Below are 144,179 nucleotides of genomic sequence, written 5' to 3'. Positions count from 1 at the left end.
ATTTAATCCCTATATAGGGCACCGTGTACTTTTTAAGATGCAACTTGAAGAACTTAAAAGAGTGGAAAATATGTTCTTATTAAGCTGTGGTTGAGGCTGCCATGTGATAATGCAGGGGTTGGGGCTGACAGCTGGTCCCAAGCATGTTAAAAGGGAGCAAACAACAGCCCTGTAAAGGTTCCAAGATCACTCCACTGAGACATTGGACAGTCCAGGACTCGTCTAAAATTCCTTTTGTTTCATAAAATAATTTTCATCTATTTAAAAGAAGGACAGAAGAGGGAGAGAAACAACAAAATTTCTTAAAACTAGAAACCAGAAACTTTTGTAATCTGTGACTATTTTTTAAAGAAAGCATTGTTTCTAATCAGCTCCATAAGTTGGATTGTATGGTACATGGATGGCTATGGACTTCAAGCACACTTTGTCTTCTCCTGCCTCTGCTCACAAGGAGCTCAAACACAAAATATCACTTGGGGAAAATAAAATTAGAAACTGCATTGGTTGTCTTGTACTTTGCTCTTTCACTTCCAGCCCTATCTGATCATCATGACCTTTAGATAAGGGGGTGTATTTGGAGACATGTTGCCTTTGCTGGCACAACAAATAGGCTGCTTTCTAAATCACCTGCTAGACAGACTTTCCAGTGGCAATGTAATGTCTCTGTGCTCATTCCTGGGTACAGAGGTCCTTACTCCCAATGGAAGGGGACAGGGACATGCAGTGAAGCTGCACACCAGAGATCATAGAGGGTATCCCCTTAGCTAGTGACCATGTGTATTCCCCAGACAACTTTTTCAACAGGAGAAGGGCAAATGGCCTTCTGGAGTAATCCTTGTTTGCAGAGATTTGAGTTCAGCTGTCAAGGAAGGGCAGCAAAGCCACTTTTGTTCCACAGAGACTTGTGGCATCATGGCCGTGTTGCAGCCATTTATCATCAGCCTCTGTCCCAAACCAGGGCCTCTCACATGATAGCACAGAGTGCCACTGCCCCTTTACTGACTTGGTCCCTGCTTAATCAGTTTGTTCAGGTTTTGAATGCTGTATTCAAGCATATTTTTAACAATGAAAAGCTCTCTGTGCTAAAAGAAAGGTCCTACGTATTTGAGTCACATTCTTTTCTCTCCAATCGTTTCAGGTTTTGTGTCACTTGATTTGTACTAGCTGTGGCTCATTATGAGAAGTATTTGTCAGTGTGGGCACTAAGGCACGCACAGCCCTACATGTGAAATTTAATTATGGGCATGGGAATTTCCTGTCCATTCCCTTGAAATATTGTTGCTTAAAACTTGATAGAGTGAAGGTTTTGCAAATTGAAAGAGAGAACCATGAAGGAAGATAGACAGAGGAATAGACAGAGGGGTCCAGAGATGTCTGATGTCTGGGGATTGAAGAAAAAACCCAGGTTCCCTTAGGAGGAGTGAATGACCCTGGAGCCATTGGAACAGGGTAAAAAGAGGACACCCTGAAGGCACTGAGGGATACAGGATGGAGTCTGATGACAAACACGGAGGGATGGATCCTTGAATTGGATCAAGAGATTAAAAAAGGGCTTGGATGGGAGAAAGAAAGAAAGAAGGTTAGGGCTGGAGGGAGAACCTTTAAATCTGAGATTGTGAGCACAGGATGCACACATTGGACATTACAGTGCAAGGAAAAGCTATGGGATAAAATTGACATAATTTGTATTTCATAGATTTTCTCCACCTCTCCTATCTCACTAGAAAGATTTGAGCAAGTGCTGAGCCCTGGTCATCAGTGCAGAGCTGAGCAGGACAGAAGGTCTTTGCCTCCTGCAAATGAAGCCATTGGTGGGAACCCTCCTGGTCATGCAGTGATGCTGTTTGTATCCTTGCTTGAGAGGAGTTTTATACAAGATGGAGAAATCTTTCTTTACAGATGGGCAAGTGACATCTTCATTGTTACTCATGTCTTTCTTGAGGAAAGGACTGTATTAAGCATTTCCTAAGTATTCAGGGCCTCTAACTGCAGAATCTAATCATGCTGCAGGACTTTGCTTCATCTTTAGAAATCTCATTTAAGTAAAAGAAACCCCTATAGCTTGTAGTCCCCTTTGCTCACTTCAGGTTATTATACCACTACTGCTGTTTCTGTCCTAACACCCTGTAACCTCCCCCTCCTCCCAGGGAGCACAGCTCTGACCCTCAGCTCCAGTGGCAGAGCACCAGCCACATACAGGGCACACGAGCATTATCACATACAAGGACATGGGGCAGAGATGGGTTTTTTGGAGAGAAAAAGATGGTAGGAGGTAGCTTGTTCCTGTTACATCATCACAAAGAGCTACAGCATTATAACAGAGGCTCACAAAGGCATTGAGACTCCCTTAATTATTACTCTCTTTCTCCCTGCTCTAAATCCATACCTGGTAGAACTTCAAGAAGGTGTTGAGGAGCTCTGCTAGCTGCAACCTGACAGCTAAGAGTGGTATCTTAATCAGCAGAGCCTGAGGCACGGCCACAAACTTCCCAGGTGTTTTTCTCTGCCTACCAGTGTGATGCCTGTCACAGCTGCTCACTGGCTGCTTTTCACTGATGAACATTCAACAGATTTCAACCAAGCTTCATGACAGTGCTGTTGTCACTCGTGGTGCAGCTACAGAGAGCTGGATGTTGTCTCCGTGCTCTTGGGAGGGAAACCGTCAAAACACCAGCAGACAGCGGAGTTGCTGCGTTGTCTCCCTGAGTCCGCAGATGGTATGAAAATAGGGAGCTTTCATTTCAGCAGAATGATAAAATCTGAAGCTTAATTGTGACAGCTGCATTTGCATTAACTATTTCAGTACCTGATTGTTTTAGCAACATGTTAAAAACCTGAGGCTATCAGTTCCCTCTGCCATGATAATGATCTCCAGTTCAGAAGTCAACTTTCAGCTGCCACCCTATTAACTTCTGATGCTGTTTTCAGTTGATAGTATAGGTTGTCATGTTGGAAACTGAAAACATAGATACGTACATTTAATTTAATATTTAGAAATTGCAAGTCTTTCCTGTCTTGATTATACTGTTTATTTTCCTCGTTAGGATGATGGAAATTCTTGGCTTAGGCTATGGAGAAGATCTTCTAGGTCAGTGTCAGCTCTTTCTGAAGGCATTCCCTGGAACACATCTGTTTTGTACACAATTGCATGACCAGAGTGTCCTGGGGTGACTTTATGATACTGGTATCCCCAGTTGTCTGGTTTATGTTATATATTAAGTTCTGCACCTTTAAGACTGGCTTTGAGAGCGAGAGTGGGGGGAAGAAGAAGCCACAGTTTGTGTTAAGGAAAAACATCACTCCCCCACATCCCGCTCCTGGACTGTGGTGTCTGCAGCACGGACAGACAGCGGGACAGAGCTTCTCTCTGGATTTTAGTTAGCTTTAGCTAGCTGAGGCAGAGGAGTTCCCTGGAACTTTGTTTTTTTTCCCTTTTTCCTGAATCTGTGTAAACCTGCTCTGGACTGAACACCCAGCCAAACCCCGGGAGCTCACGCCTGTGGCCCACCGGGGCCTGGGCCTTGGCACTTTCCAGCGCCGGAGGGACTGAAAAGAACCTGAGCGAGCCGAGCTACACCACATGAAAAGGACTTTTCTTCCTACTAGATTTGCCATCCCATCAAACAGCAAGAGGTTTTCTTATTTAATATTACTCAATTTCTGTTAAATAAACAGCTTTTTCCTCTCCAAGGAATTTTTTTTTTTTTCCTTTTCCCGGACCAGTTGGTGGGGAGGGGCATTTCCCTGGGGAAATCCCCATTTGGAGTTTTCCTCCCTAATTTGCCCTAAACTAGGACACAGAGCTACAGCTGAGGAGCTTTTCAGTACCACTTCCCTAGTCATGATAGTTGGATTACTGTATCAACCATTAATTACTCTATAAAGAATACAAATAACTGATATTCATTTGGATATGGGGTCAATTTTGCACCTTTAGAAAACTTGAGATGTAGCTGAGTTCCAGCAAAAACACAGAAACTTAAAACACATTACTTAAAATCAGAGAAAACTTTCTTGAAAATTGATGATATTCCATTTCAACAGTTACTGTGCTTTAAATTTTATCTACAATCAAATTTAAGAACTTTCCATAAATCTAAGCATTATTTTTGGAGAAAGTAGAATGTGAAGTATTTGCAATAGGAGGTGTCAGTACATAGCTGAAGAATGGAAACAAATTAATACAATATAAAGCTAGACGTACACTTGAAAGCTAACAGTCTTACTTGCAACTTATTTTAACTTAACGCTATCACCATAGTCTCCACTATTTGGTCATTATTTGGAGTCATATAGTCTACTGATGTGGAGATAATGTCACAGTCCCAGAGTAATAGCTTTCTGTTTGGAGGGTATTGAAAGAACAATCGTTAGGAAATGAAAACTTCAGAGAAGCCTGAGCCCTGAGATAAAAGAATGCAGATACCTTATTTACCCATATCTCGTTAGAATCCAAAATGCAAAGGTGTATTTCATATTGATAGCAAGTTATGAAAGCATCACTATCAACTCAGTTACAGTCTAACAATTCTCACACTTTTAAGAAGAGTGGGAAGGGCACTCCACAAGAGAGAGAAGCTGAGAAACTTGACTCTATGCAACAGTACTAATTAGAGAAAAGGAGGAAAAAGCAGCTCACTGTAGACTACAGTAGCTAGTAGAATAGGGATGGAAACAGAGGAGAGAGAAAAGAGACTGGGAAGAATAAAACACTTAAACATCATTTGCCCAAGGATAATGCTGGGGTAAAATATATAGTTATCAGTGAGATTCTGTAAGATTTACAAGCATCAGATCAAGCTGACTCACTTGCTATCAGCTGTAACTATGTAAAATATGCTGCTCCAACTAAATTGGCAAAAGGAAATAAAAAAAGAATGGTTTGCACATAAAGAGCTAAATTTTATGTTGATTCACCATATGTCCCTTGCCACCTCAGAGAAATAAAGATCTGAAGAGCATAAATATGCAAAGAATGTTGGCCAGGTTTTGCATTTTTAGTATTTTCTAGTTCTTCCATAAGTACAACACTCTTGCATCGGGTCTGACTGCTGTCAGCTGCATTGGTTGTAGAATTCTACAACTGATAGATAGCAAAATACAGATAATTTATGGGTCCCTTTTCGTTGGAGTAAGAGCAAAACACAAGTCATCTTGTTGATATTCATCCAGTTGCAAGACTATTTCCAGGGAACATGCTTAACACGTAAACTTTTGGAGTAGGGACTGTCTTTTGTTCTATGTTTGTGCCAGGTGGTCTTGGTCTCTAAACAGGGGTTCTGGTTGCACTCATAATAAATAATCTTTAAAGATTATAGTAATTCTTGATTTGGAGGTGACAAAGAGGTGTAGAAAGCAAGCCAGTCATTAATAAAAATCCAGCCTAGGCTGGCTTAGCCTTTTCAGTGCTGTGAGCCAAATGTCAGCTTTGGGGCACCTCTGTAAGCCGATCTCTGGAGCTCTGTCAGAGCAGGGTTCTCCCCCAACACAGGTGGGCTGACAGTTTACAGAGTAAGTGTTTGGGCATGTGGAGGTGCTTGGGGAGGTAATATGCCAGCTGACACAGTCCTGGCAGTCAGCTCTGGCTCATGGGCTGCTGCTTTGATCTGGCCTTTTCATCGCACTCATGAGAACTGCTCCATTTTTTTTCAAATATGCTGATAAATTTATAATTTTCCCCTGTATTTGCATAACTCATGTAATCGCTATGAAGTGACTTGAGAGTTCTCTGTATGTATTCCATAATCCGTGCTTGGGAGTTGTGTCATCTTGATTAGGTGTGATTGTGTAGGGTCTTGCAATGGAGGTTTTGTTCCTGGTCCTTGGCTGAAGGAGAAAAGAGACGCATAGGGCAGAATTGTGGATGCCAGAAGCACTGACTTTCTGACCACTCTATCATGGCAAACACCACATTTTCAGGTGGAATCTTCTAAAATTAATCACCAGCAGACAAGCAATAAATAGGCAGTAGGATACCAATTATGAGTCAGTATGAATGAAATTGGGGTCAGTAATATTCTGTAGGTAATCACTTATTAGAGAAACACACAAATATGTAGCACTCAACTGTTTGTTTGCTCTTCTGTAAGAACAGGACCATGACTGAGGTACAGTCTGCACATTAGTGCACAAAAGACATAAAATAGGATCAAGTAATACATGTATGCACATAAATTATATGATGTTGCAAAAAAATATGTTTCTGTTTCTCTTTGAACCAACCATTTTATAAAAAAAGGTCCAAGAATTTGCAAGGAAATTCAATTGTACACTATGCAACTTGTGTAGTTTGGAAATGTAGTAGCAAACTGTAACACAGGCTGTTATAATTACAAGGTGATGCAGGGCTAAAATCAGAGTGAGAATGAAGCCCTTATATGCACATAACTCATGATAGATCCTAAGGTGTTTGGGGAAAACTAAGGATTAGCCTGATTGACCAGCAGAAGCTGAGTCATGCAAGGTTCAAAGACAGAAAAACTGAGCTACCTTAACTCGGAATCTATGGAAAAAAAGCCACTAGCAGTACCTTTAGCTACTCATGGAAACATCATGCTAATTTGTGCCATTCTGCTCCACCTCTTAAACCATACATTTTGGTTAAAAGTTGCTGCATTCACTCTCAAAAGCCTGTATGCTGCTTGTTGCCTTTTTCTTTGAAGTTCCAACCAGCATGAGCCTTCAGGAAAGTGCCTGTCCAAATGGTATCTGTGCCTCAAGAGGGATACGAGGGTGTGAGCTTTGCAGCCACCAGAGGTAAAAGCATGACTTGCCTCCCCAGACAACTGCTTCCAGGCTTACTCTCATCTCATGAGAATGTGAAAAAAGGTAGCCACTCCCAACCCTGAAATCAACTCAGTTGGTCAGAGCCTGGTGCTAATAGTGCCAAGGTTGTGGGTTTGATCCATGCATGGGCCATTCATTTAAGAGTTGGACTTGGTGATCCTTGTGGGTCCCTTCCAATGTAGAATACTCAGGGATTCTGTTTGTCACTAAAGCAAGGAATCTGAAAAGCCCTTGCTTGTGGTCAAAGGGAGCAATCAAGAAGACATCTTGGCATTTAATAAGACAAGACCTAGAAAAAAACAACTAATGTACTTGATCTGAGTGGTTAACCAAAAATCAGCTTCATATGAGTATTTTTTTTTGTAATAAGAAATCACTGGTGGAAGGATGTACTTCTTTGATGCTGTTATGATTATTTTCAAAGACCGTGCATAGACAGTCCTAGTCCCTGAACACAGTAGAAATGTGACAGCAAGGAGAGGTATTTTTTCTGTAGTCCAATCCTTTACCAGTTCTTTCTATTCACTGTAAAAGGGGACTTCCTTTAACATAAAAGTCATTTTTGCACAGTCTCTAAGTCTGCCATACTGTTCATTTTCCTACTGCATATGTTTGACATCTGTAAGAAATATTGTCGTACATGGTTTGAATATACAGCCCACCACTTAAGCCATGCAGAAAATCTGGAGGAGATGGCAGAAGCTCAAGACATCTGAACAGAACTTCTACTGTTAGAGAGGTATGTGGGTTTTCAACCAGAATGATCTTGATTAGCTAAAAAATAAAAAAGATAAAATATTTCTGTCTTAAACATTTAATGGTGGGTCCATTGTGTTCATTGTTCACTGTGTTTCAGAGTACAAGCAGTGGGGCTGAATAGCAAATCTTCCAGCAAGACAATTGCAGTCCCTCAAATGTTGAAGTCTGGGGAGAATTCTGATTTCTTCCTGTGATCTCATACCTCAACAACAGGAAATCTTCAATTCTAATTTTTAATATGTCAGTAACTCTTCTGTCTTCTACTTTAAAGCACATTAATTTACCTCCTATTTTTCTAATATGCATCAGAAATTTTATCTATTAATTTGTATTGATCTCTTAGGCAAATTACGTATTTGTACATTATATTCTTTGTTTGAAAAAAACATTTGTTTTGGTGGGGTTTTTTTTTGTTTTGGTTTTTAATAATAAGAGAAAGAAAATATAAAACAACTTTAAAAATACAGAGACAATGTAAGACCAGACAGGACAACCATACAGCTCTGCAGACACCAAATCCCTGAGCAGGATTCTCTCCTGGCCTCAGAGAAGATTACAGCTGTGGTATTAAAGGCCAGTTCCCAAGGGCCTTTCCTCTCACATAAATTAGCCGTAAAGCCGTGGCAGAGGGATGAGGCCAGAGGTGGGCATTGACACTGTTGGGAGTTTTGATCTGCTTCTGTCTGGATGGATTAGTTAAAGAACTGCCACAGGATTTAAATTTAAGGAGATAAAGTACAGGATCCTCTCAAGATTTCTTTATTTCAGTTATCATGAAGGAACTGAGGATCCAGAAGAACAATACCTGAAACACAGAGAGTTGCACTGGCAGCCCACTTGTCACTGACATGGTGCCTGGGTTCTGGCTGGCAGTCCAGCCCCAGGGCAGAGAGATTCCGAGGGACCTTTGGTCAAGAAACTCAGGAACAAGCTGTATAGGACCCCAGAGCAGAGTTTTCCCAGCCCAGCTCCATCTTCCCAGGGCCTGGATCAGCCCAGCCATCCTGTGCTGGGCCCTGGTTACGTCCACACTCATTCTCAATAACTCACCCACCATCACTGTCCTGTCCTCAGCATCTCCCTGCTGTGAGCACCAGCTGGAGCATTACATGGTTTCTGGGGTTTTACCTTTCTCTCTTCTCCAGGGCTTGTCTCTGGGCGCTGTGTTGGCTTCCCATGAAGTGGGAATCTGGAGAGCAGAGGAGATGTGAGTCTCTGTCTCTGTCTGGAAGTTTTTTATGGGATAAATGTTCTATGCGAACAAATCCAATACCTCATTATCGTGACAGATATGGTCCTTAAGGGTTATCTGGTCAGTAGCAATAAGAAATAAAAACTATAAATTGGTATCCTAAGTTGCTCAGGATCCAAAATTGTCCTCCTCTAGTGCAAGGTGTGTATTCCCTGTTGTAAAGATTCTGTGGAGATCAGATGTTAAACCATATCCCACTTCCTGCCTTCTCCAGCCAGCCCAGAAGAGTTTCAGCAATGCTTTCAAAATGCTGTGAGTACCAGGGGCCATACAAAAGTGTACTGACTGGTAAACCTACATTTGTTCCTGGCAAAATACAGCCTGGTGCCACAGATTAGGAATGGTAGTCCCTAGTTTAGTACTCCCCCTAAAAAGAGAGTCACAAGCTGCTCCCTCCCCAAGTTGGTAAGAAAGACAAAAGGCACAGGTAATGAGTTAAGAACAATTTATTGGGAAAAATGAGATAAACAATGAGATAAGAAAGACACAGTAACAGCAACAATATTATTAACAAAAGGGTACAAAAGAGAGGGTGATTTACATGCAAAATGCTCATCCCACAGCAACAACGAACATGGCAGATGTTTCCTACTCCCGCCATGCTTTTCTCGGCCCAAAGCCTTGCCCCTCATCTTGGAAGCAAGAGTGCCTTAAACCCTGGCAAAGATGTGGTAGAGAATCACAACTTCCACATGACCACACAGTTCCAGGTTCCTCCCCCTCACAGCTACTGCAAAAATTTACTCTGTCCTGGCCAAAACCAGGCCATGTGGATACAACCAGGGAAAGCAAGGACAGCTTGAGGTGGCAGTTTGCAGGTACCTGATCTCTGCCATTTGGCTCAGCACACCTAAGCCTGAACACAGCTGCAGTGACTGAACACCGTGGATGTAGGCTGGATGACTGTACTAAGTAGAGATGGGTGGGATCACATTATAAGCCCTGCCAATGGCTTTTTTCCACTTCTCTGCTCTAGCCCTGCCCTCCCCATCTCTCTCCCGCAGCATGGGGAGGAGGAGGAGGAGGAGGAACAGACACTGTTAGCAGGACAGCATAGATGTCACATATTCTTTAGCTCCCATGCTAGACCTCTTATTTTTTTACAAGATGCCTGCTGTTACAGGTGAAATGGATTGATTCCTCTGCCTGGGGAAAGGTCTTCTAGATAGCTAACACAGAAGGCTCTTAATTACCAAGAGGTGGTTCTGGAGGGGATACTTAGCAGGTTGTAGGTGAGAATTGTCTTTTCTTTAGCAATTTCTAGACCCATTAATTACAAAACTGTAATCTAACAGGATCCTGTGGAATGTCAGTCACAGATGGGGGTGGAGAAGTCCTCCCCAGATGATGAGGAGGTGGCACTGATTAGTGCATGACCCCATGGCAGGGCCTGTGGAGTTTGACCTGGGAGGTGAGCAAGACAGGGAGGTGACTTTGACTAGCAAGTCACCTTTTCTTTAGCACACAGAAGAAAGGAGTAAAGAGGGGGAGAGAAGAGGAGGAAAAAAGGGTAAAGGTGGCGAGGAAGTACTGGTCAGGTCAACATCTGCACTGCTACAGTGGACTGGGCTCTCTGGCACCAGTTCACCAGCATTCATTACATCTTTTGCTTAATTTTAAAAGTAGTTTCTAATAATTTATCATACATTTGACAGAGCAGAAAGTAGCTATGGTGCTAGAAAAACTCTGGAAAGAGTAAGCAAATTAAAATGACACAGCTGTTCCAGATTTTCCCAGCCTCCCAAGAAGACAGCTCAGACTGCAGCATGACACACACCACATTTCATTGGCGTAGGTCCACTATTTGTGTCACAGCCAGACAGCTTGCAAAGGAGTTTGGCCCCAATGTAAAAAGCCTTCTTATTTGAATTTGAGAAATACGGAGTCAGATTTTAAAGCTTTTAAATTAATAAAAGTTTAGGACAAAAATATTCAGTACAGCTGTTACTGCTGAATCCAGATGGGGCTTGAAAGATGGACATTCCAGCAGCCCTTGTCCTTCGAGGGTGATGAGCACCCTCCAGCCCTGCTGGCTTCCCTGAGAGCAAGTGTGCAGTCTCTCCTAGCGCTAACCTCATGTGACACTGAACTTACACTCAACACCTGTTGAACTCATAACTCAGGAAGGTGGATGCCTGCCTGTGACCCTGGACTGTCTTACAGCTGTTGACAAAGTGTCATTCAGAGAGGTTCTGATGCCAGGTGAAATCTGGAGTAACTCTATTTCCCACCAGTAGAAAGCCACGGTAGGAAAAATCAGAATAAAGCCCAATGTGGAGAAACTTACTACAAAATGTAAAGAGGTCATAAATCTTGCTCCCAGCTGCACTTCAGATGTGGTGGTTTTATTCTGGACCTGGGTGTATGGCTGCTTTGGGTGCTGAAGCCACCTTAAAAATTACCCAAGTGTTCCCTCACATGAGTATCCCTCACCAGCCCTCTACCTTTTGCTGCAGCATAATATAGAGCAGTTTAGGAAGTGGCATCTTGATGTTATACTAGAGTTGTACTACAAGCTGTTTTGGCCTTTACCTAGACCAGGACTGAAGGAGAGGGTGGGGGAAAAAATCAAAATTAGATCAGCTTGGCATTTCTGAACTTATTCTTGAATCATTTTCAGACTGGATTCATAGGCTCTCCTGAGTACAGCCCACATAACTGAGGAAGATGAGTCTGTTGCAGGGTGACAAACTGCTTGCAGACTGAAGACCATGTCTAATACAGTTCTCTGAAATGGGAGATCTGGTGAAATTCCTTATCTGGAGAAGGACTGGAGGGCAGATTTCCTTACTATTGGAGATACAAGACAGGAGAGAGGAAAGCAATAAATTTTGTTACACTTGTTTTTAATTGATTAAAAAATAGGTTTAGGTTAACTCAGGACAGGTTTTTTTTCCCTAAAGTCAGACAGAAATGATTTCCATATCTCTGCTCAGAGCTGCATTTCTGCACAGCACTCCTTGGCTGAGCCAAGCACAAGCACAGCCTATGTAACACTGTGTCCTTAGGTATGATGGACCATGAGCGTGAATGAAGGAATTACTGTATAGTCTTGCTCTTGATTTGGAATTATGGTAAACATTTATCTACTAATGCAAATCAGATTCAGTCTACCAAGATTGATTTTCATATAATTTGACCTTGTCTAATAAGTCTTCTTGACCAGATGAATTGCAGGGACTTTGCACTGATTTATTTTTGCTTATGCATAAAGTGCTGCATGCTTGTTCATTTATTATGCTTAGCACATCAGACTCAGGAAGATTATATTATTTGAAAATTAAATTTCATACATTGGTATTTTAACATAGACCTCACTTCAGCTGTTTGACTTCCTATAGCTCAGTCCTCCAACATGAATAAATGCATAGAAAAAAAGTTACTTATTTTTCTGAAGTTTGCATGTTAAGTAATAATCCCAGAAATGTCACTGTGTGTACTCATGCTATGATGGAAGAAGAAAACTACACAATGTAAGGTTACCTCAAGCATTTTACCCTAACCTGTATCCACAAATACTGATGTGACTTCATTTTCACTGCAGTGTTATTGTGCCACTACAGGGAGATTTTGCCATTATTTGATCACCTTAGCTTTAACTGTATTCCTTAACATATTTCGGTTTCTATTACTCTTTGCATTAACTCCATCCTAAATCCATAAGTTTTTGTAAGGCTGGATCCAAAGTTACTGACATTAAGGGAAAGGCTCCCGTTCATTTTGACAGCCTGTGTATCAGGCTCCTGAAGCCAGCAGTGCCTTAAGTTCTTGAATCTATTTTAAACAACTATATAGGAAGATAATTGTGTGAGAAGATAATTATGATTCTAATTAATCTTTCTCATATTATTATCTTACATTTCAGCTGAAGTAACCTCATGCTGCTACATTCTTTCAATTACTATGGTTCTTTCCCCCCATCTTCACTTACATTGAAATTTAAAGATATATCATTTACTCATTTAATCAACTACCCCTTTTAGAACATTTATGCTTATAGTAAATTTGTTTCAACACTGATGTCTTCAGTATCTCCCCAGATACCTCTTTGCATCTATTTCAACAAATTGCAGCCTATTTATCATTATTAATTGTTTACAGTCCTTCAAGCAGTCCATGATTTATCTCAAATTATTTAATATAGACCCCCCTTTTTTTAAATATGGAGCTGAATTATGCCATTTAGCCAATTACCCAAGTAAATGAGAGTGTGGTTATCCTGATAGTTAAAAAAAAGTTGTGTTTTGGCCACTCTGTAGTTGGACAATAGAGCCTCTATAAAACTCAGCTAGTCGTGTGTGCATGTACATATCCTTCCAAACAAGTATCAATAAGAACAGATTTGTCATATGACCTACATATATATATATATATATATATATATGTACAAACACACACACACACATATATATATATGTACACATGCATACACATATATATACACATATATATATCTGGAATCAGTCACCTTTTTTAAAAAAATAAAATTTTATCTGTATTAGAGTTAAGATGCCTTGGGATTCTTCACCTGTAGGGCCATGTTTGTAGGGCCCTGATTTTGCAAAGCATTTAAATATGTTACAGTATGGAGTTACACTGGTGTCAACAGAATGAATGTGCCTGAAGAAATGCATTTAAGGCCTGTGAGAGAATTTAAGTAGCAGAAGTTGAAGACAAACCAGTTCTAAAATAACTTTGTGTGGTTCTTCTCTCAATGAAAGTGTAAACATTTAAATGGTGGATACCTGTTACTGTCTTGCCAGTGACAGAATCAAGCACTGAGATCTATAAGAAAATTATATCTACTTCTGTCTATAATGACAGAGATCTAACTTTCAGCCCTTCAACTCCTCATGTTTTGAGATTGAATAGTGTATTTCAGATGCATATAATTTTAGCAGAAATATATCCACATGTGAGAGGCAAAAATATTTCCCTAGAAGACTGATGAAAATTAAATATCAGGTGTTTGAAACTGCTCAGGTGTTTAGAAAGTCAGAATTTGCTGAAGGGAAAGTAATTTGTACCCGAAGATCAGGCAACGCATTAAAAATGCATGTGAAAATATGAAAAAAAAACCCCATAGGATGCATTGTGGAACCATGTTGATAAAATCAATTTCACAGTGAATCATGCAGCTCTGCAGTTCAGTGTTGATAACTCACAATTCAGCTGAGAGTCAGAAAATATTTAGTAATTTTTTTACAGCCCCAACTCTTAAATTTATATGATTACAGCGGGAATTCCAACTTTAATTAAATTTGAAGTAAGTCCCTGCCTACAGAACAATGCTACAAGCCATATTCATGTATGCTCCTAAGACTTGGAAATCAAAGGAAAAATAAAAGCAAGCTGTATTTCTTTTGTTTTTGTAGGCTTTTATTGCTAATAGATTGTAAAGAAGCTTTATTTGTTTCATCTGGAGGATGCTTTATTCAAAATGAGTAACAAAATACAGTACTGAGCTAAGGAGAGGAATACAGTGAAATTAGACAATCTACACAGCATGCTATTTAATCTAACACAGGATTGGAGAGTAACAAACTTTATCCTGGTAAACGAAAGCACTAGTGATAGAGGTTAATGAGGTAAGAGCAGAAATGTAACCTACCTTAATGCCAGTGAAATGATCCACCCAGCTGCTGCATGTTTCCAACTAATAAAATAAAATTGACATGTATTACCAGCTGTGTGTAAAGAACTAAATAAATGATAGATCAAAAGACAAATCATCTCTTTCCCCCTTTTATTTTTGCATAATAAACTGAGTGACTTTATAAAAGAAAAAGAAGGGTCTCTTTCAAGAACTATCATAAATGTACTCCTTTGAAATGTTGGGGTGTCCTCTAAGCATTCACACTGTTCTGGGGATCACACAGGAATTACAAGCATATAACACATGTAAATAATGATAACTTCACTGAGGTTGAAAAATCAGGCTCCCTAAAATTAGGAAGTTTCACAAATGGGGTTTTGTGTAACTCCAGTCTTTTATGAGCTTGTATCTGTTTTGATTGTCATGGTCAGTAAATCTTAGCACTTGTACCTAATGTTGAAGATTGCTCTATTTAAGCCCTGAAGAAGTGTCTCTCTGTCCAAACCCTTATTCTCCAAACCACCATAATTTGATTTAATGAAATGCACTATTTGTGACTGCAAATCCCACTTCATGAGTATTCTGATAGTCCTTAATTAGTGATAGCACTGAAAAACCACATTGCACTTAGTCACATTTCTTCACGTAGCTCTTCATCAAATACCAGTATGTTTCCCATAGGCTAAAGCCAACTAGTCTCTAAATCCAGTCTCTCCTGCCTTCCATCCTCCCTTTTGTCTTGACTTTCTGCCCTCAGGTTTGTCTGGCTGGTTCCAGGTCTGACAGCCACTGTCTCTCTCTGCCCTGAGTCAAGTGGCTCCTTCCTCTTGCACCAGTCACTGTTGACACAGATAGAATGTGCTGCTTTTCCTTGCTACCTCCCCTGAGCAGTTAATGTTGAGGAAGTACATCTTCCCCTGCATATATTTGTTGGAGAATGCATGCCTAGATGCTCCAGTGACAGCCACATAGGATTCTGGAAAGAAAGGAGAATACTTTGTGGCATGGAGGGAAGGCACATCTATATTGTAGTCACACTGGAGCTACAAGCAGATGCAGCACACTCAGTTTGCAAAGGATATTACAGGATAGTTATATTAGCAGTTCATGAGTTTTAAGTTCATGAGTGTTTTTAAGTTAATACCTCTTGCTGCTCTTGGGTCGATCAATATAAACTACAAATAACTTTATATTTGATTAATTTGTTTTGTATCTTGTTTGGCTTAGGATTCAGATCAATGTTCTAAAATGTCTGTTTCTGATCATCACAATTTTTTTAGTATCATCCATCCTTCCTGATTTAGTCTTCCTGGCTCTTTTTAACTGGTTTCCCTGACTGCTTGACCAAGTGTCAGAGAGGTGGCAAGAGCAGGCACAGAGGGCACAAGGAGAAGCAGAGGGTCAAATGCTGATCTCTTGTCTCTGGTGACACATGACAAGACCTGAGGGAACTGCATGAAGTTGCGTCAGAGAAGGGTTAGATTGGATATTAGGAAAAGGTTCTTCACCCAGACAGTGTCTGGGCACTGGAACAGGCTCCCCATGGCAGTGGTCACAGCACCAAGCCTGACAGAGTTCCAGAAGTGTTTGGACAATGCTCTCAGGCACATGGTGTGATCCTTGAGGTGTCCTGTGCAGGGTCAGGAGATGAACTTCAGCCATCCTTCCAACACAGGATACTCTGATTCTGTGAAACTGTGAAAGAGAGCATGGGTACCTTTTGATACCTTCTTATCTCTTCCAGAATCATCTCCTGACCCAAACTCTCCTTGTTCTCCTTGTTCTAGTTCTGAACTGAGGGAATCTCAAAACTTACCACTGAATGGTTAACTATGTGATGAAAACACTGAAAATTAGGTCTAAACCTGTTTATGGGAAGGAGAGAGAAAGCATCGCAGAGCTTAGTGGAGCTGGTCCTACTTATGTGAGAAATTAATCTAGGAAAAAAGTTTAGTTTTGAAGTTCTGTGCTTTCTTTAGTATTTATAGTTTGTCAGCATCACAGGACCTTTCTCTGGATTTCAAGTGCAGCTCGTGAGACTGTAACCCTGCAATCCCATCGGGCTCTTGTCAATAGGTTTGTTGTGCTTTCTCCAATAAGATTATAAACGCTCATTTGCTTTCAGCAGAAGTTTTACCAAGCATCTATTCATATCTTAATGGATTATTGACATAACACAGCAGACTGTTATGAAGTATTCCAATATGTGTAATTAGAGAGTATTTAATCTGCATAATAAAAATCCATATGAACAGTTGTTGTCATTCATGCCCAAAAGCTGCTCATCTAAATGAAGTATCTAGTTTGCCCTATAAATTTAGGGATGGAAAACAGCATTTTGAAAAAATCTAAATTCAAGAATGCCAAAAAGGTGCTTTTACTCAGCAACCCAGATGGGGGCAATTTGATTTCTCTCCACGCACCCCTGAAAAAAAAAAAAAAAGCATATAGATTTGAATGTTACATTGCAACTTTCATCTTAGCTCATGTTTTTTACAGGCATTTGTTGAATATTTATTGCCCCTTTCCTTGTGCCTGTAGTAGGATGCCAAGACAGCATACAAGGATCTTTCTGCCTGGGCTGGGGAGGAAGAGTGGGTCAGGTTCTCTGCACTGTAGGGCCTTGATTTTTTTTACAATCCATACATCCATCAGTGCTCCCACATGTACAGGATGGGCAGAAGGTCAAGCTGGCATATGTATATATCATTTAAGACCGGCTAAAGCATGTGAAGTAGAGCTTAATTAGGAATATGAGTAGTTCATAGAGCATCACTGGGTGCTCTATAATGGGAAAATTTAGGGTTAAAAAACAGCAGGGGAAGAGGAGGTGTAATAGTGCTGAGAGAGTAACCAGTAGGTAGGGGAAATATTTATCCCTGTAGCCTCCTAAGGCTTCCTTTATGAAAGTCTTTTACTAGTTCAAAATTTGCAAAGAAAGCAGGAAAAAAGGAGTTCAAAATATTTAATAAAATGCTTATATATAATAATGTTTTTACTCGTTTTAATAAAAAGTTATTGTGATTTTTATTTTGCTAAGGAATTTCCTTGTGATCAAAATTAGCCAAAACTGAAAGATATAAACTTTTGTTGTAAAGAAATGTTCTGCTAAACCGCTGTCACTCCTTGTTATGTCATGGGCAAAATTCATCTCAAACTAGCCTGAAAACACAAATGAAAAGAAAAAAACCCCAAACAAGGTAAAGCCTCAGCTGTAATTTTCACATCAGCTTTTTACAGCCAGAGCACAATACAGTCATTTTGTGGCATCATAAAGAGTTGTTAGTTGCTCTTCTGGTAATTTAAAGCCCTAAAATTGTCCACATAGTCTAGAATATTATTGTGTACAAAAGGAAACTCCACTGCATAAATTCCATAAATCTGTTCATTTTGGCATAAAAATAATAAAGTCAATTATTTGAGAAAAGGAATCTATAGAGCATACAGTAGGCCTACCATGGCATTGATGGGAAGGTTTGTGTGTGTTGAATTAAGCAGAAGTGTTTACAAAGAATTGAAAAATCTGTGCTGATATATGAAGGTACTGTAATATTCAGGTGAGCAAGCCCTGTAAAACAACTTCTAAGTGACTAGTGCAAAACTCCTACTTTGGTATCTAGACATTAATGTTAAGTCAACAGGAAGTAAGTTATTCTGGAATTGGTTCTAATTCTGGTATTTAACTTTCAAATATTTGCCTTCCCAACATTAACAATGTTCCTTACATACAGCTTCTAGTGAATGTGAATTTAGACTCATAAATTGCAGACCCCTCCAAATTATCTGCACAAATGTATTTGTGGTTCTCAGCTGAGGGGGTAGGATTTGGGGTTTTATTGTAATTTAAACCAAAGAATGCTAATTGTAGTTTATGTGTAAAACACTTGGAACTGTCCTAGAGGAATCTCAAGATGTTTTATCTACCCAGATATTATACAGTTTTCAAGAACCAGTTCCTGAATGTCTGAGTTTAAGAAAAAAAGACAAATGTGATAAGAAATATGCTGAAAAACCTTCTAAATCCCTTTATCAGAGCAAGAGAGATAAAAATAATAACACTCAGTAGCTAAAAAATACAATCTGTGGAAATCTTAATGAAGCCTAATGAACCATGTGAGCTGTATTGTTAAATTTACTATCCCTATTTTACAGCTAAGAAAAAAGGAATATGAAAGCGAACACTGATACTTTCATCTACTGGGTGTATTGAATTTTGCAACTTAATCCATATCCTTACATGCTGGTGAAAGAAAGAAGAATTTAGTTCTTATTGAAAGTTAAGCTATCACAGAGAGGGGGGAGAAATTTGCAAGGGTGAGAGAAATACCCCCATTCTGTCAGGCACCTAGTGACTAGTGCCCTAACTTATGGTTTGAAAGCAGGAGGCTGAGAGTTTTAAAGTGCCATCCAAACATCTTTCCCACTATAGAAGAAGGAAGTGTATTTCAACAGTGCTCAGCCAATGCCAGTTTGGTCTCCATCTGATGGAGCCTGTGCTTGAATGCTTATAGAGTGAACACCCACAGGGTTTCACTTTGTGTGTTGTTCTGTGCACAGTCTTCTCCTCATATTAGCTGATCAGCCTCTGGCTTCTTGATAGTCTCTCCTGCTTTGGAATTCGTAAATTTAGGATCTTATTAATATTCCTCCTTTTCCATCAGAAACTGTTGATGCCTCTCACCCTACTGCAGTCTGTGTGTGACAAGCACTATCTCTATGCCTTCTGAGCCTCTGTTTGCTCTTGTGTATATATATATAATGCTGTCTCATGGTTGGTTAGATATACTTATCGATATTTATAAAGAACTAACAATTTTGATACAATTTTTTAATCAAAGAGAATTACAATGTGAAAAGGCTTTGTTCAGCATTTTGGTCTCCAGCATAAGGTTGCGGTCTTTCTTTCTCTTGGGTATACTTTACCAGTATTTTTATGATCTTATTGCATCCATGTTTTTGGCAATTTGCTATGAACTTGGCTTTCTCTTTTGAGTACCTATCTATGTATGTCTCTACACTGTCATGTACTAATGAGGAAGCAAAATTATCCTGGTGGGAGAGGCACAAATGCAGGCAGCCCTGTCCTCATTCCAGGCATTCAGTGTCAAAGGATTTTGCTGCCCCATCTGAGCAGTCCATCTGATTTGGATCTATTCCCCAGATCCTTGTTAAAGTTCTGTACAAATAGAATTATTTATAAAAATAGATTCTCTATAGAATGCGTATACACACACACATATATATGTAGGCAGAATATATACACACACACACACGCGCGCGCGCGCACACACACACACACACACACACACACACATATATGTATATATATATAAATTTGACAAAGAGACTGCTGGCTCTTAAGATGTGGTTTGGTCAGATGTAGGTCTACAAAGGCTGTCTTCACCTCTGGTTCAGCCCATGTCTTCCAAGACCCTCTGGTTTGGAACAGCAACTCATGAGACTCTAGAACAGCCATTCCTCTCGCATTTTTGAGATCCACAATGGTACTCTGCTCCTTCCAGAGTCATTCATAGGTAGGTTCTGGATACTGACTCTCTCTTCAAATAGCTTCTGTTTGTGTCCTGAGGTTTTCCTTTACATTACTATGAGACTTTGTCATTGATTCAACAGCATTTACCTTTACCTTATAACTTCCTTTACACTGCAGAAGAGAAATCAGAAGACTCAATCAGACTTGTAATCTGTTCCTTATCTTCCCTGGAAGGCAAGAAATCTTTTCAATGTTTTGTTAGGTATTTCTGCAGAAACTCCTAACTCCATAAGCAAAAGCACAAAGCAAAGATCACAGACCTCTTAAACACCGACCTGTCCTATTGAAACTGTTCTGCTTCCTCAGTGCTCTTCAAGACACAAGAGCACACTGAAAGTCTCACTCATTTTAATGATGAGAGAGTTTTGTTATCACATAACTCCTCCACCCTAAAATGGACAGAGGGATTTTGTATGAACTAAAATTGACTTGTTCCTTGTGTTGAATATGTCTCCTAGCCCGTCATTAATTTATAAGTCTTTCTTTGACACGTAATGATAAATAATGTCTTTTAAAGATGCCCACTGAATCAGCTTGGTGAATATCCTCTACCATCTGCCAGAGGTTGTCTCCTATGCCTTTAATGTCCACTGCAGAATCATTCTTTCTTCCCTGGAGTTTGTTCATCTCTGCAGCTCTCATAATACAGTTTCTTGATTTGTCAGTTAGAGGAATATTTGTTCACAGAAGTTTCTTTCATGACTGTAGTCATCCAGTAGGTAAGACAATATATCACTGTGGTGCTTCTTCCATGGCCTGAGGCAGTTTTTTTCTCTACTACACCTAAGCTTTTGGTACAGTTCCCTAAAACACTGATTTCAGTGCCACAGCCTAGTGCTGTGCTTGCCTTTAGTCAGCAGTAGGAAATGTCTCTCTGGATTACAACTTACCTGTTTATTCTGGTTGGTGATACCCTGATAAACAACAGTGGAGATTTCAGACATGAAACAACAGTGAAGACTTGCAGGCACATGCAGCAAGTGTGCTGATGTGTGATGATGATTTATAGGACAGGAAGTTTTAATCAGCTTGTTTGAAATGGCCCTCATAGTCATACCCACTTCGGGTCAACAAGTGAAGGATTTGCCACTTGGATTTGCTGGATGCTCTTGAAATTTCACAAAGTTTCCTCCTGTCAGGGTCTTGGTCCCCCTTGCCAGGTGAGATGGTATTAATACCTTTGGAGGTACACTTTCCAGATCTTTCTCCATTCTGCATTTCTCAGTGAAAGCAACCTCACAATTATTTCTGTCAGGAAGGTAAAAAGAGACGGTAGCCTCTATTAACAGACTGGCATGTGCATCTTTTAGAGTTTATGCTTTACATTCATCCTAAATACCTTCCAAGCAGTGTCAGCATTCTGTCTTGGATGAGAGAGTGACTTCTATCAGCTGTTCCCAAGCTGCATGCTCCTAGGAGGGAGCTGTCTGCATTCCTTTGATATTGTGTCTCTTGCACCAACACATAAATTATCTGGCTAAATCTGCTTGGGTATAGTTACACTGACAGTATGAGTGACATTCAACCACATCTCAAATCAAAGGATACAGATAAGCTACCTCTCCTGTGTTACTTCTCTATTCCATTTCATTATGTTCTACTTTTACTTTATGCTTTTGCTTTCTGGACTTGTGTTTTTCTTCATAATTTGCATTATCATCTAGTATCTCACATTTCCAGTCCTAAAAAAGATACAGTGTTTCATTTTTGAAACCACTGCAAATCTTAGATTTTCTAAATTTTGTCTTGCCTAGGCTTGCAGTTCACATTCCCCATAGCACAACTCCTGTGATATGGACTTTGCTTCTTTGTACTCAATATAATCAGAATTTCATTTCAAAAGTATTTCTGGGACTTCAAATATAGTACAGCTTGTGTATGGTGTCCAAATGTAAATCATATGTAGTCTTTTCATACGCAGAATGATAATCCAGTCTTTGCTCTTGCAAAATTTCTGCTACAATTGATTCTTTCTAGCTCTTATTTGCCTCTCTTCAGCTGTTGTCCGCAGACTTTTGGCTGAATTGTTTTACTTCTTACAAATATAATGGATTTGCCCAGAGGCTGCTTGAGTCTATATTTTATGTCAAGCCTTTGTGCAGCTTTCTATGTGACTTCTTGCAAATCTACTCTGACTGTATTTTGTGTGCTTCTCTATAGAGCCTTCAGTTTTGTTTCGCAAATGTATGTCTTTATGGATTTACAGTTTGATACATATAAAGCATCACACATCTTTTTGATTTCTTTGAGGAAACCAATCCCTCTGCAGCTTTACCTTTCTGTAACTGAAGAATACTCTTCATCTATTTAGTGCTGTGTAACAACTGTCTTGCTCTTTCTTACCTGCACATAGGCTATTGGTCTAATCTGGTGCATCTGAGCCTCAGCATATTTTAGGCCACTTTTTAATCTTCTCAGGAATAGGATTTTTTTTTTCTTTGCTCAGTTCTCTAGGGTTTTTCTGAAAACTTAGATGCACAGTGCAGTTTTTACTGGTTTCTCTAAGATACCCTTTACTCACTATTTTTTCTTCTACTTGTGTCTATTTTGTTGCTGGTACTGCATTGTCTTCTGAGGTGGCAGTAAATTTGAGCTCCAAATCAGGACTCAGAGGTACACTAAATCATTATCATAACTAAAGAGAAACTAATGCTGGGGAGAGATCTGTATGTTTTACTCCATCAGGTGCTCAGCACTGACTAAGTGTAGCAAAAGCTAATTCAGACCAAAATTCTTCTTAAAGTGCCTTTTACTGTGAGTGTTATTTAATGTTCAGAGGTGTTACGTACTTAAGACTGTCTCTGAAGTTAAATGAGGAAGGAATAAAATGGTATATTTATGCACCAAATTTAAAAGACCAAGATTAAAAATTGGCTTGTAATGCCTTACTATTTAGAAGTTCTTACATCCAGTTAAGTTACTCAATGTTGTTTTTTATGGAGATATTCCAGAAAACTGCTTTCAGTTCTGGAATGACTGATCTCTTTCTAATTGAGTGAAACTTGGCAAGCCTCAGATCTACAAGAAACACAAAGAGTGCAGGTACAGCACTTTACTATAAAAAAATTTAATTAAATAGTGTATTTCTAAAACCATAATAGCTGAGAAACCACCATTTTGTTTTACTTACTGTGAAAAGGCAAAATGTAACCAGAAAACAGTAAGATCCAATTTGTTTATTCCTCAGCTACAAAATCTGCTTTCCAAAATAAATCTTTATGCTTCTTCTTTCTCCTTCTAACAAATGTTTTTGTCTCTTACTGGCAAAAATGAAAGCAGAAAGAAAGACAATAGTTTGTGAAGAGTCTTTTCACTTGGGAAATACTACTTTATAGTAACTGTAGTATAATCTGTCATAACTCCAAATGTAACAGACTTGTACAAAAAGAAAGCAACAATGGTAAGTGCCTCCCTGGGTGTTTCATGGTAATTACAGCTCTCTAGCTGAGAGAGCTGATGGCTAAAGGCAATTTAGACATTTAAACTGACCAGTCTGATTCCTTTCCTTTTAGGTTGAGATCACTCTATTAACAGGCATGTAGATTGATGGAGTATCCAAGATTATCTGGAGAGGGGTGTGGTTTCAGGCGACAGCCTTCAAAAATGTGGGTAAAAGAGTGAAAGAATCAGCCACACAGTAAGTGAGATATAAATAAACGATAGCCAGGAGAGCATCATGACCAGCATTTTATAGTTTACTTTGACTGCCATTGCTATTTTGTACAGTCCTTAATGTGGATGATATGGTACATGGTGTTGTCCTGTATATACTATTGTTAATGTTCACTGAATATTCTTTTCCAAAAGACAAATATGGTTTTTTTTAATGTAAATTAACAGGCTGTTATCTTCAATAGTGAGGCATGGAGCAACAACAGCAGTAGGTTTCTGATTAAAACAGTATTTAACATTTTCTATGAAGACACACAGAAATTCCAGCTCAGGAGGGACCTATTGCTGCACTTGTGCCTCTTTCCAGATTGGTTTTGTTTTCAATATTCCTGTACTTTAAAGTGACTGCAGAGATGATCGGATTTTGGCACAGCAGGAAGTACTGTAGTTATGGAGGTACTGTCATTTTGGTGAACTTTAGTCCTGTGCCCAGTGGGAACAGGAAAAGCAGCATGGAGAGTGGGGGCAGAGTTTGCTATTGGGCAAGAATACAGCACACAGCTGTGGCAACTTCGCTTGCTTGTAATTGCAGAAAGGCCTGGGTTACATTTTTTAATACTCCTGGGAAACCAGACAACACTAACAATTACCTATTTACCCAAAGGGGTAAGTAAAAATTATTCAAAACCAAAACAGAGATGAAAAGATCCCACAGTTAATATTTTTAAACAGGACACCTGATTTGCTTTTACCTTTTGTGTTTCATGTGCTGCATTCTTCAATGTCAAATTTCAGAAAAATACATTTTCTTCCTTTTTCTGCCAAGAGCTACAGCATCCAGAGGGCTCTTTGCTGCCTCTCTCAGGTCTTCAGAGGGCAGATGGTCACAGATGCATCTCCTGCTCCACTGACCTGTTTTGGCTTGTTTTTCATGGCCAGAGTACCAGATCCATTCTCAGTTGGATCTGCTGACAGAATAGGCTGAGTTTGCCCCAAAGTCTTTTAAAGGAAAAGGTAACTTGTTAAATGAAAGTTGGGAAAGTTGGAGTGTATGACTTTTGGCTAGAACTAGTCCATTATGACTAGCCTTTGGAAAGTTACCTAACACTTATTCCCAAGCTGCATGGTCTAAATCAGTTTTTTTTCTCCTGGAAAAGTCAGCAGAAGTGGCTGTTGGCACACAACAGGAGCAAGCAAGAGGGGCCCCAGCTCTGGGTGTCGCTCTGCAGGTGAATGTGCCAATGGAGGACAGATATATGGAGGACAGGTCCTTCCTCCATAGCCAAGGCTGAGGCTGGCGCGGATGCTGGAGCAGAGACTGGAGCGGCATCAGGGGAACGCAGAGAGGCTGGGGTGGATGGGAGTGGGAGACAGAAGGCTGTACAAAGCAGCAGGAAGGGGCTGCATGGCTGCAGGGAGCTGCTGGTGATTCCTAAGGCTGAAGGACAGGCAGAATGGCAGTTCCTGTGCTCTCAGGAGCTCCCTGCAGACAAACCTCACACCACACAGCACAGGGAAGGGCAGGTGCCGTGTCTTTCCTTAGCCAGGACTGACAGACATCCCTTGGAACACGGAACATCCAGCATAAAAGTTCTGCATCTTGTGTGATGGTCATGTGCAATCAGCCCTGGCACAGCAGCTCAGTTTATGGCTTCACCTGCCATGCGTTTGATTTGCTGTGCCTGCACAGAGTGTGCACGTGCACTGCTGTCAGCTGGGACCCTCCTGGCTTTACACTGACCATCTCCAGCCCTGGGCTCCATAGGACTGCAGACCGGTGCCTGGTGCCATAAACGATCTGTCTCTGACATGAGATGCAAGCTCTGGGAGGGCAGCCTGTGTCCAGCAGGAGGAACTGCGGGGAGAATTCCTTCTGCTCTTTCCTCTAACGTGCTGCAAGAATAAATCACCGACTCAGCTTAAATGGTGCTTAAGTGACATAACAGAGGCCTTGGCTGGCCTGTAGACAGAGGTAACAGCACTTGAATCTAGCACTGATTAAAATTCTGCTAGGCTGGTGTTTGTTTATTATTTAAAAAATATTTTGTAACAAAAGTAAAGATGAAAAAAATAATTTGACTATAAAAGCAAATCAGAAACAAGCGGACTGTTCTTTGACATTAATATTTATATTCAAGGATATCCTAAAGACATGCAAGAGACATCAAATTCCATTTTATTTGCATGATAGAAGAGAGTTTTGAAGCTTGCTTTATGGGTCAAGAATATTTGTTTGGCCTCTGCAACACAAAGAAAACAAATTAGTGGATCTGTAATTTAACTAACCACTTCCATTAGCACAGCTATTAAGGGTGGCTGCTTTTCCCAGTTTTCATAGATAGTTTTGATGGGAGGATTGCCATATGATTGACAAGCTGCTAAACAGGGGTTTTTTGTCCTGTAACTTTTTGGTATTTTGTGTTGAAGGTACGTCTCATAAGTACTACTAACATAAAAGTGGATCCAGATAATATCATTGTGTACGTTCCCACTCTGTTCTCTGCAAGCCATCTCAGCCTACCAGTGACCAAGAATATGTACCAAGAGCATCCACTAAGTGATTTCTTCCTGTACATGCCACATGGAGAAGTCAATATTTATACCTCTCACTAGATAGAATTCATTAAATATATTTTGCTAAATAACACTCTATATTACATATTCCTTGTCTAATATTTGCCCACAGAAGAAGTATTTGTTATGTGAGTTGAATGCCTAATTAAGACCTAAATCAGTACAACATATTTAATATTTATTTGCTATCACAATACAATAGATACAGGGGAGATGAGAGAGAATGCAAATAGAGGAGGAAGAAAAAGTGATTAAAGGGCACAGACAGAACATGAAATATTTCTACATGACTGCAGTGATTCTGAAAAAAAGTAAGCAGCAAGAGAAGTTATTTATATTTTAGAATTTAGAAGTCAAAAAATTTAAAGAAAAAAATGTTTAAGGAGATTGTAAATGACTATTAACAGTAGTCATGCTTTGCCTAAAAATGTGTTGCTTCAAGAGAACTCCAGAAATGAGCCATTTCTCATCAGATCTGGACAAATTGGGTTCTCCATATTTAGGACACCTTTTATCTTCAATGACAGGTTCTTAGTATGAGAAATCTTTATTTTTACTTTTATATTGTCTTAGTCTGTGATATAGTGAGTAAAATTCATACCACAATAAAATCTAGTCACAACAACAACAACAAAATCCCCATGTGGTTGAGAGCTGTTAAAGCTCTATTAAGAGCTAGTAAGACTACTTACTAGAGAGATTGTATTGGGTAATGGGATTTTGTGAGAAATTACATTGCAGAATTTTGGCAAAGAAAGTGCTTTGGACAGTAATTTGTTTTTCTGAAAATTATGTTTTGTAATAAGAGTAGCATGCCCTGCTCTATTTTCTGAAATATATTCCTTGAGAGCAAATGGAACTCACAACTGTGCAGGCAGAGGAAGGATTTTGGCCATTTATGTGATTTGAAGAAATCACGAATATAATCTACCACCGGCAAGATGCTGTGACGTGTTAATTTAATAAAAGCAAGTGAATCATGAAGTAAATATATCTTTACTTGACATGATACAAATGTAAGAGAAGCTATATCAGACATTATAAGACTTATTTTAGCAGATATGTGTTTGCATTTTTAGCTGTGGCCAGGATTTCAAAGGTGCTCTTTGGTAAATATAACCATGGAATAATCAAACCTCATTTTTTTTTATATTGGTTTCTACCAATGTACTTTCTCTAATGTGTAGTTATGATTATTCAATCCAGGCTGGTCTTCCTAGGAATTTCTTTTCTGTATCTGTATATACTGGAATTTTGTGGATGAGAATTCAATGGATTTTTGTTTTTCCAGTCACAATCAAGTGCACTGTTAAATTTAAAGGGGAATTTGAAGAATTTTAATAAGCTTTTTCTTAGAAAGACGCCTGTACACATACATCATATTAATGGTCTTCCTCTATTTAGTTAGCTCTGCTAGTTTTGCACTGGGTAATCAGAGTATGACTACTTTGTTAATGCAGTCCTGAAGTGGAAAAACTATTTTAACTTGAAATTTAACTTTATTTTATGGAGAACATATTTTGAACACCCTGAGCAAATTTCAAAGTATTATGCTCAATTTTGAACAGGACAGCAATTTACCACCTAAAAAACCCCCTATGGTACAGAAACAGCAGTTTTGAGTAAATAGTGTATTCTATGTTCATCCATCACAGCTTTCAGTTTCCTCTCCAAATGGACTCAATCATTTTATTGAAAAGATATCCCACAAACCAAATGCTGCCCATGATTAATCCCTACATGTGTTTGCTGTAACAGGCTCTTCTGTTACACTCTTGGCATGTTGTGCTGCTGGTTGCACAGTCTCTCTATGCATGGTCATACTAGTTTTTATGGTGATGTGCTGTTGGTTTTGGGTTTACCTGATTCTTTTTCTTTTACCCATTATTTTATGGTGCTAGTTCCTTTCTTGGGAGGGTGCCTTAGCAAATGTCACTAACATACATACCTACCACATTAATAAATGGGAAATGAGTGTTATGTACTGACAAATGGAATTGCATGATCTTCGAAGAGAATTTCCAGGTGATATTTAAAATGTTTTTTTCATTTGCAAAATCAAATTCTATTTTTAATTATTCCTAACATCATCTCATCTCTGGCAAAGCAACAAATAGGAGGGACCAAGCAGAAACAGAACAACACTGACAGCTTTGAGCAAGGAATTAAAATCAGCTGAAATAGAAGGATTCTGTGATTCTGTGATGTGTTGTGATACTGTCTACAACACTGTCGTTACTTTGTTACCTGGTTTAATGCCTAGATGTTTGTCATTTCTTTCTGCACAAGACACAGCACCCTGTGTTCCTGACAGAGGCACAGAGGACCAAAGCAGTGCTCACGTCACAGCCATCTTGTACCACATCTTCTGGTCCTCCAGCTTGCTCTCTCTCCCAACAATTGTCTTAATCTTAGAGCAGTCAAAGTTGGCAAAAATGGTAAAGATGTCCCTCTGATGTATTTTTAGGTCTGCACACTTTCTGTTTTTAATCACATCTGCAATTACTGTGAAGTAAAAAAGGACCTCGGAAGGGTCACGCATCTATGAAACCAATATAAAAAAGTTCCCTCCGGAGAAATAGTTCTTTGCCCCCTGGTGGTGAATTAATTTTGAAAAATATTACAAAACACTTTAACGAAAATTTACTTGAAATGAAAAATAAATGCTAATTGCTTCATTGAATACAAGTAATAATAAACTTCTAAGCAACACTTAATGTGTCAAACATAATTAGGAAAGACCCTATTATGAGCAAGCCCCATCAATCTTTGATAGTCAATGCAGAATAGATTAAAAATAGTTTGAAAACTGCATGAAACATTCAATACTTCAAAATAATGTCTCTTACATTTGCTTTTTTGGGAGGGTTAATGTCAAATGTCAAATGTCTTGAGAATGTAATGTAGTCTTGAGAATCCCTGATTTCCAGCATTCTTTCTGGAAATGAACTATGGAAATTTTATTCATCTGAACAGCATCTTTACATCTGCCCCTCTCTGTGTGTTGTCCATACATTGACAGCTCCCATTCTGGGCCACTAGAATAACATTTCCTGGATGAAACTTTTAAAATAGCTGTACATATTTCTAAAAGTTGTCCAGAGGTTTTCAGATTGCATATGCTGAGCACCTTCATATGATGAAGGTTGTCATTCTTGGAATAGTAATAACAAAATTAACACTGGAAGTCACCCACTTGCAATTTTAGCCACAGATAATTTTGAAAGGTGTCAAGAATACATTGTTTAAAAAGATGACATTAACCTTCTAATCACTGATTTTGTTCTATCTTTTAATTATTGTGCCTCCAAAACTTCTGCATGAGAGTGCTTCCCCATCTTGCTGTTCTTCTTCAGAAAAACATATATTAAAATTTAATGACAGACTATTGCCATGTCATGCAGCAAAACATTATACATTTATGCTGGGAAAAGGCCATTTATAAGAGTCAGGGCTTTCATATGTTGGCTTTACACTGTTAGGATATGGCTAATATTCTGAAGGTGATCTCGCTTTTCCTGTTGCACACTGAGTATGTGATCTTGTATGATGGTAACGTGGCTTCAGGTAGTTTTTGAGTTTGGAAAACAGCATCAAAGGTATGGCATGTTCAGCAGGCACTACTGGGTTTTGGCACTGATGATGTAACATGAATAAAAAAAAAAAGAGTAATGTAACTAAGAAAGACGACTGAGCAGCCCAGACCAGGCACAAATGAGCTATTTCCTAAATAATAGGAACTGAAATAGCTTTCTGTTTTTAGCTCTGTTGCTTTTGCTTCTCTTCCCATTCCCACATTTCTTTCTCATTATTTTGACTTACGTCTGGCCTAAGGTAACAGCTGCTGTACACAAGCGGCATATTCCTTACGAATCTTCCAGTGGGCAGGGTTGCTATAAAGTGGTCCTGTCCCCACTGTCCTTCTTTTCCCACTGCCACACTGGATGTCATCTTCTCTCGGTCTCCATTCCACTCGCCTGTTCGCGCGGCTAAACGCTAAACTGCATCTGCAAAGCGATCTGACTTTAGAAAAAAAATCCCTTAAAAAGGCAACAAGCAGGCCAGTGGCCTGTCGGGATGGAGCACTGCGGCAGCGCTCAGAGCAGCGCTGCTGCTGCCTCGCCGCTCCGACAGAGCCTTCTCTTCCGGGGCGAGTCCTGCGGCGTTCCTGCCGCTGCGGGCTGTGCGTGCCCCGCTCTGCCCGGCTCCCTGCAGCCCTCCGCCTCTAGCTGGACAGAGGGGATTTTCCCAGTGGAAAAGCCACTTTAAGTGGAACTGTTTCCTGCCTGCTCTGCCCTCTTGTTCTTGCTCCCTCATCGGGGCTCGCTGTCCCCGTGACTGTGAGAGTGCAGCTGTTCGTGGGTTGAGTCGTATATTGGATCAGTGAAATATCTGAGTTTTTCTCAGTTTTTTTTTCTCAGCGCGTGTGCGTATGTGTGCGGGAGTCATTTTGTTGTGGGGTTTTTTGTTGTTTTTTGTTGGGTTTGTTGGGTTTTTTTTTGGTGGTGATGAGTTTTGCGTTTGTTTTGTTTTTTGTTTTAAACCTGGATCATCTCAGTCGTTTGATTTATATTGTGGCCCACAAAGAGTTGAATGAGCACAGCTGAGGAGGCAGCGAACAGCGGCGCAGAGGTGGGAACAGCGCCTGGGCTGGGGGGAGGCCGCAGGAAACTCCTCGGCCAGCTCTGTCAGCAGAGAGAACACCATGACTCCACAAAACCAAGCACCTACGCTAAGCAGCCAGAAGAGAGCTGGAATAGACCGCAGAGCAGTCAGGCTCTTCAATTGCTGGAGATAAGGCTTTATCTTTGGGAAGAAAAGGGGTGGTGTCTTAATAAGCTCTTTCCCCTAGACGTCTGCTCTTCATTTGAGACACCGAAATCTCAGGCTGTTTAGCTATTCAGAATATGATCGTGTGAATCCTGCTGGGCTTATGAAGCATGTTGGTCTTTCAGTGCTGTTAAAAACGCTAATAATAACTGGTTCATGCCTCGGGCCTTGGGTGCTACTGTCAATTAGTGTCAGAACAGAGATTTATTTTAACAAATTATTTCTGTATATGCTTCTTTCCCTTGCGCTTTGTAAAGTAGAGCTTCATGACCAAGTGGACTTGTTTCAGTGACACCTGTCTGCATGTGCGGGCAAACTTGGAGCACAGAAAGGAAATGCTATCCTTGCCTTCATAGCTCTCTATATTCTTAAGTTAAGGGAGCTGCTCAGCTGCAGAGACCACATACAGGATCAAAAACCATCCTCTGATCCTCTAGCAATTTAAATGTCATAGCTGAGTCACAGGAAAAAAAAACCCCAATACTTCCCAGCAGGAGCAATTTTAGAAAATGATGAAAAAGCCATGTGTAATCTTCTACCTTTGTGTCAGAGTTTGCAACTGAGAGATTTAAATTGTCATCACCAGCCTCTCAACTCACCAGCCCGTGACATGTAGTTGCAGGCTCATAGAGAGGCCAAGCATTGCTGAATTTGATTGTTTGTTTTATATTTTAAGTCTTTCTCTGACGGCAAGAGACAAAACTGATTTGTAATTTAACTGGTTTTGGGTTGGGTTTTTTTGTATTGGAGAGGCTAACGTGACTTGGATTAATTGAAGTGCTGGAAAAGGGGGAAGTACTCTTCATGGCTCACTCTCATGACTTTAAACTGAAGAATGAGGAGATGACATTATTATGAAGGCACTTACAGCATTTTGATAGTATTTTCAGCATTTTCTTCCCAAAATTTCAGTATTTATGCTTGGAGTACAGAACAATTTTAATGTAAACATTTAAACTAATCTCACAGTGTAGAATTTTTTAAAATACCTTTTGGAAATGTTCTACACAGTATTAGGCCTTCTCTTCCAATGCTTTAAGGAGCAGAATTAAAATGAGTTTCAAATTTCTCACGTTGTTAAAACCAATTGGGATAATTTAACTATGCTGACTTAATTTAAGAGAGCTCTTAAATATGTATTTTAGATTATCATAATCCCATTAATATTAGCACAATTTTTTCTCCTATTATTCTTTCTAAATCCACATTCCTCTTGACTAAAAGAAGCCAAAATTCATCTGAAGAATTCTGAGGTATTTTTTTCAAAATAGCTATTATCTGCTGTGTTCTCAGAAGCATTGGTGCCACAAGCCACCTGCAATTTGTGATCAGTGTTAGGTCAGGTTTCCCTGGTCTCAGTAGAATGGAGTAAGTGATCTGGTTTTATCAGGTTTTTTGAAGGCTTTTTTTAACAATTTCAGCAAGAGCAGCCAGAGGTGAGTTTTGAAAGGAGTAATTTTTCATAAAAAATTCCAAATGCCAAAAATTAAGATCAAAATAACAAATGCTTCTCTTCAAGGTTGATCATCACACTAGATCAACTTAACTAAGGAGGCTTAGAAGCTAATGAGGCAAGAGGAAGTAGATATGAAAAATACAGAGCAAATCAAAAGGAAAGGAGAATTTGGAAGTATTTATTAAGGGGAATGAAACACCACTAATCTCACGTTTTAAAAAATGTCCCTCTTGGTTTAAAAATAATGCTACCTTATTGAACTCTTTATTTACCTCTGGTTTCTGAGGATACTTTGCATCTTTAAACTTTGTTTTACAACCTTATGAGTATGTAATGTTTTGAATCCAAAACTGGTATTTTTGTGCAGTAAAGCTTGAGACTTGAAGGACAATGTAAATATACAGGGCAACAAATTTATACTGTTGGTACTGGCATGCAAAACAGAATAGATTAACAAAGTAAGGACATGGGAAGAAACTGATCTACACCAGGTTCAGTTGTTCCAGCCAAATAAAGCAGCTGATAATTAACTAGCCCATGACTTTCTCTTTACTTTGTCATTCTCTAGAAAAGGATTTTATTTTTTTTTTCTCTCTGTGATCAAGTGGGAGGAACCCTTTTTGAGATGATAAGAATGAACAGTTAAGTGTGTCTTTTTGTGAAGGGTAAATTAAAAGGGTCCATAGAAGACACTGTTGGCTAGATTATAATTTCCTGGCAAATGGGTTTAGGACTCTTTTCAGAAAGCAGAGCCGGAGGCAGAATTGTGATCCTAAAAGCCCAGTGGGCATGCATATGGGATACGGAAACATGAGTTTAAATATCAATCTAATTAATATTTAAATAGTTTATACAAAAGGGAACAGTTTCAATAGTAGAGAATACCTAAGACTACTCTATACTTTATGAGTTGGAAAATTGATAATGGTTATGTTAGTTCAAGTCCCCACTCAGAACTGAGCAGAGTGTATTTTAAAGCCACATCTTGTTATTCCCATGGAGTATCCAAGGAAGTGCTCTACTGTACAGTGATTTGTAAATGGTAGCTAGCTCTTATTAGGTGAATTCAGGTGCAGAGAAGATTGGCATTTGGGATTTTCTTTTTCTGAAATTGCAAACCCTATTTTTGAAAATTTAGTTAATGGATATTTTTCAGATGGGTGAATCTCTCTTTTCTTAAAAAGATTCCCATAGTGAGTTATTAACCAGGCCTAGTTTCGAGAGAGATGAAACAGATGGGGTGTGCCGAGGGGTCTGTCCGTGCCAGAGAAAAATTATTTAATGCTGATAATTTGTATTGCTCGGCTATTAAGTTTCCATCTAATTTCTCATCTAGCGTCCCAGGTGAAACATTTCACGTTAATTCAAGCAAGGAAAGAACAAAAGGTCCGGGGACAACACCTTAAAAATCGGGTTGATACTAACAACAAGATGGAGCGATTTTAGGGTAAAATAGGTTACAGGAATCAAACACGCCCTTAAGGAGTAAACGAAGACGGAAAATCAAAAGACGATTTAGCGCGCGGGGGCCCCGCGGGCACCGCTAGTCCCGCAGACACCAGGGCGACACGGCAGCCGCGAGGGACCGGAGCCCCGTTGTCCCCGCAGTGCCCGGAGCCCCGTTGTCCCCGCAGTGCCCGGAGCCCCGTTGTCCCCGCAGTGCCCGGAGCCCCGTTGTCCCCACAGTCCCGCAGTTCCGTGTCCCCGGCGCCGGACGGGGGAAGGGCGGGGTGGAGCTCCCTCGCGCACACAGCTCGCGCCAGCAGTCGCTCGTGCCCTTCCCCCTCCGCCCTCTCCACTGCGCGAGCGCCTGCGGTTGCCGGGGCGCGTGACGTCGCGAGCCGCAGAGGCGCGGATTGGCCGAGTGGGGAGCGCTCCCCCCCCCCCCCCTCCCCCGCCGTGGGCCCGCCGCTGCCGGGGCCGGGCCGGGCCTCGCGCGTCCCCTCAGTGCGGAGCGGCCGCCGCGGTGAGCGCGGTCTCCGCGGAGCTTTCCGGGCACATCTCCGCTCCGCCACCGCTCCGGTGCCGCCACCCCAGACGGGGGTCATGGCCCGCCTGCGGCCCGCGCCGCGCCCTCGGCTGCTGCCGCTCCTGGCGCTGCTGGCGCTGCTTGCGCCCCGCGCCCGCGCCTGGGACAGCGGCGACCTGGAGCTCTTCGACCTGGTGGAGGAGGTGCCGCGGAACTTCTACGACTTCCTGGGGGTGCAGCAGGTGAGCGAGGGACCGAGCCCGCCCGCCGCTGTCCCCTGCCCTAGCCCGTTCCCGCGGGCCCCGCCGGTTACCGCCGCCCCTGACCCCCAGCACAGCTGCTCGGCTCCCCCCGCCGGCCCCTCGCCCGCTCGCATGGCGCTGTCACCCTCCTCCTGACCTAGGCCCTCGGGCCCCGGCTCCTGCGGATCGGGGCAACGCGTCTGTCCCTTTCCAGCCTCTCCCCTCCCACCGCGGGGGCTCTGCTCTGCTTCAGGTACTGCTCTGTTGCTTCTCCTTCCTGCCCCACCATAAATCAGCCCTCCCTCACCCACTGTACCTTTGTGTGTTCCTACTGCCTGTTGCTTTTCTGAACATATCTCATTTTTTCAAATGCATCTGCAGACAGACAAAAGTAGCTTCTGGGATTTTCACACTTGCCATTCATACCTTCGGTATGGCAGTTTCTCACCTTTCCCTCATTCTGCATAGCTGTTAGTTCCTTATCTTAAGATTGTGCATCACCATGTGTTGCGGCTCATATTTTCTCTCATTCGTGCCATGTGGTAGACTGTGACCCTTTGCTGTGTTAATGGCTTGTAGATTGTTATATTTATTTACTTTCCATGTATCTTGGTTATTGTGTGTGGTTTGCATCTCTCTTTGATAAGTAACATGTAAGATTATCTTAAAGAATTGATTGTACACCTTCAGTTAATTTTTCATGCCAGTGTGGTGAAGGCAGGAACTCCTTTTAGGGAACACTTTTATCCCATGATTCTTGTGTACATCTTAGATGTGGTTGCTGTTTCACTGCCATTTGTCATCTTCGACTTGTATCACTTGTCTGGGCTCCCATGTGATGATGCCCTTTCTTATCTCAAATGCTCTGCTCTGTGTGTGACCTTGCTCAGTGTCTCTACATGCATCTTAACAATTTTTTTTTACTTTCTTCCAGTCAGTGTTCTTCTCCTCAATAATGAAATACACAACTCTTTATATGCTTTTACTTCACCCAGAGTCCCCAAAAGACATTTTTGTAGCCTAGTACCTTCTCTCTCCAGTGCTATATTCTGGTGAGTGATCCTGTTTAAATGGCTTCCCTGCCAACCTTGAAGTTTATTCTGATGTAGTTCTTGTAGATTTTGAGAGTAATGACTGTATTTTCAGGTGCATTCCATTAAGGCCATGAAAAAGAGAGGGAAGGTGTCTGAAATATATAAGGGTTCACTTTTGGAAACTACTGGCTGTGATTGTTCTGACTCTGTTTCCTTACTTCCGCCGCTTCCGCCGCTTCTGCCACTTCCTTCCTTCCGCCACTTCCTTCCTTCCGCCACTTCCTTCCTTCCGCCACTTCCTTCCTTCCGCCACTTCCTTCCTTCCGCCACTTCCTTCCTTCCGCCACTTCCTCCCTTCCGCCACTTCCTCACTTCCGCCACTTCCGCCACTTCCGCCACTTCCGCCACTTCCGCCACTTCCGCCACTTCCTCCCTTCCTCCCTTCCTCCCTTCCTCCCTTCCTCCCTTCCTCCCTTCCTCCCTTCCTCCCTTCCTCCCTTCCTCCCTTCCTCCCTTCCTCCCTTCCTCCCTTCCTCCCTTCCTCCCTTCCTCCCTTCCCAGTGTTAAATACTATATAATACCATCATCTATGCAGAACAGCAAGCACTGCTTGTTTCCTTTTCAAGACCCTAAAAAATCTAGGTGTTAATTCTCAGACAATTTTAGTGTTAGATAATGTAGGAATGCAAAACTTTGTTTCTGTTAGTGATGTTCAGGTCTGGTATGCAACTCTTTGTTAGTGTTTTCCACAGTCCTTTTTTTCAGTGCCGAATCTGTACCTTGCCCTGTATGTTTAGAAAAACGTTAATTTTAACGAGCAGATATTCTTCTAGTTCGTATTTCTACTCCTAGTCGTAATGGAAAACTTGTATCGCTTGCAGTGTGGGAGCAAGGAAAAAGTTGGTGGAAGTGCAACACAAATGAAACCAAGTGGGTTTTTTTTGTGTGAAGTGTACTTTTGTTTAAAGTGGTCACTCATCGTGTCATTATAGCCAAGACTAGAAGTGTATATAGTGCTGATGCTTTACACATGCAGCAGAATAGACCTGTGAGAGGAATAATGGAGTATGCAGTGTTGGAAGTTGAGCTTCAGTAGGTATTTGTAAGATTGGAAAATGCTGTGTGGATTTACAAGTTCTTTAACACAGTATCCTTTGTTCCTGCTGCCTGCTTCTCTGGCTCTGACCTGTATCTGAAACTTCCAACAAGATGCTTGTGTCATCTTGAAGGGATGTTGTCTTGCAGTGACTTGCTAGGCAGCTGCCACTGTTTCAGTTGCCTTATGAGAAGGGGAATTGGTTTTGTGACAGGATCAAGGGACATGCAGGGTAGGTGCTGTAACCTACCTTGGATGCCTCAACACAAAGCTGTCTTTTACCGTAATGTCTCAATGTGATGTTTGCATGTTTCCTCAGGTCTTCTGCTATTTTTTAATACTATGATTTAATGGACCTTATTTGTTTTGTATGTTATTGTTCTTTTAGTTGGGATGCTTTTTACTAGAGTGCTGTAATTTAATTTTTTGTAGTTCTGATACTAGAGGTTTCCTTCCCTGAGTTCAGGTGACTTTCTTGTCAACAAGAGTTGACTGTGTGTGTGACAATAGCCTTTATAGCCATACCTTTGAACTGTTTAATTATTTTCCATTCATCAAAGCTTGCTTTTTCTCTCACCCATTCCTATGTCGTTGCCTCGTATCATGTCCTGATAATCCCTTCTTCCTTCACGTCCTTCTGGGAGAGGGAGTACTTCTCCATTATGCACAATGTAACTTCTACATCTGAGACAGGGATGCTCAACTGTGTTTGTTAACTGTAGTGTATCAGGGCTGCTAGATTTCTTCTAAACATGTCATCTCGTGTTTTGAAAAAATACAGGGAATTACTCCAATGCTTCCTTAAGACATTAAAGCAGTTTAGGTTTTGATGGGAGAATTGTGCCACTGATTGTTGAACTCATGCACGGTGTCAGAAGCTGATGTTGACCTGCACTGACAAGATGCAGAAGGCATTGTGGAAAGTGCTGTAGCTCTCAAACATGCTTTGGTGAAGCCTCTGGCGTGTGGATTTTTTTCACTCAAATTGAAGAGAAATGATTGGGGTTTTGTTTCGTTGCTGCTCTGTGCTTGCAGGAGTATGGATTTTGTGTTTTGTCTTTTTGAGGGCCTGTGGAAGCCTCCTGGCATTGTCAGGTAACTCATCCAGCTCTGGTAAGGTGTTAGGTTTGAGCTGCTGTAGTGTTTTCTGATATCAGTGGCGGAGATAGAGGATGATCAAAGTGAAGTGATTTTTGTTGTGGTTTTGAATGTGGAATGACAGAGTAAGAGTAAGATTGTGACTGTCTTGGCTGTTAAATAACTGACCTTTGTTCCTGACTTCAAAGAGGGATTGGTTGAACAATCTACAAATGCTCATGGAGTGGTTGAGGTTGGAAGGTCCCTTCTTGTCCAACCCCCAAGGATTAGGATTGAGCACATAGATTAAGAAGTATCTGATTTTTATACAAGGACACAATCTATCTATTGGGTTTTTATCAGATCTAATAGTAACATTGCATGAGGAAATCTTGCATTGTTATGTTGTTACTATTGCTCTTCTGACCAGTGTGGGAATTGCTCTTCCTTCCTTTTCCTTGGTGGTTCTTAAACTGATGATGTGATTAATTTATATGACTCATTTTAAACATTGCTGTTTTCAAGAAGTTTGACCTAGCAGAATGGGGATGTAACCTTTGGCTTGAGAAAAGGTTGCATTTCCCTGTCCCCTAAGTGGTTACTGAAGAAAATAGAATCCTAACCTCTTGACAGATCTGATGTAATAATAATTTCAGTAATCACTTCAATATAGCCAGTTTCAAACCAACAAAGGAATCAGGACCAAATAGTATTCATCTAAAAATTCAGATGAAACAGCAGAATTAAACCAGAAGCTATGCAGACTCAGTAATACAATGATCTATTATGAATGAGAACACAGAAATGCAATGTTAACTTTTTGGAAAAAAATCCAGGAATATCTGAGGAGCTACAAGCTCATATAGTGGACAAATGAATGGGTCAAGTTAATATTATCATCTCTTACAGCTTTTAATAGTTGTTACCTTCATGAATATGATATGCTTTGGATAAATCAACTTTGCATCAGTTGAACCTGTGGCTCTCCTACCCAAAATATGCTTTTGATTATAACTTGTTAATATGGCTTCAAGGGAAGTATTTGTTCCTCCACTTTTTTTGGCTTGCAGCCAGGAAGGCACCACAAGCCTCTGAATGTCTTTTGAAACTTTGTGATACAGTTCTTGGATACAAAGGATCTGATGAAGGAATTTTTAGGTAAGATTGTAAAGATGTGTTAGAATGCATGAGCTGTATTGCTGGAATTGAGCTGTGTGTTGTGTGTCTGGACCAAGGAAGGTCTGCATAAGGCTTTGGTTTCTACTGGTAATCACATAAGGGAAGGGATTGGTGTTGAAAGTTCTGCTGGGCCTGTGTAGAGTAGGGAAACAAACACAGGAAGGTTCTCTGAGCACTTTTTGAGGTAGTGGAAGAAGCCCTGGGGGATCAGCTTCTTGAGGGAGAGTTAACAAGTAGGACCTGCTGGCCAGCATGGTGGATAAATATATAACCTGAAAAATGTTGAGAGGGATATTTTCTTCAGTATTGCCTTGTGCCTTTCTTATGGCATGTGAGCTTTATCTTGAACCAGGCTCTATTGTGTTTGTGTGGCTTTACTGTAGACAACTAAGAGCATTATATCCCCTGCAAGATGATGGATTTGCTAGATGATGCTGCAGCACAAAGTCAGAACTGCACATACAGAACCTGATTTTGGTGTGACAGCCTGTGAGACATTGGTACATTAGCACCTCCAAGAAAGTGCATGACATTAAAACTGTGGAGTTGGATTTCTATGGCTGTGGGAAACCACAGCCTCTCCAGATGAGCTGGATGTGTTGGGCTAATAAGATTCTTTCAGGAACTCTGGAACAGATGAGCTGTTGTGTACAGTGTCAAGTGGCAGGATATGACAGGGTTATGTCTGTAGAATGGAATGTTTGGTGCTGTGGAATTGCTGTCCATACTGTTTGCATTTCAGGGATTTATTTTTTTTCTTGTTGTTGAACTAATTCCATGCCGTCTGCATGGACTCAATGCCTGTTTGTGTTGAAACATGCTGTTTGCACTCTTTGTTTCACATCTTATGGTTCACTTTTCTCCAAAAGGAATCCTGTTTATCCACTCCAGGACTACTTCATGATATACAGTCAGTAGGTGCAATAAAGAAGTTTGCTTTACACATGCACTCCTGGGCTGCACTAAAAATGTGAGGTAGCTGCACCTTTAAGACTACAGTTTCTAGTAAATGGCTGACACTGAATTTTACCTCTTGGCATTGCTCTGTAAGAAGAGGAATCCACCACAACAAATTGTGTGGCTTTTATGGTATTATCAAGTGTTACCGGAGGTGGAAGAAAATTTTTAATAAGATATTTCCACGTGGTCTGTTTTATGCAAGTGCATTGACTGATGACATGCAGTGCTTATATCACCACAGTCCAAAAGTTGTGAATTTTTGTAAGTTCTTGTATGTAGATTTAGTAACCTATTTTTCAGAAATAATGGCAATCTCTGAAGTTGTCAGTGTTGTTTTGTTTGGCCTGCCATAGTCTGGCTTTGAATGGGTTATTGTCCAGAAAAAAAATCTTCATTAAACTATTTTTCCTATAGAATTTCTGGGGAACTTTGAATACATAGATTGGTCTCTTCAAGTGGGAAGAAACAGCTCTCCCTCATGTGTATCTGTCCAAGGAATACTCTTAAGTCCTCATCAAGAACAGCCTACCTGTACCCATGCAGTTTGTCTTTCCTGGCAGACAAGGTGCACATAACTAGAGCAAGGAAGGAGGGAAATAACGAGGGGTAGCCCAGAAACTCAGCAGTTTGTTTGTTCTTCCGAATGACAAGCTGGATCGCTTCTCCATAGACATATTTTGGTTGCTCTTCTAACACTTCAGACTGTTCTCCTCCCTGCTACTTTTTAAGGTTAATGTATGTGAGTGAAGTATTGCTAAAATCCTGGAGTGTGCATCATCTGCAAACGTTTTGGCAAAAATCTAGGTTGGTGGTAGTGGTTCAGTCTTCCAAGCTTTGGAAGTATTTGATCAAGTGAGACAAAACTTCACCTGCATGTGATTATAACATCACTTTTTCAAAAGATAGTGTGAAAACTATGAATTGTAAACTATTATTGATTTGTTTTGTAAGATTCTTTTGTCTTGCATGACAAATAAGGTATTCACTGTGACCTTCAAAAGTGTTGTGCTGTGAAATGGCATGGAGCCATGTAGCATCTTGCTGTCTCACTCATTTCGGACGACACAAAGTTGTTTCGCTAGTGATTAAACATCATGTCTGTGAAAAACGAAGTTCACTCCTGTAAAATTTTAAAAAGGTTTAATAAAGACAATAAGAGACATAAAGCAAAGAGTTACAGCCGGGTGCCTTGGCGCGCTGCCAAGAGCACACCTGGTATCTCGGGAATACCCTTTTTATCCTATCCTTGCTGTGAGGGGTTAATGTATATTCAAGCATGTCCCCTCCCTGGTTCCGCCTTCTTGGATCATGCTCTTGCACAATTTTATTTTCTGCTGGTCAGCATATTTTTTTGCTGGTCATCATTATTCAGGTGGTCAGAAGAAAGGTTTCCTTTCTTCTGCAAATGGTCACTTGTTGATAGAAATCCGGGCCCCTCATCCTTCCTTTGAGGACAGCTGGGCTTCATATCTTTCCCCCCTGCCAACGTCCTGGTACCGGCTTTTTGATAACAGTTTGCTATCCATTTCCTGCTGCTGATAATAGCCTGTTTTCCACAGCTTGATCCTCCCATTGTCTTGCCTGTTGGAGTTATCTTGCCTTGTCTGGATGAAACATATCCTTACCATTCAGAATTCCTATCTAAGCCTATAACTTGCTAAGAGAGAAAAGAATATAGCGAAAGCATATAGTATATATTTATCAGAATAATTGTGAAAAGCCAATATTTACAACATTAATTCACAACATGTCTAATGGTCACAGACTTTCAGGATTGCTTTCTACTTCTTGTTCAAAGTATATGTTAAGGAGATCTAAATTGGAAGGCATTAGATTTTAATGCACTGTCAATTACAACATCAGAGTTCTCAATTAGAAAGATGAAATGTTTCCATTTTCTTGCTCCAAGCTTTCAAAAATAATTAACTTCCATAATACACAACTAGGTGATAGTAGTAGCAGATTTATTTGGATGCTGAGGGATTTTAGTAATTCCTGAAACTGTATTTCTTTTAAGCCCATGAATATGCTGTCAACATTGAGATAGTAATAGTCCACTGCACTGGTTCAAACAAAAATAGTATCAGAAAATCCAGTTTTGTTTCTGGTGGCTTTTGCTGTAATGTCAGTTTATTCCATAAAAGTAACTTTGTTTTTTTTCTCAGTGGGTTACTGGGTCATAATTCTGCATCCCTTTATGACTTAAAACTTCCTTCCTTTCTGAATGTGTTACTTGTAAGTTGTGCGTGGAACTGAGATTTTCAGCAGTTCTGGAAACTGCTTGTCCCAAAAGATGTAAATTATTAAGGTTGTGTGAAGTCATTGAGATTATTCACTTGGATCCTACAGAACAAAGTTGTTTCAATTTTGAGTAGTTTAGTGGCTTGTAAATGTCACCATAGAGAAGTGCTAATAACTGCAGCATTTGTAACTGGGGATGGGGCAGGGTAGAGGCTTCTGTGGGACTTTTTGAACCTACAGGTAAACTGCTGATAGAGAATGCATTCTATTCTGTATGTGTCCTGTCTTATCTTTTTGTTCACTGTTGCATATAAAAATGACTGAGCTATCTAGATATGTAAAGCTTGTATTTTCCATAAAAATGGGTTTTCTGCATTGGTGCCTATTACATTTCTGCTTAGGTGTTGTACAAGAATTTTTTTTCTTTCACTGTTGTCTCCTTTTATTCAAGACGTGAAGGTGCTTTGAAATGTACCAATTTAAGTAATTTTAAAGACACTCTTAACTTTCCATGACAATTAATTCATGTTGTACTTGATTTCTTTCAGGTTATCTTTTTCTTCTTTCTTGCTGTTTAGAAGGACATACAGCAATAGGAAATTACTATGTTTGGCAACCCAAGGGAACTGACAGTATCAAAAGTGCAGTAAAAAAAGATAAAACAAGCAGTTTTGAATTGGTTTTGTTTTTGGGGTTTTTTTTCTGTCTGCAACAACAATAATGTTTCATCTCTTTCTCTCTATTCTTTTTGCTTCACAAATCCTTTAAGGATGTATCCATAATTCAAATTGCAGAAATAAAAACTGGGCTTGTTGGTTGTTTTTTTTTTCCCAAGTAATTCTGCATTTGATCTGTAATTCATTGAAAGGATTGACCGGTTTCTTAGTGTAGAAGGTAGGTAACCTGTGCTGGTGGTCTTTGATGCTTACAAAAGGCTCTAGGTTTTATGCTTGTTTGGAATTCATCTCCTTTGCTGCAGTTCTAAGTATGTGCCCATGTTGGTATCTGAAGCAGCTACGTAATTGATCTTACATGGAATTCTGTAAACAGCTTCCCAGTGGGCCTTTTACTACTTGACTGCTGTGGATTGTAGTCATCATATTGTAAAGCTGTGTAAAAAAATAAAAATCTTAGAGACAGCCTTAATTTCATTCTGTTGAATGATAAAGCTTTTATGTTCTGTCTAGAGTCATTTTACAATTAAGATTAACATGGTTTTCTAATCAGATCTAGAGAAAACTGTAGCTTTAAGGGAGATATTTGAGGTATCTATGGTGCTATTTTAACTTTAAGTATGTGGTAAAATATAAAAAATAAAATGAGAATTCAGCATATAAGATGTTCCTTAATTGGTTTGGTGTTTCTTGTGCTCTCAGTAGAGCGGTTACAGTTGTAACTGTGTTGCTCTTGCACAGCTGAGCCGGTAAGAATGAGAGTGTAAGTGATAACAAATGGGGTTTTTTTTTGTCTCTAAGAACGGGTCTGATAAACATTAATTTCCTCCTTTTATTAATTTTAATATCTGAAATGTTTTGGTTTTCTACAGAATCCTAGTGGTCTACCAAAATTCATGCAGCATATGGAAATCTGCAGTTTTGCTTTTGATCTGCTTCTTAGTCTTTGTGCTTTTGCTTAGCTAGATGCTGTGCAGGTTAGAAGTTTGCTTCTCTTTTGTTGGTTTTTTTTTCCCTTGCAGTGTAAAACTGTTGGGTTTCCCTAAATTCTGAGGAGATTTGGGATTTCTGGGTTTCTTTTGCTTATTGTTTGTATGTCAGTCTTGCCTGGATGTTACTAACTCTGTATAAAAGTGATTTGTAAACAATCTCACTTATGTGGTAGTGTGTTGTACACGTGGTGTATGTTACAGTTATGCAAACATTAGCAGTTTAAAGCAGGATTGTTTATTCCTGGGCTCTCATCTGAGGGTTTGCTTAAGTGTAGATCTCTTAAATGACCTGGTTACAGGCCTTGCAGATTGTTCTTACTGATGTCAAATGAGCAGTGGGATGAGAAGTGAAGAAAGTTCATTTGCAGTCTCTGATAGATCTGAAATTCATCCTTATCAGTGTTAATCTGGAAAATCTGTGGAGGAAACCAGATGATGCATAGGAGCTGTTGAAAGTAAGTCACTTGGCAGTCCCTTTAGGACTGAAGAGAGAAGGAAGAACTAGAGGGGTCTTGCCACATGGGCTGTAGTTATGAAATGCTGCTATCTCAAATACTGTAAAGTACTTTCACATGTTGAAGGAAGCATTCAGTGCTGATGAGGACATGAGAAAGCTGTGAAATAGCCTTATTGCACTGATTTTAGTTGGATAGCTTCTCATTTAAGGGACAATGATTGCTTTTACCTACTCCTAAAACTATTGCAAATGATTTTTTAGTGTGATTGAGCAGTGCTTTACTGAATTTTATTTATTTATTTATTTAGCCTAAATTGGTTTTATCAAATTGATTAGGTTTAGTTCAGTTTTATCAAGCTGCTTTAGGCTGGCTTTTATGTTAAATAATCACCATTTCAAACTCAGTGATTTCTCCAGTGTTTTTCCATGGGATATAAATTCTGTGATGGGAGAGTAAAAGCGTTTGTATGCCATTTAACTTTGTGACAGTCATCTTATGAATTGCTTTACTGGATGTTGTATCTAACAGTGGCTGCTGAAATGTTACAGTACAAAAAAGTCTATAAAATTAATCCTATATGGAAGCCTCTTCCCATTTCCTATTAAGATTTATTAAAAATCTTATTCAATTCATGCATTTCTTTAGATTGATTAAAAATTTGAAATAAATGTGTTTTTCAGTCTGAGTCTACCTATCTATTGAATAAAAAGTGTTTCTTCTGTCATATTGTAACTTGTGTGGCTTGTAGTTTCTGTTCTGTTCAGAATTTTCTATTTCTACTTTAGTAGCCTTTCCACACTCCAAGCCAAGCCAGCAACATTCAAAACAAAGCAATGAATTTGAATGTTGCCTTGTGTCTGTTGAGAACGGAGTTTCCATAGTTGAAATACAGATTGAGGGGATCAGACAATCAGTTGTTTTTTGCAGCTTATGATGGTGAAAGAACAAACATCTTCTGTAAAAAAGTTCTGTACTGTATTTGAAAATTACTTGTAGCTGACTTACATTTATTTTCACTTATATAGTAGAGTTCCCATGCTGGAGTGCACCATTAGTCCATTTAGTAAATATATTTGGTTATTGTGTTTTCTGGTTGAGTAATACTAGGTGCTTAATTAGAAAGCAGTTGATGAGTTTTTAGTTTTGTTTTAAAGGAAATAAAAATGAAGCTAGTTGTCTGCTGGAGAGATAGAGACTTAAGTCAATAACTCATTGATAGGTTAAGAATGTCATCAATCATGATGAGTTCGGCCTTTCATACACATATACTTACCTTTCTTACCTAAAAACAGATCATTTTCTGGAGGAGATGCATACCTCTGTTTAGTGAATTTAGGTTAAAGGATAATAGCTGTTGTATCAGTTATAAAATAATGTGATTTTTAATGCACTTGGGAGTACTAAACACGCTTGCCCTGTCTGGGTTGCAGATGTTTAATGATAGGCTGGAATTGTCTTGAGCAATGCGTCCTGATGTCTGTGAGGGCCTGTTTCCATTCCGTAGTCTTCTTGGTCTCCAGTTAGGGCACCTCTCCATGTCATCCATAAGCTCTTTGGATACCTTTGAGGAATGCTGAATGCTGTCAATGTGCTGTCTGGTTTCTACTCTTGTTTCTTATTATTTACGCCCTTCTGTATTATCCTTGCACTTCTTTCTTTAATAGAAGCAATAAAGCCAGTGGCAGTAGATGGTGTCACTGGGGAGCACATGTGAACCTGACCACGTTTTGCAGCCCATTTTCCCCCTGTACCTTTCAGCTGCCACAGTTTTTGATTAACAATGTTCAAAGGTGCATTCCTGGTGGTACCTTTCAGTCTGCTGCTGTACATTGGATTTGTTGAACTGTCAGCAATGTGTCTTGGATCACTTAGTGATTTATAATTGCCAGCTGCAAGCTCTGCTCTGTGTAGGAAAGGTGTAGTTTAAGGCAACAGTCTTACCTACACTAAATCTTATCTTTCACTTTTTTGCTAGATCACTTGGTTTGGTATTCCCTTGCTTGTGTCTGGTACCTACCCAAAACATTTAGTGTCACTGCATGCTTGGCTCTTCAGGTTGTCTTTGAAAACGCTGAATGAAGCCAGTCCTAGCACCAATCCCCCAGCAGGAGACCTTTCAGCTGCCTCTTCTCTGCCCTGAAACTGGCCATTAGACCTTGCTTTTTTTATCCTGTTCATTAATTTTCTATTTGTAAGACTTTTTCCTCCCATCTTGTGTTAAGTTAATCACTTTAATAGCCTTTGATGCGAAACCTTGTCAAAAACTTTTTCAAAATTGTCAAAAAATAATTTTCTTTGCAGCACTGGCTTATCTTCCTCACCTGCAGGTGTGCAGTTTTTAATATAAATTTCTTTCAGCAGTCTCAGGTGACAGCTATGGTCCTGACTTAGTAGCATCTAGTTTGTCTGTTTGGGGTATTATGTCTAATATATATTTCAAGTGGAATTAGCTTCTCTTGACCTGCAATGAATGCATTGGCATGGGAATCTCTTGAACATCTCCAACAGGGAAGATTCATTAAGTGAATTATTAAATTACTTGTCTGTAGCTTTGTTCCTGAATGAAGCTTTTCATAGTTTTGTCATCAAGCAGTCTCTAACATCCTGGTTTTGATTACATCTGAAGAAATAAAAGGGTTTTGAAAGTCAAACAAATTGCCACTCTAGTTTGCTTGGACAAATACGAAAGTCCTCAACATGCTGGAAAGAAGTAGGCAACACAGTTTTTTAGCTATGCATTCCATACATTCTAATGGAACTGGCACAAAAATCCACCATGTTGCTGTTGTGGTTATTTGTCATTAGAAGGAAGAATAGCTGCTGTTACACTGTTTTTCTGTTTTGATTAACTGCTACACATGAATGATTGAGCATATTTTCGTATGAACCCAGGCTTTTAACTGAGCTATGCATAGGGAGTTCAGGAACGTATCATCTGCTTCTGGTCACTTTGGTTACTGGCCTCAACTCTGTAACATCTCAGTCATGGACAGTAGTTCTCTTTTCAGGTAGTAAGAGGGCTTAGGCTTGTATCACTACTCAAGTTAAGACTTAAGCAGAGTTGGTTTGTGTCCTGTCATCCCTCCCCTCCCCCCTTGTTTTTGACTTATGGTTCCTTTATACCACAGTAAATTTGTGGATTTATTAATTCTGCAGCAAAGTTCTTACTGTGATGTACTTAAGTATATTGTTTTGGAAACAGTAAGATTATTTTAATCCAGTTATTGTAATTTTGATGGTACCACTTACTTTCTATGTCTTTGCTTATTCCTACTGGTTTAGGCAAGATTTTGGTATTGCATTGTTGTATAAATCACAGTGAAAACTTCAATTTGTATTTTCTATCGCATGTTGGCATTATGGGGATAAACATGACAGGGTTTTATGAAATACTCTCACTTCTAGAAGTTTTTAAAAGGTAGAAACTTGCTGAAATAACTTTTGCAGCAGGGAACATGTTTGAAATAGAGGAGCTTTAATTGGACATAGTAAAGCTAAAAGTTGTATCAGATAAAGGGTATTGAATTTCAAGGTTTTAGTACAGTTCTTTATTGTATAATCAATTTTCTTTTTCTTCTAAATAGAGTTGATCTGTTTATTGTTCAGGGACATAATAAAGTTGTAGTTCTACTTAAAGGTCCTACTTAAAGGAATTAAACCCTGTCTCTAATCCTATGTGTTGCTTCCATGCTGTGCATGCACCTTGACTATCATCAAGAGATGAGAATTAAAGGTGGACTGTGCTGTTTGCTAGCATCTGCATGTCTGATGTGGTACATTCAGAAGTCAGATTTGAGAGCACAAAAAAACAGTATCTAGAAAAAAGTGTGGGGTAATGAAAGATGAAATCAGACTGTTTTCTGGGAACAGTAGTTTTGCAGGTACAATGTACTGGATGCAGAGTTCAGATGGAAAGTTCTGTAGCAGAGGTGTTGATGCTACATACTTCCTGTTTTGAGTTCCATTTGGGATTGTCTCCTTAAAGCTGCAGTTTGACTTAGTGTGACTGCAAATTGCACTATATAGTTAGCTTTATCTTGATTTTTAGGTAAAACTGTAATATTTAATTATCTCAGTCTTTGAAAATGTATGCTTGAGTGGATTGTATTTACATCCAAAATGTTTAGGTTTTACTACATTCTCCAATAAAAAAGAGATAGAGTTGGAGAGAAATGCATTTGAATTAAAAATCATGCCCTAACAATAAAGATCTTTAATCTTGATATTATACTTCCTATTTTAGATTATGCTGTTTTAAAGTTTTCAGTACAAAACATTTGTTGGCATTTGTTTCATAATACCTGAGGTCTAAAAAGTGAATTGGGACACCTTCTGTTTAAAAAGTGCTCTTGCATAGGTTGCCGTTTTGCATTGCAGAATGTTGACTTCTCTTGTAAATGTATTTGTAAAAATAAACACTGCTTAACATTGAAAATGGATATCCACATTTTCTTTCTAAGAAACATTCTTGCATTTGTCTTCTGTGTGTGTGACTTCCTCAAAGTTCAGATTTTTAACAAAAAAATATTTTTTTTTGTAAAAGAAAATATGACTGGTATTTAGGCAACTGTTAACAGGGGAATATCTTTTTAAATTTCTGACCAAAAGGAAGAAGGCTGTAATATGTGAGTGTCTTCACTTCTGGAATATGTAAGATGCATTCCTGCAGCTTCTGGGGTCTTTTCTAACAGATTAACTCAAAGACACTGTCACTGAATTAATGGTATCCCATTATTATCAGGGTATTGGTTATCCTGTCTGCTGTCATGAGATATGAGAGCCTTACATGACAGCTGGTTAGACGTGATTGGATTGATACTATGGCCAGGAAAGACAGTACTGGACTAGGTTGCTTTCTGAAATTGATTTCTCAGTCAAGATAGAATTGTATTTTGATCAAGTATTCAATATTTTGCAATTCAGCTAAGACAAATATACAAACTATTTCCCATTCCAGCTGCAAGTGTGGAACTTGCTGTTGTCATACAAGCAAACACCTGCTCCGCCTCCAGCTTACACCAGGGTTGCTTGCGTGGTCAGAGTATTTGGCTGCACGCCTGAAAGGAGCACATATATTGTAGTCATTGCCGTGCTTCACCTGAGTGTGAGATTCACAGGATAATTTAATAAAATTTTTTTTTGAGTGTTCTTAAGGGGTAGCTTGTTCAAGAGGTTTCTCTTGGACTCTCCACTGGCAAGGGGTGGAATAAAAAGATTCACACACAACTATCATTGCTCCCTCCAACCCCCCCTCCCAATCTGTTAATGGATTTAAGCATGAAGGTAGAACGCCTTAAGAAGATGGAATCTTCTATGAGTTGGCAAAGCTGAAAAATGACAAACTGTCATGATAAAAATCTAGTTTTTGTCCAGTTATATAGTGAGACCAGTACTCTCAGTTAAAGATGAGATGGTGTGAATCCTGAAGTGGTGGTAAAAAGAAAAACTAAGACTCCATGAAGGACAGTGATCTACTACTCTAAAAACATGGAAAAATCCAGTGAAATGTGGGAATTAACAGATCTTCCCTCTCCCTCCCTGCTTAACCGTTTGGGTTTTCTTGGTGTGACTGAATTAATACAAAAGTATTAACTTCTGTGCTAGCCTGTGGTAAGTGTATTTGAGAAAATGCTGTTCTGACTCTCAACCCAAGGCTTGTGCTCTGGGATTTTGGTAGTAACAGATTCATATACATGCAGTAGGCACCTTGAGAACAGGATTCATTTTCACAAGGATTGCGTCTTGCAGTGACTTGGTTAAGGAAAAACATCATTGCAAGAAGTGAAATAATACTCTAGATGAGCTATACTAGTATAAAATCTATCAGTTAATCTGATGCACAGTGCAGGATAGCACTTTGCTGAGGCCCAACGCTCTGGCGTTGGAGGAAGGAGAGCAGAACAGAGTGAGCCAGCATGTGCTTGGAATAGCAAGTTACTCTAGGGAAGTTTCTTATGGTCAGTCTTGCTGATTGCCTAACGGGCTTGAGGTCTTCTGTATTAAATTTTTAAGATAAATATATAATTGGTGATTTTAGCAAGAATTATTTCATGTGCTCTGGTATAACTGTTCTAAAACTGTGTTTCTTTTCAAGCATATGGAAAAGTACTGCAGTTTCTAATGTAGCCTAAGGAAAGGAGCTAATCTTCAAGAGATTCATTGCTGATCTTTTGATGACATTTTGAAGTTGCATCTTGCTTATTATGCTGTCCTTTGGCTTCTGTTTAAGTTGGACCTTGGTGGTTTTATTTGGATAAATTATGAATGCCTACCTCATTTTCTGACAAAACCTGGTTCAGATGATATTTTGAATGAGTTGATCTTCAATTTCTAGGTTACAGCTTTTCTTCTAGAGTACTAGCGATAGTTCCGTCTTGACAGAGAAAAGCAAAGGCAGATTTTCATCTGGTTACCACTAGGATAACACCTGTGGTCCCAAAAAAGAGAGATGATTCTTCATTGTAGACTTCCTGCATGTTTTATTTCAGTTGAGCTTTGTTATATTCTTTACCCAGATGCAAACAAAACCTCAAAATTACCTACACTGATAATTTTTCGTTTCTTCAGTCTCTTCATTTCTCTCTAGACTTCATAACAGATCTGCCTACAAGGATTTAATTTTCTAGATTAATATTTAGGAACAGATTTACAGTTTTTGCTGCCATTAGCTTGCTGGACTTCCTGGTGGTTTTGTCGATGTTGTTGTTGTTATTTTGTTTTTTTCTCTTTTTTTTTGCATCTTTTTTCCCCCAAATGAAATCCCTTTCTTCAAACTGCTAATCCTAGAATAATGATGAAGTACGAGACACTTAAGTGAATGGTTCTTTGGTATGCCTAAAGCTCTGTTTTTCACCCAGCCAGAACTGTTTCTTTAATGAGGGTGGTGTCCGACGTCCCTTGTGGCCACAGCTGAGAACTGCTGTGCTGGTTGTGATGCTCGAGTACTGTTACAGTTGTAAGTACATCCTAGGAACCTTCTGCAGTGCAGTTCTGGAGCTAATAATTATTCTCTATTCTTTGATGGCATTTTCCATGACTTCTGTGCTAGTTGTATTTTGGTTTTCTTTCTGCTCTGATCTTTAGAGGCTGCAAGAATGAACAGTCTGACAGTCCTCTCTGTTCTGCTTGAGTTACACTGTACTTTGCCTTCTAAGTTCCTTTCCCTTTTCTTTTAATTTGTCCTCTCATTAAAAAGTTATCTTTTTATCTCTATTATAGAGTTATCAATCGGGATACTTTACAAGGATATCTGGAACTTTTAAAGCACCCTTTCTCTGGTTACTTTTTCTCGTCAATGTATTTGATTCTTCTGAGATACCTGCAATCATTTCAAACTACATGTAATTATGTTTGGGAGGAAAAAGTAAGGGTTTTAAAATTTCTTTTTAATTTCCAATGTCTTCTGTTTGTCACTGTTAATCTTTGAGGTCATCTTTTCTCTTTATTGTGTGGTTGGTTGGTTTGTTTTTAAATGTATTCCTGCTGCCATCAAATTTTACTGTGGCTTTCACTGCTCATCATAAATTCAGTCTGCCCTTTCAGCTTGGGAGCTAAAGTGGTTGCATGCACCCTGGTTGACTTACATTTCAATTACTTCAGGAACACCCGTTTTGTCTAATCACTATACTTTATGTAACTGAAATTACTGTCTAAAATAGGTTTTGGCTTTTCAGTTGGATGTGGAGATGAATTGCCGAGCAACAGGCACTTAGGGTTGCCTTGATACTAAAGCTACATGTTTGGGCTTTAGGCTGCAGTTGCCTTGCATATTCCCATTTTTTTAATCCTGCCTTTTTTTTTGCTTTCTTTTTTTTTTTAAAAAAACCTCATATAATTTGATATTGTTGGTGGTGCTTTTTTATTTATTTGGTTTTTGTCTTTGCCAGTTCACTGATTTCTGTTCAGTTTTTAGTCTCTTCTTATTCATGTAATCCCTGATGATCCATTTTTACTTCTGCTTGCCAGTATCAGTTCTATCCCTCCTTTCCCAACATGGTAAAAGAAAATACTGATTTCCTAAAATAAGTTTCCTAATATATACGTTTATTATTTGTGGCTTCTAAAAGTCATTCTCAAATAAATACTTGATGTGTTCTAAATTTCAGTATGTAGGTGTTGTATCAATTATTATTTTGAAGGAGGAGTTTTTACAACTGTGTTTGAAAATTGCTGGTCTAGAAACTAAGTGTCTTTGGATAAGCAGGCTGGGTTCCAGGGACAAGGAAACAGAGAAGTCAGATCTTTCAGACTGACCTCTTCCAGCTGGAAATTTTGACTGACTGGAGGTTGCTTTTTAAATGGCAAAGTTTTAGCAGAATGCTTTGTGTGAGCCTTCTTTTCAGTGCAGCCTGTTCTGCTCAGTTAGAAGTAGGTAAGTGGCCACCCAGTATTTACACAGATCAGGTTGCATCTGTGGACTGTTGAACAGAGGATTTGGTAGAAGTAAATCAACAGTTCTTTCTTTACCAATGAAGTAATGATAAGGCATAGAATATCTCTGCTATGGAAACGGTATGTTTTTTTTTTTCCCTCTTCATTTTGATTTGATGACTGTTCCTTTTTCTGTTTGTAAACTTCTATAACAGAAGTTGAATTCCTAAGCTCCATTGTATGTGCTGGTCACTACTCTGTCTAACAGGACAACACCAAGAAGTCTTTGTGCTTTTTCTTCTGCTCAGGGCAAATACCCAATTGGAATAACTGCTGGAAAGAAAATGTAGTGAAATAAGATTGTGTGCATGCAGGAGAACATAGAATCTCTTAGTGCAGTGATAGTGGATGTGTCCTAGGAGGTTTATTTCAGTGGTATTCCTGGTCATGGTGGAAAACTTGTGGGCTTTCTGTAACTCAAAGCATGCTATGTGGGAGCAATGGGCAACCATGGGAGTAGTTGTACCATAAGTCTCCAAGGGGTTGAAATTGAAATAATCTAGGTTTTGCAGTCTGGCTTCATTCTGCTGCTACTTTGTTAGTTCTTTTTCCTATTTATTTGATCTAGACAAACCCTCCCAGTTTTGGTGTGTTTTATGCTTGTTTCCCAGTAGGTCACTTGTGATTGTAGAGCATTAAGGTTTCTTCTGACATAACAAATGTCCACAGTTGATTACAGCTGTGGAGCACAAAGAGACTGACATAGCTGTACACTTGCTGCATTAGACACTGCCGGAGAGATGAGCTGCTGTTTCACTCTTGCTTTTGAGATACTGCCAATAGGCAACACAACGTCTGAGGAGACGTTTGTGCTGTTCCTTCTAATTATGTTATGAAATTCTTCCTAATTGACAAATATTTTTAAAGTGTTAAGCATAATGTATATTACTCCTTTTAAAAAAATAAATTCTTTTATTGTGATGCCTTTCTTTTTCTAAATCTAGTGTTGGGGAGTATAGATGTAGATTTTTATTCTGTGCCATTTGAAGTAAAAATAAAGCTTACAAAAAGAGATTTGAAACCATTGTTGAATTTATTGTGTGAGGCACTGTAGTGCTCTGGAGTAGATACACCAGAACTTCAATGAAAAGAACCACAAAGATTTTCAGTATTCAGTAGTTATAGTTATCTCTCTACCATACTGATCATTTAATCTGATGATTGAGATTTTACATTTTTAAGTTCAGTTTGGGTTTCTTACCACTTGATGGCAGTGAAGGAGCTAGTGTTGCCGGGCAAAGGTTCAGGGCAAGAACCCATTATGAATAACAAAAGAGAAGGTACAAAGAAAGCCTCTGACATTTAATATTGTTCACATTTCTAGGTGATATTACATATACCACAAATGACAGTAGATGGAGAAAAGCCTCTAGATGGAGCTTCAGTACTTTCAATGGGGGAGAGATTTTTATGCTCAAGTGGTTTCCTCCTATTTATAATAATTGTTTCTAACAACAACTTTCCTATTTAGACCTGGAATGATACCAGACATTATCAATAAGTAATGTCAGTGCTTCTGCTATTATGAGCATACTACTTGAAGAACATGCAATTCAAGTATTTTTCTCATACCTTCTGTTCAAATCCTACAACCTCTCAAGATTCTTAGGAATTCTCAGGTATTAGAAATGTGTGTTGTAGATTAAGGATCAATATAATTATTCAAGATTTTGTGAAAAGAAGATAGTTGGATTTCACTGGTGACCTAAAGCAGAAACTTGAAAAATACTGTTCACTGGAAACTGCCCTATAATATTTACTGTTGTGCGTGGTCTAGTCCCATTGAAGAAGTGTTTGTTGTAACATTAAATATTACAATGCACGGATGTGTGTTTGAGGCGCTTTATTAGTGAAGGTTCTTTTGCACTTCCTACACCCATGTACACCTCTTGCCAAGCTGGTATGGGGAAATGAACCATATAATGGCCCTGCTGTAGTAATTGGCTCCACATGGGTGGACTCTAGTGCACAGACAAAACCTTATTTGAAGTAATTGGTGCTTTGTGTAGGTACAAGGGTCTGTACATGCAGATTTATTTTGGATCCTGGGTCAAACCTTGGCATTAGTAAAGGTTTCAATTTCATGCAGTGTCTTTGACGTGTAAGTGATTTTGAATGAGTATCAAAAACATCCATGCAGATGCAACTTGATCAAACTTCTTTTTTAAAATACACATAGCTAATATTTTGCAGTTATATTTTTGATTGGATGCTGAGTAAATAACTTGGTTTGTTAAGTTTTCCATGTGTGCAGCCTGCTACTAATTTAAGAGAATGTCAGAAAGCAAACTTTAAATTTGCATATAATTATTGAATGTTTTAATCATTTTCAGCATTATTTTAGTTCTATAATAGTACTGTATAAACTCACTGTTGAAAAGAAGTTAAAATTGCCAGAGCTATCAAATATTTATTTTGGTTTCAGATACCATTCTTATTTTTAAAAAGCATTAAAGCACATTATTCCTAGTAATTAGTATTATTCCTCATATTAGTGTTAGCAATTCGAATTGATGGATTGCTGTGCTGGTTTAATGTAATGGCAGCCAGAGCATACTTACTGGGAAAAATTCAAGTTTATCTTATCAAACACAAATTCTGTCTAGTGGTAGAAAGAAAAGGTTAGAAGATGGAGTCAAAGATAGTGCAGTATTTAGAATGATGGTTTTAGTCAGGGGAGACTCATTTGCTGGAAATGCCCTTGTGAGACACTAGCATTTCCTCTATGGCATTAGTTTGTTTTTTGGTGGCATGAAACAGTATTGGAGTGGGTTTCTTGTCAATGCTGTTTTCAGTAAGATTTGCTAGAAAACAATGTAATTTTACTTCATTACATGGTATGGCTGCATTTATTTAATGTCATTGAAAAGTCTTAGCTACTGTGGTGCAACACAGTTTTATGATAAGGTGGTGCAAGCTTTTCTAGCTGCTACTGTTCAATTTAGGGGAATCTGAAATTTGAAAGATACAAGAAAATTATGGCAGCACTTGGAAGATGAAATCTGTTTTAAGAAGTTAATGTTAATCTTACTGTGTTTTGCTTGCCAGGATGAACAGCATAAATGCCAAAAATCAGATATGGCAAGAATACATCTATTTCTGCAAAATAAATTCTATGTTCCTAGGTGATTGTTAAGAATTTTAGCAAATGTAACTTAAAAAAAAAAACAACTGGTTTGTTTGGGTTTTTTGTCCTAGAGATAAACTTATCTAGCTGATGGGCAACTTATTCAGGGGTGCATGTTATATGACTGCACACAATTGTAAAATATTGTGTGGAAGAAATCACATTTTATAAAAGGAGTAAAAAGGCTGTGAGTGTAATGCAACTCTCATGCTTCCTAGAGGGTAACTAGTTTGTGCTAAATAGTTTCTATATTAATCAGTACAGTAGTAGCAATTCCCCAGAAGCAATGTGTTACTTTTATTTCTCCTTATCTGGCAAAGAGTTGCAGATAATAGTAAAGGTCTCAATTTCTAGGTTTTATCTCTGTGGAAGTCAGCAAATTCATATTGATCTTTTAAAAATCCTCTGGCCTTTTTCTTTTACTGTGCTAACACTTGGGATAATTTTTGCCCTGAAACTGTCTCTTAGTTATATCTTTATATTAACTTTATCATTAAAACTTTGAGGTTTGTTGATGGCATTTTTATTTATCCTTGGCTGCTGAGCAAATCCCAAATGGTCATTTCCTGTGTGGGCAGAGGAGCAAGTCAGTTCTTGGAAAAGGCATGAAATTGAACAAATTACCAACCAATATATGGAGTTAATATCTTTGAATATTCCTGTGTTTACTCTGATGTGTATTTTGAACAAATAATTAATTCCCTGCATGTAGGCAATACTTTACTTCGTCATTTATAAATAAAAAAATGTGGAGTTCATTTTCACATTTACTTATCACTTTTTAATTGTGATAAAGGAGATTCTCTATTCAAAGCTACTGAATTACTGAAAATAATCAGAAGTTTCCCTTCAACGAAGAGACCTTCTAAACAATTCTATTTTACTTTTTTATAATTATAGAATAATAGAAAAAAAAACCCAGATAAAACTGATTATAGAAAACTGTATAATGATTAGCATTTCTTGTTGAAGTGTTTAGTGAGAACAGAATAAATATGAAGAATTTAAAATTGCTCATAGAATTAACTCTTCATGTTTTGCTTTATTTTGCCATAAGAGAGCCTTTCAGAATTTGAACTTCTATTGCAATTTATTTATGCAGTGAAACAGCAGGTTTTTTGTTTGTGTCCTTATTCAATACTCATATTTCAGACCCAGCTAAATATTTCTGTAGACTACTTTTGTAAAGAAAGCAAAAATTTTTAGTTTATAGATGTGTGTCTGAGTGGAGATCTGTAAATATTATCGAATTAAAATTTAGTATGCCATCAGTATTTAGGCAGCAGTCGCTTATGACTCCCATGCAAGTATATGCATGAGTCCTAGGAATCCTGAAAACCTGTGTAGTTAGAATATCAGTATTTAAAAAAATGTTGGTTTAATTGTGTGCAAATTTTGATTGCCCCATGTGGGAATAGTATGGTTCTATATTTTAAGTTATTCTTTAATGTAGTGCAGGAAAACTACATCAAATACAAAATACATTAAATATTGTTTCAAAAATATTACTACAATGCTTAGAGTCTTGGGTTTTTTTTTTAAGGAAAGGCTTGGATTAGCTATGTTTATTCAGCTTAATGGAATTTGTCGTCTAGGATATATAAAGCTTTTCAACTCTTACTCGAATGTTTTACATTTAATGTGATAAATTGAGATAGAAGTGATATAAAGTATTGCAAGTATGTCTTGTATTGATAAATGCTAACAATGCCATTCACGTAAGAGAAACGTTCTGGAATTATTTATAACTTCTGAAAATGTTATCATGTTATCAATTATTTATCATTCTGAAAATGTTTTTCCTCACAAATTGTATTTTAGTAAGTTTCCAAATAATTTGGTTAAAAAAATGTTGCAGTTATTTGTGATCTAAAAGTAGACGTCTCCATTTGTTTTTCTGGAGTACCGTCTCGTGTAGGGAACTTCTGTTGAAGTATTAAGGAAGAACTTTGTTGTACCATAAGAAAATTAGTAATTAAAACACCTTACCACTTTCTTATGTGGCTGCCATTATATTTAGAATCTCATTACTTTCATTATACTTGAGAGATTTTGCAAGGTGCTGGGTCTTGGGCTGCTTTGTCATAGGTGATAAAAATACATAAGCCTTGCAGAAAGTGCTTGGTAAATATATCTGGGTCTTTTGAGACAAAAAGTACATTTTCCTGTACGAGAATGATCAGTTGCATGGACACTGGGTTTCAGACCTATCTGTCTACACCCAGGCTCATCTGCTTGTCTCCTTTCCTTTCTTAATTGATGCACTTCCTTTACTGATTTCTCCAAGCTCTTCTACAGTGATATTGTGGGGTTTAGTTCTGTGCAGGCACCAGTACTACTGCACATCTCACAGAAACGTTATGCTTTTAAGGAAAAATCCATTTTATGTTCTATTTGTGTTAAGATCTGTAATTTGAAATAGGCAAGTTGTTAACTAGCCAGATTGTTCTGCAATTTAGTGGAGCCTGTTAGAATCAAAATGATGCTTCAGAGAGCTGGGATTTATTTAAAGGGAGGGGGAACAACACTGCTTGTGAGTTAGTATTATAAAGCAGGTCTGCATTGCTTATGCAAATGTTTTTTTTCTTTCCAAATCTGCTTGTTTCTCTGTCTTTTTGTACAGCAGCCATATACCTTAATATCACTTTTAAAAGACGCAGAACAAATTTCTGGGGCTGCATACTCTAAAATTAGGGAATGTCAGTTTTCAGAATGTCTCAAATCTTAATTTGGTTTCTTTGTGCTTGTTCATTGTGATGATTTTTAATTCACTACATTATATTCTACAGGGTCTTTACTTATTCAGGCTCAGGGAGAGATCTGGCCCCAGTGCAGCTTCAGGCTTATGTATTGAAAGAGACTGTTGTCTGTAAAAACTGTTTAACCTGTAGATGTTGAGGGTATGTAGAGAGTGGGGGAGAAGATTGCAGGGGGTGGGGGGAAATGGTTTCATGGGTAAGCTAGTCAGACGAAAAGTGCCCTTGAGGATTGAATTCTGTTCCTCTCTCTGCCACAGAATTCCTATGTGATGCTCGGCAAGTCGTTTAAACGAAACTTTTCCCAAGTGGTGACTAATTGATTTGAGTGCTCTGCAATTCTGGTTGCATAATTTGAGGTACTAGGGCCTTATATGCAGAAATGCTGAGGGTTTGCAGCTGCAGCTGAAGTCGATTAAAGTCTGTGCCCTGAATGTATGAAATGTTGTTTGATACCGAGCACTTGGAAAAATCCTATCTGAGATAAAATTAGCACCTGAGATTACTGAGGATTTTACCTTAACCTGTGCCTCATTTTATGATATATTAAAAAAGGCAAGTAACGTCTGCTTGTCTGTTAAGATACTACAATGATGAATAATATTGATGAACTCTGATGCCATCGAGATTGGCTTCAAAACAAATAACCACAGCTTCCAAACGTGTTTGAACAGCATGCAGCTACGAGCAGATGAGGCCACACATGAATAAATGCGTGGAGAAAAATTCTGAATAGCTGCTCGCTGGGTAAGCAGTCAACTTCTGTGTGTCACATAAAGACAGAGTGGCAGGAGTAATGACGACAGATTGTAGTTCCTTTTCAGGGAATCACTGAGTTCTTCCCAAATCCCCTTTACTTGTTCAGGATAGTCATTATTGTTTGTAGCATGTATTGTCTTTATCATATTTCTGATATCTCCTAGTTTTTAAACTGTGAATTTACATTTTAGATGGAATTAAATTCAAAATAACCTCTTATCTTTTGGCAATCTCATTATTTTTTAACCATACCTTCTCTAGCTACTTAAAAAGTTTTACCCTTTCTCTTGATTCAAAGAACAAAAATAGACCTTGACCAAATATTTTTATCCTTTAGGTCTGTTTGCTCTTTGTTGACATTGCCACAGGGTATTCAGCTTCCACTGCTGGCATCTGCTTAAAGTTGGCTCAGGGTTTGTGTGGTACTAATTGAAAGAGGGGAGCTAGACAAGGAAACAGATTAATTTTAGTCCTTTCTTCCTGCTTCCTGGTTTCTTCTGTCAGAAATAAGCATTTCTGTTGTGTGTCCAGTCATACTTACTGGATCATATTTTTTCAGAACTAGCTTTTCAGAATTTCTGCCACCACTGTTTTGTGTTTGGCTTTTCTTCCTTCCAAAAAAGACAAGTTATGAGAAGAAGAAATTGCATCTGATGGGGAAAAAAACTCTCCATGGATTAGATTCCATGGCTGGGATTATGACACAGAGGGAAATGCAGTTTTGGTGTATTATTGTTACTTGCGGGATTGTCAGTAACAGAATGCTTATTTCCATGTAGTAGCTGTGTACTTGCAGTCCTTTTTTACCTAATTATATTTTTGCTTGTATATTGATTTTTCTTTTAGTCTTGACTTCATAACTTGAAAACTTGGATGAGAACCTATGTTAGGATTTATCCTTGCTTCATTTAAATCTTATCTTACGCATTTGAAATATTCTACATTTGCCAGTGTTTCTACTTGAGGCAGCAGGACCACAGTTTTATCTCCCAGCTTTCACTGTTATCTTTGATGCTGATAATCTTGTAATCCCATGTTGAGAGGCAAGTAATGAATTGGTAGTAGCCACTATCTTCTGCAGTTAGTTGGCTGAAAAGGATTTCTGGTAGCAGAGTTAATGGGATGTAACCTGTGCCAAGTTTTTATTGCTGCTCACTCAACTGCTGATTCTTCTTTTCCACAGGCATAGAAAAAGGCATACTTTTCCTCTTTATTTTGTTGGTTTTTTTTTTTTTTTTTGCCTTTTGCAGTGTTTGTCTTGTTACCAGCTTTGCTCACCCACCTTTGTAGGTTCTGCAGTTGGCTATTGCTCTTTCTGCTCTGTAATCCTTCCAGACTGAGTTGAAACACAGGTGTCAGTAGAAAATTCCTCTTGTCTGTTACTTCTGCTTATGATGGTAGGGAAATGGAAATGGAGGAAACAAGAGATTTCTTTAGCAGTTGGGTTTGAATTCTGCTTTTATGACTTGAGGACAGGTCTCTAAGGGTGGATGACACATGATGGGAGGCAAATACAGTCCATACAACTAAGTGCTATCTGTGAATATCGGTGGCTGAAAAACTGACCTTATATTAGCTCCTTCGCTTGTTTTTCTCTCAGGAGCAGGGAGCATTTCTCAGTCTGTTTCAGTCATGACTTTAGGGCGTGTATTGAGTAAGGGCTATTACTGTGTCTTTCTCAGTGCTCTGAGGGTGGTGATGAACTATCTAGCTTACCAGCACAAAAGGCTTGTTTTTGCTGAATTATTTTTATGCATAAGGAGAGAAGCAGGCATATACATGTGGTTGATACCCACTGCCTTTTGTAGTGGTGAAGCTGTTGGGTGTTGCACTCAGCTGACTGAAGAACGCTTGAAGTAGATCAGAAGTGTTTCCTTCACACTCATCTCTGCTTCTCTTCCTTGTGCAGACCTGTGCTCTGTCTCTTGTCTGTGTTTCAGTGTCTGGTTCAGCTCTTGCAGGCTGGGAGAGGAGGTAGTTTATGGATCAGCGTGAATTACCCCTCTCCCTCCCTGATAAAAAAGATGCCTCCAAATTACTGGAAGAGAAGAGCAACAACCGCTTGCAGGGAGTGGCTCTATGAAAAGCAGGGAAGGGATCTTTCTGCCCCTTGCTTGGAGCTATGTGGTTCAGTTAAAACATTTTGATTTGAAAAACACAGAGGGCAGTTCAGGCAACAGCGTGCCACTGTGTGTAACAGTATCTGCCCACAGCTGCCATAAATCTTGAGAGGTAATTATCTTCCTTAAGGATTATTGGCTCAGTCTCACTAGAAATAAAGTCGGATAAGCATTTTTAGAGACTGTAGTACCAGTTTTCCATACAAAATTGCTACTGAATGGGAAAAGCTGTCTTCAAGTCAGTCCCCATCATAAGTCGTTGCATATATGTGGCTTTTAAAATATGTCCGCAGTTTTTAAATTTTAAGATTATTTAGCCTTCAGTTGCTTATAAATCAATTTTCTGTGAGAATTTTAATTGATGGTTTCTGATGCTAAACTTGATTTCTTTATCTGTGTACCTTTGGGCATCAGCTGCCTAATTTATGATTAGGCACACAGATTCTGGCAAATTTTGCCAATAGCCTTTTGCAATGATAGTGTCTCCTGCCTCCTGCCCTAGCCCTTGATCAGATTTGCAATATTTTATGCCATCAAACTGCAAGCTGAAGTGATCAGAGAGTGCTCATGATTTCAGCTCATTTTGTTAGGAGTGTGCAAACATTTAGCAGTGTGGTGGGCTATAGTTACAGTATTCTGTTAAGCTTATTGGAGTTTAACTGAGATGCTTTTTAAGTTTTAGGCTGGAATGTGTCTTACATGCAGAAATTTTGCTGATGCATCCGAACTAAAGAGAGTGATGGAGGGCATTCCTATATTCTTTCAAGGAGGCTATGCACTAACTCAGCAGTGAATTACTATATAGGTAGTGGCATGTTACAACCTCCCTGAGGTCTTCTGAGTCCCGAGGTAGTAATAGCTCATTAAAATGGTAGTTAATGAGTATAAAGGGATCATTATACGACTCTCCTACATGACGGGTAGGGCTAAATCCTAACTAGTTCAGTAGAAAGTATTCTGAATAAGGAAGGAAAGAATTTGACAAATGCTGCTGGTAGTTCTTTATAAACCTAGCTACTTAAAGCAATGTTTTTGAGAAAAATACTCATAGAAATAAATTTTGAATAAATAAATACCATTTAAAAAATGTATTTTAGGGCTTTCAGAAGTATAAGTATGCTGTATAATCTCCAAGTTTCATAAAAATAGTGTAATGAAGCATCTTTGATTAAAAATATGCAGCATTTTGATACTTCTGATCAGTTGGGTTTGAAGTTAAAAAAAAAAAGAGAAAAATTATTTTACTTCGTAACTGCTTACATTTGATGGTTTTTAAGATCACAGAATATCCTGAGTTGGAAGAGACCCTTGAGGATCAAGTCCAATGCTTAAATGAATGGCCCAAGCTCAGGATTTGTAGACATTTTCTTTTTTATATGCTAAAAATAAATAGTGGAACAATTTTGCCTTGTGGTAGGAGAGTGGCATTCCCCCTAGTATGGTTTTGTTCATGCAAAATATAACCACCTCACACGAGGCGGTATTTTCTATTTTTTTTTCATTTAACTATGGTTATTTTGTGGAAAAAGGTGCTAAGATTTTATCCAAATTGAACAACGTAGATTTTGTAGCAGAGTTGAAAAAACTGTTGATCTCAATAAATGCTTCATGTCTTCTTTTAGGCTCTAGGAGGATAAACAAACAGATGAAAGTCTGTGGACTCGGGTATCTGACAGCTCAAGTGCAGTGGACAGAGCTATTTCTAAGTGTCCTTAACCTAAGAAAAATAACATTGCTTCTACAAAATGAACCCTTCAGTAATATTATAGGAAAAGGAGTGGAAGAGTGGAAGCAAATATGAGATATGTTAAATGAAAAATATAAAAATATGTTGTAAACATATATAATATGTATAAGATTTGGAGAGAGATGCTCCTGCTTTCTGTCTTAAATAAGGAAATTATGCCTACTGTGCATGGATGTGGTTTACTACAGCAGCTCTACTCTATTCTAATTTTTGTGTTTTTGTTGCAGCATTTACGGTTGTATTTACAATAAACCAAATACAGATAATTTTTAAAGGAACAGTGTTATTTTTTAAAAAAAAGTTTTACTTGTGGAAATTTTGGCTTGTTTATCTTGTTCAGCTTAGTCCTTATTTTGATCAGACATTGTCAAGGAACCTTGCTTATCATATCAGTTCTGTATTACCGTCTTTCAAGGGTAAAGCTGGTAATGGATGGAAAAGTATTCTAAACTCAAATTATATGGATGCCTTACTCATGATCATCTACTACGGGATGTTTGGAGCAGCTGTTGTGTAACAGGAAAAATAAGCCTAATGCCTAGTGGTGCAAGTCATGGAGTGGGGTCCCATGGGTTTTCATAGCAAAGAAGTGTTTCCTGCCACCCCATTTTATTTGTCACTCCTTTCGAAGCCCTTTTAGATTTTGTGAAAATCTCATGGACTCTTCTGGCACAAACATCTGTCATCTTCAGTGTGACAAGAATACCGTCTTTCAGCTAGGACCTTTTAAACTACATAAACAGAAGCAGTAAATCCAGTTGGAATATTTTCAGACTAATTATTAAATTGATCATCAAAAGGGTATTTAAATTCTAAAATATAAGACTGTTAGTGACCTACTGTACCCTGCTGTGACAGAGAGCTGGTTAAATCTAAGTCCTGCCTGATAAATGTATGCAAGACTTGCTTGTAAAGGGAGACTTCAGCAGTCCGTTCCAGTGATATGCTAGTGTTGATTATGGGATGTTTTCCTGGTACTTAACTTGAATCTTCCTGTGCTGCCAGCTGACTGATAGTGCTTAGCCCTGGGTAGATCAGACAAAGCATTAATTAAAGTTTTCCTTTAAAGCTACCTTTTGCATATTTAAAGATGTTATTTCCTTGTGTCAGCTGCCTTTCCTGTAAGCTTAAGTCACCCTTGTCCTTTTGGTTTCTCTGAACAAGTCACTCTTCTATTCTTCCAGACCTCTTATTAGTAAGATTTTTTTGTTTATCATCTGAACATGTTCCTGGCTGTCTTTAATTGTATTGTTTGAACTGGATGCAGCAATTTGGTGAGATCTTAAAATTACTGCGTGACGTGGCACGGCTGCTTGTTGCCATACTGCTCGTGTCACAGTGCTGTGAGGCACAGAAAGGCAGCATCATGCCTCTGACTCACGCTCAGCTTGTGATTTACTGATCATTTCTGCCTAACTGCTTTTTTCTATACTATGTTTTTGTAGTTGATGAATTCTGTCCAGATGTAGACCATTAGTCTTTCACTTAGGAAATAATGCCATTTTTTTTACAGCAATTCTCCATTTTGTCCAGATCTTTTAAAATTCTAGTTCTTTTTGACTGCAACATGTAGGTTTTTCAGGTTAGTCTTAACTACCCGATTAATCATGATTCTGTAATTCACCTGCCAGTTAAAATACTGAGCATGGAGTTGGGACAGGCTTAATAAAATCCTGTTAGATACTCCTTTTCATTTTTTATTGTTACAGCATTAACTATTCAAGGTATGATTTATTTTCTTTCCATTCTGTTTTGCAAGAGAAGTTTTATGATACCCATGTTTTTGTAATTTGCTTAAAAAAATTAAAACATTAAAAGCATCACTGAAGTCAGCATACAAAAATGGTCACACTATTTTTCCAAGCTTATTGAACTGTGTTCTTAAAATGTTTCATGAAGTTTAGCAACAATTGCAAGTATAAATTAGAGCATTGTATAAACATTAGGGACTGCTGGGGATGTAAGGTTGTTTACACCTGTTTTTAAACTAGTGTGTATATATATGTGAAGATATATATGATGCATGTGTCTGGGTATATGGGCATATAAATTGGTGTCTTTCACTACTGATAGGCTAAAGAAGTTGCTAATAAATAGTTAATGTTTATTCTAGAAATTAATGTCTGTCGGGATTGTTCACCTTGTAAATGTTGTTGATGCAGAAGATAATGGGTACATTTTTGAAAACTTTTGTGTTGAAGGTAATTGTGCTCTGTTTGCTTCTTGTATGGCTTTATAATGTTTTCAGTCATACATCCTATATCCTGTCCCTCAAATGCTCTTTCTTCATTTTTTGGCCATCAGAAGGCGGGTAATAAACACCTTATGAAAATATGAAAAGGTTTAGCAATTGAAGTTGTAGTCACAGAAGTGACAGACACTAGCTGTTTAGGTGACACAGAAATTCAATAATTAGAAGCTCAAGCAATTTTAGGGGGCTATTAATTAATTAATTTTTACCATATGTAATTAGTTTTTGTTAAGACTTAAGTCTGTAGTTGTTAGAAATCTCCCTCCAAAAATTAGCATTGAACTGAGATCAGGGAAACATTTTCTGAAATGACATCTAGGTGTGTCAGACTGTATGGGTCAGTTCTGGTGAAAGGGTGTAATGAGAACAGGAATAGAAAAAGGAGGAAGAGGTAAAGGTGTGATATGGATGTAGCCTTGCTGATTTTCTAATTTTCTTTAATTCCTTACTGTAAGAAAAGAAGTTGGAAACATTCTGAATGAGAAATGTAGCAAGAAAACTATACAAACAATCAAGTAGCAGCATATTTTTGGCATTACATCATGGGAAGGGCTGGAACTTGTCAGATGCAACACCCCAAACTCTTTGCTCATGCTCCATAGTGGTGAATGTGGACTGCATGCAGCTGTCCTTGGGTATAGTGTCACCTCTTGTCAATCATGGGGCTGTGCTATCTGAGAGCAAAGGCACTGAGCATGAAATGCACTGCAGGAGACACCACATTTTGCTTTCCCTGCCAACCTGGGCTTCAAAAGCAGTAGTTTAGCAGAACTTAGTTCCTCTGAAAATGTTGCAGGATCAGGAATTTTGTAGGTAATGTTTTTATGTGAGAGCCGTAGGCTGGAAATCTCAGATGTAATAGGCAGATTTTTAATAGAACTCTCTAGAAACAACTTTCTCTAGCCTATAAGGTATATGCACACATGTATGTATAAATATATAGAACTATCTATATTATAAAATTGTGTAACACTTGTAACTGTGTAAACAATAAATGTAGTATATCAAATAGAATAAAAATAAATATATAATGGTGTTCCTGGAAAAGCATGTGAAATAAGTAAAGAATATCTACTAATTCCTTGCTTTTGAACTATCAGAATAGAAAACTAAATGGAAATAAAATACAGCAGTAGGAAGAATTTTGAATTAGTCAATAATTTTAATTAGTCAATTATTAGTTAATATTAGTCAATATTAATTAGTCAATATTAGTCAAAGTTGTCCTCAGTTAGTCCTCGGTTGTTGTTTGGTAGCCTCCCTCCGTAGTGAATTTGAAGAGTAATTCTAAAACTATTGAGAGTTGATGAGTGTTCTCTGCATCTCAGAGACAAAGTTTACATTAAAATACAAACTTATGGTTGTACACAGCCCTGTTCTCGCGGACAATCTAATTTTTCCTAAATTACCAGTTTCTGAAAAAATGCAGAATGTAAAATAGTTGAAAGGAAAAAAAATATATACATACTGTTGTAAAAGTTGGTCAAAAAAACCTAAACCCATATTAATTGTGCACATATGCTGAGGAGAACACTTTTTTTTGGTTTCTCAAACATGAGGCAGCAGAATTTTCATTCATTTGGCATGCTAGGCTGAAAACAGAGTCTTCTTTCATTTGACACACTCCCCTGGAAACAAACATGCCAGTGAAGGGATTGTGCCAGTTATCAGAAGCTTACAGGAATACATTGTGCTGGTTTGTATTCATTTTCATTTCATGAATTGCTTTAAAACTTAGCAGCATAAAAAAGCATTAAAACATCTTTTTAGCATTATTTTTAGTTCCTGTGTATTTCCCTGCTGTGCTGTCATTCAGTTTAAATCAACGGAATGTTGTGAGACACATGGGTCTGCAGCAGAGCAGATCTCTCCTCCTGCCTGCGTATGCTCTGAGTATTCATCTGTATAGAAGCAGCAAATTTCAGTTTGACTCATTTTACATTCTTGGAAAAGATGAGTGTCTTAGAAAGAAGTTCAGTAAAAATAAAAGGTAATTGAGCAAAGGTTATGCAGCGAGAAATTTAAGCCAAAACTCAGCTAGTATCTATTAACTGTGAAAGTTCACAGATAATGCTTGGTCTTCTGGGAGACACTTGTTTTCCTTTCCTAGAGTTTTATTCTTCAGGATTGCCAGCAGGTCCTTCCCACCTCTGGAATTTTCTACATGATTCTATTTCCCTCATAAATGTTTTTCCACATGCAGACTTGGCAAATTCAGGTGTACTTCTTGGAACGAATCTGGTCACGGGAGCTTAAATTAGGACCAGGTTGCAGAGAGTATATGTGAAGTAAATCTGGGAGTGGTATTGAGGGTCTGTGTCAGCCTGTGCTAAACCAAAGAGGGGGTAAAGAATAAAGAAGGATCACTGCACAGCTATATGGTTTCCACCCTCAGAGTTACCTAGAGAGGGGTTGTGGAGTCACAGCCGTCACTGTTCTGTCCCCATATGATAGGGTGATGGCCTCCATAGTGTCTCATTGAGTTCCTTGATGCTGCTTAAGGAATGAGGACAGTGGATATTTAATCATTGACCTACAGTCACGTTTGTTTGTTCTCTGACACTTAGGGATATTAGTTTTCTATGGACTTCACATGAAGACAAACAAATAGAATCAGTGTTGACACAACGTTTAATAGACGGTGGTAGCTTCTGTCTACTTATCTGCGCCTGCTTGTTTGTGAGTTTTGTGGGACAGGCTGTACATCCTGCAGTTTGCAATCACAGTAGAAAAACGGGTGATTGTGAATTTATAAACCTTCCTTTGTTTCCTTTTCTGTACCATTTTGCTTCAGCTTGTATGGCTGATGCTCACCAGAAGGAAAGTAGTGACTTATACTCTCTCTTCTGCACAGAAGTACTGAATGAAATATTTTTATTGAAGAAACCAAATACATTTGAATTGCTCTAGAATTAAAAAAAAAAAAAGAAAATTAGAAAATTAAAGTACAAAAGTTTTATAGGCTTGATTTATAGTTTGGGAAGGCTAAAAAAGGCCTTATGAAAGCTTGCCTCCACTGACGTTACTTGCAAGTTCAGATTGAAATGCAGTCAGCCAGTGCTCTATACAATTGCCACTTTTTGGAATGTAGCTTCAGTAACTTGGCTGTGGAAAATTCTACACAGTCATTCAGCAGCACTGCAATGAAACAGATATACTGATGTAATTTTCCTTTCACCCATTAACTGGTGATTGGACAAACTACAAGTGCATAGAAATGTGATTTCTATCTCCATAGTTGTTTCCTGGATCATGTGCCTTCCCATTGCTAATAAAGATACTGCCACCTATTTGAAGACATTGGCAGGCATATTTAAAACCCAAGATGAATTGAGCACATTTACTGTGTTAGAAGCTGTTGCTAAATTGTGAGTAACTAAGTCTTGTTGTATAACTGCATTGCACTCAAGGGAACAATTTAGGTTTTGAATTGTGTATGTTGGTAAGTGAAAACTATGTAGACATTGATTATTTTTTTCCCTTGACCTAATCACTGTTTGCCTATGGCAATATCTGATATGTTATGTGTTCACCAAGAATTGTCTTGGGAACACAATGAGGCTTTTCTTTTTAGATTCATTAGTAATCATAGTTACATTAGGAATAGAAGGCAATGGAGTAATATGCTTGTACTGTGTACTACACCAGTTGTTTGATTTATTGTAAAGGTGGACATGAACTCTGTGGGACTCTGAATTTGTATAGGCAGAGGAGGAGACCGGATTTAAAACTTTGTGCATCTTGAGCAGGAATTTAATTTTAAAAGAATGGAAGGCAAATGTGCATTTATATATTTTATTTATTTTTTGTTGCAAAAAAATCCTTTCTGTGTTCCTACTTATGTATTTGTAGTATGAGAGAACTTTCTTTGGTAATACTAGGGACTATGGAAATGATGCTGAGTAAAATAAAATTTAGTAATGTGTTTTTCATTGTCAGAATTCAACAAGCTGACAAAAGTACATCATAAATAGGGAGAAGAATGTTTCCTCTTCTATTCCACTCTTTGAATCTGACATGTATTGCCCTTTAGACAAAAATGTGAAAGTCCAAAAGAGAATCTTAAGAAGTGTGTTTAACTTTTGATATTCTGTTGATTCCTTCAAATGTTAATTTTGTTTCTATGCTAAAATACTTGTTTGAAATATAAGGGATTATAAAAAAAATGTACAAGATTGAACTTCTAACTTCTGCCTAGAGGTCATGTAACTAGACACGTGGACACTCTGTTTGATGAAGTGTTGGGCATTAAAAAATGAATACTTGGATTTTTCCATGCATAGGAAGCCAGGCTGTGGCCTGCCTAGGTGTAGACTTGTGGTTTTGTATTTCTGAGAACTAATTCTAGCGCAAAACAAAGAGATGTTCAACCTTGGAAGTATGATGAGATGATATTGCTTTGGAAGAATAGTTATCAGGAAATAAGGTGATACTCATGATGTTTATATCCACGTGAGTGTGACAGTGTGACAGGTTTATTTGTGATAATTGGTAGCAAAACCTGCCAGCCTGAAGCAGTGTTGGAGAAATCAGTGAATGCACTTGCTGTCTGTAACACTACCAGCTGCTTCTACTATTAACTGAGATACCTCTACAGGTTTTACTTTTCCCTCCTTAGATGTAATTGAGATTGAGATTTCTCTTGTAAACAAAGCAATTTAACATGTTGTTTCTATAAAACAAGCAAAGCCTTAGTCTGGTCATGACTTTCTTTAGTCTCCAGGTTTCTGCTGTAATATGTAAAATAATGCCTTAGTCTATAGAAAACACTGACTCTAAAAAAAAAAAGAGTTTAAAAGCCTTAGCTTTTATGGAAATGTTACTGAAGGTGGCCAGCAGAGTCAGGTCTTTTAAAATAGCTGAAATCAGTGTGGGAGCTGTTTCATTATTGGTTGGAAAATAATCATTCTTTATAGCTTATTTAGAGTTATACACTGGTAGGAAGTTCTGTAGAGATAAGAGTATTTTCTCAAAATCCAACAACTTTTGCTGAGGGCAGGTCCTAGAGGATTTGGAACACTGCCTGAAGATGCCTAACATTACCCATAAGTGGCATTAATTGGCAAAATGTTTAGAATATACAGTGGTCGCCTGGCTGGGGGTATTGTGGAGAATGGGTTAGCAGGCAGACTTACTGCTTTAGAAATTAATATGTGCCAGTCATAATGAAATAATTGACAGTAATATCCCATTATTTAATTATTTGTTGGTATTATAATATGCTCTTCAACATTTTAGAGGCTTAATTACAGTAAGCTGATATGTTGATAAAGATCACTTTCATGGTTTAGATAAAACCATGGCCAGTAAACTATTTTCTGTTTTTTATTTGCTGTAGTAGTATTTAAATGATTATATTTTTTTTGAAGACAGCCCATATTGTTTATGAAATGGCTGACTGGGTTGGTAGATGAGGGGAAACAAAACAATCTCTACATTATTTCTGGTAACTGAGATGAACAATCTGGTTTTGTAAATTTATACATTTTTATCTCAACTTCTCAAGGTGAAACAACATAAATATTTAAACAACTTTATTATTTCAGAGTTGTCTTGGGATCTTTTGCTTTGCTTAAGTATTGAACAGATAAACTACCTTTTGTCTTGACCTCTTTCACAAATAATCCTGCTGCTCCCAAATAAAACTAAAGTTTCAATTCTTCAGATACAACTGAAATCACTGTAACTTCTTTTTGGCTTGTTTGTTGTTTGAAGGTATTGGAAAAATATTGCAGAACAGCTCTTAATGTGCTTTTTACAGGTTTTTAGCTGTTTATCTTAAGTGCTTCAAAAATAGTACCCAGCATCTAAATGTGTGGTAGAGAAGTAATAAGGTATAATTTATCCAAAACACAAATCTAGAAGTACTCATTTGTCGAGGTTATTGTGGTCTCAATCCCTAATTTTTAAAAGATATTTTTACATCTCATTTTCACATGTATTCCATATAATTCATAATAATTTCATATAAGTCTACATCTCAAGGATTTAATGTTTCTTTGAGCTTAGAATAGATATTCAGTCACTGTCTCTTCCTTCCCTTAGCTGAGAGTTAAAAATAAACCTATGAAACAATGGTAATACGAAGCAACTCATTGGCAGTAATCAAGCTGGAAGCAAGCTGCTGTTTGAGCAGAGGAATTCTGCTTTGGTGTGCACATGCCTTAGAAGTAGCTGTTGAAAATGGAAAAATTTAAAAATGGAAGTGTGTTCTTTTCAGGAGAAATCTTTCAGTAATAGAAACATTTTCCTTTGACAGAGAAGAGACTATGGAAACTTTGGTCTTTTATAAGGGGAAAATACAAACTTCCTTAAAATATAGTTCCCGTGCTGAATTTTCATAAATTCTGCATTTTCCCCTGCTTTTCTTATTCCCCTTGTTCAGTCTTTTTCTATTATTCACTCTGGGCTCAAACTTGTACACAGCATTTTAATAGCGAGCCTTATGTTATAAAACCAAAAAATTTAAAATTAAAGTAATGATCTGTAATAAAAAGCCTAGCAGACTAATTGCAGTATTGCATTAATTATTATCTTATTTCACTCTGCTCCACAGCTGATTCAGATCTGTGTTTTTAATCCCTGTTTACACAAAATTAGAGAGAGAATATACTTAGAAACAATATATATAAAATCAAGAAATGAAAATTGTCAGATAAGCGGTTGATTTGTAAAGTGTTACCTTGGACATGTTAGCAGTAAAATGCAAGTAATTCTGTTTAAATGTTGTGCTTTGTTTATCTTCTGGTGAGGATAACACATATATGATATAGAATACAACTTTTGGTATCTTCATTTCTGGATATCTTTACAGCATGTACTAAATAGCAGTCATTAATTCAGAAATCTGCATTTGTGCAGCTTAGTTGGTATATCATTTTGTGTTTTGAGTTTTATTTTTTCTCCCAAAATGTGTGCAATTCTTATAATGGTTAAGGTATAGATTGATGTCAGTACTATAGTATAGCTCCAAGACTGCAATTTGAAGCTACTTTAGAAAAATACAATTCTTTAGACATGGTGAAGCTGAAGTTGAATGGAAGTCCTATTAGGAGTGAATTGCATGTAAATATTAATAAGGGAAGAGTTCCTAGCAAGTCCCGAGTTTGGGAAATTGAGCATGATAATTTGCTGAAATTATGTCTGTCTTGAAGATATGCAGATGCAATAATTTTCAGTTTTCAGTTGAACTTTTAAATGGTGCAGAAGGTGCCTGGGCTAGGTTTTAAGCAAGAAAGTGTTTGGAAGTATTGGCAAATGTCATTGTAATGGATGTATGGTAATGAAAGGAGTTAAGATGAAAGATGAATTGGACTGAATGGCTGTTAAGTCATTTAGGCTGGGCTGGTTGCAGGTTTGGTTGTTAGATGTCTCAAATTACATTGCCTTAGTTCCTACACTTGGTTGGCTGTCTTCAGATCCTCAAAAAGTTCAGAGAATCAGTTTCTTACAATTTGCTTTGTTTTCCTTTTTTCAGGATGCTTCATCTACAGACATTCGGAAAGCATATCGAAAGCTTTCTCTAATTTTACACCCAGACAAGAATAAAGATGAAAATGCAGAAATACAGTTTAGGCAAGTAAGTGCAATGTGTGGCAATAAAACTTTTGGGGGGAAATAGAATTTTTATGTTGATGTTGTTTTAGTAAGAGCAGTGGTACACCTTTGAAATTAGTAAGTTAAACACTGAATTACATTTTTGCTAATGTAGCTAGACTAAAACCAAGTACATTTTTTGGAATTAACTTGTTCAATAACTTGTATTTTGTATTTACCTGTATATTAAAAATAATTTGAACATAATACTTTTACTCGTAGGAGGAAAATATGTTTTGCACTTCTAAAAGCAGTGGGAAAAATTTCTGATCAGTTCTCAACACAAGTCCTAGATAGGCATAATTTAATGCAAAGGATTAATTTTAGTTATTTTTTTTATATTTATAGAGTGAAATAACATGAATTTATAACTAGCTCTACTTTAAAAAATGTACCTCAGGCTAAATTCAGCTTACTTAATTTTAGTGAGATCTTCAGGATGAAACAAGGGATACATACCTGAGACAAGACTCAGTTTGACAGATGTGAGGACAGAAAGAAAATTTTGTAAAAGAGTTGCTTATTTGACAACACTTTGTATATGAACACATGACTTTCTTTTGCACACTGGGTTTGCTACTTAGTGTGTAGGGAAAAATGAAAACTAGCAAAGGTCATTTGTTGGCACATGTAAATATTATACTACTGTTCAAAATTTATGTTCAAAATCATAAAGTAAAATCTTTCTGTGTTTTCTTTTTTGGTGTTTTGTTTGTTTTAGTTGGTGGCCATCTATGAGGTTTTAAAGGATGAAGAAAGGAGGCAGAGGTGAGTTAAATTTCAGATTTTTAAATAAAGCATTCATACCAGTGCTATAATCAATCCTTATTTGATTTAGTAACACTTCAGATTTGTTTTTGCATAATTTAAGTTAGTAAATTATATGTAATAGTTTAATTAAAGATTGTATATGGCTCAAAGGGCAAAGTGGTATTTTTGCATGACATACTGGTTTTTCTCCATTGTTTTCTGTTGCTTAGTTCATAGGGTTTTTTTTCTTTCAGACATATTATTTCTAATAGTGCAAACTTTTTAATATTTTTTAAATAAATGCTAGTTATCCTTGCTGCTTCAGGAGCAGTTCCAGCAGTAACTGAAGGGATAGGATAAAGAACTGGAAACCTGGGGCTAATTTTCTTTCTGGAAGATTATTTTGGACTTTTTTTTCCTGTTTTTAAACAAATAGAAATTTCAACCAATGATTATCAGAAAAACTGAGACACTGAAAGACACTTGCTTTTAGGTTGGTGTTTTAGTAGATCATCTTTCAGCTTACAAGTCTTTAAACGGGGTTTTATGAGACATTTCTTGAAGGGATTTTGGCTTTGTAGATGTCTTGGCAGGAGTCCAGGGTCTACAGTACAGATTATCTACTTTTTTGATAATCCCCTTTTCAAGTGTCATGAAAATGTACTTCATAGAAGCACTTTTGGAAATTTGTGGGTTTTTTTATTTCATCTGTCTAAGGAGAATTTAATTGTGAAATTACACTTATAACAAAAGTTTTAAAAAAACATTAGCTAAATTAATTCAGGCCACTTAAAGTGAGTTATCTCCCAGATCTTCCCAACTTTTTGTTTATAGCACTTTTTGCATACCCTTCACAGTGTTGCTTCTCTGGAACTTTGTTCCATCATGGAACTTGTAGGGATTTCCTTACAGCTGTAATAGAAGATTTTTGCATGAAACTGTGATGCAGTGGCTTGCAAAAATGATGGTTTAAGCCTTGTATTTATGTAATGTATATACATTACAAATGTGACTAACTTACTTAAATACTGTTAGTTAGTGCATCAGTGATTACAAATGAGAAGTTAAAGCAGCAGTAGATTGTTCCATCTTAGATTGATTTAATTGTAACTAACTTATTTTGTACATAAACAATGTCATATTTTTCTTGCACAATGTGGATGTATGGTTAATACAGATTTTATAGTTGAATAAATTTTTACAGTTGAAAAAATACCAAAAAATAGAAATGTGGTGGATTAAATAGTGTTTACTTTCAGAGAATTTTCTGGAAATAATATGCAGAGTTTAGAAATAACCTGTAGAGCAGAGCTGTATGATCTCATCACTTTGAGAAGTCCTGTATTGATCAGGTTTATTGCACAGTGTAATGATAATCTCTCAGCTGAGCTCATAAACGGAGGGTGGCCTGTAAGGTGTTGTTGTAGCACGTCTCTAATACAAGTCTTCAGTAAGCGTGATGGGAGCTGCTCTCCCTGTTATATTGGTTCTATTGTAAGGTAACCCGAGGCTTACTTACAGTTGTACAGCAAAGGAAAGGGTGGGAGTCACTCCTCTTTGGAATCTTTCTACTTTCAATGTTGGTGTTTGGCTTTGAATTGTGTGAGGTGATGGACATAGCGGAATAGGCTCAAAGCTTACTCGGGGTCCCTGCACTGGGCAGAAACTGCACTGCAGCCGTACACTGGCAACTGAGCTGGGAATCCCTTCACAACTGGACACCTAAATGGTCTGGGACAGGGGTTTGTGCCACAGAGAGAAGAGTGAGCTGCAGGCTTCTACTTCTGTGCGGCCAAGTCAGCTGTACCTGGCTCTTACTGTTCCTCTCAAAAGTCATGTAATCATTCCTGGTGTGTGTACAGAGAGTGTAACTGGCAAAGGCAGGAATAAGGTCCTGCACTGTACGAGAGAGTGATGAACTCATTTTGAAGCAATAAAACCTCTTCACCGTGAATGTCATTCTTGGTGAATGTCAGAGGTGGTGTTTATTTGTATGAGTACAGAAACAGTCTTTTAAAAAGGCAGATCTGTTGGCCAGTTGTTGTCTACTGACAGTGATATGACTGGGCTTTAAAACATGGTTTTCTTTTTTGAGAAAGTTATATTGTTGCTTGTGAAGTATACCGGTATCATTAGTACATAATAGAGTAATACTGCCATGTTAGTACTTCTCTCCTACACACTTTTGAGTGAAACATGATCAAAACATTCAAATATTCTGACAATAAACATACATGCAACATCAGTTAATATAGCACTGTTTAACATTAAATTAAACATACATGCAGTAGAACACAGTATTTTATGTATACACACTCCAATGTGAAATTCTACAGAAAAATTTATCTTTAGCAGATGTAGAGATAGGTGCATTTCCTGAAATACACTTCACCTTTAGGGCATTTATTGGTAAATCAATTTGACGGTGATAAATTTTATTAGCCTTTGTTTATCTTAGTTTATTAAAAAATAGATAGTTTTATGCATTTCTGTTAATTGAAATTAGTCATAAAAGAAATCTTACATCTTAATTTCATTGTTTATTACCTTTTTAAGGAACTTTTTTTTCCTAACAGGCCTATCCTCTGTAACAATATTGGCTTGATTACAGGAAACATTTGCAAAGGGATCAAAATACACTTGGAATAGAGTAAAAAAGGTGTCTATCTTAGTTCTCATTAATAATTAGATGTCTGTATTCATAGGTGTAAGTTGTTCTGGCTACTGTTGTGCTGGATGTCTTTGACAGCTTGAGGAAAATTGGCCCCCCAAAATAAAAACCACCAGTGCAATCTTTCCATAGTTCAGAATTGTCCTCATTAATTCAAGGTTATAGTATATAAACTATATCAGATGTCTGAAATTATTCAAAATATCAAATACAGTGACTCTCCTAAAGGGAAAAGTAAATTATATTAAGATTGATGATATTGTAATTAGTTACTACAGTTAATGGATTTTTTACTTGCAACATAATTGATTCACAAAGAAATCTAAAAGCTACTTTATGAAATTTTACAGAAAAAAAGAAATGTTTATAATCTTGCAATTTGTTACTTTTAGTGCAGGACTACCAAGTCTTTTATAGACTGCTGAGTTTTAAAATAAATGAACTCAACATAGTTTTAAATGGGGAAAGTTTTTGGCTTTCTGTGTCTGTACTGGTGCTTTGGGGTTTTTGTAGTTTGTTGACTGCTACATTTCAGAGCCAACTGATAGGCATGCTCATATGTGAAAAATTTTGCTGTATTCTGTGTGCATATGTTTGTGGAAAAAACCCTGCAGATGTATCTTTTCTTTTCAGCTTGTTTTTTTCCTACATAGGGTTACAATTAATACAGGTGGCTAAAAAAATGATTTGTAATTAAATTCCAAATGTAGTTCCTGATGCACACGGATTAACTGTCTTTCATCGTTAATATAAATGTCGATACAGGAATTATTTAATGAGAAACTTTCTTTAAATTAAATCACATTCTAAATTTGAAAATTAAAATTTAAAAATTATGGAAGCTTCTGAGTTTTAGTAGGATCATTTTCCAGTTAAAAACCTAAAAATCATTGATATCTTTATTTTTCAAATACAGAGCTTAATTACTATTGAAAGCAGTGATTTATCTTTTAACAGTATATATTCTAAAAAGTGGGTTATAATAGAAGCTATCTTCCCTTAAAATGGCCAGTCGTGTGAGCCATAATGCTCATTGATAGTAAAATCAATAGAGCATTGATTCTGAGACTTAATCCGTGGGGACTGTTGTTCAGAACAGCGGACATAGCCTAGTAAATACCGAGTGCTGTTTAAAGCACTTAATGCAAGAGGCTTTGCTGTCTTCATTTCTTTTTTCTTAACTGATAATTCATAATAGAACATGGCTGCTAAATGTTAGTTTGAAATCTTGGTTTATATATTACTATATTGTTACCATCAGCATATGTGGACTTCATTCAATCACTAGTCACTTTTTCAGTACATCAGTTAACAATCCTTAGTATATAAGAAAGCAGTTGCTTAATAAATGTATATTAGTATCAAATTAGATTGCACATGTATTTCTCTGAAGATTTCAAAGGAAGAACATCTTATGTAAAATCTTATCAACCTAATTTGTTTTAAAGATGGTTCTGTTTCTAAAATATTCTTTCTATTATCACTAAAATCTTGTAAATGTCTTAATATTTTTTAAAGGCTAAAACTTCTACTTATTTCTTAAACAAAAGTTAAGTAGAAAGCTTATTTTTAAAATAAGAAGCTATTTTTCTGAACAGAGTTTGTATTAAGGTATCAGTAGTTAATTTGTTCTGAATTACTGGAAAAAGAAAAACGTTACTAGTTCAAATTTTACAATAATAGATGTTAAACATAGTATTTTCATAGTTGTAATGGAAGATAGAATTTTGTAATATGAATTTTACTTCTGGTATCATTCAGAACCTAGCAGAATCCTGAGGTGTTAAATCTTTTATACAGACATAATGGTGCCAACTTGAACAAATGTTTTATCAGAAGTTAGCTTTTCAGATGCACTATATTAAGGTATATTTTTTAATTGAAAACCACTGCTTCTTTTTCAGCTTAAAATGAATTTGCTTGTGGAAATTTTTTTTTTTTAGTATATCTCCAAGGTATCAATTTAATAACTATCAAAGTAGCTAGTGCAGTTGTTGCATTTAAATTGATTTACATGTCAAGACTGGCAGTTTAGCAGCTGCGCTATTATTCCTGGATTGGTCAATTTACTTGAGAAAAACCTACTACTGAGTTCTACTGACCTGCATGACAATATAGGCCCTATTTCTATTCCTGTAATTAGGCCTGCGACTAACTCAGAATATTTTTAATTAAAATATTTTGGTCAATGTGTTGCACCAAATTAGGCCTTTCAGTGCAGATTTAATTCTGGAAATGGTGTGATTAGAATATGTAATGAGTTGTGTTCAATTTAAGATTAACAGGTTGTGCATCTTGAACATACAGGTTTTTGAGTTTACTGTAGAGATTTTTTGTTTGAAACTTTACTCTGAAAAGTTAATTTAAAAAAATCTGGTTTACATGTCTGTGGTTTGTTTATTTTTAAATTAATCAAATACTGTAAATAAAAGACCACAGAAAAACGAAGATATTTCAGAATATTTGTATGAAGGAAAAGGGATTGTCATAAAATAGTTTCTGTACAGTTGGTAGGGTTAGAAATTAAACAGTTTTAAAATAGATTGATTTTGAAGACAGTGTTTCAAATAGAAAATCAAAAACTAGTGAACTTTGTTTTCAAACATCAATATCAAGCCTCTAATTGAAACTCTTATCTTACAAAGAAGGTATGATAAGTCTGGCATGTTTTTACCTAAGGGATTTTGTGGTACTAAATGACAAAAACCAAAAACAGAGATACCTCTCCCTTCCCCCCAGCACTTGCGCATTTAATTTGTAAAAGAAAAAAGGGTTTGTAGTGTTTGAGACATTTGTTCTTGGCTACCTATTTAGTTGTTTGTGGGTTTTACTTACTTTGATCATGGAGACCTGCCCACTGGTTACTGAGCACATAGAACGGTAGAACGCATAGACGTTTCTGGAAGTCTCTTACTGCAGAAGTGAATGAACTTGGAGGGGGAGGGGGGTAAGTGTTGCAGGAGCATTTGAATTTTTTTTTCCCTGCCCCAGTGTTTGGAGCCTGTTTGTTTCCACATGCAAGCCTATCTGCTGACAAAACAAGTCATTGCTCTCTAAAAAAAAAATAAATTACTAAATGATCTTTTGTGTGTATTATTCAAGCACTCTGTGGATTATCTTTTGTTTCATAATTGGATAGTTTGGCTTATTTAATTTTTAGCTCTCCATGAAAGCCTGTTATGTTTGCTACTGTAGGTATGATGATATTCTAATCAATGGACTACCAGATTGGCGACAGCCTGTGTTCTACTACAGGCGGGTGAGAAAAATGAGCAATGCTGAGCTGGCATTACTCTTGTTCATTATACTCACAGTGGGTCATTATGCTGTGGTTTGGTCAATCTACCTGGAAAAACAGCTGGTAAGTATTGGTAATAAATCAAACTTGCTTCAATTATTAGTACCAAATTTGCTGTAGAAGTTTGCGTATTATAGAGATCTCTGCCACTTCCCCTGGCTTGAATTTGGATTTTTCACATTTTAAAACAATTATATTTAAAATTATGATAATTACAGAATGAGATATTCAGCATCTCAGAAATAGTAATTTAAAAAACACCTAATTTTTCTAGAATTGGTAATAAACTGCAAGAGCTGGTCCTGGGTTTTTAGCTGGAAGGAAGAAGAGAAAAAGTCTATCATTTGTTGATGAAGAATCATATGCTACTGTAGTCATATCTAGGGTTTAAAAATAATCAGGTTTTATTTGTTTAAAAGTCATACTTGCTTTGCATTTGTTCTAATCTAAATGCTTTTTAGGTTTGGGTTTTTCTTAACAGGATGGGAATTGGTAAGCAGTATAAATCACATTATTTTTTTATTTTTTTTTTTGTCATAAAAGTCTGTTGCACTTAGTAGACTAAGAAAAAAACTAAGCATAACTTGAAAAATATTCATACATTAGCATCTATTTACTTTTTTTTTATTTTCCACTGCATTATTGAAGTTGATGAATGAGAAAGGAGGCAAGTTGAATGCTTTCTCCTCTTAGAAAACTTTGATTGCTATGGAGATACACATGAGTGACAGAACTGGACTTCATGTGTGTTTAAAGACTGGATACCATGGCAACAGTTATTGTTAAGATAGATCATTTTACTTAATCATGTAGGACCCCAGAAACATTTGCATAAATGCTACTCTACTGTTTACCCTTCACAGAAGAGTCCCAGTAACATTTGTGGTTTACATGCTAATGATAACCTGTAACCGTAGTTCTTTCTACATCAAGGATGAACTGCTTAGCAGAAAAAAGAGGGAGAAGAAGAAAAAAACAGGCGGTAGGAGTACAGATGAAGCCAAACTTGCTGCTCTCGACAAAAATGAAAGGTGGGAAACAGCTCTCTTGTTTTCTGCATTTTAAAACATTCTTTCAGCTGCTGATTTACTTCTCTCATTTTCTTTTTGCATCTTTGAAATACTCTGTGAGAAAAATAACTGTATTTGCAGTAACAGCCATTGCAGATATAAAGTGCTAGTGTTTTCAGATTTGGATTTGTAAATAAACACACGGTGTTTATTCACCAGATCAATAATCACGGAAAGATTAAGGCTGAATTAAAGGCATCTGTCTCATAAAAGAGTATTATTTCTACCTAAGTTGAAATTTCTAATTTCTAATCTAAGTTGATTTTAGAAGATTTTAGAACTTTTTCCCTCTTTAAGGGTTTTTGCCTTTGATTGCAGTTAGCAAATTTCAATTTATTTGAGCTTTAATTTATTGCTCTTTGAGCAAGGAGTTTTTATGGGGTTTTAATGTTTGTCTGATTAAATGCTTTTTATCTGATTAACTTAAAAATCAGCATGTTGGTAAGGGCTTCTAACACATTGTTTGTCAAGGAACACATAGGGAAATAGTGACTTTCAGTACACTCCAGAAGATACCACTATTTCTTCTATTGATTCATAGAAAGAAATAAAAGGTTTAAATAGTTCACACAGCAGGGGCATGAACTGGATCAATGAGGGATGGAGATCAGGGACCGTTCTGCCTGTCGTCTTTCCTGATGACATCAGTGAGCAATGCTCCAGTGAACTGCAAATGACATTAATTTTTATATATTGTTTTGTTTATGCTACAGTCTTCATATCTGGTTGTCAGCACTTGAGAACACTTGGTTGAGGCTTGAGTGGTTTTTTAGTTTGTTTTTTTTATTTAAACTAAAGTGATTATGTGGCTTATGAATTTATTTTCGGTAAGAAAAGTCCTTTTAGGAGATCAAAATACAGAAATTATTAGAAGTTAGCTGTTACATATTTTGAATTAAATGTTTTAAATGGATGTTTATTAATATGTAGTTAGACATTTTTATGGGAGTTGACAAGTGCTTATCGTCTTAAAGGATAATGGGAAAGTTCTGGCTTTGTGATTGTGTGGCAATAATGAAAAACCTACAATTTTATTTGACTGCAGGGTACTGGACAAACCACAATGGCATGATTTACTTCCATGCAAGCTGGGAATATGGTTCTGTCTCACAGTCAAAGCTTTACCTCAGTTATTTCAGGTAACAGTAATGATGTTAAATTGTGTTACTTAATTTTTCTTGATGGTGTTATTATGCATAATCAGATGTGTAGCACTTGTTCTTAATCAATTTTTTGGCTCAAACACATAGCATATATATATATATGTATATATAAAGAGATTACTCTTTGGAGTTAAATTTGATGTCATAAATTCATGGAAATATGAATGTATTTTAAATGCATAATCTTAATGAGCTAGGAAAGCAGTTTCTCTTAGGCAAAACTACAAGAATAAATGATGGGAGAGGGGTGATATATATCCATCTAATTAGGAATAGCAATATTTTTTAAGTGATGTTAACAAAAGTACTTTAATCTCAAATCAGCAAATACTGTACTTTCATAGCAAATTTTAATATGCCGTTTAAATTTGGGGTAACATTAAAATTACTTTTTATGATGGAATTTCTTTAATTCACTGGATAACAATACAAATTGATACCTAAAGTTGCTGAGGTAAAATAACAAAGGTATAGTTGTAATTTATAAACATCAATGTGGCAGGCTTGCTCACAGTTATTGTGTTTTAATATAATATTATAAACTGTAAAATCCAGCTGCTATTCAGCCAATGAAGTACTGTCAGATCAGTTACCAGAAAAACTTTTTAAATTCACCTGCTCTTTCTTTGCATCTTCCTTAAATAGACTGTTTAATACCTTTGTCACTGGTAATAGAGATCAGGTAATGTGAGGTGGATTTTTCTTTGGTTTTACAGAAATGTTGAGTGTTAATTTAAAAGTATAAGTAGTAGAAATGGCATCAGTGTTTGAATTTTGTCTGTGTTCAAACTTGAAAAAGACTATAGGTATAATTCCTACTCACTTAAATTCTTGTAAGAGTTATAAATGCAATAATGCCTGGGCTTCCAGTATCCACTTTTATAGCTTTTAACTTTTCCTACAAACAGAGGCAAAAATTAATCTCTTGCTCTCTTAAAATTTTCATTAGCATTTTGGGCCTGTTTTATTAAAAAAACATTGATTTTTGCACGTTCGTAAAGCAAGTTGGTTATGCTTAATCAACTGTTGTGTCCAAATTAAGCTTTGGTGTTCATTTCTCATCAAGGTGAGTCAGATAGAAAATAATTAATGTCAGCAAACTCTGTTGCTGCATTTTTGAAACTTTATTCATAATTATAGTACTTTTCCTTTTGCTTTAATTGCAAAATTTTTAAAAATCACACAATGCAGTAAGATCAGTTAATAATTTAAATTTAGGACTTCTTATGGGCTTTTTATAATTTTTATGATATTAAGATAGTGTTATGTCGGTATAACAAGTTTCAGGTTTGCTGTTCAAAAAGCAGCTCCTATGCCTGTCAGAATTGTTAGGAAAAAAATACAACAAAAATGATGTTTCATGCTGTGTAGAACTTAGCCTTTGTTTGGATTCCTAATCCATTTAATTAATAGTACTAGAAAAAGAGCTGACCAGTAACTCTTAGAAAATTGGAGACCAAGCAGGGTTTGGTGTCAGGGGAAGCATATTGTAGAGGAATTCAGAGCAGGAAGTCTTTGAAGCAAAGAGGAATGAAAGAGATAGAGGTTCTAGAGTAAATTGGCCCATACATAAATGACACTTCTGCTTCACTGCAGGGTGTTTTATTGTTGTTGAACATGACCCACTAGTTACATGAGTTAAAATGCAATAAACCATAAATAATCTTCAATGTTAAAACTATTCAGGACTTCAGGTGACAGAAATAAATTATTGTAGCTTATTATTTATTAGTTAACAATACTTAGTATCACCTCTTCGGAAGAGCAAAAGAACAGCAGTTGACCTCATGCTGGAGCTATGTTCTGAGATGACAGCTGAAATGATACCTGGTATGTTGTAACTACCTTGACAGAGAGGCCCCTGGGTTCTTTTTGATTTTGATGTATATTTAACATTTTGGCAAGATCTGCCTTAATGACCAAAGTGGAGCAAAAAGTTATCTGTACTTGTAAGATCACACCCTGGTACAGAGGTCCTGTTTTAAATCTCAGTGCTTTTTTCTTCAGTAATACACAGGCTTGAAATTTCAGAGTACTTCATGCTTTTGATGTAAATAAAACCACTAAGGCAGAAGATGAAGGATCCTATAGATAGTGAGTAGTGTTACATGTCGTATTGCAAGTCATCAGAATGGATGCTACAGATTTTGTTTATTGTTTTAATCTAAATGATTTCTCCAGTCATTTAAGAGCCAACAAATTGTTTTCAAAACCTGTCGTTCAGCTGCAACTAATCCAATTGTAAATTAACTTCTAAAAATGCATCCATATTTAAAAGAACCATGTTTGGGACAGGAAGGGGGAAGTGTTAGCAATGCTTTTAACTGAATGTTGCTCTGCCAGTAAAACAGCTGAACAGTTTCCTCAAACTAATGAAGCAGAAGCACCTGCCTGTAATAGATACAAGTTCTTCCTCAGAGGAGACTGCAATAAAAACCCCTGAAAGAAATCAAACATAACAGTATAACAACAATATCAACAAATAAAACTTTTTAGCCCTTCTTGTACTGATTTTTTTTTACCTAGCATCCATCTTTCCCCCGTTAGTTAATGTGAATATTCTTCTTGCAACAGCTGTGTCTGAGGATTCAGGTTGCCGAGCTTCTGCTCATGCCTGGTTCTCATTTATCCAATTGAATGTCTTTCTCCTATTTCCCTTCCTCCTTCAAAATGTCAGATTTCAGAAGGAGGCACTTAAAATAATTAAGGTGGGCCTTCACTAAAGAAAAATGCTTTGTTTGTATGCCCTTGTGATGGCCTATGCTATTTTATTGTAGCCTGCATTTTATGTCAAGAAACTGGAAGAAAAATGTGTAAGAGGAGGATGAGAGAAACTAAGAAAATGAATAGGTTTTTTAAACTTGACAATTGTATTTTGAGAGAAACTGCACAGTCTTTTTTATCCACACATTGAGTTTAGTTAAATTTAGGAGTGAAAACAGCATTTTTAAGCTTGTTCAAAGCAGTAAAGGAAGAAATAATACATAAATTGTATCATAAATCAAATATGTGTGCTGTGAAGGAAACATTAAGTGGAGTGTAAATTACATTGCCTATTACCAAGTTTAATTCTTGTAATGTAGGATAAGAAAAAAATAGCAAAAGAATGAAGATTGTTTCTAAGGCCATTTTAGTTAATGCTTTCATGAAAATGACCTGGAAAAAGGCAATGTATTTTCAAAAAAAGGGGGGGAAAAGAATCCCCAAAAACTCATTTAAAATGCTTATTGAAACTAAAATATCTTGTTAGAATGAAATAAACTAGCTACATGTAGTGTGCAAGAATTTCAGTTCAAATTGTGTATGCAATACAGAATAGACAGTTGTGTTAAGTGTACTTATGTTTTGGGGGAGAGCTGCTCTAAGTTAATTTCAGTTTATTCCAAAACCACCTGACTAGAGGGTGGGTTTTTTGGATGTACGAACATATAACTTAAGAAAAGTGGTCTTTTTGAAAAATGTTTTTAATTATTCTTCACATCTTTTTTCCTTCAGAAAACAGAAGATAGGTATGTTTCTTAGTGGTCCTGTCAACTTTTCCTCCACACTGATGTGGTGAAGTTTAGGACTGAATGTCTTTATTTTTACACCAACTGAATTATGAGCCTGCTGTTGTCCTGTGGGTAATGGAGCAGAAAGCATTTTTGTTTGTTTTGGACAGAAATGGTTTCTTGTTAAGAAAATAAAGTTTCCTTCTTCTATCTGTAATCCTGTAGGTGTAGAGTGCACACCCTTGCAGTGAGCTGTTGGGAGAGCTGGTGGCTCACCAGTAATGAGAACGCAGTTAGAGCTCAGTACATAGTTGCGCTGGGTATAACCTTGTGAGATTATCAACAAAGCTTTCAATTACAATTGAAACTTGTGTTTATAAAGACCTTTTTGTAGCACAAAGTGAATTAAAACAAAAGAGCCAGTAATTTATTTTTATGTAGACTACCAGATGGTAATTACTGTAGCTGATTTAGTAGTCTGGAATAGATTCAAACTAGTGACCCAGAGGTGTTTAATTTCTTGGCATTTTTTCCTCAGGTTTTCTTTTAATCCATGATCACAATTCAACACCTGTTTAGAGATGGTTCAGCTTTTGGCCTTAAACGGATTGGCAATGTGTCATTAAACTCAAGAGGCTTTGCCAGCAGGGCATCTCCTTTGGCAGGTTAGCTTCCAAGCAAGATTTGATTAGGTCAGCAAATGTATTTGTGTGTTTTTTCTGTCTTCAAATGTGACTTTATATAAAATTGTGTGAGATTAAAACAAAATTTATTGCATTTAATAACATATGCCTTAAAAATATTAAGAAAAAAAAGGATTTATTCAAGTCAGTAAGGTTAAATATCGCTCAATTTCCCAGCTTTACAGGGTTTTGAGGGTTTTGACATGTTCCAATTTACTGTATAGCACCAATGTTGGTATAATTTGTGAGGAGGGAGCAATTGCAGGATGTGTGGCACAAGTGATTGCCCATTTGCTCTGTTTCTTGCTATTCCGCAGCTGTTGGGAGAACCAAAGTAAGGATGAAGCTCTTGACCCTGAGGTCAATTAGAAGCTTAGAAGCAGGTCAGAGGAGAGGGGATGGTAAAACAAGTATTCTGGGTGTATGCAAAAATAATTTGTGTCTAACTGGGTACTCCTTGAGGCTGTGAAGGAAAAATGTGCTGCAAAAATAGTAATAGTTTTAAATAAATGTAAGACAGTAAAGAAATTTGCTTTTAATTGTCTGCTGTGCTGTGGCAGCTTCTTTATATCCCTTACTGTAAGTCGACATGTCCTACCACATGAGTGTAACTCATGCTGGCTCTCAGTTATTGCTACTGGTCTGCTCAGTGTGAGGCTTCATGGGGTGTGAAGTGGGTCCCAGAGAGGCCTTGCAGCACAGACCTCTGTTTCCCCTTCTGGCTGCCTTTGTCTCACCACTGGGCACATGGAATTCCCAGCAGAGACTGCAGTGGCACAGCCAGCTGCTGGTCACATGGTGCACCGAGGCTTGGGAACCAGGCCACAACTGCCCACGGGCTGTACACAACTGAAGAGCCTCCCCACACCTGGGATTGTTCTACAGGCAAAGCACAATTTTTTTTATTATCAAGGAGGAAGTAATGTAATTCCTATTTGTTTACTAGGTTTCCTTTGGGCAAAGAGGTAAAAATGCCAAAGAGAAGTATAAATTGTAATGTTCAACTCTTTTTAAAATGTTATTTCGTACACATTGATATCACTAGTTCAGAATCCTATCCAAAGAGTATTTTTGCTGTGATGTAATGGCTGGAAATTTTATTGCATAGAAATAGCAAATTGAAGGTCAGCTGGTAGAGTAAATTTAATTTAACTCCTTTTTTTCTCTCTTTTTAATATAAATTGCATACAATAATACTGTATGCAATACAGTACTCAAAAAGACAAAAAAATTGGTTCAACAGCTCCGTAGAAGTATTTATTTTTTGATGTAATTAAAATTATTCCAAAGAAAAGTATTTCAGTATAATGATTTTAAGTATGCTTGTGAGAAAGTTTTCAATTAACAGTGAATTTTCTTTGTGTCAATCCCTTACCCAAAGAACTAAAATGTGAGCTGTTTCTATCACAAAATCTGAAATGAAGACTCTCATACAGCAAGTTGTTTCAAGCTGTTTGCTTTCTTTCTCCTAATCTCCAGTTTCTTTTGAGGTAGACCAGAAAGCCAGGAAGATTTAATATTTACTGGAGGGAAAAATACCTGAATAACGAAAACCTAAAAACCACAAAGCAAACAAACCAACAAAGACTCATCACCCTCCCCAAAAATCCAGGAGAAGCCAAAATGACTGAGTCTTACTCAGAACAGAAGTTTTTACTTCTACAATTAGTACAGTTTGAATAAATGCTGTATCTCTTGATTTAAAAGCAACAAACAAAAAAACACCTAAAACCCCAAGCAAGACCTCAAACCCTAAAACAAATGAAAGAAACTCTTGAAAGTTCAGTATCAGGAATTTCTGTATTTCTGCATAACTCAGGCTCAGCTTTGTCTGGGCAATCTCAATTTAACAACATGAGATGATACTGATATAAAGAAAGAAACTATATTTTCAAGAATATTTCAATATTCTTCATTCTTATTTGTGATTAAATATGAGGGTAATCACAGGATTTTCCTATACATGTCAGTTTAAATATAATTTAGATATACTAATAGCAGAATTTTGCATTTCCAATACATTCTTTTTTTTCATTCTGCTCCTTTTTGGAAAGTATATATTTGAATTTATAGTATAAAAATCAGCATATATCGGCCCTCTACTTTATTCTTTATGCTTAACTAATTGTATGCTATACTGCTTTAATGGTGAGAAGAAATATTGTATTAGTTTTGATTTTTTTTGAAAACTTCTTAAACTCCTGCAAATGAGAACATATTTCTGATTAGGTGAGGTGGAATTTTAGTTAGAATTGTTCCAAGCTTTGTATTTGTGTCTTTTTTCTCTGTATCTTTCCACCCCAGAAGTACAGAAATACTGCTTTTCTTATGTCTTTTACCTCTTGAAGGTGAAGTGTACATTAAGTATAAAATGTTGATGTTTTGAGCTGTAAAATCGTTACTGAATCACGGGGGAAGGAGCATTAGATTGGAAGAGACTGTATCTGTATTGTCAGTTTCTTTACTGCCCTAAAATTCTTGTATTGAGACAAAATGACTGCTTAAATTTATCACTTTGGAAAAGTAAAAAATCTGAGCATAAAACTATTTTGAGATACTTACACTACCAAAACTGAATATTCTTGAAAATAAATATTCCTGTTGAGACTGATTGAAAGCTAATGAAGAATAAATTGAAAGGGGCTTGTTTACATTAAGGTAGAAGTTTTCTTCAAAGGACTTCCTATGTTCAATGGTTTTCCAGTGTTTTTTTCATTTTGACCTATAAAGTCTAATACACATAAAATTTGTGTCTGTGGATTAAAGTCTTTACTCAGGTATGTCTTTTAATTTTTCTTTACAACCTGTAGAGTCATTCTTATTTTTTGTGGGATTTGATTTTCAAATCTTAAAAATCCATTCTGAGTAAAGCTTTTTGTTGTTTTGGTTTTTTCTTTGCTTTTCTTTGTATGTATACATTTGTGTATGCTTCAAATTGTGCCGTTTCCCCTTTTTTGTTATTATGGTACTAGCCATAATAATCTTACTGATAAGATAAAAGACTGATGCTGCCTTTGTTACCTGCATATTACTCCATTTGTAGTGATAATTCATTCTATATCTATAAAGCAACAATACTACCAAATTTCATTTACGTGCTTCTGACTAGTATTCTTTGTTGTTCAGCTATTGTGTCTCATTTTCATCTGAGCCACATTTCCAATTGTTCTGTGATTGACGTGCTGGAGAGATTGACAGTTACCCCCTAGTGCCTGCTGTCTGGAGATCCCACAAGCAATAATGGATTTTACACCAGAATTTAGCATCAAATATTGGCTTTCAGTGTCAAATGGGTTAAATTTAAATGCCAGTTAATTGTAGCCATTTTGAAATCATAGCCTTAAACAAAAGCGTTTTTTGGATATTTGTAAGTCTGAGTCTTGTGTATGCCACACAACCCAAATGTTTCAAACTCAGCAGAAATGAACTATTGCTTTTATGGCTGTTTCTGTTTCTTACTTTTGCAAGTAGGCCAAACCTTGAGAGTATAAGGAAAGTTTCCAGTGTGGTAGGGAATTCTTATTTCAGGTAAACCAAAAAGAGAACCAGTGCTGATCCTAATTTTGTAATTCAAGTATGTCTCCTCAAAACCTATGTATCTGCTGTTAATACTAGTCCTCCTGTAACTACACCTTTTTTTTAGCCACAACTCTACTTAAAGAAACCCCTCTTCCCCAATCCTAAAACTATTAGCATGTGAGATGCTCTCTTCTGTTATGTTTCAGAAGCAAAAAGTTATGTTTCAGAAGCAAAAAGTTATGTAAATCCTTTAAAATTACTTTTGTGTGCAGAGATTTCCTACATAAGACTGGCAAAAAACCCCCAACTTTCTATTTCCTGTACCAAATTAAAAAAATAATAAAAAAAGACAGTAAGAAGAGGTGTTTTGGAAGGAGGTGGAACTTTACTGATCTTCTGTGGGAATTTATCAGAGTTGTTCTTCAGGCATGCTGATCTGTATCTATGAGATGTCTCCAAACCACTACAAAGTTCTGCTCAGAGCTTGGTCACTATTCCTGCCACATGCTTCCAACCTCCTTCAATTAGATTTGAAAAGGCAGATGCAGGTGTAACATGAAGAACAACTGTTGTATATTTGCAGGGAAAATGGGATGATTTTTACCCTACCATTAGAGTCAGCAATAATGACTGCTCAGATTTTTCTTTTCAAGATTTCTTAAGGTGTCTTATTTCATGTTGATGATACTAGGTTTTGTTCAAATATAGTTGAAGCTATAAAAAATATTTACTACCATTTTACAATACATTTTGCATTCAAATTTAAGTTACCCTTTATCTGTAAAAAGCAGTACTGTTAGTGTAATAACACCAAAAAGTATTTTTGGGTAAAAAGATCTCAGATTAGGTCTATCTAATACTGTAATTAATTTTTATGTAATACAATAAACATTCTGCATGCTTGATAATGATAAATAACAGTTTCTCTATTTCAGCATTTCTATTTTGGATTCCTTATTTTTGAATGAGTACAGAAATCCCTTAAACTGATGAGAGTAAGAAAACTCTCCATATTTCTTACTTCAGCAATCTGGTAGTTCATATCGGAAAGATTTCAACAGTAGTCTATAATTACTCATTCATCAGATTTTGGAAAGGTGTACTTTATTGTGGTGCATGTGTGGCAGGACTTCTAGTTTTATGTGTACATTTGCTTTATAGATTGCCGATTAGAATCTAATCCTTGGAGTAAAAAAAAGTGTATTTCCAACACTTTAATGGCAATGTAGAAGTTGGTTGGAAAAAAAAAAAGGAGGGGGGGAACAAGCTGGCACATGCATTTAATGTTACCTTAATGAGTTCACAGTCAGGTGGTTGCTGCCTAGCAGTTAGTTGCCTTTGTTTGCCCCTGTGCACACTACTCTAATGAAAAACATCTCTTTTTCTCTTGAACTTCCGGATTGCTGATTTGAGCAAAGTGCATGCATGGTCTCTGCAAAGCTGTAGGTAGTTTCTCTAATCATTTTACTTTTCAGGTTGTCAATGAGCATCGTGGTCTATATTATCAACGCTATTACATTTGAGCCTTTATTACACAAATTCTGTTTTAGACTGAAAATTGCTGTTACTCAAGGGAGCAAATATATCTTAATTTTTTTCCTTTTTCTTTTCCTTTTGTTTTTTTTTTTTGTGAGGTTAAGTGAGAACTTAAAACAGAGCCTTTGCAATTACTTGCTTGTATAAGAATGCTAATGCCATTGCAACATTTTCTTAAAGGATGCCAGACAATTATATATAGAATATAAAGAAACAAAAATGAAGGCGAAAGAAGATGCCCTGGCTAAGGCTGAACTTGAAACACTTCAGAGTGAGTTTTTACCACTGTCTTAATAAACAAAGATGTAATACAATATACCTTCTACATAGGATGTATATGAACGAACGTTTTTCTAATCTTCTAAAATATGTGCTTTATATATTTCTCTACGGCTATTAAATTTAAATAAGCCATTAATTTCATGGCTAATTTTGCAGTAGAATGCTGGTTTGTTCCTATCGAAGCATACAACTCAGGTGGTCAGCTGGATTGTAGCAAGAACAACATACCTTGCTAGAAATATTGCTTTACGGGAGGGGAAGATCTCAAATGTACTCTGCATTTTCAGAAATGACCTCTTGGGTTTTTGAGCATTTGTATTCTCGTTGTTTGTAAATATTTTTTTTTAAAGAATATGTTTAATAATTCCTTTGTGCATATTAAGTTATTTTTTTGTGATAGAAAGTGACAATAATTTGAGTTTCCAAAAGCATGGATGCAGACTTCAGAGATAGATTCATGCTGTTGTTGAAAGAAATGCTTTAAAGTTTTTATACTTTTATAAAAGACCAGAGAAGGCAATTAACACTTCCTTTAGTAAAGTATTCAGAATAATTATAGGTGACTTTTCCTTTTTTCTTTCAGTTATATGCTTTTGACAGTGATTAAACCTACCCTCTTCTGAAGACAATTTTAAGAGTTTTCTGTCTGTGTTTGTATGTGCATGCTCGCTTTATTTACTGTACTTAAGTGCATGCTTTTAAGTTCCTTTATTCTGACAAGTGCATTGAGTGCTTTGTGATAATTTACTAGCTTGGAGTAAGCATAAGCCTTTAGGTACTTAAAATACAGCTGCATTATTTATATTTACAAAATAGCTTAATTTTGTAAAATCAGCAAAGAGATCCAGTTCCAGCAATAATTCTCAACTTATCTGTAGCTGAATCTAGTTTGGGAGAATGGATAACATTCAGCATCTCAGTGAGCAGCATGGACTCCAGCCAAATCTAGCAAAATAGTGCATTTAATTCTTGTTAGGAAGGCCTGCCATTATGTTTGAGATACCTACCACAAAATGGGCCCTTGAAAAAGGTCTTGACTCAAGTTATTAAAAACTTGTTAAATTGTCAGATAGTAATGTGTTACCATTGTTCAAAATTGCTGGCATGCATTCCTCATTGAAATCTGTGAACTACTGTTTTAAAAGGACTAGTTTTTGAAAACAGAAGTGCAAATGAAATTATAGTTATTAAAATCATAGTGTGCACATTCATGTGTGTCACCGAAAGGCCATGTGTGAACTTCTAAGTATTTCACCACTGCCAGGTGTGTTGTGAGAGTAACTTTTTTTGTTGTTATCTCCAGCAGCAGTGCACACCCCTGAGAGGTACAAAATTGGGGAGTTTGGCCTTCCAGGTCACCCCTGACCTCTCACAGAAGCACCACCCTGTCCCCTGTCACTGCTGGGTGCACCTTGGCGTGACTCCCATGTCTGCCAGGTGACCCAGTGTCACTCATGTGAGCAGGGGCCAGTCCTCACCAGTCTCTGGCTGGCATCCTGCCCTCCCCTTGTAGGCTTGCTGGCAGGGAGGAAGGAGGATTGAGAATCATCACCTGTAATTAGCAGAGTGTGAGATTTGGCATGGAATTGTTTGGTCAGCCATAACAGTGCTATAGATGGGCAGCAGAATGAGCTGTCAGTTACCTTTTTTTTCTGATAAGTAAGACTCCCGAGAGAGGGACAAGAGATGCATCCATGTTACTGTAGGCAAAAAAAAAATATATATATATATAATTTTTTCCTGAAGCTTGCATGCAAAGCATCTGCTAAATTTGCTTATTTCGTTATGTTGCTCTGCATTGTCATGTCACAATTAGCATAGAAAGGTTGTAAATTTTGTTTGCCCCCATTCTTCTTAATTTTAGACACTATCCCTGGGATGCAAGGTCATAATAAAGGTTCCATCTATTTAATTGAGTAAATATATCTCATGCTGATTAGCAATAACTGTTTTATAGTGATTGTTTTTTCATGCCCTAATTGCTAGTTTGCCCCCTTGTCTGTCTGTTTTCCTGCTGAAACTGTGCAGTATTCTGTATTCTGTAGGCAGCTTGAACTAAAACCAGGTAGTAGTTTACCCTACTGAGTATGGTACTGGAGGAGGAAAATATGGTTTGCTAAACAGGAAAGAGAGGACAGTATTGAGATGTAATTAAAGTTCTATTTTTGGGAAGGAGTGTGAAAAAATAATTTCTTGGTAAGTCAATATTATGCAGTTGTGATTTCTTTTTGTGGCACTTTTGCAGCACTTCTCAATCCATCCAAAACTACCTATGTCATTACTACCTTAATAAAATACAGCAACTTTTTACTTTACAAAAATAGAGCAACTTACAATACAGTCTTAGGTTTCTAGGAAATACGGTTTTATAAGAATTACAGAGAGGTGTGTATTTTAGGTAGAAAGGTAGAAATGGTTTACGTTACATTTTCTGATGCATTTTTCACATTTAGATGTAAGAACACCAAGTTTTATTTTTAAATGGAAGTGCTTTAATTAATAAACTTTCTTCCAACTTCTCCCTCTCCTGCTGTGTCACGTGTGTGATCCCTGCATCAGGAAATGGTTCTTTCACAATGGATAGCCCTGTTCTTCGTAGTCATAGGATATAAAGTACAGTAGGTATTAGCTGCACTGAATAGGCATTATTAAACTAAGATGACATAGGCACACAATCAGGACAGATCACTCAGTTTTTAAATTTAAATTGTAAGGTTTGAGTAGTTACCAGGACAAATTCTAGCAGCTCTCAAGCTGTTTTTACATGGAGTGCTTCTTTCAATGATGTCCATTTTGGGGGAATCTGTTTTTCTTTGTTTTTACTTAGCCTTGGCAGTTCTCTTACTTTCCATTCTTCTTAGTTTGTTTTCCCTGACATTCAGAATGAAAACTTATATTTATTTTTAAAATATGCCTTTTTTTAAAAAATGGTGCCTGCTGAGTATTGCAGGTGAACTCTTCACTGGCATTCCAATTACAAAATATATTTGCATTGTAAACCCAGAATTCCTGCCATGAGGTACAAGGCATCTGAAACAATCTATGGTAAGAAACTCTTTTAAAAGTTTCTAGTTATAAACCTATGTAGAAACCTAATAGTATGTGGGTTTTTGTGCTTTTTCTGTACCCCATCATTCAAGCTTTAACTGAAGTATGAAATTATGAGCCCTATGGTTGCTTGATGAGCTGCCTTTCTGTGTCGGGCTTTTATGATGTGGTATTTATGTCTCTCCGTAGGATCTTACAGCACTCTTATCCAAGTGCCTGCCTTCAAACACCCAGAGCTGTAGGGAAACCTTTAATACATTTGATCAGGTTTGGTTGGGCTTGGTTGATTGCCCTTTCCTGACATCTTGGAATACAGCATGCTGCTTGGGTAGCTTTTTATATTGCTTCATGTAACCTAGGGATAGGAGACATCATTAGGTCCTTTAGTATAACAGGTTTATTTCAGACTCCTACAGGTGAAAATCAGTGAAAAATACTGATTCTTCTGACTTGTCTTGTTTGACTTGTACCAGTGGTGCACTTCAGCTTTACACTTCCTTGTTACTCAAGATACAACACTGATCAGTAAACCTTGAGATGCCTTCTGTTCTTCATGGTTTGTTCAGATAATTAATTTTGCTATTATATAGTTATATCCTAATTTCAGTATGAATTTCTCCAGGTTTAGCTTTCAGTTGTTCATTTTTAGCATGTCTGTGACTAAAAAAAATTTATTTGTATTCAGGTTTTCTTAATATAAAGCCTTTCTTGAGCCCTTAATTTTTGTGGTTCTTCTGTACTTGACTTAGTTTTGCAATGTATCTAGAAGTATTGGGCCCTGGGTTTGTATATAATGTTCTAAAGTTCGTCATCTTCTGATTATAAAATCACATTTCTTCTGTGGTTATTACAGAATCACAGGTTACATTAGTTCCCATTGCTCTGATAGCTCACTTCAGATTGCTTGTCCACCATAACTGCAAACCCTAATATCAAAGGTTCCTTGCTCAAAGTCCCTTCTAAGTGCAGATGTGGCATAAGACCCTTAACTGTGCAATTTTCAAAAATGCTTTCAATTTGATTGATCCCGGACTACCATGTTCCTACTTCTTCTTGTGCTTTCCTCTTCACTGTAAACCATTTGGACCAAATTTATGGGATCCAGCAGTACACTGAAGGTTACTTTTCTTTTACTTCCAAATAATTGATAAATATATTGGGTAATTGTGTTCAGTATTAATCTCTGCCATAATGCACTGTTGACATGGCTGCTCAGTAATGATTTCCTGACAGGCAGGTTCAGAGAAAATTAATTTATGCTATGCACGCTTTTTTGGTTGGTGTGGGTGTGAATGTTCTGATCTCTTAATTGTTGCCGCTGAAGCTTAATTATGGCAAACTATGTATCATCCATTTCACTGATTGTTTTGGCAGGCCTGCTGGAAGAATTTTGAACTTTCAAGCTTGTGTATTTTTTCCAGTTGTTTCAACTAGGCTTGTATGATACCTCTTCCCATAAAACTTGCTTTAGACTTCGTAGAAAATAATCTGCAAAAATATAGTGCATGAGGCTTGTTTGAGAGGCATGCATGCTTCATTATATGTTTATTGGAAGGCAAATTAGCACTCAAATATTGGAGGCTTGTTTCTAACCCTTTTGTATTTTGGGAGAATTGGAAAGTTTGGGAAGGGTAGATCTTGAGAAAAAAAGATTAAAGTCATCAAAAGATGTAGCTTGTGAGAAGTTTTTTGTAGCTGAGGATGCATTCATCCCTGAGCATGTCTTTAGTCAGTTTGCTCAAAAATTAACTAGCTTGTACATCCCAGTAGAGAAGATGAATATATCTGTCTCTAATTCTTGATATATTCATATAATAATCCCATTGACTTTGAATATAGAAATGTGTGCTTTTTTTAAGCATATGTGTATTTGCCCTGTATTTGCATTGATATTGAATGTCATTTACTCCATTTTTTAATAGACTCTCAAAACCTTAGTACAAGTTTTTTCCAGACTTCTGGGTTCTTTGTGGTCTGTCTGACTGTGTTAATGTACTTGTAAGTGAATTTTTATCTTGTGTTTTCAACAAATTTTCATGCTACAAATGCTTTGGTTGTCTTTCATAATTACATAGGTAAGTGAACTGTGTTGAAAAAAGAGATCTCAGTGTGGTATCATACCGATTTGGCAAAAAGGTGTTTGTTGTCAACGTTTTTGTGTGGTCATATTTCTTGCACACTGATGCATGAGATATCAGGCATTTTGTCCCTTTGATTTTTCAAGGTATCACTGTCTTTTCTGTGAATTCTTGTTCATTCCTAAAGCTTAGAAGCCCTGCAGAGAGAGAGAACTACAACTTGATGGGTCAAAATTTCTTTGCAGAAGTTCACTGCTTAGTTTTGGTTTTATTTCTTCCTCTATGAAGCAATTGTTGGTTTCTTTTGTGGAAAAATTCTCTGAGTTCTTTGTGTTTCGATCAGCTATCATGTCAAGTCAATATAAATTTTTCTGAAAACTTTAAAATGCAGGACCTTTGATACTTGTTATGGAAAAAGCATCACTGTTTTATTACATGGCACTTGATCCATAAAGTCCAGCTGATTCCTTATCTGACACCTGATGTATCTTAAAGCAAATAACCATTAGCTAGCTCCTATTAATTCTGGTAATGATAAAACTAATGTAGTAACAAGGTGGAAGAACTAACGAGGAAGTTCAGTGTGTCTGATTATGTGCAAGTAATTCATCAGACTTCAAAACCTAGATCATAGCACCATAAACAAGTAAAATGTGTAGCCAGAAGAAGAGTACTATTGGAGACCTTTAGAAACCTAAAATTTTGTACTTTAGGGGAGTGAGCTAATTGTTATTTGTAAAGTCTGCGCATCCCAGTGATAGGTGTGTTTACATGCTGTTCAAACAGGGGACATAGCTGCATCTCTCTCTCTTTTAACTCTTAAGTTGTTAAATACACAGTCAATTTTTTTCTTCAGGTAAAGAAATTGATAGTTCTAAAGGTGGAAAATATTTATAGAAAATCAGTATTTTTGCAGTATGAATTCAGGAAATGATAAAACAAAATTCCTTCTGCTGAAAAGGACTAGAACTCTCTAAAAAACTCTAACATTATGAGTCATGTAAAATACTGATCAGTTGTCATTGGACTGGTAGATATATCAAACAATTTCCACTGTGCTTATGATCTTGGATTCCATATACACAAAAAACCAAATTCCATTTGTTTTTTTAAATTCTGTTTAATAGACCAAAATGTTACTACGCTATAGTTCGGCAATTAAAGTACATAATCTTCACAGAAAATAGTAATGAGAGTAAGCTTTTAATTTACCTTGTTGAAATCAGGCTCTGTATTATCAAGTTTGTTTTCTCTCCTCTGTGTTTAGTTGTACGAGTGCCAATAACTCTGGTTATAGTGGAGGTTTGCTGGATATTGGTGCCCACTATGGTCTGACTGTGTCTCCAGCAGACACTGAGATCACTATCTCTGAACTGAGAGGAACCTAGGAAATCTTTTCTCTATGTTTTTCCTGCATTTTAGTTAGGTTTGTGTGTAACAATATTAAAACAATATCTGAGCCTGTAGGAGAAAAATGTCTTTTTAAAGCCTGTTCTGTTATATTGGATGGCCTAAAAACCAGCACCATTAGAAAATTTCACTAAATATTAAGGGAACATTTCTGTTTCAAAACTGAATCACAGCTGCAGTTGTCACTGTCAGCATGATCAAACACATCCTTACTTTAGGTCATGGTGGTGGGCAGCTGCACCAACTTCCTGGCTGTCTGTCAAGCCTTAGCAGATACAGGATTCAGCTATCTAGGGCATCATCTAGTATTTTTATTTATTTCTATTTATTTTGGAAAACCTGATCCATATTCTCTTCAGGGCAAAGTGCCTGGTAAGGTCGGAAGTGTCTTTTAGGCTGCCAGTTGAATTGCTGATAGTGAAAAGATAAAGTGAAAGAGATAGGTTTTCTTCCTGAGTATCTCCTGTGGACTTCTGTTGTTTGGGTGAAATAGTTCCAGTGGTCTGTTTTGCTTTCTCCATATTCACCTGAAAGAGCACCAGTGCATGGCTGCCTTAAGCTGAGGCTTCATATCACTAAACATAACTTCTGAACTTCCTCTGTCTAAAATCCTTTAAGATGTTACCATTAAACTGCTTTTATGTGCTTTCATGTTCTAAAAAGTGGTTTTGAAAATTCTGAGGTGAAACTGTTCTTGATGTGTTATTGGGAGCCCTATGTCAAAGGTGCTGTGACTTCAATTCTGTTTATTTTTTTAAAATTCAATATGACAGCCATTGTGGTATCAAGAGATACACTGAACTCCTTCATCTTTTTGTATATGCATGGGAGACAGTAGAGATAAGATTTTTTTAATTCTGGTTGAGTGCTTGTTTGAGGTTGTACAGCCATCTTCTCTAGGTGGGATTTCTCATTCCTTTGATAGTCAACAAACAACAGGGTGTCTTATCTATGTTAGGTCTTCCTCTGTCACTTAACTGCCTGAAGAAAGCCTAGATACTGTCTTTGATACCTCATTTTAAAGTGGAGCACAGTGTCCTCTGGAAATAGTTACAGTATTACTTCCAAAACTACAGCAAGAGCCTAGAGGACCTGTTTTAGTCTATGCTCTTCATTTTTAAATGTTGGTTAGAAGCATTCAGGCTTTAACTATTTGCATATTTTGAGAGGGAAAATTAATAAGCAGTAGCTGATGGGGTGCAAGATACAGGAAAAGCAAACTGTCGTGGGAAGTCATGTTAAGTAATTCCAAGGGAACACACACAGTCTGCTTGATTATTTTGAGGGATTAAAATAAGGTGGTGAAAATTGTCATTGAAGTCAACTTCCTAGAATATTTTTGCCAGCAACAGTGTTTGCAATAAAGAGCTGGTATTGTTATTTACCCATACAAATCTTAAGGGAATCTAGAAGCTGTTATACATGGCAATTTTGGAGTAAAATGAGGTAATATTTAATATATGTGATTTGATTATAAAATTTACCTTTTGAAATAGACCCAAAAAAATTGTGCCTGTGCTGTCTTTACTAATATTTGCATAGTGAGACAAATGCTGGTATTACACTTCTGGATTTTCACTTAATTTTGAGGAGTATCTATCATTTCATTATATTTTCTACACACCCCTACAGAAGGATGCTAAAAAAAATCCAAACACAAATTTTAACTTAATATTTCATTTATTGAAATTTGACCAGTAAAGTTAAAGATTATTCTTTACAAAACCAAGTCTCTGAACAACATACAGTGAAACTCTGAACAATGAAAAGTTTAAAAGCTCATTAGTCATCCTGTTAACTTTCAAGATCTGTTTGACTTTTCTGTTCATTTTGGACTTGAAACAGTTCTCTACCCCTTTATTGTTTTCTTAAATACTCAGTTCCTAGGGTTTGTCAAATCTGCAGTGTTTTCACAGTGCTGTTTCTGCACGTACACTTTTAGGAAAATAAGTTCTTCTTAAGAGTCTGTAGGGAACAATCCTCTGTCCTCTTTAGGAATTTCTTAAAGGTTTCCATGAAAAACAGATTTTTCTTCCCTGAAGTATTAGGGTGTGGTTGCAAAGGCTGATAAACTGATCAGACAAGTGTGGTTCTTCTTCTCCTTGCCCACCACCTTTAAATGACTTGTATTTTTTTCTGTTTGAGTACAAAGAGTAGTTTTCTACTTGCTTAGTAAATTGAAGTAGTAATTTGCTGAGTGATTGGATGATAGTAGAAACACAATAGTCAAAGCAGCACAAAGATATGCAGTGGAGAGTGAAAAGGTGGAGTCAAGTGTAGAACTTCCCTCTTGGTTGCAGTGGAATATTAGATCAGCTCTTTGAGTTTACGAGCATTTAGCCATTGTGATTACAGCATATTTTGAAAACGAAAAAAAAGAAGAGTCCCACTGGGCACACCTGAGGTTTCTGGATGCTTTCTGAGTGTTAAAGATTTTTTTCTGCTTCTCACCTTCTTGTCTTGCCTAAAGTTCTATCAATTGTCTGTTTTAAATCTTACTTTTGAGATCATCTTATATAGTGGATGCATTTTTAAATGCTGGGGCTTAGGTTATTGAGGTTCTTCCTTCCCTTCTCATGAGTTTGCTGTTCCCATTCAATACCATTTGAAGGCTAGAGAGAGCAGAAAACAGTAGTCAGTGTTAGAAATTAAGTCCAACATTTAAATCTTCCTAAATGTGTAAGTGCTAGAAGAGAGCTATTTGTGGTTGGAGAAATCTGAAAATAGAGAAGCCATCTGTTGACTCAGAAGCTTCTACTTAGCATAGCTGACCATAAAGTAATACAGAATTGTCTAGAATTCACCTTTATACCTTTGCCAATTTCTCTGAAGCTAGCTGGACTTCAAAATCCTTTAACAGCTCCTGTGCTTTTGCCTGTACTAATCTTCTTTGCCAGGTGGTATAGCAGTAACAAGAGCTAACTCATCTGGCCCTTTCAGGCATAGTTCAGATAGAAGAGGGGCTAAGTGAGTGCATTGTTATTTACTTCTAATAAAAATAAAATTATTATGCAAAACACCGATTCTCTTTTTAACAAAAAAATTGAAGCCACTTTCAATGGAAATTTTAAGATAGAATTAAGAATTGAAGAGCTAAACCTGCTTCTGAATTTATACATGCCTACAGTACTAGTAGCATTACTTTTTCTTCTTTTTTGCTTTCGTATAGAAGAGAAGAAGCCTAAAGTCAAGAAACCAAAATTAGAATTCCCTGTATACACAGCTCTGGAATCAAGTGTGTATGTACCATCTTATGATCATGGAGCTTCAATTGAAGAGATTGAGGAACAGATGGATGATTGGCTGGGAGGCAGGAACAGAACCCAGAAAAAGAAGGTGGGTTCAAAATATTTCATGTTGTTATATATTTTAAATGTTGATTCATTTGCTTGCCTCTCAGGAAAACAGAATATTGTGTGTATACCACCACAATATTCATGTACCATTGAAGTGTAGAGAAGTATTGTCTGGCAGAGATAAAAAAGAAACAGAAAAAATATATTAATGCTCAATGTAATTTGTGTAATTATGCTGAAATGTTGTTATAATAGGATGTCATTGATTAAGCCATATGAAAGTTCTCTATGGTTTCTAATATAAATACTATTCATGTTCACTAGAAATTAGTAGAACATAATGCTGTCAAGTTGTATGAGGCTTGGTTCTTTCTCTTAATTGCAGTTAATAACATTTTGCCTGCAAGAATAGATTCTTCTCTATTAACAGCAAAGGAAAAAGAAGAAACCTTCTCTTGTAATATGCAGAGGTTTTATCTTTTGATTATAGAACTGATTACGTACTTTGCATTTTACCTGGTGCATGGAACAGTTCTAACAATTCAATTTAAGCCTATTGTTAAAGTTCTTTCTATTCAGAGATAAGGGTTCTTAGTGGCAGTTAGTATAATTTTGTTCTGGTAAATTTTATTAAATCATACTAGTTTGAAAATGTATCATTTTCATGTTGGAACTGAGAATAAGCATTGTAAATTAGTCTGCTGTCTTGAAAATCTACCTTCCTTGGAAGGGTGTATTTGAAGTGAAGCTGGGTTGGTTGCATGCTTGATCATGTAGATCCTCAAACGCATCTTTGCCTCTGACAGAAATTGAGTCTGTCTTTGAATTTCCATGGCAATGGAAATGGAATAAGACTGGGCCTATTGCATCTATAAATTCACACCTCCTCACAAAATATATAGAAGTTGTGTCCCCAGAGACACTGATAGGAGAACTAGTTGTAGGTCCATCCTTCCAAATGTCCTCAAGAAAACTAACTTGGTTTTCTACGCTTCCATCTGGATGTTCAGTATTGCGTCTCATTGCTTTGATAAATTAGTGTATTTTTAAAATCATATTCTGTTACAAAAGGGATTAACCTTTTAGGGACAACCAGGTAGTTTGTAGGTATGCTGTTTGGGTAAAGTGTTTGACCTGAACAAACTGTGATGAGTTGTGCCTCCTATGCTTGACAGCTGATGTGTTATCACAGTGCAACATCAACATTTAATATAGTTGTGGAGGGAAACAGATTCATAAACTGCACAAAGAAATAGAGAATATATGTCACTGGCTCTAAGAGCCTATAGGAGCCATTTGTATCTAACAGGAGAAGGGCTGTGTCATACAATTTGTAATAAGCTCACTGGGAAAATGGTTGTACCACAAGTGAATTGTTCCTAACTGTCATTTGACACATTTTCCATTTTAGAAATACATATTTTTCATCACATCATAGATGTGAACTGCGTCAGCATCCCTCTTCTGCCTCTTGCACAGATGGGAATCCAAGCGGTGTATAACATCCACCTCTCAGTTCTATTTCCTTTAGGAAAAAGATACTCTGTCATAAATCATTTTGCCATCAGACCTTTTCTTGGGATTGTCATTCTTCACTCATAAGGAAGCCTGTTAGCTTTTTTCCCTTGTCTTCTGTGGTAGCTCAGGGAAGTGGACTGTGTACCAGCCAACATCAAAGTAGCTTGACAAAGTAGTAAATTACCTTGTCATCCTTACAGGAAAAAAAGAAGTGGAGTTGCTTTCCCTGCTATTGGCATCCCAAGTGTAGATGATTACGGTAATTTAATATTGTTCATCAACTGCTCTGCCCTGTTCATATTTGTACTTTAGAGGTGCCTACAATTTGGAAATGCTGTACTGTGTGAAGTGCCTAATTAGATAGAAAAATTAGATTACGTTCAGTTCTTAGCTTGATTCATTCTTTTTTAATATTTGAGTTCTTTTTTTCCTTGGGATTGTTTCTTTTTGGTTACTGCTTCCATGGGATCTAAGTACTGACTAGATAAAGAACAGGCTGTAGAAAACTGCTTCCTTCTTAGGCATTGTAAAATGGTCTACCAAGGGAAGGAGAAAGAGGAATGCTTTCCCTTTTTTTTCCATAAGGTTACGTAGCTGGATGAAAATATGCTTATAGCATTGTAAAATTATTCTTCTGCCCAAGTTTGAGAATTTGCTCAGCTTAAAGCCATAAAGAGCTAGTCTTGCCATGTTGTTACTCCTTAGTTAGAACTGAAAATGAAATGAAATAATGAAAGAAAGAAAGCTATTGGGAGATAGATAATACCAGTATCGTAGAACAGTGAGGTAGTTTTAGTACCTTTTAGTATAGTTTTAATTGTTGTAATTGAAAGAAAAAAATAGAAAAAGAATACTTAACAGAAAGACTAGGTCAACAGTAAAAATGAATTTAGAAAATCATATTTATGAGGGAAGGTTAAATAGTTGGAATTTTAACACAAAAAAAGGAGGCTGTGTGGAAATAACAGGATACAATGCTTTTCCAGTCCATTCCAGTTTTGTTTTAGGTGAAATTATAATAATTTATTATGGCTTACTGCCTTCCATAAATTCAGTGAGAAAGAAATACTCAATTTGCTTTGCAGCCAGAATGCTTAAATTCTGATTTGGGAACACATGTAGGTGGAGGCACATCCCAAGAGCATGTTACCTGTATCATTTATGAAACCTTTCCATCTGTTCTGTTCTTGAACTCGATCTGTTGGAAATCATGTGAGCTGACTCAGTTGTATTTGAGAGCATGGAAATGAAGTAATGGGACTCTAGAGAAGGGGTTTTTTTGCTATCTAGAATATAGCAAAGAGGATTTTGCTATATACACTTACGTAGGACTAAATTGCATATTTGTATAGTGCTGGCTATACTATTCATGCAAACTGCATATGACTAAGAACCTGGGAGGAATTGCTAAAAGCTTCTTCTCATGCTGATCAACAAAACTCTTCAAAGCAAAACAAGCAAAGAAAAAGTTTATTTTGATGATTATTTTTATCACTGAATGTTTGTGCTCCCTTTCTAAAAAGGAGAAGATCTGCAAGATCTTATAGGTTGAGATCTTAATTTACTTAGCTCAAGTTTCTGTCTTTTTTTTTCTGTATCTCACTAAAAGGTGACTGGAAAACTTGTTCTATGCATGCTTATTAGTAATTAATGGAAATTTAGAGGGAATGGACTTCCTTTGAGATGTAGTATTTTGTAGCCTGAATATGTTGTTAAGCCACTATTGCATCAGTTAGTAGCCATTTAACTCTTTTTAACCTCCCCGTTGATAATCCTATTATGTGTAGATGGAAGGAAGAAAAGGAACTTATTAGAGGAAATATTTTGTTACATCTGATGTTATTCAGTCATTTCTGCAAATATTCATGCAAGAATATCTGTATTCACTGTTTCTGGAATCATGCTATTGATGAATCATTTCTCTCAGTGGGATTTCCCTCATACTCTTTGTTCTGATTTGATTTTATGTGATTTGTAACACATGTTGTTTTCATGAGAGTTCATTGCTTATGTGAAGAATATTGTTGCATGAAAATCTTGGCCCTTAAGAAATCATTGGGAGATTTATCATTGTCTTCAGTGGGACCAGGATTATAATTCCTTTTGGTTTACAGATTCCTCATCATCTCTACTGGAATCTCCATTTCATATCATTATTTGACTCATTCATCTTTGAAGAAAGAGTTCCAAGTTCTGTCTCAATGACTGGTGAATACTTTTGACCTTTTGATATTTGCTTGCTCTGTAAAGAGGAGATAAAGGTGGAGAAAGACAGACAGTGCCTGATCCCTTCCAGCTGGACCAGATGTATGGATAGAACATGATGTTTCTCATTATTTTTGTTTTTCATGTTATCCTGAGGCACTTCTTGGCATTTGGGTGATTTTGATATTGCAGGAGCACCTGGCTTGATTTTACTAAAGCAGGAGTAGTAAAAACTATTTTTGTGCACAGAGCATAGAAAACTTAGCATACATCTTTTGCATTTGATATACTGTTAACCTTTTTAATTAGGATTATTAAAAGTACTGTGAAATAAAAGTATACATAAGTATACATAAGTATTGTTTTTACACAGTTTATTGCAGATGCTGGAAACATTGTAGTTACCATTTTTTTCTTAATTATTAAACTGTAGACTCTGATCATTCTGGTGCTGAACTCTCTTCTGGTTAAAATGCCTTTTGTGCTTTCGTTTTTCTCAGCCTGGGCCATCAAAGCACTGTGTTTCAGATACAAAATATTGATAACTGAGTGAGCTTTTTAAATCATGAAGGTTTTATTTGAAAGCTGGCTGTGGAACAGCGATATAACTTTAAATGTATAGAAGAGCTCTCTCTACTTTCTAACATTAAAAGGCAAAATTCTATACAAATGTTAAATTACTATTTTGTTAGCTTAAAATTTATAGATTTGACAATTAAGTCTTACTGATTTTATAACCTTGTACGTTTTGTAATTGCCAGCTAGCCTGCCACCTGCTCTCTTCTGCCTTGGATCTTCCCACATCTGTGCTGCTTTGAAATTTGAGTATGCTTTTTCTTTAGTAGCAAATAATGTGGTGCTTGTTCTAATTGGATGTCATATGACGGATTACCTGAATACAGTTTCCAGGCTTTTAAAAAATGTTAATTTCTTAAGCAAGCAGTTTGTATCTTAGCAGGATTAAGGTGCTGTGTAAACCAGATGTTTTAATAAATTGATCTTTGAGGGGAAGGGTTATGCGGTTCTGGTGTGCAGCCTGAGGTCATCTAGTTTTGAAATAATTTATTTTCTCTTTCTAAGCAATGAAGCAAATATGCTATTTGAGAAGTGTGTCCAGATTCTAATGCTCCTTTATTCTTGGGACAAGTACAAATATGCAGCTAGAAGTCTGAGATTCCTCATAGTGTGAGCTACAGGGCCTTAATCCTGACTCAGAAAGATTGCTGTAGGTCCAGAAAGTAAATTTCTCTGTGGTCCCTGTGAATTTAAGGCTCTGTATTGAGACTGCCAGCAACCATTCATGTTAGTGTCAGTTATGAAGCTATTCATTGGAACTAGTCTAAGTTCATAATACATTTTAACCTGAGCTTCAAATTCTCATCAAATGGTGATGACTTTGAGTCACTATTGATCTGGGCCATATTGAGTTTAGTAACCCTGAGGTGAAAATCTCAGTATTCTATTACCAAACTTTTTTAAATGTAGTGTTAGTGAAAAAATGCTTAATTTTAAAAAAATAAAATAAAAACTGCATTAGAATGTTACTGAAAGTGTTAAGAGTTCAGACTTTGCTGTGGTTTGTTTATGCTTAGTGTCACTGCAAAGATTGCAGACTCAGCCTGAGCAGAATATTGGGGTTTGCATGTTAAAAAAACTCTACAGTTTGTTGTACAGGCTACTCCTGCAGTTGGCATATTTACATTAGAATTATTACTATTAATAAAAAATTATATACATGCTTTTAAAAAAAAATTGATCAAATCTACCTGTATTCTTTGGCTCCTGTCCGAGGTCGGTGGACAGGTACGGAACAATATATATATATTTTTCTTCTCTGCAATGGAATTCTAGAGATGAACTATTGATAAGTTAGAATGATAAAATCATTTAGGTTTGAAAAAACCTCTCAAGATCATTGAGTCCAGCTCAGCACCACCATGTTCACCACTAAGCCACATCTAAGTGCCACATCTGTGAATCTTTCAGAAACTTTCAAGAACAGCGATTTCACTGCTTCCCTGAGTACCTGTTCAATACTTGACCACTCTTCTAGTGAAGAAATTTTTCCTAGTATCCAATCTAAAACTCCTCTGGTGCAATTTGAGGACGTTTTCTCTTGTCCTAGTGCTTGTTATCTGATGTATCCTAAGCCTCCTTTTTCTCCAGGCTAAACATCCCCAGCTCCTCCTCAGACTTGTGCTCCAGACCCTTCACCACCTCCACTGCCCTTCTCTGGACTCTCTCCAGTACCTCAATGTCCTTTTGGAATTGAGGGGCCCAGAACTGAACACAGAACTCGAGGTGTGGCCTCACCAGTGCCGAGTACATGGGGATGGTCACTGCCCTGCTCCTGCTGGCCACACTGTTGCTGATCCAGGCCAGGATGCCATTGGCCTCTTGGCCACCTGGACACTGCTGGCTGATGTTCAGCTGCTGTTGAGCAGCACCCCCAAGTCCTTTTCCAACTTGCATCTTTGCAGCCACTCTGCCCCAGCCTGTAGCACTGCAGGAGCTGTTGTGAGCCAAGGGCAGGCACGGGGACTTGGCCTTGTTGAACCTCAGACCTCTGGCCTCTGCCCATCAATGCAGCCTGTCCAGATCCCCTGCAGAGCCTTCCTGCCCTCCAGCAGATCAACACTCCCACCCAACTCAGTGTGTCTGCAGACTGACTGAGGGGGCCCTGGATCCCCTCATGTGGATCATTGCTGAAGATATTAAACAGAACTGGTGCCAGCCCTGGGGAGCACCGCTGGATGTGATTCCATTCACCAGCACCCTGTGGGCCCAGCCATCCCAACAGTTCTCTACCTGTCCTACAGAGCACCTGGCCAAGCCATGAGCAGCCAGTTTCTGCAGGAGGTGCTGTGGGAAATGGTGTCAGAGGCTTTCCTGAAGTCCAGGTAGGCACATCCAGAGCCTTTCACTCATCCACTAAGTGGGTCAGCTTTTCATAGAAGAGGAGATGAGGTCAGTGAAGCAGGACCTGCCTTTCACAAACCTGTGCTGGCTGGGCCTGATCCCCTGGTGGTTGTGCATGTGCCATGTGATGGCACTCAAGAGGATCTGCTCCATGACCTTCCCTGGCACCCAGGGAGAGTGTGGAGAAGGCATCCTTTTGTTACAAGTTATGTTGGTGATGTAGAGAACAGCATATACCAATAAAATAGCTTGGCACCTTGGTTTTTCTAAAATGTTTATGTAATTTCATATTAAGGATTCTAGTCCTCTTTCTTTTCCTCTTTGCTAGCCACCAACTCAACCTAATGAACAGAAGAGAACCAGAAGTATTTTGTCAATTGTTCAAGCATTAAAACTGACAGCCAAGTTTTTTGTTGTTTTTCTGGCTAATTTGTTTCTTTATGTGACTGTTGAACCAGAGCAGTCTATTTCTAGGAAATTAGTGTATTTCTGTCCAGTTGGTGTAGTTTTTATTTTGTTTAGAAACAACAAATTTATTTACTTTTATGTACTCTTTGAGTTATCTTTCCTTAAATGCAGACAATAACCTTCTTTTCAGGCTTCTATCTTGAGTATTTAAGCCTCTAAATACTTTACTTTGGACTTGAATAGCTTTAAGGAGAGAATAAATGTGAATTCTAAAAAAAATATTATTTTTAATTATTGAGTTTTCCTTGGAGAGGATGACCCACATATTTAAATATAGCATAAGGCTTGTCTGCTTTTGAGCTGTGAATATCAAATCATTAGGGTCAGGAATCTAATTTAATCTGCAGTATTAAACATGCAAGGCTTTTTAGTCCTTGGATTTTCTTAAGGAAAAATAAAATGATAGGATGATGATATATTCTTTAACTAGAATCTCAAGTTGGTGATTTCAGTGTTATGGCAAATACATATCAAAGAACAAATTGTATTTGTAAACATATAATGAAGTAATTAATCTCTCCTAGCACTGGATTCAGAGAAAATAGTTTTTATGACTGAGACAAATGCCACAAGTAGTAAGCACTAAACCAGGAGTTAGAGAGTTTTGCCTGAAATAGGTCATGAATATGTAAAGACTGTGAATAAACACAAACTGAATAACTATCTAAGTATATGTAATTTACGTATTTTCTTTTTTGCCTTTCTCTCTTTGACGTTTAATTAGGTTAGGTTAACAAAGCATAGGAAACTTTATTTCTTTATTTATTCTTGTATTTATAGAAAGGAATGGTGTGTTTTTAGAATATAGATAATTCAATAATATCCCGTTTTCAAATATACCATGCTCAGGCCAGCTAGAACTGCAGGCAAGAAAGTCTTGTTATGAACATATTAAGATAATATTAATATTTATCTAAATTATATAGTAAAATTATTTTATATGACAGGCAGAAAAAGAAGGGGGTCTTGAAATGGTCTGTTTCACAGCACAACCCAAATTCAGTCTATATTGCAAAGGAAGCAAAGAGCCAAAATACATATTTCCCTAAGGTCATTTCATAAAGATAGTAACAATATGTTATATAAACACTTATGCACTAGTTAAAAACATAAATCAGCCATGCATATATGTTGAATTAAGGCAATACAGTTAACATTTGCCTGGTATTTCCTGGTTTTGATTGAGTTTTTAGCTTTCCTTCTAATTAAATATAGCAGCATGGGTTTTTGTCTTGTGCAGACAAGAAGAGTAAATACACTGATTTCAACACCATGCTAGAGATGTTGTGGTGTCAAATTTTAGCTTTCTGTAGTTTTCCAACTGAATCTGTGTTCCAGAAGAAGTGTTTGATGTGACTTGCTGACATAATTCAATCTGACTGGTTTCACACATAGTTTCTGTATATAGTCCTCAGTTTTTTGAATCTGTCAGTTGAAAATTACTGAAGAGCCCTGGTTAATTGTGCAAAGTATTAACCTGCGGGGGCAAACACAGAGTGTTTTTAAAATGCAACTCTGTTTCTGCACTGGGCAGCACTATAATCTCAGTTCAGGCACCTGCCTGGGTCCAGATTAGGGCTGCATAGCTTTTGACATTAACTTTTATAGCTCTGGTTGGACTTGTTAATCTACTTCAGGTCTCTGGTCCTGTTGCATTTCTGAGATTGACATGATAGTTATCTGTCACAGAAAAACATGGTAGTTGGCAGAAAAGGAACCTCATTCCTGTGAGGAGAAACTGGAAATTGATCTTTCCCAGTCAGTCCTTGAAGATCTGACTTTTGCCATTGTCGGTGTCTCTTCTGTTCTGAAGGTCATATTCATTTTACATAAATTTGCAAGAAATTGTGGAGTACTTTTGTAATTAACAGTTTTTGTTGCACTGGTTTTGTTTTCCTCCCAGCCTGGGAGAGATGTAGAAAAACATCTGATAGGCTTACTCTGATTTAGCCCAATTGGAGTCAGGGGGTGGTGGAAATCCTAGTTTTCCTGGGTAGAGTTCCTTCAATCACTTCCCAAGACAAAGTCACTCCTATCTCAAATACAAAAGGAAGAGTAAAGAAAGCAGAAGGGAGTACTTGCACATATCAGGAGTAGGAGCTGGAGTACTGTGTGAAAGCTGGTTAATCACTGTGACCTTGCCCCACTTGCCTGCCCGTCCAAGAGAAGGGAGAGAGCAATTCAACAATCCCTGCATCTTCATAATTTTGGCAACAAATGAGAGGCAAGGATGTTAAATATCCCTGAAATGGGATTTTCACAGGCTCCACAACTTAGAGATCAGAAAGAATTTGCAGTTTATAGCACTGACTTCTGTAGTTCAATTCACTGCTGCTCTTTTTGGCTTTATAATGTGAATTTGAAAAGTGTGAATTCTTGCAAAACAGTTACTTACTTTTCTTTGTATGATTTTAGCTATCTTTAAGTTGGAGAAGAAAGTTAGCTTCAAATAAATCCAGTTTTAATTTATAAGTGTAAATGCATAGTGATGTTTCAATATCATATTTTCCAGACAAACCAATTAAAATCTGGTTAGATTCAGCGTCTTGCCTTTTTTCACAGTGCTTAGTGCTGCTACTTTCCTTTCCTTTTCTTCCTGGGGCCATGACTATAGTGAGGTTTGGTCAAATTTATTTATAGAAATTACCCAGAAACTATAATCTACAGTAAACTTCAATTACTAAAAATAAACTGAACAGCGTGAGAGATGTTTGGCTTTTGTTGTCATAGTAAAGATAAATATGTAATCCTGCCTTGCTAAGGAACAATTTAATATTTCTGACATAAGCATTTTGTCACTTCAGAATTTTGAGAGAATCTCAATCCAGTTAATTAGCCATTTTCTCTATGGGTTTTGTCAGGCAGGATGTAGTCTTTGAAATATCACCTTTAGTCTTCAAACTCTCAGTTCAGCACACTTGAGCATGCAATTGCATTCCATTTAAAGGAATAGGAGTGTGTCTATAACCGTTATTATAAAATGCTACTGTATAATATATTACTTGCCCAAACCTGAAAAAGAGGAGAGCACTCTTAAAGTTGGCACAGTATGAGAAATGGTACATTGTAGTGAGGTTAGTTTTTCATATTAGTGATGGCACTTTCTATAATTTCCAAAACGCGGAATTTTTTTAATACAGTGACTTGAGATGCAAATTGTGAAGGAGTGAATGTTCTTGCATCTTTTGCAATTGAGTGCTATGGAAAACTTGTGGTTTGTTGCAGCTCCCAGACTTTCACAAAGCAAGCATGCATTTACAGTATGCATTTACCTGATGTCTTGTATATCATCAGATTTTTTTACACAGACCTCTTTAGGGAACATCAGCATTCTGACCATCCAGAGTTCTCCTAGTGGTGTTCTTTTTAGTCATAAACTGTCTGCCTGCATTTGTTTTTCTTTTAAGAAACATACAAACATGAACATGGAAAACATAAAACTTCAATTTTTACTATTTACTCAGTGATATTCGTAATTCACATTGGAAATCTGGATTGGAATAGGTCTAGAAAGAAAATACATCAATAGGGGGTCTAGGTTTGTAACTTCTAGAGTATGAGTATGTTTCGGGTTTTTTAATGATACTGATCTTAATGACTGGATATATACCAGTAACTGCAATATATCACTGCCTTGGGCGGTTTTTTTATTGTTCTTGGTCAGAAAACTTGCCTGGTAATGAGAAAGTGAGTGCAGGAAGAATGAGACTGATGTTAATGGTATATTTTCAAATGGCTACAAATTATGGGATGGAAAATCTGTGTGCATATGAAAAAAAGGCTACCTTTGATTTTTTAATTAGCCCAAACTTTGTGGTTATATTTGAGAATTTGACAGACATGTTCATTGTTTATATGATTTAACTAGTTTTACTAGTGTTTCATTTATTTTCAATTACATGTATACTATTTCATGACAGTTAACAGTCTTGAAATTTTGGAGGTTTTTGGTAGTGCTCTGCTTGAGGTTGTCATCACAGATCTGTGTTTTATGAATATATGAAAACTTCTCAGATTCCCCCCACACACGCACCCTTCATTATTACTTGACAGCTTGGACTGTTGGAAAACAGAACTGAAGTTGAGTTTAGTATGGGCCATGTTCGTGACATATTCCAGGTAGCCCGTTCAGGGTCCTAAATGCATATAACGTTTCTGATTCTTTCAGGCATATTCTGCTGGGACAGTATAATTTTTTTTCCTTTCCTTTTCTTTTTTTTCTACTTCATAACCAAAATTCACACTTGCCTTGAGCCATGTCAGAATATCTAGTAGGTTGTCAGCTAGATATCTTTTTGTTCTCTACCAAAGTGAGAATTGTTGACAAAGTTGTATGTTGAAAGCAAATCTGTGTTTTGGTGCTCTTCATAGCAGAATGTTATCGTCTTTGGACATCTTGTCCATTTTTAGAAGAGTGCTGAATTTTTCCTTTGTATTTTAGTATAGTGATAGATCTGAGTCACACTTATATGGCACTGGATTCCACAGTATGTCTACACACTTTGGGAATGCAAAGTATCTCCTGCATTTGAGTTAAAAATTAAAAGATGAGAATATTCCGGCTGCTTTAGGACATTAGAGCAAGATAGTATTGCTAGTAAAAGAATTAGTTGATTTTGATGTGAAAGGAAGAGCATTATTTAGACATTATCTGTGGTGAAATACTTCAGGGGGAGACAGTTAAAACTATATTTGAAGGAAGTCAAGGAACACAAAAAGCCCCCTAATTTTGGATAAGCTATTTAAGATGAATGAAGGTAGGAGAAATATGTTGCCAGCAACAGACCAATGTGAAAAAAACCAGAAAACCAAACAAATCCAAATGTTACTGAGGTAAGATCTTTATCTTACGATAAATTGTGCCAGGAAGCCTGAGAGAGAAGCTGGACAGAGGATAGAAGAGGAAGAAGAGGACAGCACTGCAGACGAGTCAGCAGCATTAGCTGTGTAATAGTACCTTGTTCATTATGACACCATCAGGGCATGGTTTAGTGTATTGAATGGTATTTAAATACCATGTGTTGATGTTTTCAGAATCCCCATAACATGCCATGTTGTACTGAAGTCGGCAAAAGAAGATACAGCCTGATGCTGTAAAATATTTGACACTTTCATGAGTCAAATAATAACCTTGAAAGGAAAAACACTCCTTATTAGTAAGGACTAATCATATGCTTTAATGCATCTGCATGCCCTTGGGCTTGTCTTCTCCAGTGAATTTAGCATGGCTAAAGATTTTTAATGTGTCAAGTAATTATGAAGTAGGCTGCCACATGCAATCTGTTGAGACTTACTGCCCTATGTAGTTACTGAAGTTTATGAAACTTACAAAATTCTCCTGAAGAATTCATTGACCTATGTATTATAGAAGAGTTTCAATTTTGTGTTTTCTATCAAATGGAAATACTTTTCAAACTGCATTTAAAAATCCAAATAGAGTGGTGTTTGAGAGAGAATAAAATGAAATGAAAAACATTAATTCCCTTTCTTTTGGAATTTGTCTCCACATTAATGTATCACAGGCCAAACCTAATTACCTATTCAACCTATATTTTATTTGATCTATATGCCTGAGTGTCCTACAATCAAATTTACTGAAGAGCTTCTCACTTTTTTCTGCATTAAAACAATTGCCTCGAAGCAGCTAACAATTAAAAAATAAATGAGTTAACACTTTCTGCTAAGTGCTACCATTTAAGTTGTAATATGCAATTAAAAACTACATTTTAATTTCTGTTCAATTACATTGACTTAAATAGTAATTTTAGTGTTATACTTATGAACCATTTAATTGTGACATTTTTCCTCTGGCATGGGTGATGCAAAAGTAGATTTGATCTTGAGAATGTGGAAAGAAGTAACCTTTTCCCCCTCATGGTTTGCTGTAATGACAAAAAGAAAAAGACAGAATTACCTGGGGATTGTGTAAATATGATGAAACAATTTCAATTCAAAAGCCATAAAAATGTGTTGGAATTCAAATTATTTTTCATGTTTTTAAGAACTATCTGTTTCATAGGAGGAATATTCAGATTGCATTATGGTAATATACCATTCATGCATATACTTGGTCATGTTAACAGCTATAGGTTAAAGAAAGCTTTGTGCTAAACCCAAAGCCTGGTAGAACCTCAAGTATGAAAACACATCATAGAGCAGTGGCCTTTTAAAGGGGTGTGTATTGCTAGAGACAGATGCTTTACTACTTCACTGGCTTTAGCTCCTTTTAAAAAGAAAACGGTTTATGCTAGAGAGAGCTTGCTATGGAACAAGGTCCTTATCCAAATGGATTGAGATTTATTTTCTTTTCCCCTCTGAACCCTCCAGGTCCTTTTAGCATGCTGAAAATCACATTGAAGCATTTTCTAATGTCCAGAATAAACTTCTGGTAAATAATGATAAGCCAAGTGTTCATGTCCCTCTTCTGTGATGTGTTACTCTGTTCTGTTCAGGTTACTGGCTGTAGGAGTGTGAACATAATCAGAAGACTGATTAAGCAAAACAAAACCCGGCCTAAAAAGATGTTTTGTTTTCTCAAGTGAGATTCTGTGTCTCTGGAAGGACCTTATTTCATCCATTTGGTAGTATCTTTTGTGGTTTTGATCTCTGAATAACAGTGGAAGTTTATAGTGACCCTTCTACCAGTAAACCTGGTCCTATATCACTTGCAGTTGATGAGTTTCCAGCTTATGTAGAAATTGAAAGTATCATGCACTTTATTTAATGCATTCCCAATTATATTACCAGATTTTAAAAGTTCTTAAGATATGCTAGTCTTTGCAAAGAACCAGACCTTTAGAGTATAATTTTTTCTGGTGTTCAGTTCTGTTTCATGAAAAATTGCATCTGAGGGCTGAAATGAACCTTAAGACATCTAGTTGTATTTCTTTCTATTACATAAGTTCAGGTATTGCCATGAACTGTGCCTCAATTAGGTGCTGTGGTGAGGAAACAGCAGCTTCACTACCCAGAAGGGCTCTTACTATCATTTAAAGAGACTGTTGCTGGAGAGGACATCACAGAACAGTGTTATGGGTTTGGAATGCTTTTTCCCAATTAAGGGTTCTCAGTGAAACACTCCAAACCATGCTGCTGCTTGATCACTCACTGTCTCCCTGTGATGGGCTGCAGAGGAGAACTGGAGGCAGGAAAGATAAAGATTATGGGTTGAGATAAGAGCAATTTACTGGAAACAGCAATGAGATAAGAAGACAGCAACAATAGTAATGACAGAGTTTACAGGAAAAGGTGAACGATTCACATGTGATTGCTCAACTCCCACAAAAACCCCCTGACAATACTTGACCTCTGGCCCTGCCACCCATAAGGGAGCCCTTCCCTGTCCCCAGAAGATTACATGAGGTGGTATAACCTCTGTGTCCTAATCGAACTGCCTTCTGGCTACCGCAAAAATTAACCCTGTTCTGGCCAGAACCAGAACAGTCTTTCAGTTCCAGTCCCAACCTCATAACTTAGTGTCTTCAAACAGCAGTGTCACCATGACTGGTGGATCTGCTTAAGAAAGGAGAAAGAGTACAATGTAAGAAAACTGTGTAGGATTTTAAGAAGTATAACTTTGAAAAACATTTTATTTTTCTTAACAATTTCCTAGTTGATAAATGGACCTGCACCTTGACCCAAATTCAGCTGTTCTAACAGGGCTTTGTGGCTCAGGATACAAGAGTGGTTTCAAATGTGAATGTCTCTCTGAACATCAGGAATGCTCTTCTTGTGAGAGTGGCAGACCACTGGCACAGGTAGCCCAGAGAGGTTGTGGAGTCCACCTCCTTGGAGACAGATATTCAAAAACTGTCTGGTCATGATCCTTTGCAGCCGGCTCTAGTGGACCTGCTTGAGCCAAGTGTTGGACCAGATGACGTCCAGAGGTGCCTTCCAGCCTCAACTGCTCTGCAGTTCTGTACTGTAGTAAATGGTGTGTATTTATTCGTGGACTTTAATCCTAGTCTTAAAACAATTCCAGGGTGATGTCAGTTTTAATTGACTGTAAGAAAGTATTTGGAGAGAAACATCTTATTCATCAGATATAAGTGATGTCTCCTGATCAAGTAAAACTGAAATAGAAGTGATTCTTTGTGACACCTCCAGTTAAAAAAAAAACAGGGTTAGAAAATTCATTAGTTCATTTAGGTTTCTGATACTGTTTGAGGAGTAGGGAGTAATTATTCTCTAACTTTAAATGAGAATGTTTATGTTCTAACAGCTTCTTTTTTTGGTTGTGTGTCCTTTTCATATGTGCTCATTTTATCTGTGTTTTGTAGAATTGTAATTTTTATCTGTAATCTCTTTGGACCTTTGTGATCATGAAGGGCTTTAGCATTTAAGTGAAGTCAACCATTATGTTCTGCCACTTAAAATGGGTGACAATAACATTTTTAGGATGTAGACATCCATGGAAGATTTTCCTTTCTTATAAGGTAGTAAAAAAAAGCAAAAATGTGAATAATTTTTTTCAGAAGCACCTAAATCACTGAGGAAGTAAATTTTTATTGAAATTATCATTACTTGGTGTAGGAATTTAACCAGTTTGATAGGTTATACCAATAAGTAAGAAATTTTTTGTATTTCTTATGGAGGTAGATCTGCAGACTGTTTTATTGCTAGGAGAGCTTTACTTAAAATCTGGTATTTGTGCTGTTGCAACCACCAGCAGCAATTGTAGATGCTGGTAATCTCCTGTAGTTTTAAGGAGATACCACCAAAAACTTCTTCCCCAGAACTTCTAGATACAAACCGTTTCTTTTGATATTTCATAATTCTTCAGTGGCTGTACTGAGGCTGGCTGCCAGGTCCTTACCCAGTCACTCTTTCAATCCTTATTCTCAACACAACTGACTGAGAAAGACAAATTGGTGGCACAGACAAAATAGACTTGACTGTGGAAAATTTTAATTTATTGCCAGGTGAAATAGGGTTGGATTGTGAGAAATCAAGACAAAACCTAGAACACCTTTTTTCCACTCACCTTGAAGTGGAAGGTTCAACTTAACTCCTTTCCCAATTCTCCGTCTTCCCTGCTCCCAGTGGCCCGGAGTGTTGGGGTAGGAAGCATTTGGTCAGTCTGTAACAGTTCCTCAGTGCCACTCCTGCCTTCTCACACTTTCTCCTGCCGCAGTGTGGGTCTGTTCCACAGGCTGCCAGGGAGTCTGCTCTGTGCTTTCACCTTGGTGCCTGCAGGGCTGTTCCTCACACTTCCCCTCTCACTGCTGGGCAGCACTTTGCCCTTTCATAAATACAGTGCCACCAGAGGTTCCCAGAGGTGCCACCAGCTTGGCTTACGGGCTCAGCTGTATCCTGCAGTGAGTCTGCAGTGCCCAACACAGGGTAGTCCCTTAGCTCCTTTCAGAGAGGCTGCCTTGGCTACCAAAATTCCGCTCACAGTCTGCTGATAAAGAATACTTACTTTTTCTGTCATATTTCTAAAGATTTTTGCAACAAAATACTAAGTGTTTACATTCTTTTATCCTGTTTGTCCAAGGTAATGTAGCTTTAACCAGATGACTTCATATCCATGACTAGGCATTAAAAAGTCATAGTTTTTGAGCACTTTTAGCTCTACTGACAAGAAAATATTTTTATTAAAATAATATAAAGTTGTTTTTGAGATATTCGTATTCTGCAAAACCTAAGATTTACTGCTTAGCTGTGTCTTCCTCTACACATTATTGATGAAATGGAGCATTTTTAAAATCAGTATTAAAAACTCCTCTTGGCTCTGAATTCTTGAAGTAGGAATAAATAATGAGTAGGAAAAGGGAAGGAAAACTGAATGGTTTTTTTGTCATTTAGAGACTTACATAAAAAGTGTAAAATAGTTATAAAGAAAATCTAGAAATTACTGAAGGATTGGAAATGGTGTCTACTGATACTTGGAGAGGGACCTTTAGGGGACAAAATACTTGTTATTAAATATTGGCTTGGTCTGGGAGGAAGACAAAGACCAATGGCCAGAAGTGAAAGGCAGAGATGTTGGAATGAATGTAGAATAACAGCACTCATCTTGTGAGTATACAGCACATCTTGTGCTTCATTTTCAAGTCTGTGTTTGCCACCTTTTCTGTAGCATGTCTGATTAATACTTCATTATTGATTCAGCTTTCCAAGTATTTGCAACTTTCTGAATATAGTCATAAAATTTAAAAAAAAATCTTAATGCTCCATGTAGCTGGTTCTTAACTTGATTTATATTTAATTCTCCTCCTCCTCCCCTGATTTTTATCTGTCTTTGTGAACACAGATTCTTCAGTCTTAAGGTATGGCTTATTCCAAATCTAGAAATACCCTAGCAGCACCAAATAATGCTGTTGAAGGTGGTGGTAGAAGAATCTTTTATTCATTACAGCTTCCTGCTGAGGTTAATACATGTGAGATATATATATATAGAGAGAGAGAGAGAGAGAGAGAGGCACATCTTAGGAATGAGAGAGCTGAAAAGTAATTACTTTTTGGCCTGCATTAGCTGTGAAGTATACTTGTAAATAAATATTTTAGTTGTTGTTTCTGAATAGATAGCAACTGGTTTTGTTTTCCCAAAAATGTATGGGAACTGTGGTATTGGAATTTTATGTTTATAGATGTATTTGCATTTTGATTTGTAATATGCTTAAACTCTCAGAGTTGAATTTTGGTGGGATTTTTTGGATGGGAGGATTGATTTTTTGGTTTTGTTTGTTTCAATGCTTACAGATCAGCATGTAGTTTGAAGGTAAAAGAAAATTGTCAGAATTGTGAACAACTAATATGGTAGTCAGAGGAGGAATATAACCATTTTACTGGAATTAAATTATTCTTGTCTCAGACTAAAAAGTGAAGATAGCTGCTTTGAGGGGTCAGTGTGGTGAAGAGCTTCAGAAAGGGAAAGGCTTATGCAAATCCAGAATAAGGCAAGCCCAAGAACAAAAAAATTACACCTTTTTATTTTCCAAAGAAATAGAGGAAGGAACACTATCAAGGATTTTGATGAAATACTGAATGATCAAAATATAAAGTAGTTTCTAGAAGATGCTAGGGCCAAAAGTCCTTTTCACCTGTGTTTACTACAAGGAAGTTTAGAGGCCTTTGACATCATGTGTTGAAGACAAGTGAGAGGGGAATGTCTTAGATTGAAGTGTTCATCTGAGGATGATAAATAACAAATTGCTTGGAACAATGGTCTTCACCATTCGTTGACCTGAAAAGAACTCTAATATCAAATCCATTTAATACTGCTGTTAATATTTTAGCAATTACTTAAATGAGCCTTGAAATGAAAGATAGAAATAGGATACCAATTTTTGAGTTTGCTTGAGCATTCTGGGAAGTACAGACTGGTTAGCATGAATTCCGTACTGGGTAATTTTTTTAAGGTATGAAATGAATGGTACTGTTAGGAGTGCCAATTTAAAAATAATAGTAAGAAGTCAGTGTGAATTTAAAGAAAAGTTATGCTTTACTATTAGAGCTTTACAATGCACTTGGATTTTATAAAGGTTTTGACAGGTTCTGTCAGCAACACTTCTTATAGACGCAAAGTAATGTTAAGAAGGAAAGGAAAATCTTTAGAGTAATGCTTGTCAAGAACAGGAAACAGATACATTTTTGTTACTGCAAAATGTTACTAGAGAAGTTTATATTAATCTGCAAGGATCTGTTCAGTACTGGAAATGGACTGTAGTGCAGTGAATTGCAAGGGGTAATAGAGTTATTCAGGGCAGCACTAATTGATAGGTCTGTGAAATCCTTATTCTCAAAAAGGCAAGGTGTAGAAAAATCTCTCTAAGGAGGTACTATCTTTGCCTATGGACTCTCTTCAGCTGTGGGTTTAGAAGGTAAAGAAATCACATGGCTTCCTGGTAGTGAGGCTTTTGGTAGGTTTTATTTTTTTAATGTGTTTTTTTTCCCCTTCTCCCTCCTATATTATATCCAAAGCTGTAGAGCACAACAGAAATGTATGGGACCGAGAAATGAAAAGGCAGCAGGGTATGGTAAGAAGTGAGAAACTGAATGTGTAGAAAGCCAGCTTATGATGTTGATTTAGAGCAAAAATGGGATGAGGAGAGTGGGCAACTTCATAATTGGCTTTGTAACCAACTGGATTAAACTTCGTGTTTAGGAAATCACTAATCTGTGTTGGGGACAGTAGTGGGGAAGGAAATAATCTCTGTCTTAAAACATTTGCTGCTGCATGTGGTAGAGGGCCTGATACTGAGGCAGATGAAACTTCGTGCTTCTGTTCTTAGGTTCTCACTCTTCTCTAAGAGGTGTTGTCTACTTATGTATATTGTTTAATATTTTAATGCCTTTAATGCCAAAGGCATTCCTGTCCGAGAATAGTATAAACAAAAAATGGTTAGGTTATTATTTTGACAACTTTGTAAGAGAAGACAGTTACTTATATCTTCATGTTTACATGTAGTTGCTTTGAAAAACTCTAAAATTAATGTTATTTTAAACCTCTGTAATATATTGTTTAAGATTAAATTATTTAAGTTACTGGGACCAAAGGATGTGCAACACAGAGTTCAAAGAAAATTTAAGGATTAAATAATTCAAGTAACTGTTTATATTCATGGGTGCCTGGGGACTGAAATGGCAAATGTGTCATTCTGCATATTTATTAAGTTGTCTGTGGAATTCAGGGACCTTTACTGGCCTGTACTTTTAACAACTCTTTAGAGAAAACTAACAAAGAACTGATACAAGGAGAAGAATTTGTGAGCATCAGGTAAATATGACCTGCAGGGAGTGCTGAGTATTGCTTCTATAATGGGAAGTCCTGCCTTAAACCCTTCGTGCTTCATGGGAAAATTAACAAATGTGCAGGGAGAAAGTGATCTGATTGATAATGTCTGCTTGATTTTCCAGAAGGGTTTAACAAGGCTTGTGGGCTTCTGAGGAAGGAAAAAAGTTGTGGATTAAGAGAAAAGCTATTTCCCAGACAAATAATTAATTAAAAGACGGGAAATGGAGGGTAGAAATAAATATCTCTTTCATTAGAGCAAGGTTAGCAGTGCAGTTTGGCTGAATTTCTGCTAGGAGTTTTACTGTTCAATGTATTCATATAGTGAAGATGCTAATATGGTAAAAAGATGATTCTTGAGGTGAGAGAGTTTATCAATGTTAGTATTGTGTGGAACAGTGAACAGGAGAACAAACACTGAAGAAGTGCAGAGTGATCTTAGGCGTTTGACTGCTTGGGCAATAAAACAGCAGAAGAATTTCCCAGTAAATAAATTCAAAGTGATGCAAAGGTTGATATAGTGGATGACTGTCCAAATTTCATGCACAAGAAAATGAGCTCTGAGCTGACCTTGATCCTTGAGGAGTTATCAGTGCTGTCTTCACTGAAAACATCTGCTCAGGATCATTCCAAAAGCCTGGAATTTCTAGGAAAAAAATGGAGAAACCATTTCTAACAATGCAAATTGTTAGAAATTATTAAGTAAATATAGAGTGCAAAACAGAAGAATATTTTTTCCCCTGTGTAACTTACAGTTGATCCTGCTCTGTGCAGTTTGGTACCTCATTTCAAAGAGGTTGGGTTACAATGGAATTGGTTTAGAAAAAGGCATTGTGGGAAGTGTTATGTGTAACATGGCTTTACAGCTGAGTATATCAGAATTCTTTAGCCAGAAAGAGACAACTTACAGAGGAATACTCTTGAGTATGGATACTCTTGAGGGGTATTTTGAACAAATTTGTAAGTGACATGGAAGTCAGTAGATACAGACTATTTGGAGGTGACTCTGAAAGAAAAGAGCCAGATGTCATCAAAGCTAGTGGGAGCTAGGTTGAAACAGAAAATAAGCTGAATTCTTGTATACTGAGTAGCAGATATGTGCAGCTCCTTATGAACATGATGTTGCAAATCCAGAAAGTTTACATAGTTTTATGGGAAACTGGAAAAAACCTGAAAAACAGATTAATTGAGATAAATAAATTTAAACAGATAAAACATATCAGGCTAGAGAAATTACTTGAGATGAAAATAATTAGAGTTGGGAGAATATTAGGGGAAGCATAGGTAACCTATATGCTTGCCTTCATCTAACTCCTGTATGTGCATGTGATCCCCGTTTTTTCAGAGCAGGGTGGGACTGAAAAGAATGAATGATAAACATAATCTTTCTTGTTATCACAAAGTTTGCTGCTGCTGCACTCCCTGAACACAAATTATTAGCTTTACTGACCTGCTCTGACTATTGCTCTGAAACAGCATAACTGTCTTTGTTTTTGTTGGCTCACCTAATAAAAACAGTTCTAGTGAAAGTTGAATGTGAATAAGAGCTTTGAAGGACCAAAGGGTTATTTATATAGGAACATGTGGCTTTGAATATGAGTTCAGATCATTAATACCCTTTAGCTGATCTTGAGAGCTTCACAACAGATCTTTAGAACTGGGGCAAGACTCTTTGTATTCAGCAACAGCTAGATCACAATGCCAAATGTGTATTAGACTAGATAAAACAAGACTGACTTCAAACTTCTTGCAAGTAAAGCAAGAAATTGTAACAATATAGAAGAATATTGTAATAAAAATATGATGAGCAAAAAATTAAATTAGGAAAACTTTTACATTCTGTTCCTAGTTACTAGACCAAAACTTCACCATCTTGTAGGTTAAATGTTTTCTGATTTGCAAAATTGTCCACAGTTTTATTAAGACCCTTGGTCTAAAAATACTTGTACAGGTATTTTTAAATAGATGCTGCCTCCTACTTTATTTGCAAGATCATGGACCAGATGTGCTCAAAACCAGTGAATCACCAAAATTAAATGAAGTATAGCGTGAAGTTCTAAATAGATTGAAACATTAGCCAAACTTCCATGTTATTTTAATTGAATATACAGTATATTGATGACAGGAAGAAATTATCCAAAGCTAAAACTTAATCTAGAAAAATCAAATTATCTCAGTGTCAAGGTACTGTAAATGACTCGGAAAGTTTCCTTAAAAACTCTCAAATATCATCCACTTTTCCATTTTATCAATAAAAGCATATATACTTCTATACTTATTAACAGGATTAAATGAGTCAGACTTATCTTGACAAGAAGTGCTTTGTTGTCTAAAAACTTGCTTTTAATGTAATTGAAAATAGTGTTGCTCATATTTTAAAAAATCCTAATAGTGTAAAACTGTCACACTGAAAGAAGTGGGATGGAATTGCCAAGTGCAGATGCACGTGTAAGAGTGATGCTGAACAATAAACCGCATTCATATTTCTTTTCTATAGAAGGTGCATAGTGGTTTGGGTGAACTAATCCCTCAATACTGCCAGCTATGTATGATAAATCATACTAAAGGATTATTATTTATGGGAATGCTATGATTTTTTTTTTATATCTACACTTGTAGCTTATTTTCATTTTAAAGACTTTAGACCATAACTCTGTACTTTTAATTTTATATTCAGTATGGGGAGTTAATCCCAGAATGGGGCTTTTTGGATGCAAAATCTGAATGCTTGTGTAGTAACAACAGCTGTCCCCTCACCATGTGGTGTCTTCCATTGCTTTACTGTAGAGATGAATTTTGGCCCAGTGTTTCAGTAATATTGGACACACATGGTTTTAGGTGACAAAGCAGTATGTTTATGCATTCATTTGACTCTCGCAGTTACAGTTGGCTACAGATTAGAACAGGGAGAATACATTCACACCATGACCACCCTCGTAGCTGCTTGTAGTACTTGGATCACAGTAGGCGCTGTTGCATCTAAAGACACAATTAACTGTTGCTGAGGAATTGCAAATTCACAAAAGCTCCTTTACAGCTTTTGCTGTTGAGAGTGGATTTTCTAAAAAAATAAAAAACAACAAAAAGCATTTTCAGAGATTTTCCAAATTTATAAATATTTTAGATCTTCATATTCTAAAATTATTGTCTTGAAATAAGATTAAGAAATTGATATTTTAATGCAACTAATGAATTTGTGTGTGCTGAATTAGCTGTGTAATTAACTACAGATCTACAGAATTATTTTAGTTCTATCCATTATTTAGGAAGATAACCTCACGAATTCTGTAATATTTGCAAGTGGTTAGTAAAACTGTGGGCACAAATCAACGCTTACAAAAAAGTCTGAAAATAAAACTTAGCAGAAAGCTTTTGATATCTGTATATCACTGAAAAGATCATCTTGATTTCCATGTGTAATTGCTTAGATATGCTTTGGATATGGTAAGAGAGAATAGCTGTGAATGTAGCTGTGACTCTATTTTAAAAAACCCCACAAACAAACAAAACCACCAAGTTTTAGTACAAATTAAATAGAAAATTACAGTGAAGCGTATATTAACCCTAATTTTGACGTATGAAATTTGGCTGATTTTTAAACAAAAGGCTTTTGACCAGAACTCTTTAGAAGAATTCATAATTTAAATTACAATGATAAAATTTTTTGTAAGTGAAACATTAAGCACTGGAAATAATTTTTTACAAAAATCCCTGAGAAATATTTTCATATAAAATATATATATGGACTATAATGCAATAAAGATATATAGTATATTAACTTGTTTAAACCAGTAAAAGTAATAAGGCTATTTTGCAACGTGGAGAATTTTCTGTTTCTCTTTTTATTTCTTTTATGTCATTTTTTCTGTAGGCCAGGGTGTAATTGTGTAATGCAAGCAATGTATGTGTGAGATCTCTCACATACATACACGTTACTTAAGTGTCTTGTGTTTGAATCATCAGAGATAATGAATTTTATTCTTGTATTAAAAACTATGAATGTTTGAGGCTTTCAGCATTGAATAAAGGACTACATGGATCCAAACCAGGACGATTGATAAAATCCTTGCTACTATTGGCTATTATTTACTGTCTTTTAAGTGGCAGGTTGTATTTATGCCAATTTATCTGCTTCAGGGAACACTCTTGATAGCAGAACAAAGTGAATAAAAGTAGTTTGCTTTGCAAATGAATGCAAATGGTGAAGCCTTTCGGGAAGCCCTTTAACGGGAGCAATGCACTTTGATTATGAGTGAAGCTGCCATTTGGACGTGGTGAAAAGAGCACGCTTGAACCATTGATTGGGGGAGACAGTAAAAAGTCAGGAAGGGCCCCGTTAAGCTTGCAGTGCGGCGGGCGGATGTCAGTGTGGTTAGAGCACAGTGGGAGAATGACAGGCAGGATTAGTGTCAGGGAGAAGCTTTGCTGTAGTTGTGGAGATGGTCCCTGGGGTCACTCACCTCTGACTGTTGTTCTGTGCTGATGGCTCTGTAATGCAAACCACTTGATATGTGCCTGTTCATTATCGGAAATGGTGATTAGAAGAGGTATGTCATAAAGAATTCCTTAAAAATAAATAAAATGGCAAACTACTGATCATAACAAAGATTTGGCTCTGCAGTCATTGCTAAAGATGCTGCAAATGTCAAAGACGGTTACTGCATTTTGCCTTCTGAGGCAACCGCGATTTCATGCCTTAAACTGCTGTAATTGTTCCTTGCTTTGTTCACTTTTATTTGGCCGTTATGAAGACAGTCATTGTTAACAGCTTGGCATGTAGAGTAAAACATTTTTATATCATTTGGTTATTGGGTAGTAGAAGCATCCGGTCTGATTTTGTGGCATAACTGCATTTTAGGGAGGGGGGAGGGATGTTGTTTAATCATCATGATGGAATATTAGAGTCAATGGATTTCATTCCTGGTTCATGCTAGAGTGCTAAAACAACACAGGACGGTAACAGAGACAAAAAGCTAAGTGTTCTGTTTAATTTAGAGGCTTTTTCAATATGTCAAAATGGAGATATTTTCTGTGTCTTTGCTGAAAAAATATTAGGCAATTAAGTAAATGTTTAAAATTTTGTGTCTTAAACTGGGACTTAATCATGGAATCATTTAGGTTGGAAAAGGCTGTTTTTAGATCATTGACTCTAAACATTAATCCAGCACTATGAAGACCACCAAGTGTCACATCCACATGGTCTTTTAAATACCTCCAGGGATGGCGATTCCACCACTTCCCTGAGCAGCCTGTTAAAATGCTCAAAAACCATTTTGGTGAAGAAATTTTTCCTAATATGCAATATAAAGCTCCCGTGGCACAGCTTGATGCCATTTCCTCTTGCCTTATATCTTATTACCTGGGAAAGAGTCCTCATCTTGCCACAGCTTCCTATCTCAGGTAATTTAGAGAGCAATAAGTTCTCCTCTGAGCTCCTTTTCTCCAGGCTAAACATCCCCATCTCCCTCAGCTGCTCCTCCTCAGACTTGTGCTCCAGACCCTTCACCACCTCCACTGCCCTTCTCTGGACTCTCTCCAGTACCTCAATGTCCTTTTGGAATTGAGGGGCCCAGAACTGAACACAGAACTCGAGGTGTGGCCTCACCAGTGCCGAGTACATGGGGATGGTCACTGCCCTGCTCCTGCTGGCCACACTGTTGCTGATCCAGGCCAGGATGCCATTGGCCTCTTGGCCACCTGGGCACTGCTGGCTGATGTTCAGCTGCTGTTGAGCAGCACCCCCAAGTCCTTTTCCAACTTGCATCTTTGCAGCCACTCTGCCCCAGCCTGTAGCACTGCAGGGGTTGTTGTGAGCCAAGGGCAGGCACGGGGACTTGGCCTTGTTGAACCTCAGACCTCTGGCCTCTGCCCATCAATGCAGCCTGTCCAGATCCCCTGCAGAGCCTTCCTGCCCTCCAGCAGATCAACACTCCCACCCAACTCAGTGTGTCTGCAGACTGACTGAGGGGGCCCTGGATCCCCTCATGTGGATCATTGCTGAAGATATTAAACAGAACTGGTGCCAGCCCTGAGCCCTGGGGAGCACCACTGGATGTGATTCCATTCACCAGCACCCTGTGGGCCCAGCCATCCCAACAGTTCTCTACCTGTCCTACAGAGCACCTGGCCAAGCCATGAGCAGCCAGTTTCTGCAGGAGGTGCTGTGGGAAATGGTGTCAGAGGCTTTCCTGAAGTCCAGGTAGGCACATCCAGAGCCTTTCACTCATCCACTAAGTGGGTCAACTTTTCATAGAAGAGGAGATGAGGTCAGTGAAGCAGGACCTGCCTTTCACAAACCTGTGCTGGCTGGGCCTGATCCCCTGGTGGTTGTGCATGTGCCATGCACGCAAGAGGATCTGCTCTGTGACCTTCCCTGGCACCTAGGTCAGACTGATAGCTCTATAGTTCCCTGGATCTTCCTTCTAACCCTTCTTCTAGTTGGGTATTGCATTAGGAAACCTCTTGAACTGGGATCTTCCCAGTCAGCTGGGTGTGCTGGTAAATGTTTGAAAGGGCCTCAGTGAGCAGCATTTCCTTCAGTTCCCTTGGGTGGATCCCATTCAGCCCCATGGACTCGTGTCTGTCAGGTCACTGACAATTTTTGCTTGGATTATGGTGGCTTCATTGTGCTCTGTCTTCCAGGTCAGGGACTGGGTATATGGAGACCAATGATCTTTCCATTAAAGACTGAGGCAAAGGGGAGATATGAAGTACCTCAGCCTTTTCCTTATTCTGTGTCATTGTTTCTGCCTGGGTCTAGTAAAGGATGGAGATTCTCCTTAGCTCTCCTTTTCTTTCTCATGGATTTGCAGAAACATTTTTCATTGTCTTTAGTCAGATTAAGTTCTTCTCAGACTTGGGCCCATCTTATTTTTGCATAACCCCATAATCTAATAAAAGTATTGTTGAACATTATCTTTACCGCCTTTTATAGTGTTGTGTTATGTATGTTGTATTAAAGTTAATAGAAATTAAATGTGTTAGTCTACATAATAGACAATGTGCAATTTTTGAGTGTTCAGTATTTTTATATATTACTGTTGGTCTGTTGTTGTTATCCATTTTCATCAGAGAGAATATACCCAGATTTTTATTTATTTTTTACATTATTAGATTAATTTGTTTAAACATTTTTTTGTCCGTATATTACCTTGCAAATAAATGTCCAATATTCCAGTGTAATGAATGTTTTACAAATGTTTTACAGGCACCTGAATGGACAGAGGAGGACCTGAGCCAGCTGACAAGAAGTATGGTTAAGTTCCCAGGGGGGACCCCCGGTCGATGGGAAAAGATTGCTCACGAATTGGGTCGATCAGTGGCAGATGTGAGTTCACTCAGATTTGCATTGTGTGGAGGATGACAAACCAGAACAAGACAGGCAGTGTAGAAGGCACACATATATGGGGGCCGACATTGTCTTTTGAGAGAAGCTACAATCCTTTTAGGACCTGGAAGTGAACCATTAACTAACTATGCAAGAAGCAGCTGGCAGCCAGTCTCTCCCTCCACAATTAACAGCTGTAACTGATCAGCTGGATGGGGGATTCTGGTGCTTACAAACTTCAGCTACTGTAACCTAAAACAGAAAAACAATGCGCTGCAGGTTTTGTAGCAACCTCCTTTCTCTGCAAGTGAGTGTTTGTGTGACTTGGTTAAAGATTACATCTCTGTTTCAAGCCAGTCCTTAAAAAAATGCATATGAGCTAATGGTGTTTGGACAGGTGGTTTCCATTAATTAAACAGAAATATCTTTACAGATTTTAAAATGAGTAATGTGTATGATACTATTTCAGTGCCTTTTTCAGTATCATAGCATGCTTAAAAATTGTATTATGTAAAATAATTGTACTTGTTAACTCATATATTATAGTATGTACCAGGTACCAAAGTAAGCTTGTACTTACATTTTTTAAGTGTTATGATCTTAAAACCCTTTGGGGCTAGGCTGTAAAAGACTTTTCCTTTTCAAGCACTAGAACATGATGTAGTGTCTGCTGAGGACCATTTGAAAGCCCTTTCAGCTGACCCTATTTTATAGGCTCTGTAGGGGTTAATGAGAATAATGTTTAAATCTTTTCATGTACATTTTGAGATTAGATGTTCTTTATTTATCATGTTTCAGGAATTACCTTAAATAATGGGAAACAAAGCCACTGACTACACTGAAATATTATACCCCTCTGGGAAACGTGTGTACTTCTTAAAATTTTTTTCATTGTTGATATAATCACAAAAAGATCTTTTTAGAACTTATTTTAAAGTTTTAATGCACCTATACTGTTCTGATACATATACTAAAAAAATAAGTCTTTTGCATTATTTTAATTTTACAACAATACATTATGTCAAAATAGTGTATGTAAGCAAGAAGTTACTAACCTGCTAATCAAATGAAATTAGGGTTTTTAAGGTTTATTGTGTTCAGTATTATTATGTTTCTTGAAGTATTCATACTACTGGACTGGAGTGATTTTATTAAAAAGATACTACTTTTACTGATATTAACAGCAAAAATATATCACATATTGTTTGTATGTTGGTAGTACGCAGTGTTCATGGCAAAGAGCTTTTGAGATTGGTTTGGAAAATTTGATTATCTTGATACATATAGTATGAACATGTGGAATGGTTCTACATCTATCCATCAGAAAATTAACACTATCTTCAGACTACCTTTTGCACCCACTGTCTGCATTATTCCTTGACTTGTGTGTATTAAGAATCCTTTGCATAATATATTTGGCCATCATACTTGTACACATCCAGTACTGGAAAATTAAATAGGAAGCTCACTTGTTTCTTCCATTAGATGAGAGGTCCTCAGAAACCTGCTGTTTTATTTCAGTGAGTAGGAAAGGGAGATGAAAGAAATGTGATTGTTCCAAGAGCTGCCATTTTCTTGTATGAAAAAAGGAATTTCTGTGATTTTTATGTGTGGAGAAAGGTCTGAGTGTAATCCTTTTTATTTCTAGTAACTTCCAACTATATGATTAATGCAATTGTTCTCCACACAAGTTTTTACATCTCTAAAAATTTTCAACTGCTAGATCAGCTTTCCTGACACAAACTAATTATTAGAGCTTCTGCTACTTTTATCATTGCATTATACAGAATTGCAGTAATTAGGTATTTTGAGGAAACAAAAACGAATGTTTTACAAAATGAATGTTTTAAACAGAAGCTTCATGGAAACTTCTTTGGGTCTCAGATTGTTACTGCATCAGTAATAGAAATGGTGAAGCTGGAAACTACTTCAGATACTTCCATTCAGTAAGATTTCAGTATTCAATAAGATGTACAGTTTATCCTGCCTATTTCTTGAAGATAACATAGAATCTAAATTTACAGCAAGGATTCTTATTTTGTTTTGGCATCACCATAATTAGATAAATGTTATGGTAAAGCTGCAGGAGAAACTTCTGAGTTGTTAAACTTCGTGTGCAGTAAAAAAGGTGTTTGCATGTGCAGGCAGCATTTGCTGCCCAAACAGCTGTTCCTGGCTTCTGCTGGGAGCAGGGCAATGAGAGAAGTTCTGCTGTACAAGGTGCTGCTTTGAAACAGCTTCTGTAGCAGAGGTTGGGAATGCCTTGCTTACAGCTGGTTTAACAGGAATCATGCCAGAGAGGGTTTGAATTATGCATTGTCTAGCAAATGTACTAGGTCTTAAAAAAGAAAAACATTCAAGAACAATTTTGAATTTGGTTTTCTAACATTTTCTAGTGTAGGAAATACTTTTGAGATTGGTGTCTGCTTCTTTCTTCTTCTGCAAAACATCAAGAGCAGTGAGGCTTGGTTTTCGTTTCACAGAGCATTATGATATAAAGAATTGATACGTTGTAACAATGTACAATAACAAGGTACAATGTACTTGTTTCTGAGTGATTTTATGCATTCAAACCTTATTTAACAGTAGATTAATAGGTATTAAAAAAATAGGTCAGAGTAATCTAGCTCAAAATGCTGTCTCCATTGTTGCTTGTCTCAAAGCTTACTTTCTCAGAAAAATAAAAAAAATAAAAATTTAAAAAAATCTCAAAACTTTTTAAAGAATAAACTGAAACCATTCATTTATATCAGAAGAGCATCAGTGAAATTCACTCCCTCTAACCACCCAAAAGAAAAATTCTATTTTGTCTTAAATTTATTATTTTTTTAAAGAAATAAATTCCTACTACATCCAACTGTGTTTCCAGTTGAATTTTTTAAGCAGTGTGAAGCAGCAGCTTGAGGAGAGTGTTCTTGACTTTTTTTAACTTTTCAGCTTCATGATGTTGTTTGAACTTACTACATCCTTAGATTGTGTCTAGTTTTCAGTATTGCACTTACTCATGTGGTTTGATAGGAGTCTAGATGAGAATAATAGATTCCTAAAATGTTATCTACAAGGGAAGATTGTGAAGGAACTCATGTTGTTGAACTAAAAAAAAATGAACTGAGAATATAAGTATTCAACTACATAAAAAGAAAACCATAATGAGGAAGGGTCTTGTCCACTGTATTAGTTTTACAGGGCAAGAAGTTACTGCATGCATTTAATCAGTGGCTGCAGAGTTAGACTCTGAAGGACAAAGAATTACAATGGAGATGATAAAGCAGTGGAATAAGCTGCTGTGAAGTCTCCATATTTGTAGATCTTTAAAAACAGGTTACACAAACATCTGCAAGAAACATCAACATAGTGCCTCTGCCTGAGGTTAGGTCCTTCTCTTCATATGGTCTGTGATTACACTAGCAAGTGCAAGCTATCTGGGAGGAAACAAAGCCTTCCCTACAATTGGAAGCATGTGTGAATTCACTTTTAAAAATGTAGAATTAAAGCCAGATAGTCACCATAGTTGGTCAGTAATCACTGCATATACCTTAGCTTGACTTCTTAAATTCAGTAATTTCTAATAGTGTTCCTTCAGCTTTTTTCTTGTCAGCTGCTATTCCTTGTCTACATAAGTACATCCACCCAGTGTGATGCAGGCTGCTGGGAAAGTGCCAGCCAAAATTCAGCAATAAACAGCTACATCCGTGCTGTAGTGCCTCTGAGCTCATTCAGCTCTACTGTTTCTATTTATGCTGCCTCATGTGATATCAGCATAAATATCTTTGCAGTGTGTTCCTGTGCTTTTCACTTCATAGCTAGGGTAGGCTTGCAGCCCTGGTACAGACGTACTGTAAGAAAGGTTACTACTTTAACTTCTGTCATGGTAAATGTAGGACATGTTTATCTTGTCTCTCTTCAGGAAGACATCTTTTAACAGCCAATGAATAATCGACCCAAAATAGATGAGGTTAAGTTGTGCTCACTTTATCAGTATGTTTATTTATTTAAATTATTTAAATTGCTAATTGTCACTTCAATATGTGCGTATAGGGAATTTAGCAATCTTTTCCTATAAAGATGGTTTTCAGCTGGCGTAGTATAATGAAATCTTACTGCTTTCACAACTGAAAGCTTTTGCAGCATTTTAAGTAATTTTTATTGCAATTGGCTGTTATTGTAAATTAGGTTTTCAAGTATTTTGATTATGAAAGGGAAATGGAGTTCAGTTAACTCTAATCAGGATTCCTGCCTGCTGACCTGGTTACCTGTACTACTGCTCTCTGTCATCCTCCAAACATCTGTTCTTTGACCCATTTTCCTTGCTGAATTTGTTGCTCCAGGGTTAGTTCTCATTCCTGTCTGCCAATACTTAAGGAAATAATTGACCTTTTAAAACAAAATAAAAAAGTTATGTTTGAATTTCTTAAGCACTGTGAACACTCTACAACACAGCATAAATAATGAATGGAGTGGAGTTGCAATACTAGTATTTCTGCAAAAATTACATTGTTTGATTTGACAAATGCTAAGCCTTATGAAGATTTATAATAATGATTGTCAGCTTTTGTTGAATTCAAAAATTGAGAAAAAAGCACTTAGATGTGAAATTATAGAAGTATATTGTACTTGACAATACCAACCTTTATAGATAAAAAGTTTTAAAAAAATATTTGCTGAAAGGCATAAATTAATTTCAGTAACTACAAAGGACGTTCAAATTGTAAAAATAATAGAGGAAGTAAAAGCTGTCTGGCATGCCAAACAGACTTTAATGTGATTATTAGGTACAGGTTTTCTAAATTAAAGGCAAAGACATCTCAGATTTCATACTTGTGAAGTAATATCATTCACTTGTCTTATAGGATTTAAACTGATTCTGTTTGCTCCTGCAGTCACTAATCTCATGCATTTGTGTTGCAAAAACAGACTGATTGGGATTTGCTGCCTGTATAGAAGAACACTGAGGTAGACGGCAAAACAATAGCCAGGTGGCAGACATTCTGAATTACCATGAAACCTAAAAGCATAAGGTTTGGGGGAGGGAGGGTGCTTATTTTGTGATATCTGTTGTATGCCCAAGCAACAGTTTCAGCCTGTAAGTCTGACTATGTGAGTTCATATTCATTACACTTTATATGCCATTGTAAAATAGATTTCTTATTTTTGACAAATGCAAGCTCATTACTTTGCCAACAAGAAAACATCTATATGAGAAATGGTCCATATGTAAAAGCTTATGAATTTATTAGGTCTTTTGCTTCTGGAGATTAACTGTTTTCCTAAGACTGCTTTACATTTCATTTTGTGTACTGTGTCTGTGTTAACTCAGTTACAGTGCAATCCAGTTGTGGATATTCTGAGACACTCACCCTTAGCAGTTTGCATATATTTATGTAATCAATAGTTCTCCCAGTTGCTTATTGAAATATAAAGACCTAGATCGAGGTCCAAGAGAGGTTATGAATATCTAAATGGGGTTTAGATAATATATAGGTCATGTGGATCCCACAGTCTGAGAGTGAAGTCTTCAAAACACCTGTCCAATCCCACAGACACATCAGAGTGACTCTTGATACTTGGAGAGAGGAAAAGGTGGTTGCTGTTGACAGCACTCTCACTGTACAGTTTTGTTCTGTGCACTCCTACACTTGCCCCTGCCATTTCTACTGGATTGGGCAGTATAATGCCCCTTTTAAACAAAATTACTTTTTGTCTCATAAAATTTTCTTGCTTCTCCCTTAAAGTTTTTTTTACAGAAGGCAGTGGGACAGCAATTTTTGGTCCAAATAGGTGGCTTGTGAAGGGGTTAAGGCAGTGATGCTGCAACTTTTTATCGGGTGGTGTAAATTAATGTAATGTCTCAGCTCACAGTGAGGTGGGTTTGAATTTCATGGCAGAATTCAAATTTCTGACTGTCAAAAAAAGTTAATGCATTTTGTATCATCAGTAACAAATTAAGATGTCCAAGTAGTTCTTGCAGTGGGCATTTGAGTCAAACTCCTCTCCTGCATGAGTGCCTATAGGCTCTCTCATGATTCTCTCATGGATTTTAACTGACAAAAACCAAGCACAGTATGAAGTCTCCAGCATTATCTCAATTCTAATTGCAAAACTCTTTGTGTCTTGAAAAAAAAGGAGCAATTCTTTTGCTGCTTTAAATTAACTGTTTGGGGACTTAAACTGGAGAAAGTTCTACATCTGGTGATTTAGGTCAAATTTGCCTTTTTTGCAGGCCCCATCTTAAACTGCTGCATAATTAAACTTGTAGTTGTTCTGGGGATTTCTGTTGCAGTGACAAAGTTCAGAATCACACATGACTTCAAAGTCCATAAGCTTAAGAAAACTGTATTGTTGCTGGCTGCGACTGGTGGTTCTAAGCAAATTCAGTTAAATTTTTAACATGTTTTGTAGTTCTTTCAAGAATGTTGTCCTTAAAATACTCATTTACTGTGTTAGTATCAAATTTAACCTACACAGTGGCTAGAGATTAGTTACATTATCAACTTTTGGGAAAGCTTGTAACACTCTACTAAACTGTTACAAGCAGTGCCAAAACAAAGGTACATCTAATTTGAAATACCTGTTTCAAATGGTCTTGTAAGTTGCAAATGAGGATACTTGGAAAAGTGGAGAATGATTTGGCTCAATGCCTGAGTATTTGAAGTTTCCCCAATCTGGTGAAACTGAAAGACCATTTTAGCAGCTCTTTTAGTGTCTCAAAGGAAAGGCAGTGTATAAAGCAACAAATTTTGAGTTGCATGGAAATAAAAGACTGCGTCATTATTGTTTTCTGACTTGTGTCGAACAGAGTTTGATACAGTTGTGGCTGATATGAAAAAAAAAAGCTGTTTAGATCTAGACTGGAAGAAGATTCAGGGTAGCAGGTAGTATTTTGGTTTTAAGGGGAGAACTTTAAATTTGGCAAGTTATTCTGTGTGGTTCTGGATGGTTAGATCTGTAAAAACCTACTACTTTGACAATGCCAGGAAGGCATTAAAATCCTTCTGTATCTGGCTTTCCCTAGTAAGAAAAAATGTGATTACAACTCAAATTAGCCTCAAAGATACAAGAAATTCCTTATTGCTTCATAATAATCTGAACAATTCACAGGATGTCTGCACATTATTTTTTTTCCATAATTCCACACATCTTGGCATTTTTTCATGACATAACTAGATGGGGAGCATGCAGGAAGATAATTGGGTGCAGAAGACTGCTACTGGGAGAGCAAATTTCTGATAGTTAATGCCGAGAAACCATGATCTCTTTAGTAAAATACTCAGAGAACTTCTGCTCAGGAAGATGCTGAGAGTAATAAAAAATGTTTCCAGACCCTTCAGTGATCAGTACCACCATAATGTCATCCTTCTTTGCAAGAAGTTTATATATATTTTGAATGCCAAGTCATGTAGATTTTCTTCCTCTACAAATCCCACATTATTTTCTTAAAATATCATTAGAACTCGAGAGTTTTGTACTTCTGTGATTATCTGCTGCAATCCCAATCGCAATACTGTCCTAGAGAAGGAAGGTAGGTTGTTGCCCCACAGAAGATTCCCAGGAGGCAGTGAATGGTGAAGGCTTCAATGGCAAATTGGCGTGTGCCCTGTGGAGCTGGGCTGGGAGTGGTGCTGGAGGGCTCAGCTGAGCTGCTGGGCCCATGGCTGCTGCTATGAGAACGGAGAATTGCTCTTCATCTTCTGCAAAAGCATTCTGTCTCTCTGTTTAGCACCAGTAGCTTCAGTGTACCTGACTTTATAGGGTTTTCCCTCTAGGTCTGTCACAGTTTTGTGCTTTTTTTGTCTGCCTTCCCTGAAGGGTGAAAAGTAGCCTCTCATTCATGTGATAGCAAAATTTGCTTTTGCCTGTGCATCTTAGAGTTTTTTAAGCTGATTTTGATTTTTTTTTTTCCTATGTATCTCTGAAGTATGAATTGTCCCATCTGAAAGAGGTGGCAGGTGTCCAGGGTAATAAGAGATTTAACATCTCGATGGTCATGATAAGAAATGTTTTTACTCCTAGGTGTCTTGTTAAGTAGCAACTAGTCTTTGTGATCTGGACTAATTGTTAGCAGTACAGGAAGAAACCAGCTTTGTCTGGCTTTCATCACATAAAATCATCCCACTAATCCCACTTGCTTTCGATAGAATCTTTTTATAGCTGAAGAGCTATTGAAGCTGAGTCCAGAAGGGAGTTCTCAGAAGCAAATTGTTCCTGTGGTTTCTTTCTGTAGGTCCCATAGTAAGATAGTTTGATTTCTACTCCAGCAATCTGATTGCTTGCATACCAGTTTTTTTTGTCATCTTTATCTGTCTAAGGAAATCTGTTTCACTGTGGATGATATTACCTGACTTTATTTGTGACTTCTGTTATCCCTGGTGGACTGCAACATTTAAAGTTGAATCCTGTAAAATAATGCAGTATGTCTGTTCAGTACAAATACTTGCAGGAATATGAGATCTTTTGTCTTCTGTTTTAAATCAATTTCACAGTCTTGATCCTTATTATTTAAGGTGTCCCCAGACCCAGGATTTCTTAAGGGGGTTGGCTAATACTCTGGTGAAAGCTATTGTCAGTAACAGCAGGCTTTTAGCACACCTTCTCACAGTCAGGATAAAACTCATAATTTAATATACATGAAAACTGTTATTTTAAAGCATTATGCAGGAACAAATAGCAATAATAACTACAGGAGAGTATTCTACAACTGCTTCATATTTTAAATAAGTTTTTTCAAGTATATGTTAACTAATGAAAAGGTAATGATATCATATAAGCAAGCTATGCTACAGAATTGCGTAGAGAGAGCAATGGAGCAACTGATGTTGCATAACTTAGTGAATTTTTTATGAATCAGTTAGGAACTAGCTAGTAAATAACACTATTCAACCCTGGAGCGGAAATTTAAATTGGTATTAAGGATGTCAAAAAGCTTGGAGGAACGGGCAACAGAAGAGTCTGCAGATTTGAGTGGCAAGAACAATGATTAAACTCCAACAGATCAAATTGAAATACAATTTCATATGTTCCATAGGCTGGATTCCTAATAATCCTCAGCAGTTTAATACTGACATGTTAATGATTTTTGCCCTGTGTCAGCATCTGGAATGACAATGACAGTTGAGGCTGATGGACACATAAATCTGAAGCCTAAATAAGTGATACCTGAACTCTCAGTGAAAAGAGCTGGAGTAAACGTGAACTGTACATAGCACCTGGAAAAGAACTTGCAAACATCCATATGAAGAAGGAAGCTGACAAAAATAATAATAGACAAATAATCTTCCCCTGTAACCTGTGAATGATGATAGTAAAGCTGTGGGAAACTTGATGAGTTGTCAAACTTATGTCAACTGAAGGTGCTTGTTCAGTGTTTGAAATAGTAGATTTTCAGTATCTAAACCATACACACAGTTGTTATTTCCAGCTTACCTGGTGATTGTTCAAATTGAAAGTCCATCAAAATATGAACAGATATCATAAAGCCTTCAAAACATAGTCTTGGAAATATTAGATGTGATGAATGGAGTAACTTGCTGCAAGTGTTATATCTAGGTTCACCAAGCTGTAATGACTGAGGTTGGCCAGCATAAGATAGCCTATAAAAATACTTGCTCCTGATTTTTTTGCATGTAAGGGGGAAATATGAAAGGCAGTCAGGATCTGGGAATAAACCAAAATCCTTCAATGTTCAAATGGAGAGGGATGGTTTAGATTCTAGTCCAATTAGATGTAATATGCAGCACAATTTATATCTATTATGGGATACATACACTAACAGAATTTGGGGACACCTGTCTTGTAGAGGAAACTGAAATTCAGCTGATTTCCATCTCTTCCAAAGCAAAGTTTGTGTTGCACTTGTAGTCTCAGCTTGAAAGATAAAGTGATAATTGCTGACCTCTGAAAATATCAGAGGTTCAACAGAGAGAAAAGTGAACTCAGTTGGCACTGAGGAAGCAGCTCGTGGTACTTGTCTTTGCTGGCAATTCATTTTGCTCTATTTTATTCAGGGAATCCTGCTGCTCTCTTTTTCTTACCTTTGTGTCCTTATGAGCAGGCTGTAAATCTCTGCAAGACCTACTTTAAAGATGGCAATATGGTTTAGAGAGTTTTCTGGAATACATGAAGATAGATGGGGCCTTGTCATATTTACAATGAATCCACTGTGTCATTGCAGGAAGCTCTAAAAGCTACTTGTTTGCATGGGAAATTCTCCCTCTTTTGAAAATAATCTATTATAATCCAGTTTATATAACATGATTTCTATTTAGAAGATGCATAGCTGGACACCACTAAGGATCCATTCTGTTCAGCAGTCAAGAATGGTTTCTATTCCTCTCAGCCTTTTAAATCATTAGTACTGTAGAGACACTGCTGAAGATGGAACACAAATATTTTAATCTTACTTATTTTAGAATATAATTTTTTTAAGGAAGGCAATTTCTATTAATGGGTCATGTTTTTCAAGGAAGATCCCTCTGTTGTTTCGAAATTGGGATCATGGAAATCCCAGAACTGTTAGTGCCACTTAAAATTATCTGTTCATATTACAGTATTCTGACATTTTTCTTTGAAGAATTAAAACTTTATTGTGCCGCAACAGTAGAAACTGGAGTTTTCTGTGCCAGATGTCTACCTCTGGATAAAGGTTTTGGTTAATTAGAGTTGGGATTTCATTGTTCACAGAGTTTTCATTTGAACTTAATCATCCCAGAAAATGAGGCTTAATTTGTAGGGAAAATAGACCACTTTGCCTTGTTAAGTCTTGCTGTCATTTCCTTAAGGAGATCCAGCACCAGCCTATTTTTATAGCAAACTGCTGCAATTTTGTGGGCAGAAAGGTGGGTGGGAGGAACCAAACAGACCAGACTAGAAGCAGATGGTACCAAGGTATTTTAACTATTGAGGTGCTCACTTATGAATCTTGTCATAGAACAAAAATCTTGAATTTTAATATTTAATTCTTCTAACAGAATTTAATTCTTCACACAACCCTCTGGCAGGTTTGCTCTCTAGTGCTGCTGTGAGTAGGGAATAATTGTTATTGTTAACATAGGGAGCTAAAACAGCCAAAGTCTGTGCTGTGGCTCAAGAGGCCTAAATGACTCCTATTGTGGGTAAATCCTGTACAGAGGAATTCATGACTTTGTAAGTGATGTATTTTTTATGTTTGCTCTGGGCAGCATACTACCACACACCTTACAGTAAACGGATGTTAACATCTGAGGTCCCAGGTTCAGAGAGCAGGGAACACAGGGAACCCATCCTACATAGTACCAAGTTTGATTCAGTGTATTGCCTGCTCACATTTTAAGTTTGATTTGAGTGATTCTGACTACTTGATTTAATCTTCTGGCTTTTTAATTTAGTCCTTATGTTCAAAAATAAAAAAAAATAAATTTATATCTAGTATTTATAAAACATTTCAGTAATTAAGAAGATTGTATAATTCTTCGAGTACTACATTTTAAGATTTTTTTTGTGGTACCTGAATTTGGGACTGTAGGCTGGTATCTAAAAAGAGCTACAAGAGAGCTGGAGAGGGACTTCTTACAAGTATCTGTTGTGATAGGACAAGGGGCAGTGGCTTCAAACTGACAGGAAGTAGGTTTAAATGAGATATTAAGAAGAAATTTTTTCTGCTGTGTGCATGGCAGAGTACTGGAAAAGGTTGCCCAGAGAAACCACAGATGCCTGGAAGTGTTCAAGGCCTGGTTGGTGAAGTGGAAGGTGTCTTCATGGCACGAGGGTCGGAACCAGATGATCCTTAAGGTCCCTTTCAACCCAAGCCATTCTATAATTCTATGGTCATTTTATATAGCAAAGAGGCTAAGTAATTAAACAATCTTAAAGTTAAGTGAAGCCTGGCTTGTTATCTGTAATGAAGTCTAGGAATTTGGGGAAGCTCCTTGTTCTGGGTGGGGAGGAAGCATATTTGTTTACAAACAACAAATTTTGAAACAATCACTTTTTACTCGAAAAAATCCAAAAATGTTAAAACTAATGTTAATTTTCTCCCAGGACTGAGATTTCAGTGTACATGGAGATGTTGAATCAAGCAGTTCTCTATCCTCTGGACTATCAGTAATGATTTTTACTGCAGAACCAGGACTTAGGAGGTGTCTTTGCTGATCTTTGGCAGTCAAACCTTTCATTTGGGAACTGAATGCCTGTCCACTTCTGTGCTTCATCATCTGGACCTAAGCGGGTTATTTTGTTCTTTTGTTCAGTATTGAGAAACTAATACATAGTAGATAACTTACTTGTTCTTTTTTCCCCATCCTTGTGGTATTTTTAGGCCAGAAAATTAGGGTTTAACAAGGAAAGAAAATAAAATTTGAGTATCAACTGTGGTGTATTATGGTGATAGAAATGGGTAGCATCATTTGTATTATTTTAATAAGCCAGGAATGGTTTAGAAAGAACAAAATCTAGAAGGTTACTTTGAGCCAGTTTGAACTCCACATATGAGCAAAGGCAGCCAAAGAACAACAGCCCCACCATAATCACTGTGTCTTCAGTGTAGGTGTTTTGTGGTAAGCTAATAATGAATCTTCAATAGCTGCAGTGATACAATTTTTTAATAGTCCTTCATTTTTGTTGTTTTCATGCAGGTTACCCTGAAAGCCAAACAGGTGAAGGATTCTGTTACATATACACCAGGTGTGTGCTTATGAAAATGACTGGGTTTGGGTGATAGCTGTGCCTTTCAGAGTCTGCTCTGCACAGAGATTTTTGCAACCTTGCCTTTGAGAAAAGAGAAGAACTTCTAGCCCTTTAGCTGCATCCTCCCAGGTTTTCTTATTCTGTTTATTGTGGGGTTTGGTCATTTGTTCAGGTTGCTCTTTTTCTTTATATCAGTGTGGGAATTTAGTAGCACTTCCCATAGATCAGATAATCTCCTAATTGGCAAAATTCATCACCTTGATGATCAACTGAATGTCTTGATTTCTCAATTTTTTTGTTCTTAAGCCATCAGTCCAGAGAAGCTTTTTGTCCACTCTGCACTATTCCGAGAACCTTTAATTTGTGGGCTGTTCCCTGTTTGTTTGTGGGGTGTTTTACTTTTTCAGAAGTCTAACAGCAGTGCTTCTAACAGGTGTCATTAGGCTCTCGGAGCTTAAAACACTGGCACACAATTCCAAAAATTTCAAAGTCAACGTGAATCTGCCGGATCACATAATCACCCAGCGAGAAAAGGAAGAGGAGGACGAGGGGAACTACAATCTTATATCAGAGCAGATGGATATCCAGACAGATCCAAAGGAGACAATGGCAAGTGAAACTAGACACCGCAGGCGAAAAATTGTCAAAGCACCTGAAACGGTTCTGCAGGCAACAAAAGAGGTACCAGAAGAGAAGGGCAGAGGGAGACGTCAGAAAGATTTTGATAACACTGAGCAAGAGGAAGAGAGTGATGATGAAAGCAGAAGAAGGGAGAAAAGCCGTGCACCAGAAGAACTGTGGACTCAAAATCAACAGAAACTTCTTGAAATGGCCTTGCAGCAGTATCCAAAGGGAACATCGGATCGCTGGGATAAAATAGCAAAATGCGTTCCTGGAAAAAGCAAGGTATGACTTGCTTTGACTGACCTATAGTATAAATTGAAGGGAAACGTATTTGTAATAAATCATTAATTTATGATTACCTTAAGAATGAGAGTCCATATAGAAAGGTAAAACCTTTACTTGGCTTCCCATTCCAGACTCAGGTGACCTAAAGAGAGTTATTGTTGCTTTATTTAAAACATTTTTTCATTTAGTTCAGCTTGTTTGATCTAATACAGAAAATGTTGAAGTAACTCCTTTCATTTAAAATACCTACTTCTCTACCTTTCAGATCTTCAATTGCAGGACAAAATTAGATTTTAAAACAAATTTTGATTCAAAGTTAGTAAGCAAACGTTGATGAGCTGCTTTGCTTACACTTTCACAATACCTTTCTCAACCCATCTCAATGAACAAACAAAATAAGTAATCCATCTGCAAGTGTTAAATGCCCAATAATCTATAATGTTCTTTTTTTAGGTATAATTTTTTAAAATAGCATTGTCATTGATATAGATGGTCTGTAGTAGATTTCTTAATAGTTGTGATGGCTTGGTTTGCACTTGCTTCAGCCATTGTAGCTGGCAGAAAAGCTCTGTAATATTTGTGCCAAGCACAGTGAGGGAGCAGGAAGTGCAGTGGGAAAGGATCTGGGTCTCTCTGGCTCTGGAGCTGTTCTGCAGTTTCTGGTGTCATTAGTGACCTTGAAGACTCGGCTTAACCTGCCTGCAGTGTGGCTCACACCAGATAACTGTTTTAAATAGATACGGCGATACAGCTGTTCCATAATTGCTCCTGCAGTCATGGTCAAGAAGTACTGGGCAACTGTTTCTTGGGTTTGTGTGCTCTTCAAACAGATAAATGAGCCACTAAGAAATGTAAATTGCAAGTTCATTTTTCTAATTCCCTCTTCACTAGATGTAGATTCCCCTTCTCACATTCAGTGTGCAACTTTAAAACAAGAAAACAACCAACCAACCAAAAAGAAACCCAGCAAAAACACAGCAAAAAAACCCCACAAAAACCCTCAGACCCAAACAAACAAAAAACCTCTACAGAACCCCAGAACACAGCTCTTCTTCTATAATAAGGTACCAGTACTAAAATATCAATGTTTGAATAACACTTTTGTGTTTCCTTTCAGGAGGAGTGTATAGCAAGATACAAGTTGCTTGTTGAACTGGTACAAAAGAAAAAAATGGCTAAAAGCTGAATGTTTTGAGCAAGAAGAGACGTAGCTCATCTTTGTCAAAAATGGGGTTTTAAATCTCATATGCAGGAAACTGCATTTTTGTACCTCAGTATTTCTATACGTCATGTGCCTTAGTAAAAGAAAATATTAATAAATCTTATACCATCTTACCTGGTTTGTGTGTTGAAGAATGAAGGTGTGCTTGTATTGAAGAGCTGCTTGTGCAGATGTGTGATAGCAGTGTCTAGAAGTGAGCAGAGCTTCAGGAAAACCCCCTCTGATAATCACATACTGAATCTGGTAGGTTTCAGCCAATGGATATACAAATAACTTACATTTGTTTTGAGAGAAACTGTTAAGCAAGTATGAGAGTAATGAAACTCTGCACACAAAATATATTTTTCTTTCTTGCATCTCTAAATCCAAGACCATATGCTTATACATACCTTATTCTTATGAATATCTAGTAATATTTTGAAATAAGTAGTATTTCTATTATTAACTTACACATGTATTTATATGCACCTGCAATATAGTATTTTCTTTTGCCAACCCTGCAGTGGTATTTGATAGCATTGTTGATTCAGTAAGGTTGAAATGGGTAAAAACACTAAAGGCCTTCATGTTTTAATTAGAAATTAAAAGATAAGGTACTTCAGGACCACTTTTTAAGTACAGAATGGCTAACATTCTTGGGCTAAGCGTTCTCATTTTGGGGATGATTGTATACCCTGGATTCAATTTAAGGAATAGGTAATAAGGGTTATATTAATCCATACTTGTTTTGTGTAACTTTTCCAAAATTGTGAAAAGCTTAAACTGCTGGAACAAAAGGTACTTAATGGGCTGTAAATGA

At 37.2% G+C, this 144,179-nt stretch overlaps 1 protein-coding gene across 1 annotated transcript; it reads left to right on the top strand.

The window, feature by feature from the left end:
- Window positions 1-34,328: 34,328 nt before the first annotated feature.
- DNAJC1 (DnaJ heat shock protein family (Hsp40) member C1) lies at window positions 34,329-143,493 on the top strand. Its single transcript, XM_005519112.2, has 12 exons — window positions 34,329-34,627; window positions 73,006-73,107; window positions 73,846-73,892; window positions 79,741-79,906; window positions 80,777-80,874; window positions 81,959-82,052; window positions 91,486-91,576; window positions 101,293-101,459; window positions 128,473-128,592; window positions 141,198-141,246; window positions 141,683-142,155; window positions 143,276-143,493. The coding sequence occupies exons 1-12, from the start codon at window positions 34,463-34,465 to the stop codon at window positions 143,342-143,344; spliced, it is 1,641 nt and encodes a 546-aa protein (XP_005519169.1). The 5' UTR covers window positions 34,329-34,462; the 3' UTR covers window positions 143,345-143,493.
- Window positions 143,494-144,179: the final 686 nt, after the last annotated feature.

Source organism: Pseudopodoces humilis, chromosome 1 (genome assembly GCF_049639895.1).
Source record: "Pseudopodoces humilis isolate 2021_Gansu_Grassland_sample_001 chromosome 1, ASM4963989v1, whole genome shotgun sequence".
Lineage (NCBI taxonomy): Eukaryota > Metazoa > Chordata > Aves > Passeriformes > Paridae > Pseudopodoces > Pseudopodoces humilis.
This window is presented reverse-complemented; position numbering and strand designations above follow the sequence as displayed.

Excerpts from the sequence above, each read along its gene's own strand:
- DNAJC1 (XM_005519112.2), top strand. The coding sequence starts at position 34,463 with ATGGCCCGCCTGCGGCCCGCGCCGCGCCCTCGGCTGCTGCCGCTCCTG. Across the intron at positions 73,893-79,740 it reads GATGAAGAAAGGAGGCAGAG|GTATGATGATATTCTAATCA; the intron begins GTGAGTTAAATT and ends TTGCTACTGTAG. Across the intron at positions 128,593-141,197 it reads TGGGTCGATCAGTGGCAGAT|GTTACCCTGAAAGCCAAACA; the intron begins GTGAGTTCACTC and ends GTTTTCATGCAG.